The sequence below is a fragment of the Watersipora subatra genome, chromosome 8 (genome assembly GCF_963576615.1).
Source record: "Watersipora subatra chromosome 8, tzWatSuba1.1, whole genome shotgun sequence".
NCBI lineage: Eukaryota > Metazoa > Bryozoa > Gymnolaemata > Cheilostomatida > Watersiporidae > Watersipora > Watersipora subatra.
The window spans coordinates 24,310,652-24,434,598 of NC_088715.1; the positions used below are offsets into that span (position 1 = coordinate 24,310,652).

General features: G+C 35.7%; 2 protein-coding genes across 2 annotated transcripts; both read left to right on the plus strand.

Annotated features, from left to right (window-relative positions):
- The first annotated feature begins 5,004 nt into the window (after positions 1 to 5,004).
- Positions 5,005 to 43,591, plus strand: LOC137401571 (protein starmaker-like). The gene is made up of 5 exons (XM_068088000.1): positions 5,005 to 5,587; positions 20,988 to 21,236; positions 27,751 to 27,887; positions 38,135 to 38,343; positions 42,589 to 43,591. The coding sequence occupies exons 1-5, from the start codon at positions 5,165 to 5,167 to the stop codon at positions 43,215 to 43,217; spliced, it is 1,647 nt and encodes a 548-aa protein (XP_067944101.1). The 5' UTR covers positions 5,005 to 5,164; the 3' UTR covers positions 43,218 to 43,591.
- Positions 43,592 to 46,106: 2,515 nt separating this feature from the next.
- Positions 46,107 to 116,850, plus strand: LOC137401457 (ankyrin repeat domain-containing protein 50-like). Its single transcript, XM_068087809.1, has 28 exons — positions 46,107 to 46,192; positions 58,217 to 58,451; positions 61,503 to 61,672; positions 66,297 to 66,409; positions 69,858 to 69,979; positions 73,021 to 73,224; positions 74,343 to 74,567; positions 75,010 to 75,155; positions 82,271 to 82,414; positions 84,977 to 85,136; positions 88,019 to 88,603; positions 89,646 to 89,798; positions 90,494 to 90,555; positions 93,137 to 93,231; positions 93,915 to 94,030; positions 94,968 to 95,106; positions 96,118 to 96,227; positions 96,837 to 96,960; positions 101,485 to 101,712; positions 103,144 to 103,317; positions 104,563 to 104,784; positions 107,390 to 107,505; positions 108,668 to 108,850; positions 109,737 to 110,437; positions 111,524 to 111,674; positions 112,424 to 112,597; positions 113,782 to 113,949; positions 116,325 to 116,850. The coding sequence occupies exons 2-28, from the start codon at positions 58,251 to 58,253 to the stop codon at positions 116,520 to 116,522; spliced, it is 5,184 nt and encodes a 1,727-aa protein (XP_067943910.1). The 5' UTR covers positions 46,107 to 46,192; positions 58,217 to 58,250; the 3' UTR covers positions 116,523 to 116,850.
- The last annotated feature ends 7,097 nt before the right edge of the window (positions 116,851 to 123,947 follow it).

Here is a 123,947-nt window from a genome sequence, read left to right on the forward strand (position 1 = left end):
AGCCTTAGGATCACAAATATGAATAAGACTGATGGTGGTTGTAGCAGTGATGAAAAACAGTTACTAGTGTTTTTATTATAAATAACAGCAATAAATAATAAAAGATATATGTGCAACTAACTCCAAAACAATTTTTTTCAAAATTCTTCCAAACTGTTTAGTAGTTATACTGCAAAAGAAACAGAACAGTACAGAAAATACCGATATTAGTGATAATCGAGTTTGGCCAGCATAGTTCAAATTTAAATGAAAGATTCCAAACAAAAGAAAATAAATATGAACCGAACTATATGAATTTAAAATTCATATTGAATAAGTGGTGAAAACACTAACAGCAACTCTTCCTACTGCTCAACTCTGTCAGTCATTTAGTGGGTGTAAAAGTTAGGAGTGTAAGAATAAGAAAGAGTTAAGAGACGCACTTAGGCTCGATAAAAGACCAGCTAGTTAACCGAATGTTAGAGTTTTATACAACAAGTGCTTTTTGCTGTCAAACTTTAAACTGATAACTGGCAAAAAGATGATAACAAGTGGTGTCAGATACATTATTGCTCGTAAAAAAATTATTTCCTAATTCGTTTCAACAAAATATGAAGTGCACTGAGTAGTCATCTTTTGTAGCCTTTAATCTTATTAAGCTAATAAATAAGCAATAGACTTAACAATACACTCAACAATAGTCAGCTAAACTCTCAAAGTGAAATAAAGAATTGTGTGTTAACAATGTTTGACATGAAGTAAAGCCTGGTTCCCATATCAATTGCGAGACTCCGGCGGTAACATGCGCAGCAAAACGCCTGCGACGCTAGGCTCGGCGGGATCTGGTCGCATAAAAGCCACATCAATAATAATATCGTACACATAATTGCGTAATCAATTGAAATGTTCGCTCACCATGTCGTTCCTATAATGGTGACCTTTACCCATACAGTGCATTTCAGGAAGGTTTTGCCTGCAGCAGTTTGCGAAATTTAAACAGCGTTAAACTATTGCGATGCCACCGGCAACTACCGGCGGTCCTGGGCGGTACCCGGCGCATACATTTCCATTTCATCGCTAATAGCCTGGGGTGCTGTCGCCGGTGCTTTGCGACATATATGGGAACCAGGCTTAAGACTTGTCGCTTACAGCTTCGTTATGCTGTTCCATACAGCCAGTAAAACAATTATAGTCTTTAGGCAAGCATGATTCCAAACATTTATTAATCCTATGAAAATACCAACAAAATAAGCAAGACTTTTAGCATTTTTAAAAGCAATTAAACAAGTTTAAATTTTTATTGACCTTTTGTAATGGCAAGGCACTGTGATCAGGGCCGTAGCAATCAACCTCCTGGCCAGCACGGTTGTAAGACCAAGCTTCCAAAATATCAAGGAAGTCCCGGCCACAGGTAAGAACTTGGACTACCGAGAAAAAACCGAGGGACTCAGAAAAAATTGTGTGTGAAACAAAAAAAAGGGGCAGAGTCTAGACCGTAAATAAAAATATAAAAGAAAGAGGAAATGATCGTTGAAGGAGAGTTGTACTGCGCACACGCTCTCTGCATGTATGCTCATGGTTGAGTTTTTGTCATGCACGTTTAATTGTATGTATTTGTTTAGTAAATATATATTTCATTGGCACCCAACACTCAGTGATATTTTTTGACTGCCTTGTGGAGAGTAAAGAAAACTGGTAGTTTCCTTTTGTACTATAATAACAATCTTTTATGATGAGTCCTGTTCAACTATGCCAATCATGTAGCGAGTATTGAAGTTCAAGAATTAGTTTGAATCATGTCTGATATTTTACTTGTGAACTCAGTCAAATATTAACTAGTTACCACGCTTGGAGTTTCATACAACAATGGTGCTTTCCACTGCCAAGTTTTTAACTGATAGTTGATAAAAAAACAACAACTAGGGGAGACAACAACCTGAGAGAGAGGGAGAGAGGGAGAGAGAGAGAGAGAGAGAGAGAGAGAGGGAGAGAGAGAGGGAGAGAGAGGGAGAGAGAGAGAGAGAGAGGGAGAGAGAGGGAGAGAGAGGGAGAGAGAGGGAGAGAGAGGGAGAGAGAGGGAGAGGGAGGGAGAGGGAGGGATAGGGAGGGAGAGGGAGGGAGAGAGAGGGAGAGAGAGGGAGAGAGAGGGAGTGAGAGGGAGTGAGAGAGGGAGAGAGAGGGAGTGAGAGAGGGAGTGAAAGAGGGAGTGAGAAAGAGGGGAGAGAGAGAGAGAGAGAGAGAGAGAGAGAGAGAGAGGGAGAGAGAGAGTGAGAGTGAGAGAGTGAGAGAGAGAAAGAGAGAAAGATGTTTGATAGTTTTGTATAGACATCATTTGATAGACACTAGAAAAATGAAAGAAATAAAAATTGCATGTTAATTTTTATTTTAATACAAATTTAAATGTGAGCAACTTTTTCGCACTCACCAGTGTTTCTGGAGTTGCCCTCTTTTACATTTTTGTTAATCTATAAAGATACATGTGTCTGTGGTAACTACCAACAGCTGAGAGTATAATGCTTATTTAAGAAAGGTGCAGCCTCTGTCCCATAGTTCATAGAGTCGTTGTAGAATGTCGATTAGAGTCCAGCAGTCGTGTGTACTCGGAAGTTACATGATGTAATGAACATGGGCAAGTATCTTTGATCTGCAAAAGAGTTCATTATGTTGAAAGTTGACAGAGACAGTTTTAAAGAAAATAAGCCATAACAAGTTTTAAATACTATTTTTATGTTTGAGGAAGTACTACTCATTATGTTATGTGGGTATCTGTAAAAACAACTATTCTATAATTGAGTATATTCGAAAAAGTATTTTTTCCTTTTAAACTTTTTATGCTGAAAATTAAATCCTTAAACTCATAGTTGCTATTTGTAGAATTATTTTATTATAATTGTAGGATTATTTTCAAGTGGCGAAAAGTGAAAAGCATTTTATGGCAGCATTAAAACATAGATCATAGGTTAATCATTGTCAGTTAGCATCTAAGTTGCAAATAGTGTTGTGTGATCGACAAACTTTTCCAAAAGTTAGAGTTGTGCCCTCTATCTTCTCAGCTTAATCTACAATAAATTTGTTATGATTATTTCATTTTTTTAAACATAAGAATACTTTGCTAGCATCATATCAATTTTTCATTATAGTCTTCTAAAACCAAAAGATATCATTATTATGGTAAAAATATCTTTTAATCAGTAAAACTATAGACTGATCATCAAATGAAATAAAATGACAAAGCACCTGTTTGGGAAACATTTGGGAAATAATTTTAATTTGTCATTTGAGCTTTACAACCAAAATAGTCTCATGTACGTTTTAAAAGCATTCCAACCAAAAAAGTTTTAATTTGATGTGGCTACCAATTAATGTTCTTGCTGAACACTTTTTACCTATAGTTGAATTTGATCGAAATTTGTTTTTGTAATTAAAATGATTTTACTAAAAACAATGACAATCGCAAATTAAATTGTTAACTCTTTGTTACAACTAAATCAAAAAAATATTGTTCAGATGCAAAATATTTCAAAATAAAATATTATAAGCCAAATACTAATTAAACAAAAGAACAATAATAGAGTGTGCTAAGGTTGGACAACTCTCAAAATACGTTGTTTATAGGTGATCAAGTGTGTTAAACCACTTTAAACTTTAGCAAAAATCAAAGTTTCATCACATTTACTCAGTTTTCTAAGTGTTGCATAGACTCTAAGAAAATATTTTTCCAATGAATCCAAAGTTTAAGAATTAAACTTTGGATTGAACTTTGATATTAAACTTTGGTATTAAACTATTAAACATAACAAAACTTTTAAACCTGATCTTGTATAAACAAGCAGGTCCCCTAAATTTAGACTGCATTAAAATATTTAGGTCAACTACGAAAACACTTAAAATAGCAAAGTTATTTTTTAACTAATTATTGTATAGAAGCTCCTAGCTAACAGAACTAAATAAAGAACAACAATTAAATAGTTTTTTTACACACTTTCCAAAATGAGTTGTTTTAGAGATAACTAAAAAAACATAATAGTTGCAATGAGATTACACTACACCGAGTCTGAAAGAATGTGTATATAATCTTTATAAATGGAAAAACAAATAGCTTAGTGTAAAAGCTCTGGTTGCTGATGAGAAACTGTCTAGCTTTTGTTAGTTTAGATCCTTCCTGGCTAAAAATGGAAGTCAGCATGTCACTAGAAACTAATGTACAGACAGCGGCCCTTTTTCATTTTTCAGTCAGAGAGAAATTTTTGATACATCGGCAAAAGACATTGGTTTTTTGCCGATTTCTTAATTGTTCATCGTCCAATCAATTTAAAACTTTGGAAGTAGATTAAGAACATATCAGGTACAATGTGTACAAAGTTTCGTAACCCTATGTTAAACTAAAGTGTAGAAAAATAAAGTGGAACTATGCAACCTAGTTTACTCGGTTGTAGGATCAGATCAGTAAACAATTTCCCAAATAATATCTGGCTCATGCTTCAAAGGGTTAAACCTAACTCTTTTGTTTGCTTAATTTCTTAAAGATTGCGACGTTGAGGATGACACAGCTTTTTTCCAAGCACTAGGTGATTCAGGCAGTTGTTATATTTAGATTCACTTGTCACACCTAAATAGTACTACAATTAGTACTAGAAATCTCTTAACTCATGGACCAAATAAATTAATTGGCAGCCCCCACGGTTATTAGGTAAACATATTTATGAGTTATTTCTTCTATTACACATGCAAAATACCTTTTCACTAGTAGAGGTTTTTCGATCATATTTCCTATTAACTTTAGCAGAGGGGCTCAGCTATCATAAACAAAGCTAAACAAAAGCCCATTGTATTTATTCAGTAAGGTAAAGATTATGAATCAACTACCATGGCATCACGTGTCGATTAGCTCATGCCTGCCGCTGCGAGTCAACCTTGCCAATCATTGCTCATTCATTTGCAAGCTCACCCAATAGTAGCTATCGTAACGCTTGATCGCAGCTCACAGTCACCAGCGAGATGCACGCAAAGATGTGGGTTGGAATTACTTTGCATCATAATAGTTGACGCACATGTGAGTTGCTCGCTTCAAAGGATTGGCTTCACCGATCGACCATGTGAGTAGAGAGCCTTTGCTAGTTCGTAAGTAGCCAGTATAGCGTTGGACTTCACGCGACATCTAGTCACAACACACAAAAGTGGAGGTATGAGTTTCGCCACTCTATTTAGCTTTCGAAAGAAAAGTTTAAAGTTGACGGAACCGACTACGAACTTGAAAGGTCAATATTTAGGTAATGTTAGCACAAATGTAGCCAAAGGTGAGAAATGCGTTGATCGACCGCTGAGTTTGCTTTGGAACAATTACGTTAAGACGAACGGAAAGCAAACCATTCTAATGAAACTTACGGTTGACAACAGCGGGCTGAAGGTTTACACTACCAATCAAGGACTTACTCACTACTGGTGTCATAGAATTAGCTATTTCCGAGTTGCCAAAGACAATCCTAAGCTGTTTGTTTGGATTTACCGTCATGTCGGCAAGAAGTTGAAAGTTGAACTCCGATGTCATGCTATTTTATTGTCCAGTGAGAAAAAAGCTGCAGGATTAGTCGATTTACTAACCGAAAAGGTGAGAAATCTATTCGGGAGATTAATCTAGAATTCTAACAAACTTTGATTTCTTGTATTTGGTAAACTAGCATTAAAATAGGCAAATTGTCAATTCTCCAACATTCTTTAAGCATTGGGGTTTCACTTTCATATTACTTTTGTGATGGTCAGAAGCTAAAATGGAGTCAATGTGGGTCACTTTTTTCTAACCATCAAGAAACATCAGCCTTCTTTGCAAAGTTATTTTTTCCAAAGCTTTAAAGCACAAGTACTAGTAGACATTTTGTTTGCAACTAACAAACTCATGTTTCGACTGTAGCCATAGACACAACAGTTAATTTGCTATATATTAGCTGTATGCTGAATAGAAAGATTATCAAGTCCAAAAAACTTTAACTACAAATTCTACAAATCTAGATGCATAGTGTTTGGGCAGACTATTAGTGTGGCATCCTTTTTATCAGTTGGTCTATTATGTCTCCCATAACGTACGTTAAATGCTAGTAAGTTATAAAAAACACGACTGAATTGTAAGCTTCAAGTTTAAAATTTATTTTGTTCCTTTGGTTGTCTATCTATTCAGTCTTCTCTTGTTTTATTGTTCTCTGTAAACTGGCAAGTTTACAGAGAACATCTTACGGTGCTTTTATTAATAACGTTCATGGTTAATAAGTTTTCTCGCTCAAGTTGAATTTGGTAGTTTTAAGCTAACACCGTAAAAATTACGCATGCCATTTTGAGAGCAAAAGTGTAACTACTTAACTGTCATACAGCCATTTAAACAAGGATTAACTGTATTAATGGAAGTAAGTATTACCTTAGTTGCAATTAGATGGTGGCAATAACTTTCAAACACAGTACTAGAGCAAAAGGGAAGCACAAGGCTCTACAACGTTGTTCTCAGAATTTGGCCTGAATTTTTATACAATCAGATCTATTTAAAAGAGACATTAGCATTTCCTTCTTGTAACACAGGCTTCCTTTACATCAGAATGAATGCATTGGGAACTAAGCATGATTAATGGATAGTGAGCATACATTTTGATGTATAAACCTTAGTTGAAGAGAATACGTTGTCCAGAACCATAGTTTAGATTTGAAGATTAATTTGTTTTAATAGAGTTGATCTATGTCATTAGCTTTATGAGCAATTGTTTTCAAGTGGTTTGTTTTTTTCACACCACCAGCTCATACGTTTCATAGAGTTACCAATGACGGTGCCGTCTAGCTTATCAATAAAAGAATGGCAGTTTCCCATTTATTCCTTTTTTCGGGAATGCTTTGAAAAGCAAAAACCTATCTTTGATAAATCTGAGTTAAATAGTTCAGTGTTTTACTTTGATATAAATTTATATTTGATAATATTACTTGTCAGTTTATATTTGCTTTTTAGCGTAAAAAACTGGAGAATAAAGGAAAAATTAATAAGGGAGTTTGCAAAAACATATTTGGGGTTGTTGCTGCAGCTGACATTGGTAGTGAATTTGGCTGAATTCATATGTTGGAGAGGTGCTTTGCTGTAATCAACTCATTGGTTGTCTATGAATCCTAAATGAAATCATAAACACGCTAAAAAAAGTCATACTTATAGTAGAAATTGAGCTGTTCAAAAATAATAATAAAATGCAAATCATTGGACAAATTGTCCTGGGGTACTGACAAACATTTACAAGAACCACCAGGTTTCAAAAAGTTAAATTAGAAGCACATTAATGTAATATGGTATGCGCAAGCATCGCAAAAAGTGTGTTCAAGTTTTCTGCTCAAGTTGAGATTTGGAGAGCAGTTGTTACAAGGGTGATTCTAGCATTCTAACTCTGTATTCTCCCTGCAATAGCCTTCAGTTATAGGTCAGTTATAGGTCAAAAAAGAAGTACTATAAGCAATTAAATCGTACAGACAGTTAATTCTTTTTGTTTGGCTACCACATTACAATGCGATAAAAAGATACACTATTCGCTATTCATAAAAGCATTAAGATATTTCTTTATATGCAGCTACTAACATATACATTATGTTTACAGTACGTACTTCAGCTGACTAACTATTTGAAGATAAAAGTACTTCAAACATCTGATTTTATCAGAAGCTCGTTCAGTGGCTTGTTGTTATTCTTGTTTGCTTATCAGATATGAGTCAGCCAAACTGTTTTCCTTGTCACTGCATAAGTATATTATCCAATGGTTGTTCACACATATTCTCTGGCAGCGCGTATAGCAGTCTCTTCCTCGTAGCCATCTTACAGCAATCGGGATGCTTGGCTAGTAACATAGGCTGCATATCAACATTTTTAAGGACTCTCGCTTGTTGAAGGTTGTTAATTCATGAGCAAATGCAAACATGAACACTTTATAGAGACCTTTTTTCAAACAAGAAGCTCTCATTGACAAAAGACTCATTGACAATTGACATTTTACTTGAATGCTGCTAAATTGAGCAAAAGCTTAGTGCTGGTAGACTTGCGTGCGATAAGGAAATCAGCTTCTATGCTTTGCAACTACCGCATGCATATGAATGGCCAAGAATACAAACTCTATGTATTTTGCGCTATGTTACAAATTATGCGTGTACCAGCCTTTATAAATCAGCCACTGTTATGTATATAGTGCACCCTCAGGTTGCGATTACTATGTAAAACAGTTTTTCTTGCCCTTTTTGCAGTTGCGGGTTTGACTTACTGTTAGCAGTCAATGGCAGCAAAAGGTACCCTTTTTGCTGCAGTTGACAACCAATCAACCCTTTACTACAAAAAGTTAATCTTTACTGTAAAAATCAATTTTTACTGTCCATCTGTTCAAAGTCTGTCTGTCCAGAATATTTCACAACATCGAAATTGAACTTGGTTTTGCAGATTACCATTCAAATGCACTAAAGTTCTGCAGCACTCGACCATCTTGCTGAGTAGAAGAATGATTGTGCGCATGTTTATTACACGTGATGATCTCTCCCAGTGCCCTAAACTGCCAGGGTCTAGAAATTAATAATAATGAAAAAAACAAAGTGTTTACTATGCTTTGAAACTCTGCCAGCTGGTCATTTTGTTGGAATAACTTTTTAAAATATTTGAGGAAGCCGCTAAAGGAATGCTTGATATTTGCAGGTGTGTTTGCAAAATTGGCTAGCAAATATATGTGACGTTCGTATCATTTTAAACACAAATTAGGCATTTCATATAGTGCGCAATAGGCTCCTGAAATGAAAACTGTCAATGTAGCTTAGACTTTTGTGAAGCCAAGTCATTCCCCAACGTAAAAATGTAATGTTTGTAGCGTGCAGTCGCTATGACCTTCCTAGCTATCAACAAATAACACTGTTTAAAATCCAATCTATTATTTTTGAGAACAAGTATCTTAGTTTGTTGTGTTTACCATATTGACCAACACCACCTTTGATTAAAAGATGTATCTCAGGCTAAATGGCTTCGATTTCAGTTCCGAAAACAGTTGTAAAAAGCTGAAAGATTTCTCTATTAAATAAAATTAAAAAACAATTTTGTGATCTAACTTCATTTGTTTTTTAAAATGATCTGACCTTGACCTTTACACACATATCTCCTTAGTCAGCTCTACTGAAAATTGAAAAAAAAACTGAATATTTTAGCCTGTTTTTTATACATTTTCCAACACCTTGCCAAATGTTTTCAAGGATGAACATGCATGCAGGATTAAAATAACATTAAAACATGTCAGGTCAACAGGTCAACATGAACCATAGGTATTAAATGTTTCAGTGAATCAAGTCACACCAGTTTTATATAGAATCGGTTATTAGTTTTCAATCAATTTTTGTGGCTGTCAATTTGTTTCACAAATTAGCAGTGAACTTGTCAATTAGCTCAGCAACATGACAAGATCACAATTGACAGAGACAGCCACTTTTGTCATTGTAATTTGTTACTGACAGTTGTCAGCTACAAATGGTTATCATTTTGTGGCTGTCAATTTGAAAGTAGAAAGCCACAAAATGAATCCATCTTTAGGTTTCGCAAAAGATACACATTGACCAATCTACTCTGCTGGTTGATATTAAGTGCCCAAATACATTGATCATTGGCTGTCAGCAAATGATAGCTTTTGTCTTGGAAAAAATAAAAACTTCACTTTTAAACTGTTCTGATTGCTGTTTCTACTGTTACTAGTGGTTTAAACTGCAGTTTGGCTGAATTTTAAAGGATTTTCGATTAACTGAAATTAAAAGGTTTTTAAAATCTATCAGACTATAGGTTAAGGTTAAGTTAACCCTTTCACTGCCAACCATGTACAAATTTGGGTATCTGCCAAGTGCCAGCCATTTTACCAAAAATTGCCGATATTGCTTCATGATATGTAAACAGTATTTTTTTCCAATTTCAATCTCTATTTAGAACAATTTTGTTACATATTTTGATTTGATAACATTTTAGCCATCATTGCTATGCAAAAATTCAATGGATTTATACTTTGTGCAATGATAAAGCTGTGTGATGCTATGATCGATGCGAAGCTAAAACGATCTTCCATGTTTCTTACTCTTACAAAATTATTACTTTTACCACTCTCAGAGACAGTGCTGCTGCTTTAATTATCTGTATAATAACGAAAATCTGAATCTGAAATGGCTATAATGTCATCAACATTACTAATTACCTGTTTTCTGACTCGCGCGCGGTAATTAATGAACTCACACAAAAAAATGTTCGTTATTAAATTAGAAATTCTCTAACAAAAGTTTAAAATTGCTTCGTTAGTTTAGGCTAATTTTATAGACAAACCTTAGGACAACACTCTCAATTTCATAAAAGTCTTGAAGACCGTGGGTTATGCTGTCAACGAATAATAAAATGAGGTAACTACGCAATTTCTGAGAAAGTCGCAATAATGCGTCTACGGCAGTCGTCCCACGAAAACAGTGAAAAGGTTAAGTTAAGCTTAAGTGTTTTGGTAGAATCCATCCGATTGTTGGCTAACAAACCGAGATTGAATCTGAATAAGTCAATTGTACAAGAACTCTCTATAAATTTAACTACAGATTATTTAACTAAAGTATTTATCAACACTCGGTTGGCTCTGTGAATGTAATTCCTTTGACATTCAACCAGCCATTAAGCCTAGTTCCCATATCGATATGGGAACGGCGGCGTATATGGGAACAAGCCCTTACGGATTGAAGGAAAAAAAACGCATTTTAAAGGAAACATAATAATGGTTTGCATAATCAATTTTGTATTTCTCTTGCAAAATAAGTTGCACTTTATAATTCATCAGTTACATCACTGATGTATGTTCTAGTTATACAGTGGACAATGGTTGATTACAATAAATCACAGAACTTCAAGAATGTTGCGAAGCCTCATAAAAACTTTTTCACAAATATGCAAGAGGATGGGGAATTCATGGTGACAATAAAAATTTGCACTATAAAGCGAGCTTTGCTGGCTAATGGTACCTCAAGCAATTTTAATTGCTAGCTAAGGGTGCAGTTCCTTGATTCCACCTTATTCAGAAGTATTATTAAACACTTGTGTCCTTTGACTTCTGTTACCACTAGCCAAGCCAATGTTTTTGTTAGTCACAAAGGGTTGACAGGTATAGCTAGCACTAAAAAAAGATAAAAGAAACTATAAAAGAAAAATATAACATATTTATAACCTCCTCATTTTTCTAAGTTCCATTAAATTTTTCCTAGAATCTTTCCTCTCTTGTCGTGGCATGGGATTTAATGGTTCATTGAACAGCCACTATTCGCATAGTTCTACTAGCAGTTGGGAGATCTTCTCCTACTACCTGCTACTATGTAATAAATATCACTTTTGAATTATCTAGATGTACTTAAATCCTGGTTCCCATATAGGCCCCAAGCACCGGCGACAGCACCACAGGGCTATCAGCTGTAGTGAAATGTGAACCTACGCGCTGAGTATCGCAGAGTACCGCTGGTAGTTGCCGGCAGTAAACGCAAGAGTTTAGCTCTGTTCAACTTTCGCAAAGAGCCGCAGGCAAAACCTCTTCAAAATGCACCGTACAGGTGAAGGTCAGCACTTTCGAGAAGGCATGGTTAGCCACTATTTTTATGTGATCACAAGCGATGCAGCGTTGTGTGAACATTAGCCCCTGGAGCCTAGCGCTGCAGGTGTTTTACTGCGCGAGATTACCGCTGGGGTCTCGCATTCAATATAGGAACCAGGCTTTAAAGCTAAAGGATAAGATAAATTGTTAAAAAAGTTCCATAAAAATAATAATAATAAAAACATTCCATAATAGGTAAACATTCCTTTAGACCTACATGAGATTTGAAATTTCAAGTTATTTTCTAAAGGCTGATTCACACTATACTGTCGTATGTTTGGGTCGTACTTTTAGCAATTATTTTTCAACGATGTGCTTCGTAAACCAATGGCATTGCCGAAATGATGCGGGTATGTCAGGAAACATTGCTGCTGTCAAACTTCACAATATTTCGCCGAGCATCCACGACACTCTGTGCTATGTGCACAACTTCGGCAAAGTTGATTGGCTGTCTCTGATTGCTCAATCTATGTTTCCCTCTATGACAGTTGCGGAACTAGTATTTCATTATTTTAACGGTTGTATTGTGTAGTGATAACACTACGTAACAGACTATTCACGGATGTAAATGTGGATGGGTTTGTGATGATGTGAACATTGTTATCACAGAAGATCACCAAAGTATTGCGTTATTAACAATGCCATACACCGACATACTGTGATCTGGTGTGAACCAGACTTCAATGCCCTTTCTAGGTATATGTAATCAAAGGTTCAATAGAAGAGCCGTGAATGAATCCAATAACATATTTATAACTTACACAGAAAATGTTTGTTATAAGGCAAACAGTGAGTTATAGACTAAAAACTTTGAAATATTTATATACATGTATATTTATAGCAGTGAAACTACATTATGCTACTATCATATTCTCTAGGCTTAATTAAAGTCTGCGCCTGGGTGTAGCTAACAGTTTTAATAGCCTTTAGTAGGCAGAATTTACGAGTCATTTAGTTACCAAATCTGTGTATTACGAGGAGAGTGAGCCATCAATGATGTTATGAGTCATCTATAGTACTATGCTAGGAAATTTTCTTTTATCTTGCACACACAGGTATTCAAAATAGTGCATATTCATCATAGACATAGAAACTGCACATAGGCAGTTTTATAGTTTAAATAGTTGTTAGCTTACTTCCACCCTTGAACTACTGCGCTGCCGGATTATTTGTTGCAGTGAAATAATTAAATTTATGGTAAAACCTAATAGTTAGCAATAGCGTATATAGGTTGTCATAACTTCTGAACCATAAGGTCTTTTAAAATCTGTTAAAACTTGTGCAAGTAGATCTTAAACATCAAGCAATTTACAAGTTAGTTGGTCTATTGATAGGATGACTTGTGAAAATATATATCAAATGTACTTGTCATACATCAAGTAGTTATTCTAGGCTAAAACATTTAATATTAATGTTGACTCCAATTTTAGGTCACATTTTACCAATGCATGAACTCATCATAACGAGGTCTTAACAATTAGGTTCCTGCCTCTCTTAAAGCCTGGTTTCCATATTGATTGCAAGACTCTGGCGGTAACTTGCACAGCAAAACGCTTGCGACGCTAAGCTTGGTGGCATCCGTTCACATATAAAGCTGCATCGCTAAACATAATCGCGTAATCAAATAAAATGTTCAGTCAACATTCCCTTTCTATAATGGTGACCTTCACCTGTACAGTGCATTTCAGGAAGGTTTTGCCTGCGACCTTTTTGCGAAATTTAAACAGCGCTAAACTATAGCTGCAGCCGGCAACTACCATAGGTTCCCATTTCACCGCTAAAAGCATGTGGTGCCGTCACCGGTGCTTTGGGACGTATATGGGAACCAGGCTTTAGGTGTCCCAGTCAACATAAGTGTAGAACTGAGTTGAACCCATAAAGAAGTAATCAGTATGGTTACATTCAAGGTATTAGAAATCCAAAACCACCCTAAAATTTTATGTTCATTTAGTAGATGGGAGGTGGGATTTAGTAGCAACTGGGCATGTCTCCAGTTGTTGAGGTTTCTTTAACACTAGATTCAGACATGTTCAGCCAAAATTACAGAGCTAATGTATGTGTAACAATGCTCTTAGAAACACACCCGGCCTCTGCTTACAGAAAGCTAAGCAGACATCACATTCGATCTTAAAAAAAATGCTCTCACATGTGGCAGTCGGTGTTTGAAATGCTCTTTTCTTATTTAGTTAGTAGAACTTACATGCTGAGCCATTCATATCAAACAATTCTCATGACTTAGTCAGTTGCTGAGTACTCAAAGATAAAAAAGATAAGAAGAATAAGCTGACATAACTTTTGTTTCTAATGTTTCACAGCTTTAAATGACTCTGAATAGCATCAAAGCCGTGCAGAATATTCTTCATATCGATTGATCGTTTCACAACTATAACCTGTCTAATTTGTGTTTAGTATTTTTAGATATTCTTGTTTGTGCTAGTCTTGGAGAGTGTAACAAATACTTACGGTGTAATAAATCTTACTTTGAGTTAACATCTTTACAATGAAGTTTGCAATGATTTTCTAGAAAACATCATATTCGATGTTGCATCTTTTGCACGTTGTACAATTTACATTAATAATGGATTAAATTTTAGTTCATTTTTTAGTCAAGTAGTTCTCTACACTTGTGGTCATTATTTTTAAAAGTAAAAAAATTAGGTTTTAGTTTTGTTTTCCCTCCCCTCCCTTTGAAACAATATTTATCTGCTTCAGACACTATTCTGCACTGTTTTCTAGTAATAACCAATTTTCCTATCTTCCTAATCAAATTTGTTGACAACTGTGATTGAAACAGAAATTTTTAACTAAATTCCGCAACTCAACTCGGAGTAAATCACTGCAAATCATAGTTGTTTACAGCAATTCGCTGCCATTTATAACAGCTTACCGCAAATCATAGGCATTCATAGCAATTCATAATGGCTCATAACAACTCTTAAAAACTCATTTCAGTTCATAATAACATATAGCAATTTATAGCATATCCTAGTTTTCTGTACCAACTCATAGCAGTTCATAACAGCTCAGTAGCAAAGCATAGTCATTCGTAGCAAATCATAGCAATTCATAGCAGTTCATTGCAATTCATAGCGATTCATAAAAACTCATTGCAGTTCATAACAACTCATAGTAATTCATAGCAAATCTTAGCTATTCATGGCTACTCAAAGGAATTCATAGCATCTCATAGCAAATCATAGATATTTATAACAAATCATGGCAATTAATAGCAATTCAGAGAATATCATGAAAGCTTTCACCAGCTCATAAGAATTCATACGAACTCAATGCAATCCATACTCTTCATAGCAGTTGCAGTAACTCACAGAAGTTCACAGTGTCTCATAGTGACTCACAGACATGCATAGCAACTCATAACAACTCTCAGTATCCTTTGTAATTTTTTACTTGGTTTAAATTTGGTCTCATCATATTCATAAACATTAGGGTGAGCAATAGAAAATTCGACTAGCAAATCTTTTGTTAGGGATGGTTGATCCTGGTACAAGCTGTTGCCATGGTAACATAGGCCCTGTAGCTAAAACACTCAACAAATAATTGTCATTGTCATTGAGAGGTGGAAATGTTTCTTGAAAGCTTTTTAGTTAATCAACTTTTAAACACCCAGGCTGCTTAATCTCTAAGTTAATTAAACCTTAGAATTGGTGAATAATTTGCCCTTCTGTTTGGGTTGGTATTCAAGAAACAATTTACTAATTAGGCCACTAAACAAAAAGGATTTATGGCATTGAAGTGGATGAGTGGCCACATAATTATCTTATTGAGGTCATTTGGGGCCTAAATTGTTGCTTAAGTAATTTGTCATTTTATTCAAATTGTCACACATTGTCATTCAACTCCACATCTTATTCCAGCATATCCTATTTCAACAAATTATTTTTTCCAAGTCATTGCATCTTCTTTCATTGCCTACTCCGAATTTTTAATTTGTGTCAATTTAAGTTTTAAAGGTCTTTACATGATAGTTACAGGCTTTCAATCTATTTTACTTTTCCTCACATGAACACATTGCATACAACCACTAACAATAATTTTGAAAATATCAATGCCAGCTGTTTTAACAATCTTCCATCTAATATCCATTTTTTAGCAGGGAAAGGTATTTTACATACGTACTATTTGTCAAATTACTTATTTGATTTGATTGGTTAACTGTTGACCTTTTCTTCTCATTTTTAGTTTTGTGATTTTTGTATGGCATACTTTAGAAAACATTTATGTTTGAAATGAAATTATTGCCAACAATGAAATTTTTTTTTTCTTTTGTAAGAGAAAATGTTTTATGGCTTTTCTAATGAAGGCTTATTGTATATTTGTCATGAAATGAAGCTCTATGAGCCTGCATGTACTATTGCTCTAAAAATACTATTACAACTTCAAAAAAGATAGCTTCCTTGTTTTAGCTGCTTTGGTTCAAGAAGGGTGAACTTCGTAAAGTTGTTTGCTAATAGCTGTAGGACTATTTGCTGTATTGCACTTTTGACAGCATTAAATGAAATTTTATAAAAACGCCGCATTTCTCTGGCAGTTTTATTATGATTTCAAGTAAATATAGCATCATAACATTGGCTGTTTTGGTTTGAAAAGAGTTTTTGCTAAGAAATTTTGAGATTAGATATATGTGGATTGTGTATCTGATTTCAAAACACAACTTAAAGAAAAGTTTACAATATTATTATTAATGTTATTATTATTATTATATTAGACAGTAAGGGCTATGAAATTTGCTACTAGGAACAATCGCCCAAAATTTTCGCGAGGGCATAGCCATGCTGAATATAGACACACTGAGTATAGACACACTGAGTGTAGCCACACTGAGTGTAGACACAGTGAATATAGCCGACACACTGAGTATAGCCACACTGAGTATAGACACACTGAGTATAGACACACTGAGTGTAGACACACTGAGTATAGACACGCTGAGTATAGACACGCTGAGTATAGACACATTGAGTATAGCCACACTAAGTATAGACACACTTGAGTATAAACATACTGAGTGTAGACACACTGAGTATAGACACACTGAGTATAGCCACACTGAGTATAGACACATTGAGTATAGACACACTGAGTATAGACACACTGAGTATAGACACACTGAGTATAGACACACTGATTATAGACACACTGAGTATAAACACACTGAATGTAAACACATTTAGTATAGACACACTGAGTATAGACACACTGAGTATAAACACACTGAGTATAAACACACTGATTATAGACACACTGAGTATAGACACACTGAGTATAGACACACTGAGTATAGACACACTGAGTATAGACACACTGAGTATAGACACACTGAGTATAGACACACTGATTATAGACACACTAAGTATAGACGCACTGGGTATAAACGCACTGAGTATAGACACACTGAGTATAGACACAGTGAAGGTAAACATGGTGAGCTTGTCACGCTTATCATGCAAAATGTAGTTTAATTGAGCTAGTCTAGCACAAAAGGTTTCCTATTTTTCCGGAAAGTAGGTGCGTACTTTTATTTAGGTTAGGCCTTATTGATAGGAACATAAAAAAACTGTAATTAACTATGAAATTTGCCATAAGTTAACCCACTTTTTTTACAACACGGAAAAAAATGTCAATGCAAATTTTACTCTTATGTGCCCCGAGCTTTATAATATGAAAATGTAACTAACAGTTTTTCTTGCATTGTAAATCACAAAAGATCATATGTAAATATATAGAATAGATAGAAATAGGTATATAGATAAACATGGACATACATAAAGTATGTTGACTCTATACACCTTCTTTAGCTGCTTTTTTGGCGAGCCTGATTATAAGACAAAGATTAAATTTTTAAGGTATTTCTGTTTATATTACAAAAAACTACAGAAATGAAAGTTTAACAGTATAAGGTATAAATATGATTTGACATTACTGCATAAATCTGGAATAGATTTTGGTAGTTATTTGGTGACTTTTCAATTTGTGGGTTGTTTACAGATCTCAACACGTACAGCCTACTCAATACTATACATATGCAGCATTTGAAATTCAATGATATACTCCTCAGGATTGTCAGAGATATACTGTGGTCTAGTTTTAGTTAGCTATACTATGTAAAAAAGAAGTTGGGTAAGTTTGTTGACGATGGATAAGCATTGTTAAAAGTCAATAAGAGAGGTCTTTACAAATAGTTAATGTTTATTGATTACGATAGCTAAACGATTGTAACAAATTGGTTAGGTAACTTCTAAAATGGTTTTAGGAGAAATTGTTTTCAAGACATTCCTTTAATTTATGGAAGGATATCATTGAAAGCAATGCGTAAAAAAGTTTAAGCATATTTGTAGACCTAAATGAATGTTTGTTAGATACATCATTCGATAAAAAGGCATTTTCTGGGTTTTGCCGTGTCTCCTTCGGATATCAAAAAGCACATTTAACAAATCAATATGGCATTAGGCCATAAAATCGTAATTTTGTTAATCCTCTAACAGCAGGAAGATTAAAATTATCAGCACCTACATGTATATACTAAATCTTTTATAGCATTAAATGCAAAGTTAACTGTTACAATAATAATAGTCATGTACATCCGTCTGGCTGTTGCTCCGGTTGGGTGTTTGCATAAAATATTGCATCACACAGAGTTCGAATTCGCATACTCTGTCTAGCAGCCAGAGCCACTACCATCCACCAGCCATTTGACCACCTTACTGTTTTGTGGAATAACTGTGCGTATAATTATCGTTTCACATACTGATGATCTTTCAAGACACACCGAACTCATAGAGTGTTAATGATATTGAAATGTAACCAGAGTCTAAAAAGCACAAGTTTCTTCACAGTAAACAAGTTACTACTTGATATAGTACTCAAGTGCTTGACCACAAATATTCCCGACTTACTAAATCTTCTCATTAATCAGCATCTGCGACGCAGATGTGCTTCTATTATAAATGGCATATTCTCGTGTACCGCGTATCGTGTATCTGTGACAACTCTGTTATTCAATGCGTGTCATGGATACGCTAAGATTCATCTCTGTTTGTTGTGAGTGAAGTTTTGCCTCTACCCTACAGCCAGGCTCTTTTGCAGTGTCAGATTTCAATAGAAAGTATGTCAACTAGTATCGTGAAGATTGTATCACTGCTTTGTAATCTGATCGCAATCTTCACTGACTCATTAAACTGGCACAAATTGCTTTTACTGAAAGCAATCTGTTTTCAGGGGCAAATAACTTATGTCAAGGTCAATTCACTCTGTCACGCACAGAGTCGGCTCCTTCTTAGCAGTAAATATCATAAAAGTAAATACCTAGGCACTTGACCATTGTTCATTCCCATTTGGTGGTTAAGCACAGGCTTGTGCAAAACCTGAAACCTACTTTTTATAAGACAATGGTAAGATCATTCATCTGTTTTCATCCATAAATTAATAACAAAACAAGTAGGCCTATCCTTTTTTTAACTTAGTATTAACCCTTTCGATGCCGTAGACGCATAATTGCGACTTTCTCAGTAATTGCGCAGTAAGTTCATTTTATTATTCATTGACTACATAACCCACGATCTTTAGGACTTTCATGATATTGACAACGTTGTCCGAAGATATCTCAATAAAATTAGCCTAAAATAACGACGCAATTTTAAACTTTTGTTTGAGAACTATACTAACCTAAAAATGAACAATTTTTGTGTAAGTTTTGCTAAGTACCGCGCGAGTCAAAAAACAGGTAAATAGGCCCACTTATGTTGATGACATTATAGCCAATTCAGATTTAGATTTTCTTTATTATACAAATAATTAAAGTAGCAGCAGTGACTCTGATAGTGGTGAAGGTAATAGTTTTGTAAGAGTAAGGAACATTGTGGATGATCGTCTTAGTTTCGTAGCAATTGCTTCACATAGCTTTATTATCCTACAAAGTATAGATACATTGAAGTTTTTGCATAGCAGTAGGCCTATTAGTTAAAATGTTGGCAAAATAAAATATGTTACAAAAAATTTTCTAGATAAGGTTTGAAATTGAAAAAATATTGTATACATATCATAAAGCAATATCAGCAATTTTCGGTAAAATGGTTGGCACTAGGCCGATAGCTAAATTTGTACATGGTTGGCACTGAAAGGGTTAAGGGCTGAAAGGGCTAAATCAACACAAAAAAGAAAACTTACAAAAATTACTCAAGCAAACTTGCTACATCTTACTTTTTTAACTATCTGAGTCTACTAGACGTTTGCCAATTAGTTGAGAAGGGCGAGGAGTGTGCTTTGCTTGCCTCAAATCTCATCGTTTTCCACCTTTACTCAGTTGATTTGAGCACCAAAAATCTGTTCGACCACAGATATTCAGATGCATTTTCTACTTAAACTTTTTTGCTGAGCGCCTTGATTGTTTGAGTAAGGAGGAAGCTGAGCACCAAGGTTCAACAGTAATATTATATTTTCCATCAAAAGTAAGCATTATTGATTGCTAAGGAAACTTTCTCTTCTCTAGCTCACATTCTCTGGTGAGATCTATAAGCTATAATCTATAATCTATACTACTATTGGTTACGTAGTCATGTAGCCACTTCCTGATGCAGAATTGTGCGGCATTAGATAACTGTGGGTTATTCAATTGGTGCGTTATATTGCATAGGCTTTCTATAACCCCCCCCCCCTCCAAACCCCCCCCCCTTCCAAACTCCTCCTCCGTTATATTACTGATGTAAGCAATAGCATTTTATCTAGGGCCACACACTGATTCTACTAAACATGAAGCCCAATGTCAAGTAAAACAAATAAATTTCTGCTGAAATATATTATTTCTTAATACAAAAAACTATAGCTCCTTCAAAGTGTAGAAATCATTTTATTGCCGTAGAAGCTGAGTTAAAGAAGAACTTGCACAAACCATCATTCTATCATTCCACCAACTGTGATTGTTTTTGATGTTTGAGGTGGTTTGGTGGGGAGGATGGTTCAAGATTAAAATCAACAAAACTTGATGAAACGTAAAACATTCAGGTGAAGCGAAAGTGTGATTATGATATTTATAGTTGCAAAAAAAACCAACAGAATAGAGACGTACTATGCGACAACTTGAACACAATAGCCAATTTCAACTATAGCAATGATAGCGACCAGTGACGTTATTTCGCATGCATTTTTCTTCAAAGCGTTTTTAAGTTTGGTTGATTTTTATCTTAAAACATCCTGACAGTCAGATAACCTCAAACATCAAAAAGCAATCGCAAGTAATTGAAAAATACCGCTACTTTCAGATAAAATATACTAAATATGTCTGCAAGTCTATCTTTAAAATCAAAAACATAATATCAGTAATAATATCAATAATATCGATACATAATGGTGTTGTTTTAGGTGGCAGCATCACTGCAGGAATACAGACGCGAGAAGATGCTGAAGCATCGGCGGAGGCTGCTGCACGAAAAAGCAGCAGCTCATCTCTCCCAGCATGGAGAGAGTCCGGTGCAAGCTAGGACAAAGCTACTAGCTACAAGCAAAAACTACAAGCCACCTTCTGAATACAGCCTCAGCTCGCCTACACTCACAGCCATTTCTGAAGAGGTGGATTGTAGCAGTAGCGAGGATTCGGATTACAACAACGGGGTAAGCATGAGTGTCTTGTGTTGCTGCTTGTTTAGTCCTAGCTGCGCAGCAGTGAAAAGCTAAGCCCCAGGATAAAGAGTTATGACTAGTAAAACATCATTGTTACTGGTTCGTCACTGTAGAACGGCTTGACTCACTAAAAAACTAAATCACACACACTAGTAGATTTTATCAGAAAGTATCGGTATTTTTCTATCATTCCTGATTGTTTTTGAGGCTTAAGTGATTTGTCTACCAGGATGTTAAAAGACTAAATTGGGCAATATTTTATTCCGGTTAAAACACTCAGATTCAAGCGAATGTGTGATTACGATGTCTATAGTTGTGAAGAGATTGACAAAATAGAGACGTGTAATGCTGCAACTTCAATATAATAGCCAATAGCAACTATAACAACTAGTGATGTCATTTTGGCATGCATTTTTATTTTGAGCATTTTAACCGCGATCAATTTTTTTCGGTTTTAATCTTAAAACATCCTAGCAGTCAGACTACCTCGAACATAAACAACAACTGCAAATGATGAAAAATATTGATACTTTCTGATCAAATCTACGAAAATTTTTGTTCAAGTTCCTCTTTAATCTTTCGATGGTAAAGCTCATCAGCCATAAGAACAGAAATATTTTATAATTTTTTATACATTTTAAGCAAATAATTATTTGCTAATATTTAATCATACAAATGATTTACTAAGCTAATAACAATTACTAACAAAATCCGCAATCAGATTACAGATAACACAGAATTGTTATGATTAGACCGTGGCTAGTTTTTGTGTCCAATGATTGGCTGAAAGTTGCATTACTTATGATACTGAAGGTGCTGCCTTTTTAAATGTTTTCTTTTTCTCACCTCTCACTGTTTGAAACAAGACTTTGACTGAGCGTTAGACTATCTCTCACACTATAACATTTAAAACAAAAGCCGGAACATATCAAAGGCTTTTAATTTAGTTTAATTTCTTTATTGCATCGGCTAAACTTATTAAAATTTAAATATTTAATGGAATGATTATAAAAGCAATTTACTGTATATAATGAATATTATTGATATTTTTAATTATTAACGTAATGGCTTAATGAAGCTTTTCATAGAACAATGCTGAGAAAACAGCAAAGGAGCCGCTCGTCCACAGGGCAATAATTCTCTTCTTACTAAAAGTTGCATCTAATTCATGGCTTTAGGTATTTTTAAAAACTTTTGAAACTGATCTGATTTGCAAATAGGTGTAAACAAGTGTAAAAGCATAAGCAACATTTTTCATTCAACTTTAAGACAGTTGACATGAATATTAACCTAAAACAGGTCTGCTTACTATTTTTTTCTGTTTACTTAGCCACACCAGCTTTCAATAGCTTATATTTTTAATTTAATATAGCCTAATTAATTTTTTTTGGATTTTTTTCTCTCTTTAACGAAGTTAAGTTCAATACACTAAAACCTATGCTTGAGATAATTCAAAGGATTGTTTTTCTGCCTGGTCCTGTGTCTAAGTAAACTTGGTTACATAGTTTCGTTTTGTTTTGTTTTCCTATACTTCTGGTTGACCTAGTTTTACGAAGTTTTTGTCACTGTGTGCGTAATAGGTTTTTAGTGAAATTCCATAGTTTCACGTTGGTTTAAATTTTTTTTTGATCTATCGCTAAAAGAGCAAGAGCTCTTTCAATTGACCGAGAACAAAAAATGGCTGCTGGCAGAACATAACTTTCTAATAACATACTGATTGAAATTCTTTGTACTGAAGGATCGACATCAGACAAAGCTAAAAAGCTTCTCCTCAGCAATAAGAGCCTTACACAAAAATGATTTGTTTTTCTATTCATAAAAGAAATACACGCTCTATCAGACTCATTGTACACCAACCATTATGTTTCTTCAGTTACCTCTACAACATCGCTTCTTTGAAAGAGTGTGAACAAAAAATTTACTATTTTAAATATCGGTTTTTTCAATTAGTTTTAAAAATTTAGAGCTTCAATATGACGTTCAGTTAAAAAGGAGTTGTGCTATTCTAAGTGCTGTGCTATTCCAAGTACTTTCCCAGCCGATGTAAAGTTGTTAATATAGTCTAGGATCAGAGGTCCTGTTTGTGTATACAGGATTAGAATTCAGAGTGCTAACAAGATGTAGTCTGGTCGACTGGGAACAGTAGTAGTGTACAAAGACTACAATACACAGGTGACTCGAGCTAATAATTTATGCACAATCAACTCTATTAGCATTTGATGAAGTATGCACCAGCCTGCATGCCTAGTTTAGTGCGCTAGTTTTCCTACGTCAAATGCTTGCTGTCAGATCTGATCAGCGAGATGAGTCTGGTGCATTTTATGGTTAATTGAACTTTGAGATCTCCCTGTGTGCCAATAATAAAAGAATGCACATTTACATACTCCGAGTTGAAAGTCTATAGATGGTTTGCTGCAGATGTCTCTCTATTTTCATATTATGGTGTCTAGTCTTGTCGACTACCTCAAAAGTGTCTCTGTGAAGATTTAGTGGCAAGCTCGTGTTGTTAATGAAAAGAAGTTTTCTAACTTTGTCTATTTTTGACCCTCCATTACCTAAAACTTCAATCAGTGCATCATAACAAACTGAAAGCTTATCAGCAGCCATTTTTCATTTCTCGGCCAGTTTGAAATGTACTCAGTATTTTAGCAATATATCAATGATTAGTAGTTCTATTTGCTTGAAACTTCAAAATTCTACTGAAGACGTATCACACACAAAGTGGCCAAATTTTCATAACTTCAGCTAAACTGAAAGTAGGAGAAAACAAAGAGAAACTACTTATCTCAAGTTTTCTCGGGAATAAAATAGATAAGGATCTGATAAGAAAGCCAAACCCCAAATTATTTCGGGCTCAGGCTTAAAAGTGTTGATAGGACCAATTTTAAAATTTGTTTACCTAAAATTTGAGTTTGTTTTATTAGAAAGCATCATTATTTTGCTATCATTTGCTTTTGTTTTTGATGTTTGAGTTAGTCTGACCGCCAGAGTATTTCAACATTGAACTCGACAAAACTTGATCACGCTTAAAGCATTCAGATCAAGTAAAAGTGTGATTACAACATCTGCAGATGCAAACAGCCTGACAAAATAAAGATGTGTAACTCTACAACTTGAACGCAAGAGCTGACATCAACTATAGCACTGATTTCAGCCTTTCATCAGACCTCATTTCCGAATATATTTTTCTTTCGAGGGTTTTAAATGCAATCAAGTTTTGTCGATTTTGATATTGAAACACATTGGCAGTCACATCACCTCAAACACCAAAAAAACTGCAAATGTTAGGAAAATAACAATACTTTTTGATAAAATCTTTTAAAATCTGTTATAAATTCATTGTTAGCGAGCAATAGTTCAATAGTTCAATAGTTCAATAGTTCTACCAAAGTTAAAGTACTTTCTGCTAGGCATAGATAACTAGTATGGCTTATGATGCAAGCTTCATTAAACACAAATTACAAAATAGGTACATTCTGTTTTTAGTTATATTCATGCTCAATTATTTCATACCCTAAGCAGACCAGATAGTTTTTTCAATATATCACACGGTCATTGTTTTGATAGAGTATGACCTGACTGGACTCAATAGTAATTACATCTATTGCCAGCCACCAACATTGACAACAGCATGTTCTCATCCGTCAGTTTGAATCAAGCATAGTGATCTATGCAGTAGAAATAAAAATTACATACCTGTGATTGGCTCAAATAGTTGATTATACCATTGTCGATTTGATTTTGTTCTTTACAAGTTAAGTCTCATTTAGAATTTGCTTAGGAATGAAGATGAAACGAGTTTCAGATTAACAACTATTTATATATAAACAAAAATATTCTCACTTGTAACATTTATAGAAAACTGCTACTAGTGTATGCTGGAACTGCTTATGAAACATTTCACCTAACTTTTTTATTATTTCGATGAATAACGTTGTGGTTTGATGGTGTTTTGAACATAAGTATCTTTATGGGTTACTTTTTTTTAACAATAATGTGTAACATCTATCCTTTAGTGGCATCTTTCCAATGCTAAAAGCTGCACAAGGTTTATTGCTGATAATCCATATTAGATAACAATAGTTCTGACAATTTCAATAATGGAAAATACAGTAAAGATGTCACCTCCTTCACACAACTGAGCCCAATTGTCATTGGTCAATATGTTCATCAACGTGACCTATCATTTAGTGAAGTGCCCTGTGTCAGAGTGTGTAACCAGCTATGTATTTCATCAGTGCGAGTAACCAGACCTTACAAATAAAGCACTGTTGTTACTATTGTGGTGGACGTCGGGCCATGACATTGTAACTCGTGAAGACATTTTTATATGTTATATCTTGCATGCTGTGTTGTTCTTTTTATTATATCGTTATTAATTTGTCCATGTACCTATTATATTGCCATTTTGTCTTCGTTTATCGCTGTATTATAATCATGCCAATGGATTAGCGGTTCTGTTTATTACTAACTTTATACAGTTTTTGCTCGGTTCCGTTTGCTCGGTTCCGTTAGCCGGAACGGGCGAGTTTATTGTATACAAAGGAGCATGCTCACTCAGTTGGGCAGAGCAGATAGCCGTACGCTTCTCGGCTAGTGGGACTTCCTTCCATAATAAAAACTGGAACGCAATCACACACATTTTATTTCTTTATGAAATAGTCTAGATCGTGCCAAGTAAAGGCCGGCAAATTCCTTTACACTATGAGAATGAGTGAAGTCAGAAGTTGTGCTGCTAAAGGCTGGTTCGCACTATGCCGCCATATGCCAGCATTTTCCTTTCGAAGTTCATCGTTGATTATGTGAATCGAAAGTCAATGGCATCGACGAAGCAGTGTGGACATGCCGGAAAAGTTTGCAGCTGTCCAACTTTCTCGATATTTCGCCGAGCATCGACGACCGCCTGTACAGTGTGAACCATTTTGGCATTAGTAATTCACAGTCGCGGATAGCGTGATTTATTTCCATTTATGATAGTTGCTGCGAGACTAGTATTTGATTCTAGCACGCAAAACCAAAGAGACTTCTTCGCGAAAGTTTAAAAATAAAAATGAGAACACTGCGTCATGGAGTATTTGCTGGTGCAAGCATGGATGAGTTTGTCATTGTGTGAATATTGTTATCACAGACGATCACCGAAGTATTGTGGCATCAACACCGAGATTCGGCGATTTAGTGTGAACCAGCCTTAAAGTATTAGACCTTATTTATGTTTGATTCTTAATTTTGCTTTGATCGAACTACTATAAGGGTTTGACTCTAGAATTGAACCCTAGGGTTCGATTCCTAGCTTCGAACCTCAAAGGCTTGATCAAACCTTTAGGGTCTGACGAGTCAGTCCCAGGTGTTCAGCGGAAGTCAGGACACATTAGTGATCTCTCAAAGGCCGCAGCAAAGGTCACACTGATTTGCAAGGTCACGTCTTTACGAAAATAAATGTAATTTGCTTTCAGATCATGTATTGTACTGGTTTTGTTCTATGAACACAGTGATGTTAATAAGCAGTTCATTTTGCGCACCATTAAAACATATACCTGTCTTGAATACAAAAGAATTATATTTTATTTTTCACTAAAGATTAGTTTGGTGAAAGTGCGTTTGAAACTGGTAGGTTTAGTACATCCAACAAGGATAAGAACTTCTGTGTTAGCTAATACTGTGGCAACAAAAACTAGTAGGTCAAACAGTGTATGATCATGAGTGAGCGAGTGTTGCCCTCACGGAGTTGAATATCAAAGAGAGATTCTCACGCACATAAGTTACAGTAGCTAAGCATTCATGAGATGAGTCAGTGTACAATAGAATATATCTCCATGCTAACAATGCTAGCCGCGCTTAAGCGCTATACAGTGGATTTCCTGTCCTATCTTTGTGTGAAAATAATCATTCAGGCAAAGATTTTGGCATGCTAATATTTTAATTTTGAACATCCTAGCAGTTAGATCTCCTCAACCATGAGAAGACATCACGAATAATAGAAAAGTACTGTTACTTTCTGATTAAGTTCACTAAAACTTAATGTAAGTTTACCGGAAAGGCAGTTTAACCTCACTGTTTGCCTATGATAACCTTTTTCTGAGTACCTTGTCCTGTGAAGACCTAGACGATCATGGTTCTCCCTACTTCCTTTAACCATGACTTTAATTGACAGGTTTTAATGATGCTTTTGCCATCGCCTTTTTTGGGTGTTTGCATTGAGACACCATCTCTCACTAGCAGGCTGTTGGCTCACAGAAGAGCTCATCGGCTCTTTTTCAGGCTTTGTGTTTAGCCCTGCAGGTTTGCTAGCCACCCTTCTCACCCACACTGGAATGCGGATTAGGGAGTTGATTTAGTCACCGACGGTCAATCCTCCAAGGATAACCTTGGAGAGTTTTTGTTCAATTCAATGTTTGATCCTGTTTCAACTTTTCACCATATTTGCCAATTTTACGAAATCTCACAGATTTTCAACAAATGCAACACATTTTCATCTCTTATTGTCACACAAGAATACCTTTTTTAGAGTCCGTACAGCACTCTTGGTAGATGGACATTTAAAAATAAGTTTCGGAGATCCAACAGCGAGCAGCTCACTCCAGACGTAAATATGAACCAACTTCCTGATGATGACCTCGCTGAGTATGCTGACACTGCTAATGGGTAAGAACACTTTCACCACATTAATCTGTTAGAAGTCAAAACTTACAGATAAAATTACACAAAATTTCTTGTAGATTTTATCAAAAAGTATCGATATTTTTCTATCATTTGCGATTACTTATGATGTTTGGGAGGATTTGATTGCCAGGAGATTTCTAGATTAAAATTGATAAAGCTTGATTGCAATTAAAACACTTAAAAGGAAAAAATGTGCAAAATGACATCACTAGTTATTACTGTTGCAATAGTTGATATCAGCTATTGCGTTCAAGTTGAAGCGTTACGCGTCTCATTCCGTCGGTCTCTTTGCAACTATAAAAGTCATAACTAATTTTTTACTGGATCTGAGAGTTTTATTCATAATATCAAGTTTTTTTAGTTTTAACCTTCAAACATCTTGGCAATCAGATCACCTCAAACATAAAAGCAATCGCAAATGATAGAAAAATATTGAAATTTTTTGATAAAATCTACAAAATGTTTTGTGAGTTCATTTTTAAAGTTCATTCTTTAATTAAAATGTATACCAACTAGCATTCAGCCTGGCAAAGCATTAGAGTCCTTTTATTTTTAATCAGATAGCCAGCAAGTAGGTGTTTAATATAGATGGTTTCTCAGGAACCATAAGGAGTTTTCAAATCAAATACTTTAACAACCTGATGGAACACGCAAAGCATACGCGTGTGAAGTTTGGATAGAATCAGCCAAAAAATGTAGAAACACACAGGGTTTACCTAGATTAACAGACACGTACACACCCTCAAAACGCACGCACACACCCATTCACACGCGTACACACTCTCTCATGCACACACGCATACACGTACGCACACACCTGCATGCAAACACCCGCACAGGCACACACACGCATACCTGCATGCACACGTGCACACATGCATACATACACACACCCAAAAAGCAAACTAAAATTTATTAATATACATAGAGATAAAACCATCAATGCCTGCAGCTGTTTATTTAACTTTTTTGCGTTAAAATAGTAAGTTTTCAGTTTTATGTCTTTGTCTTTATACACCATGCCTGACCTTAACAAAGCATTGGAACGACTTATAGACTACTTGTGACAAAGCCTTATAAATTATACAGTAGCATTTTCTATACCTGAAGTCTGTAATTAAACCAATTAACTTTAGAGAATGCAAGTAGCTCACCAGAACGTAATTAAAAGGTTACTTGTTTTTCTCAATAATTTTTGGCTACAACTGCAAAACGAAAAAGCTCGGTAGCTATAACAAAGTTCACAAAAAGCCATGCATCCTATTTTATACCAAATGTAGGTTTTATAGGTTATGGCAAGTTGACTTTTCTGCACCAACTACCTTTGTTACACAGCTAGCTCTATGATGAGCCAGAGTGGCAAATGCCTCTGAGCTTGCCATGCCAATTGGTTTTCTGCAAATATCTTGGGCGCTTGCTGATCAATTAGCTGTTGTCCAGATAGGTGTCCTGCTAAGAAAATGATATACATGTAGGCTTATGTGAAATAAAATTAGTGCACATTACTTCATGCTAGTTTGTAATGCAGTTTGGTCTGTGGCTGGTGTAAATTTTTTAATTTTTATACGCAGTCAAAGCTTGTAGTAAACAAAAGTACTACAGGGAGTGACGCCATGTTAATAGGATACATCGCTCTGCCATTTGCCTTTCTGTGTAACAAGACCGGTTCCCACAGCTACTGTTATACTTGCAACTATGTGATGGTAAATGAAATTAAGGAAGGTCTAGACTCTGCTTCAAAAATACAGCTTAGAGAAATTTGAAAAAGAGAAAGGTCAATACAAACGTGAAGTAGACAGCGTGAGTGGAAATCTTCTATCATATCCACAGACAATCACAATTATGGACAGTCTTAGTCGCGTCGACTAGCATTCACTAGCTAGCACTCGAGGGTAAAGAAAAGATAGAGGAAGAGAAGGTAGATAGAGGAGAGAGAAGAGAGAAAGGAAGGGAATGGAAGGAAAAGAGAGAGAAGGAAAAAAAGAAAGAGAAGGAGGGAGAAGCAGGGAGACATCAAGAGGGAAAAAGAAGAAAGAGGTAGAGATGGAGAGAGAGAGAGGTAGGGAGACAGAGGTAGCAAGAAGACAGGGAAACAGGGAGAGAGGAGGAAAGGTAGAGACAAACTGACAGACAGAAAGACAGACAGAGCCTTTCCATCTCAAACAATTAAAATGGGTTGATGGCTTGAGTCTTGTAAGGTTTTCCAAAGATCTGATAGTTGGTACTCACAGAGCGTGCCCTGTAACGATGGTCAACTATTTTTGTAAAACTGAAAACCACAAGTTATCCCTTTTCATCAGAATCTTTTGAATAAATCCTATCAACTACCTGCACCACGTAATCAGTGGTACGAGAATGGGTGTTCATCATTATAACTGACAAGTTTAATTAAACTCCATTGGTAGAGTGGAAGTAGCTCATCTCTTTTTAGTTCAACTGCGAACAGCTTCTGGTTACCACGCCCCAGCAGTTGCTTTGATAGCACTCTGGCTCAATGCCTAAGGTTCAAAGTGGGGAAGGTTGGGTTGAAATTAATGAAACAGTTCAGTCTGAAAAAGATAATTTTAATGACATGTTGTCTTTTTAGGATATAAAAGTTTTTCAGAGAAATGTGAATGAAAAGTGCTTTAGAAACAAGTTTTTGATATCTCATGGATGAGCGAGATAAAAAGTCTTAAAAATTTATACCACTAAAATTTGGTATTTTTGAGGTTTCAAAAACTTTGGCGTTGGTTCAAAAAGACATCGAGTTATGCATTTGTTGCATGGGAGACAACTCCTGAATTGAATTTTCTCACGTTTTAAACCTTTTTGTGTTTGCTTACATTATAAGTTTTTTTTGTTTCATTTGGCTTTGAAACAAAGTGAAACCTACTCAAAACCTGTCAAAAAGTTTTTTGGTTCTAATGCCCAACTTGTCACATTCCATGAAGATAAGAAGGAAGCAGAGCAGAGATACCACATAAACATGTAAAGGCCTACACACGTCACAACTCAAACTATGTTTGTGGTAGCCAACTGCTAGTTTCAACGATTTCCCTTCTAAATTTGTAATATGATGTGTATTGCCAAAATAGTCAGGATGGTCTTCAGTGATGGTTAGGGCACTTTCCGGTAACATTCCAATGACAATAACGCGATAACACGTCAACAAAACTATTGGCAACTCGTAGCATTGATCTCACCCCTGATTTACGAGCGATTTATTTTATTTCAAGTACTAATATGACATTTATTGTAGATTGCATCAGTAGCTAAGTATGAGAATTGTCAATACATCTTAAGCAGAGCAGTGCTTGAAGTTCGGTTATAGACAACTTACAAAACAATCAGAAGTTAGCAACAAAAATCACTGAGGTTCGTAAAGGTATGCCCATGCGGGCCGAACGTTTCGGCCAAACTCATTAGATATAAAAAAACTTTAGGAATACAAAAATATTTGGCCAAAACTTACAGAAGTGTCAAAGCTGTGTATGCACACCAAAATCGTCGACGAAACACTTTCAGTTGGCTGAACAAATTAATAGCGAGCAGGATTTAAGCAGTTTTCACGGTCAGTATAGTCCGAGACACATATAACGACAGGCGAGGAATATACTAACACCATTCCACATCTAAATACGATGCTACTGATTAGGAAAAGGCACAATTTTGAGCACATTCTAATCAGTTGCATCATATTTACTATTTTGAATTGCTTTGGTGGTTTTCTTGCGTATCTAACTGTTTTTCTTTTTCGTTTTATTTTAAAATGTTTGTGCGGCATTATTCGAAAAAACTTTCTGTTAGAAATAAAATTATCGGCGATAAAGTAATATATAATAGTAGGCATATATATATATATATATTATATATATATTATATATATATAATATATATTGTATATATAATATATAATATACCTAATATATTATATATATTATATATATTGTATATATAATATATATAATATATATATTATATATATATTATATATTATATCTATTATATATATGTGTATATCTTACACTTCATTAATTCAAAGTGTTTTTTCAGTCAGTTGCATGATTATGTGGCGCTTAAACTTTGTGAAATTATTTTTGCATGGAGAATTTTTTTAATGCTGATGCAAAATTCAGCACTTTTTTTCTACTCACTTATTAATTATAGTTTCTGCCACACCTGTTATATATCTTACTCAGATGTCAGTATTGTAACTTGCTCTCAGCCACCCTGCAACACATGTCACTTTTGACATGCCTCATCCTGGTATACAAAACTCTTAAGCAGCTGAACATCAGAAGAGGCATGCGGCACAGGCATCTAGCATATATTCCACTTTACTAGGCACCTGCTAGCACTTGCCAATTTGAATAACATCCTCACCTCGGCCTGCAATATAAAACAAGGAGTATTGTTGTGGTTTTTTGGTAAAGTAGCTTTGAACCATATGTGAATAGCCTAATTTCATTAATATTCTCAAATTTCTTTTTTGTTCCAAGATTGGCACTTCATTTCATCTTTCCATAGCTGAAAAAATAACAACTATATAGAATTTAACTATTATAGAGGAAGCTATAGCATTGGTTTTTATAATCTAACACATAAAATCAAGAATGTTTAAAGACTGTAGGTGGTCCAAGCAATAATAAGTTTTTGTCTAACATATTATATTTAAACTGCCAAATCAGTAATTCTTAAAGATGGCAAAATGTCTAAGCAACAATCATTTTCATTTAACAATTTTCACCGTATTCGGAAATATGGCAAGTTGTATCAAAATGTTAAACAAATTTAATTATGCATGGATTTAAACACGAATAATAGGTCAAAAACAAAACTTCAAAAACATATGATTGTCATTGTAACTCTATAATGACAGCATTGAAAAGCTATGAGTATGAGGCTGGACAATTACTTAATTAAGGTTGGTTCACACTATATCGTCGTTAGTCAGCGCTTTCCTTTCGACATTCATCGTCCATTATGTGAACCGTATACCGATGGCATCGATGAAGCAATACGGACACATCGGGAAAGTTTGCAGCTGTCAAATTTTCTCGATACTTCGCCAAGCATCGACGACCCCCTTTTAAATGTGATCATTTTGACAATGGTTATTCAGGGTCAAAGAGAGCGTGATTTATTCATATCCGTTTATGATAGTCGCTGCGGGGCTAGTAATTGATTCCAGCGCGTGAAAACAAAGAGGTTTATTCGCAAAAATTTAAAAAGAGAAATGAGAACACTATAGTGTGAATATGTATATGAATAGGAAGTGTATTGTGATAGTGTGAACATTGTTATCATCGATGATCATCGATGAGCAGTAGTAACACATGTACAAGTAGTAATAATTTCAGTAGTAGTAGTAGTTACAGGAGTACTAGTAGTTACGGTAGTACTAATAGTTACAGTAGTAGTAATAATTTCAGTAGTAGTAGTAGTTACAGGAGTACTAATAGTTACGGTAGTACTAATAGTTACAGTAGTACTAATAGTTACAGTAGTAGTAATAGTTACAGTAGTAGTAATAGTTACAGTAGTACTTCGCAATCATCGATGATCATCCAAGTATTGTGGAAACAATGCCGAGATACGGCGTTATAGTGTGAACCAGCCTTTAGTTAAGGAACTAAATGTTTTTATGCCAAGGCAGTTCTCTCTATAATAAAAAAGTTTCCGTTGACCTAAAAGCTTTGCCTATTGCACATTCTTAAATAAGAAGCATACAGCTTATAAGAAATATTTCCCTGAACCATGGAACCACAATGGTTGTGATTTGGACTATAATCAAGCTAAAACCAATTAACGCTACGAGAATGGTCAACGGCTTGTAAACAACAATTATTACCTCCTGCCACCACTTGTCATGATAGCCGCGTAACAGTCAATAAGATCATTACAGGTCAACTTCTCTATTTGAGGGAACTAGTACAAGCACTCTGCAATCAGTGTCATAACTGATTGTGTAACATTGTCATGTCAATATTCTCTCTATTGTTTTAAATATTATAAGTGAACTAGCTTGGCAGGGCAATGGCTGATGCCCTTTCTAATATTCTATGCAATGATGATTTTTTAATTATGGTAATAATGTTTTATAAAATGGGCTTTCATGGCTTTCACTATCCGAGCTTTTTGAAAAATGGAGTTGTCTACACCACAATGTATCATGCATTCGTGTTACAAACTTTTCAAAATCTTTACTATAATAAGAGCCGTGTTCGTCTGAGCCAAACTAAGAGCGTTAAGAAAAAATACTGCACTACTGAGGAATTGAACCTGGACATTTAGTTTCAAAACCAAGCACACTACCACTTCACTTCTTAGGCACCTATCCACATCTAAGAATAATTGTGCATATAGTTATTCCATATGACGATCTCTTGTGGCACTTTAGCGTACTAGTGTAAATAAAATTACAAACGAAGGTAGCTATTACATACACATGGTTTCTCTTTTGTTCCTTAGCATTTTGCCTGTATGAGAATACCATTTGTTCAGAAATAGTGCATTTACTTCACCTTTCCGAGCTGGAGAAAATCTGCCTAAACAAAACTCACACAGTTTTTATTTAAAGCTTGCTAGTTTTAGGAAAAATGCTGTCTTTTCTGAAACTGAGACAAACTGAGACAGGGCGCGTGTATAAACAAGTTCAGAGCGGTAACTGGTATTTCTCACCAAACCTTACTACATGTATATGACTTGAAATAAGCAAATAAAACTGTATGTGGTGTGAGATCATATCTGTACAATTATCTGTACAGGTGGTCATTTTCAACCATTAAAAATGAAATATGTTCAGAATTTAGCCTAAATAATCAACCGAAAGCATAATTTTATAGCTTTTTGGTTTAAATATTTTAGATCAGAACATAATGAGGATTAATATAATGTATAATTTGTGGCTGTTTACTAAACTCCCAATAAGTAACAATGTTGAGAATGAAAATTTTAGTTTTCCAAAAAAGGGTTCCAGTTTATTTCGCACACCGCTGTTCATGTTTAGCCATTTTACCACTTTCATTTCATACCATCCTATCACAACTAGTTTATTTGCTGCTTAACTTAATACAAGGAGCTCAAGAAGTAGAGCTAGCGATTAAATTACGTTAATAGCTTATAAAAATTTCGTTCAGTTGCCATGGACAACCCCAGCCTAGCAACAACGTATAGACAAATCGGAGTTTTAAAAAGGTTTAGTCAGGGGAGAAAAATCTAACATGTTGTAACTGTTTTTATGATCCATTCAGTCATTGAGTTTCAAGGTTGGTCCATCGCTGAAAAGGTTGTAATAAAGACTTTTTTGTGGCGCATCTCAAATCATCTGTCTAAAGCCCGGTTCCCATAAGTGCCGCACAATATATGTTCGTTGGCAGGATCGCAGGGCTATCAGCGGTGAAATGGAAGCCTACACCCCGAGTACCACCGGTAGTCGCTGGCAGTCATCACAAGAGTTCAGCAGTGTTCAACTTTCGTCAGGAACATTTTCAAAATGCGCTGTACAGGGTAAGGTCAGCACTTTCACTTTCGAAACGGAATGGTGAGCAGCCATTTTTATGCGATAATAAGTGCCACAGTTTTATGTGAAAATAAGCCATCGAGCCTAGTACCGCAAGCGTTTTGCTGCGCGTGATTTTCGCCAGGGTCTCGCAGCCGATATATATAACCAGACTTGACTGTGTTGATCTCAGCACACCTGGATGTGTTGAAGATTCAGTGGCTCGTTCAGTTCCTCATACTAGGCCTCGCTGAGTGAGCCAAGGAGGAAAAAGGAATTGATTTCTTAATATTACTATTTCGGATAAACAAAATGGTTTAGGATTGCAAAGCAAGTTGTAACATCGCACCTGATTCATTTGAATTCTTAGTTTAATATCTCTCGGTGCTAGGCAAAACAGGAAACAGGCATGAATCATTATTGAAACCTTATATGCAGCGCCGCCCCAGTGGAAGGTAACATGACAGGCAAACTAATGCAATTGTAAACAAATTTCTAATTTGAAATATTCTTATTCAGAAATTTTTTTATACCTCTTGCATAATCATTTTAGTAGAAGTGTTAGTACTAGAGCTAGTAGCATGAGCAGTAGTAACACATGTACAAGTAGTAGTAATAATTTCAGTAGTAGTAATAGTTACGGTAGTACTAATAGTTACGGTAGTACTAATAGTTACAGTAATGGTAATAGTTACAGTGGTGGTAATAGTTACAGTAGTAGTAATAGTTACAGAAGTAGTAAAAGTTACAGTAGTAGTAATAGTTACAGTAGTAGTAATAGTTACAGTAGCAGTAATAGTTACAGTAGTAGTAATAGTTACAGTAGTAGTAACAGTTACAGTAGTATTAATAGATACAGTAGTAGTAGTACTTACAGCAGCAGTAATAGTTACAGTAGTAGTAATAGTTTCAGTAGTAGTAATACTTACAGTAGCAGTAATAGTTACAGTAGTGCTAATAATTACAGTAGTAGTAATACTTACAGTAGCAGTAATAGTTACAGTAGTAGTAATAGTTTCAGTAGTAGTAATAGTTACAGCAGTAATATTTGTAGTAGGGCGGTGTGCGGAACAAACTGAAAACTTTTGTTGGAAAACTAAAATTCTCAATAACAAAATTGTTACTCATTGTGAATTTAGTCAATAGAAATAAATTATATATTAAATTAATCCTCTTTTTGTCCTGATTTCAAATGTCCAACGCAAAAGGTTGAAAAATGTCATCAAATGAGCAAATAAAAATGGATGAGAAGTGATCATATTTGTATCAGAATATTATATCAAAATTGAAATGTTCCATATGTAACCTACAAAATCATTAAAAAATTTAGTTTTGCAATTGTTTGGTTTACATAATTTAAAGCAGGACAAAATGATGATTATTTTAATATATAATATATAGCTATTGATTAAATTCACATTGAGTAACAATGTTGTAACTGAGAGCTTTAGTTTGCAACAAAGTAGTTCATTTCGCACACTCCAGTCCGTTGTTATATCTGTTGTAGGAATAATGCTGGTAATCGACGTAATAGCAGTACTACTAGAAATTGTTCCTAAAAATTAGCTACTTTCGGAAGTCATCGATTTACAATCTATCAATGCATGCGTGACCTTCATGTGTAAGAATTCGGAATAAACCATTATTAGAGAATCGATATTTTGGGAAGATAGCGAATCTTTCTGTCCATTTTCATCACAAAAATGTTGATAAATGGTGGCATTGCTATCGTGATAATAACGATAGTTTGGTAGTATATGCAGTAGTAGTAGCCTAGGACCATATCCTAGTGGTCTTGGATGCCTAACCCTCCAACAACAGGGTAAGGGTTCAATTCCCAAAAAAGGCTACTGGTTGTGACGGGGACGACATCCAACCTCAAATTGTTCTCTGCGACTGGGCATGTCTCCAGTTGTTCAGGTTCCCTAGCTACTAGACTCAGACATGTCTAACCAAAGTCACGGAGCCATTGTTTGTGTAACAATACTCTTAAAGCATGCACAGCCTCTGCTTGCAGTAAGCTAAGTAGACATCGTACTCGATATTCGAGGGATTTCTCATATTGATTGCTGATTTGCTGGCAGAGTAGTAATTTGGTAGAACAGAGTTTAATGCTTTGATGTATATTATAGCCAATACTTGCTTACTGAATGACCTTTAGTTTATTGCTAACAGAATAACAGGAGCCTAACAAAATGGCTTTGCTTGCCTGCCTATTTATCGTGTGTACAATTATAACTTCACTAAAAATGGCTTTGTGAAAATTTTAGTAGATTTTATCAAAAAGTATCGGAATTGTTATCATTTGCAATAGTTTGTTATGTTTGAATGATTTGACTGTCAGGACGTTTGAAGATTAAAAGCAAAAAAGCTGATCAAAAGAAGAAATATGCACTAAAATCGCGTCACTAGTTGCTCTGCTGCCTGTTTTTCTCGTTATAGAAATAGGTTGCAGCGTTACGTTACACATCTCTATGCTGTCAGCACATTTGCAACTAATCACACTTTTGCTTGATCTGAACATTTTAATCGCGATCAGGTTCTGTTGGTTTTAATCTTGGAACAAACTCAAAAAAAACTTTAAAAACAGTGGCAAATGATAAAAAAATACCTCTTTTTTGATAAAATCTACTAAAATTGTGTGTAGGTTCATCTTTAAAGGTCACCAAAGGTCACCCGCTAGTGAGACAATTACCTATTTCCGCAAGCCGTTTTCATTATTATTCATGATAAATCATTTTTTCAGGTTTGCTACTCTGCCAAGAAAGAGTCGTACCAACTCGAACAGACGACTCCAAAAAAGACTTTTAGTTGATCGTCTTGAGTCTCTAGTCATTCAGTCAAATGAGTCGGCCATTGATGACAGACTCAGTGACAGCCCCGGTGATTCATACCCTGAAAGTGACGCTGACGAAGATGATGAGGACAGTGGTGCCGGCTCACAGAGCCTCTCTGGTAATTAGGAGAATTTTCAAGTAATTCTCATTATATTTACTATTTGAAACTTGTCATACTGCCTTTAATCAAGGCGTATACTATAACAGCTTTAAAAAATACATATTTGTGTTATTTAGTTAAGATAGCAACATTTATAAAAAGAGTAAAGGAGTAGAGACAAAGATTGGTCCACTAAAAATGAAGGTTTAATTAATTATTATAATTATTTAAACCTTGCAATTGTTTATTTTTAAATAATTATTATAATTATTTAAACCTTGTGATTGTTTATTTTTAAATAATTATTATAATTATTTAAAAACAAATTTAAACATAAATGAAATATAGATATATATATATATTTATTGTTGCTAGAAACGCTAGTTTCGTAAAGAATAATAAAGAAAAAGCACTCAATACACTATGTGCAGAGTGAATAATAGTATAATGTATAATATGGAGAGTGCTTAATTGTTTGGTAATCACCACGAATCTGTTTCAAGCAGACATACAGTAGGTCTACTCTCACCCGGTGATAGTTTTAGAAAGATATTTCTATCTATATATATATATATCTATTTATATATAGAATATATATTTATATGCATACACGTATATACAGACATAGGCTATATATACATATATTTTTTGTTATTTATATATATTTATATATAAATAAATATATATATATAAATATATATATATGTATATGTGTATATATATAGATATGTATATTTATATGTATATTTTTATATATATATGTATATTTATATATATGTATATTTATATGTATATTTATATATATATGTATATTTATATATGTATATTTATACATCTATGTATATTTATACATATAAATATATATATATATATGTATATATGTAGGCCTTTATATGTATATGTATATATATATATGTATATTTGTATGTATATTTATATATGTATATTTATATATGTATATTTATATATCTATGTATATATATATAAATATATATATGTAGGCCTATATATGTATATATATGTATATTTATATGTATATTTATATATGCATATTTATATATGTATATTTATATATCTATGCATATTTATATATATTTATATATATTATATTCTAGTGTCAGCGCATTGACTTTCTTAACGTCTGTGAGGCAATATAGTTGTTTCATGGCAGGAAGTTAACTCTCATTGGCAGTGGGATTTGTCTCCCTTGCCTGCTTTGAGCTGCATTGAGGCTTCAATAGCCAAAACAGTACTGTCTGTAGCATGAGTATATTTATATATTTATATTTATATATTAAAATAGTACTAATAATCATTCTCAGTATAATGAAAACTATTGAGGGAATATGAAACCAAATGTGTAAGAAAAAGAAATTGTGGGCCCATCAAAGTTGTTAAGTTATGGCAAGAGAGACAAGTTTTAATAAATGTACATGAAGGTAGATTAATTTGTATCTTCTCTCAACTCAGAAGTCTGTACTTTGAGTATTAATGGCAGGCTATTTTAACATGCTGACGTTTCATGGTAAATGAAATATTTTACATTAATATTTCATAGTTTAGCTGATATTTCCTCTTTCACCATTTTGATAGCATCTCATTAAAACTGGCAGATGCCAAATTCATCGATGCTGTACAACTCTTCCATCTTCCTTGTGGTTAAATGATGCAATCCGTTGAATGGAACAAAGGATAGGCTTGTTTTATTGTTAGTTATGCACTAAGAGTTCATATAAAACTGGAGCAATAAATTTCATAAAGTGCATTGTTGATGTTTTTAAAATAGCATATTACGCAATACTGTATTCAGAGGGAAATGACAACTCCCTCAAAACCTAATCAATCCTTTAAAATCTAGAACAAGCTAAAACTATGACACTGTTTATTGTAATAAGTCGGTGTGTTCAAAGTAGCAAGTCAGCACATTAGCGGCAAAAACATTTCCATGATTGGACAAAACATACAAATGACAGAAATCATAAAATTTTTAGGCAATAGATTATTATTATTTGATTGTTATTATTATTTGATTTTTATTACAATAGATAATAAACTAAACTGGTCAAGACACATAAAACTATTGAGAAAACAACTGTGACTGACAAACCTTAGGGCTTATTTACCGGGCCTCATTGATCTTACCAGAAATGCCTCTTTTGCTTTTGTATAATACTCTAATTAACAGTAAAATAGTTTATTGTTTGGAAGCATAGAGAAATTCTCTGATGAGCTACTTAAACAAAATTTTGGTCATCCAGAAGCAATTGCTTGGAATAGTTTATCATAAAAACTCTTATTTACCATCAACTCATTTGTTTAAAAGATCTCATGTTTTGCCTATACAACAACTAAACCAACTAAGAATATGTCTTTTAGTCTTCACACAATTTAAATCTCAAACTAACTTGTCAACACATTACAACACTCTGTCATTTCTTATTTTCATTACCCCCTTCCACCCTCCGCGTCTACTGGCGGCCATAGACGGGTTGCCTCATCAGCATGGAATTCCTTGCCAATTTGGCTAAAGAAATTTGGTAGATATTATGGCTTTTGGGCTGATTTGTAGCAGTACTTGCTGGACTCTCTGGAATAGATTTGTTCTGATTTCTTATGCTTAGACTATCCATGTTTTCTTCATTAACAATCTCATCTGTTAACTCAGGCTCTGCGCTTCGAATAGCCATGCTGCTGGCATATGGGCCCACATTCCATCTTACTTTTTTATCATATTGTTATGTTATATTTAATGTAAAATAAAACAAACAAACAAGTAGTCATATCCATAGTTACGAGTCAACATGTCCATAGTAACAAGTCAACGTGTTCATAGTAACAACTCAACATGTCCATAGCAGCTAGTAAATATGTCCATAGCAACTAGTCAGCATCTCCATAGCAATGCCTAAACGTTTCTATTGATTTGTAATTATGTCATGAGTAACTTAATGCTCCAGAGTTTAGAGCAGTGGTTCTTAACCTTTTTCAGTGTATCTCCCACTTTGACAAACCACGCTTCGAGATTTCCCCCTCTCTAACAGCCAAAAGTTGTGGTATTTTTGCCACTCTCCGATTGCAGGAGGAGGCTTTTTAGATAGCATTTTGCCATACAGTCAAAATGAATCAATTATTAATTGAACTGTGATAGAAATCATATTTTATGGATAGTTTGTCATGACATACTTTTTATTTATGGAAAAATAAAGTTCAAGATAGACACAACAATAGGGTAATTTAAATATCCAATAAGCTGCTTGATACATCACGAGGCTTGGTTTCCGTATTAATACAGTTGTACCCACAATAAAAGCATGTATCTGCACCATGTTTGTGATGAAAATACAGTACAACTGCTATATCCTTGAAATGTGTGTAATCAATATTCTCAATCTTAAGCTTGAGAATTTCCCACCTCAAATTCTCAAATTTCCTACTGGTGGGAAATTTCCCACTGGTTAAGAACCAGTTTAGAGTTTTTCTTATTTTTCCTATTTACATGTGTGATATGAAAGTGTAGCATGTTTCATTTCACTAATTTGGAATTATACATTGTACTGAAAAATGAGAAAGTTTAATCAGTCACCTAAAATTTATTTGGTTGTTAAAGCGGCAGTTGAATCACAAGTTGTCATAAACCTTCAAATATAAAGATAAAATCTCTTTATATATCATTTATTTTCTCCTATAGTTATCAATCAATGTAACATTTTTAGTGTTAAATAAAAGCTTGTTCTTGAAACAGTTCATTAGACAGGCTTGACAACCATTTTTCTCTTGAAATATCTGTTAGTTCATTTCACTTGAAAAAAGAGTGTTAGATAACTTTAAATAATTATAATAGTATATTATATTACTATAGTTATATTAAAACACTCTAATTTAGATTATATATCATTGAATATATCCTTGTCAAGCTTTTCCAGCATATTACAATGAAGTTATCATAATAGAGTTATCACTATAGAGTTATTACAATAGTTATTACAATAGAGTTATCACAACAAAGTTATCATAATAGAGTTATCACTATAAAGTTATTACAGTAGAGTTACTACAAAAGGGTCACCACAACAGAGGTTCTTCAATAGAAATATCACAATAGAGTTATCACAACAAAGTTATCACAATAGAGTAATCACATTTAAGTTATCACATTAGAGTTATCACAATAGAGTTATCACAATTAAGTTACCACATTTGCAATATCACAATAGAGTTACCACAATAGAGTTATCATGATCATCTAAACTTTCTTTCCCGCAGGTGCTGAAGCAAGTCCAGTCACTTCAAAGCAGTTATTGGTATCTCAGATGAGTGAAAACTCATACACGGGTCTTGATGAAGATGAAAGCCTTAATGATTCTGATGAAGAACTGTTACAAGATCTGTCATTGGTCGATGAGAACCAGCACGATTCAATAGCCCACTTCAGGTCATTCAGTGATGGATTCTACTCGCTTGATCGATCCAGTCTTTCCAGCGAAGGCTCTGAGATATCTCTGGAGAAACAAAAGATTCTCTTCCAAACTAAGAACCAACTTTCCGCTGAAAGTGGAGTTGGTTCTAGCGAAACACTAAACAAGGACGAAAACCAAACAAAGGATGAATATTCAATAAACAACGAACAAGACTTGCTCTCTAAAGGTCAACTACAAACTGGGACGAGAGATGACGAAAAAGCGGAAGACGCAAATAGGGAAGAACCTTTGTTTGCAAAAATAACCAGCCCTTCTGATCCTTCGGTAAACTCATCGTCAATTTTCCACATAGAGAAATCAAATAAAAACAATGTAGAAGGTGATGAAGTCAAAACACCTTACATTGATAAGGATTTTGAGTCAGACTGCAGTGACGCCTCTATTGAAATCATTAGATTTATTACCCATTTGTGAAGAGTAACTTCCTCTTCCAGGGAAATAAAGAATAGTATTGCTCAAATTAATGCACAAACATTCCCTAAAAGCTAGTTTTTTTATGCTATGGCTGATATTTTTTATAAACAGTTTTATATTTAGCTACAGATATTGTGTCCGAGACTCACAGGGTTCTGTTAATATTATAGCATACTCAGGTCTGGCTGAAATTGTTACATAAATTATCTCTAGAATATGCATGTGACTTTAAATATTAATTGGCATCTTATTTGGAGCATAGCGACAATAGAGGACAACTCCAATTTTCTGAATGATCACCGTACAGGCTACTTTATAGAAATGTTTAAACAGCATTTATGGATTTAAGCCATTTTTAAGAAAATAAAATTACAGCAAGGTCAATGTTGATTGTTATACACATGGTGTTGTCATCGCACTATTCGAAAAAGCGTTACATCTTTGAAAAAAAACAGAACATAGACACTTTCATCTGCATTCTGCTAACAATAATAATACAAGTACCATGGCAGTCTAGTGAGTCGGGAGAGATCATCAGGTCTAATAGCCATGCATACAATTATTCCAGCATATCAGTCAGATGTTGAGTGGTGCAGTGGTTAATTAATGTGATTGCTTGACAAGCTGAAAGCTGTGAGTTCTAATCCTGCATCTTGCAATTATTTTTTCAACTTTGAGCTGTGGATTTGGACAAACAGATGGATGATTATGGTTCCTATTCTAGTAAAAACTGTTATTATTATTATTGGCATAAGCTTTTTTGTTTATTATGACTGCAAGCTATGTAGTTTTATAAAATTTCCCAAATGCTTCAGCTGCGATACCTTACATCACAAATGTTCATTTCTAGTAGACACATAAAAACTAGGCAGTATATGGTTGGTTGAAACTTGTCTGAGTATGTAGTTAACTAGCAGTTTGTGACCCACAGCATATACATGTAAATGTGTCATAGACATGTAGCTATATGCATGTTTGTAAACGTATTAGGAGTAAGCATGGCATAGTCGGGGTTCCTTTATTTTTCAATCACATATCCCGTGTGTGTGTGTGTGCGTGCGTGCGTGCGCGCGCGCGTGTGTGTGTGTGTGTGTATTTAGAAACACACTTGAGATTCTTAGAAACCAGACAGAGTTTTGAAACCAAATATTTTGGCAACCTGGTAAAATGTACTAAGCATATAAATGGGAAGTTTGGATAAAATCGGGCAAATACTGCCGTAACTTATAGCGTTTACGCCAACTACCAAATAGCCCTCAGAATGCAAGTAGTATTAAATTGCTACACCACATTTACAGCAATAATCCATATATTTTTTCCTTGAGGGCAATTGTCTTTAATGCATGTAAAAGTGAATTCTTGAGTATGTAATCCATGTCTAAGCAGTTCACTCTCAAGAACCAGACAGAGTTTAAAAACAAGATTTTTAGCGATTTAGCGGAAGACGTGGAGCATTTGCGTGGAAAGTTTGGATAAAATCGGAAGAAATTGTTTTACAAAAATGTAGAAACGTATAACAATGACACAGACTAACAGACAGACACAATGACAAAGTAAGATTTGTTAGAATAGATATTAGTAGATATCAGCACAGTAATATATTGTGCACTACTCAGCTGGAGCTATTACAGAAGTGTTTGGTATTCTAGAATATTCTAGAACACAAGTGAGCTTTATTTTTATAGATGTTCTACTAATGTATAATAATAATGCATTGTAAATAATAATAATAATGTAGAATGTAGTAGATTTGAGAATGTATTGCTTTATATGGTTAGTAGCGAATTATTTCGAAGTCTCATTTCCTCAGAGTATGTGAAGAATAAAAATTTATTTGAAGCGATATTATGATTTTACTTTTTATAATAAAAAGCCTTTTAATAGAGTTATCACAAGAGAGTTATCACAAAAGTGTTATCACAATAGTGTTATTACAATAGAGTTATCACAATCGGGTTAATCACAATTAAGTTATCACAATAGAGTTGGTCTGTCTATCTGTAAAGCCCGTCCATCTGTTGGCCTGCCTGAGATCCCAGAAGGAATAGACATTTCATCAAAAATTAGCCAGAAAATGTAGAAACTAGTACTTCCTCGCTCATATACACACAATCACAAAATAATATTTTGTCATTGTCGTATAGATGTAAAATACATGTATTTATACGACATCGGCCATAAATATTGATTCTTTACTGTCAAATATATTACTGAACAGAAAAAAATGTATGGTTAGATGAGATGTAAAATGAATACTGTAACTTATTTTTATTGCAGTGTTTTGTCGATAAAAGTACTAAAATTTTAAAAGCTGTATAATCAAATATTTAATGAAGTAAAGTGTAACTTGTTGTGAATAGTTTCAATTATTTTGCAGTTATTGTTGAATACAATATTTAAAAGATGACATTTTAAATCTTAGGTAAATAACATGTAAAAATGATAAATAATGATCACCATTACAATTGTTGCCATGAAAAGCACTTTTTTTTCGTCAGGGTTGAATATATATTAATAGCTTTATTAAGTGATAAATTAATATTTTATCACGAAACTTCTTACCAAGTTATATGTGTTATTTTAGCGTTATACATTCATAAACAAATCGGAGCGTGTGGTCTCGACTACATTTTGATGGATGTACATAGATGTAGTTTATTTGTTGAAACAGGAGTTGTTTACTCTTTAATAAACTAGTTAGACAAATATATTTGCGTCGTTTACAGTGTCTATTATACGATGCTACAAACAGACGGAAGCAATACCGAATGAAGGACATTCAGCTTCAATCCTACCTACCGTTAAACGTCGTTTATGTTCCCCCCAACCTTTTGACGTTTACGAAACGTGGTCTTTTTTGATTTCTCATGGCAATACTATTACGGAGGTATTTCGAAAGAAGAATCTACCACGAGATGATGTACAGCTAGAAAAAAATTTATGCCCGAAGCTCAACATTTGCCAGATTTTAGCAGGTAAATAAACATATTTGATACCGATAGATCGGCTCTTAGTTTTGACTCTCGTTCGTCTTCGTCTAGTCCTTGTCGTCGTAAAAGAAAACAATTCAGTATGTTATATAACGTTTGTTTGGAAATTGTGTACGCTTATGATAATTGTAGGGTGGAAAGTTTTAAGCAGTTGGTATTTTTTTCGGTATATATAAAATATTATGGGAATAATGTTTTCCGTAATTTTGTTACAGTAGCGTTTTATTTTTATGATTGTTTATGCACACACGTTTTGAACTTCTGAAGACCCTAACCTAACTAAAGATGTACATCTTGAGCTTTATTACTATTAAGATAAAGATATTAACTATTACTTATTTGAAAGCTCCCATACCAATCTGAAGTAGCTGAAGTAGGCTTAGGAAATAATGTTTTTAGTAGTCAGTGGGCTTCTATGTACATTGCGTAACCATACGTTTCGGGGTATCAGCTGTAGATCTGTGATATTAACCTCTTGAAAAAACTGAAAATGTACAGCTGGTAATCTTGGCAGGTACACTGCAGCTTCATTAGGCCATATTGAGGCACTTCACTGTTGCATCATAAATGATTTTGTTTGTTCAGTAGCAAATATTTTTCAACTGTTGAAAAATTTCATTTCTCTATTTCATAAAACATGTATTTAGTTTTATTAAATTATACAATCTCATTGTATCAACATGAGGTATCCACGTTATTGCTCAGCTTGTACCATTTTGACTATTTTGTGAACAACTGCTTCATTATTCGAAGAGGTGAAACTCAAGCTTATACGTTTTTTTGTCAATTGGGATTTTTAATTGTATCTAGCTCATTAATGAAACATGTTCCGGTGTGTCTGAAGAATGATCTCTTAACGCCTCTCGGCACTTGCCATTTATGACAGAATTGTATTGTTTAACTAGATCTCTATCTTATCTGACAAGCATATGTTTGCTCTATACAAAAGATTTGCCGTCTGTTTGCATCCCTGCTAAGATGGCATTTACAGTCTTACCTACAGCAACTGGCTAATGATGGGATTAGTTTGTCTTTACGGTCTCTTTACTTTTAATCGATGCATATTCATTCCGTTACTTCCTTTTGACGTCTAATAAAGTACTGTATGGCGACTCGGAATGTGCGCCTAATCTTCCCTTAGTTATCTGATAAGATTTTATGGCCAAATATTTTTTGAGATCTCTACAATTTAGGAGAAGTTGAATGATTAGCCGTTAATAGGCTCATGTAGAGGTTTGTCCCGTTTGAGTATCCTTCTGGAATTCTCGGACCATCTGTTCATCATAAGTTTAAAATGGATATTTTGGTGCTTACATAATAAAATAATTAGAGTTGTGTTAAATAAGTTGATTGAATGATTTTCAATACTTTACTGGATGAGTACTGGGGTACACCATAGGGAAGAAAGGTTTTCTCACTCACTCTCAACTTACGCACACCACGAGTAGCCAAGCCACAAATGGCTCACCTCAGTATATTAAAATTTAATGAGCATATAGTAACATTGAGCTATGCGTACTGTACGCCTTTATCATGCTGGTCAATGCGCCTTAGGTTGTTCACCATTAGAAAGAAGTAGCCTTTATTAATATTTCTATCGGTGACTGTAAACCTATTTTTTTCAATCGTGGTAATGAGCTAATAGTGCCATCAGCAGAATTGTCTTACCAAGTAAAAAACAGGCTATTGTCGTTCAAGCCAAATGATAGGCACACGCAAAAAATTAGCCTCTCCCTAGAGCTCACTATAGCGCTTACCAAGCTGATAGTATGATGCATATCTTTTTGTTGATGCCTTTAAGGCTTGGCCACACACTATGAAGGGCATCATCAACTCATACTGTAGATATTTGCCGTGGCGACACTAATGGCCGATATGTTGTTTTGGGGAATAGATTGACCACTGATGATTATTCTTAATCGGGAATGATCATGAGATCCTTGCTAGATTTTTCTACATTGTTATTGAAGTATTGTCAAGATATTTGTATTATAACATGGACTCTCTAAGATTTGTGATAGCTATAGCATTTGTGCTGCTTTTTGGATTGCTTTACCTTAGTAAAAAAACACTGCACATTATTTATGAGAACAGGCAAGTAAAGAATTAGTCAAGCTCATTGCATAGGCCTACATTAAACTACGGGTAAAAATCATTTTGACGCATTTGGTTAGTAAAAACTTTATGCCATATATTTCATAAATAGTTTCAATTCATACTAGAAGTGTTTAATATATATGCTACAAATGGGAATATCTTTGAACAGATAAATAATTGTTTGCATGAAGCTCCTGTTGTGATCTTCATTCGCAAGCCAATCTTTGATGCAAATAGCTTGGATTGAATAAATTCGGATCATAATCAACTATTTCAGCCAATCACAAATGTGTCGGTTTGATCTCTACAAATGTGGACCAACTTGTTCATTTGAAAGCAACGCATTTGGAAACATGCATTTGGAAACACAGCTGATGATGCATAGGAAGAAGCCATCATTGTGATAACATCAGAGAATTGCGTCACCTCTGAGCAGCCTTATCTCATCTCTGTCCCTTACCTCTTTCTCTAGATCATTAATTCATCTGTTGAGTTGATTAGTCTAACACAGTTAATGGAAGCTCGTTGGACAACTTTCTTGTTATCTGAAGGCATGCTATTTGATTGTTCCTTTTTATTGTTGGTAGATATTTGCATGTTTACAATGAGAGACATGTTGCTGGAGCTGTCTTTGTATCACAACATCTGCCGGCCATCTGACTATTACTACTTTGTCTGTTTATGTAGAAATTAAATGCTCAGGGGATTGTTCGGCTTTTGTGCACATTTTTCATACTCTTAACTCATAACTCTTCGATTCATTCCTTTCTATTTTTACGGATTGTGGCTTGCCTGAATTAAAGTCACCGGAATCTGTTTAGTCTTTCATGTTGCGATTGAGCTGCTTGTTTTGAAGGCATCTTTCTTATGACTCAGTAATTCTAGGTAGGCTGAAGGTTTTGTAGCTGTCTGACAGAATTAAAAAGCCACATTTACTACATCAACAGCCGATAGTTTGTGTATTTAATCACCGTGTAGTTGAGTTCTCTATTTTATACTTCTGTGTACCGAGGTGTTGCTAATTTAATTGCTGTTTATCTGAGCTTTGGAATAATACAAACTTGCTTGAGTAAAGACAAAGGCAGCCACTTGTCTCGGAATATCTCTGAATGCCTAAGCCCAAGAATGTACATACGCTCAATAGCGACCATTATGCAATGCTTCAACTCGAAATGTCTGCCGACTTATCGCGAACATAGAGAACAAGTTCAAGTACAAACTGAACACATTGATTATTCGTTACAATACCTTTATAATCCTGCGCCGGACAATGTCTCTGGCCAGGCGTGTCTGAGCTAGACTTATTAAGGTAATATGCCCATAAATTATCAATCATTCAGACACTGAAGATCAACTTCCATAAACTTTATCTAGGTGTTAGCAGCAAATGATTCCAATGCGAATGAATGGCCCATTCAGAGCAGATGCTTTGGCTGTGGCTTATGGATGCTTTGTCTGTGGCTTGTTCTAGAGTACTATTCTTACGAATTGTTAGGCTCCAAGTGAATAAGTCCGGGGCATACAACGCCACAAAGATTAAACATGTGGTCATCTGCTAAATAACATCACAACCTGTAAGGTGCAATGTTTAGTCAAGTCCGTGTCACATATATCTCTTTAGTTTCACATATGAACTTTGGATTGAATGATACAAAACTCGATTATCAAAGAATGGTAGTCCATATTGTTAGGATATTTCAAGTTACCCGTCAGTAAATTTTGATATGATTGGCTGTCTATGCAAACCCTTTATAAATTATTAAGAAATGCTTCTATTGAGTGCTATTGATGAAGCTAGCTAGAGAAGAGCGTTACGCATTATAGCCTTTAGGGCACAAATGCTTTATTAAAGAATGTGTCTGCGGTCCATCTTGGCATGCAGTATTATGAAATGAGTCTATGTAAATCATTTCATGATATTGAGTAAAGTCTATGCTAATAAATTATTTATTGGACTAACTGTCTATCTGTTGAGTTTTCATACATAAACTGTTATGTGATGTTGGGGTAGGGAAAAATTTGCTTCATCCTTTTCGTAATCCGTTTCACACAGTTCTTTTTTTACCTAAACTTTCTAGCTGGTTTGTGGCGTTCAAGACTCATTTCACCGCATTCTAGACCACCAGATCATTCTCTAGTTCAGCTCAGACTGATAGGTATAAAACCACCTTTTGGTTTTACACCTATTTTACAGCTCTTACCAGAATCGCATGTCTAATTTGTCATATACTGCTACAAGCTGGTGTCCCTTTGTATCGAAGGCTGACAAAGGAAACTTACAGTGCTTTCAAAAGGTATATTTCAGGGCTATGCTACCTGATATGAACAGTTATGATCAGAATCTAAATTCGCGTAATGCTTAGGAGTGAAAATGTGTTGTTAAATATTTGCTGTTTAAATTACTCAAATTGTATCTCCAATCTGCTTGACCATCCATTACCATCCTACTTCCCCAAAAACCACTACACCTTATACCAGACACCAACTCCTTGTCGATCCACATTATAGAACAGCTTTAAATAATACGAGCTTTTTCTTTCAGTTCGCAGAATTTCACTTTAAGCTAGTTTTGTTTATTTCATTTCCGTTTGCGGTGTAGTATTCTTTGAAAGACTTGTCCTGTGATATAAAGTTCATATCTACAGTATGTCATCAGATTCAGTCATCGATCAGTACAGTGATACTTCAACTTACGAGTGCTCCAATGTATGAGAAACTTGAGATACGAGCCAGCTTTTATTTAAGCAAGTTTTAGCACTAACATATGAGCCATGTTTGAGATACGAGCACGTGAGTCAGTTGCCAAGTATGCCGGAGGTGTTTTATGAGAACAGCATCACTCTGTATTTTTTAACTGCTCAGGTTATACTTTTATACCGTGTTTTTTTGTGCGATTTTTAGTGCAGAATTAAAAGTACTCTGCGTTGACCGAAAGTTTGCCGGTTAAATGAAAGATAATGCAAAGCAAAAGCGAATGATAGCAGTTGATATTAAACGAAAAATTATTGAAAAATATGCAAAATGTGTATGCGTGATTGAGCTAGCTCAGCAATATGACAGAAATACATCCACAATTATCAAACCGAAGGATTATATTCAGGGCATTTAGTTCGCAAAAGGACTGGCCATAGTTTCTAAACGGCGCAGCGATCTTCACGACCGCTGATGGAGAGACTGCTCAGGCATTGGATAAACAATTGGCCATTGACAGCGTAACTGAAACGATGCTATATGGAAAAGACCGGTGCTATCTAGCAAAACTATAAAAATAGACATTCGGACAAGTTGGCTAGTGGTCGTGCATTAACCTTTTGTGAGGACACCTGCGTTCGTCCTAATCGCAACATGTTGAAAGGGCGACAAAAGCAAACGTTTTTATATAGGATTATCTTAAAACGGCCGGCTAGTCGTGAAAGCGAAAAAAGGAAAAATTAGCTCACCAGCGAGAAACTTCAAACTACGAACGCCGAAGAACTTTTGATTACGTTAAGTTAAAAATGAAAGTTTGCTTTTAGGTTTGATTCTATGTTTGTCTTTTAAGACATTGATAAAATCCAATTTTATCAAAGTCAACTGTTGTAATGAAGGATAACTTATATCTCCTCTGGCAAATGCTAGCATTAGCTGCTATTGTATGTATTTAATTTTACATTTTAATTAATCACATTTCCTTGCATTATTTTTTAATTGTTGCTTTTTGAAAGCATTTGGTAAATTAGGACAATAACCAACATGTTCTTTTTGTTACAATATCTTGTTTTGAGTGTTTCATTTGGATTTTTTAGAGTATGGAAACCAATCAATATATATTTAACGGTTCTATATATAAATAAATTGCACCAACGTGCGAGTAAATTAACATACGAGCTCAGTCTCGGAACGCATTAAGCTCGTAAGTCGATGTATGACTGTATTTGTATTGTCAAAGATTCTTGATTCAAGCAACTGAGGTTATGAACATTATTACCATATTGGCTTTGTTGTCCAACATTCAGGTGTGGAGTGCCTGCCTTCAGACACACTTATATGGAGTTGAGTGAACTGGTTAACAATTATACACGTGTCCTCTGTATGGGTCTGTAAGATCATGTTTTGTTATGTGGTCCTGCTTCAATTGACTTGGGATGGTAGGCAGAAGTACATGTATGCTATTGCACTAGTAGGTATCAGGCCTTGAACTATGTCAATGTATTCCTGCCGTCTGTCTTTCCTAACCTGTTATTGATCTGGCCGAAGTAGCAGCTTCCACATTATCCCCGGCTTTCTCTCACTGGTAGCTTGGCTAATTCTATCAAATTGCCCTAATGAACATATCTATAGACGAGTTTCCTACAGGAGCTTCAATAAGTCGATAGGTCATTCATTGCACCCTCATTTGACTAGGTAGGCTCAGCTAACTAGTAAGATTTTTTGTACTCTGTTTGCTGCTGTTCATCGCAGTAGTAAAAAGTTCCCTAGCCTTTGTTTATGCTCTATTGTCTGTGTCCAACTGCCAATTAAGGAGTCGGCTCTCCCGTCTAAATAGGAATAATATAATTGCTGCCTATTATGTGATGTTAATTGTGATATTCATGAAGGCAGCGGTCTCGTGTCTGATTGGTTTAGGTATTTTCATGGTTATCATTTCATCAGTTAGGGATGGGCTCAGCTGTTTTGCTTCACTAAGCTCATTTGTCCAAGTAGATCCTATTGTACTGTGTTTATATGGGTGGCCTAAAACCTTTGTCATCAAATTCGGTGAAGTCGAGTCATCTCAAGTCATATGAAAGCCTTATCCCTTGTTCTTTTTTCATCTTAAATACATTTATACCTATGACATTGCATATATCGCGAGCAGATGTGCTACCAATTCCAAGTTCAACAACACAATGAATTTCGCTATTACTTTACCATTGACTCCCATAACCGGAAATCTTTTGAATATCTTCACCAAAGTTGTGTGCATTGTAATAAACTATTTCAGTTTGCATTATTCTGAAAGTTTTCAATTTTCAGTTGCTTTTCGAAACACTGGTTCACACTATCTGAGAAAACATATATTTGCCATGTTAGTTCTAGTAGTTTTTAATTATCTTGGTTGGTCATATCGTTATTCTGGAAAATGCTTCATCAAATATCTACTAGAAGCCTATAGCTTATTTTGCGATGTATATTTTTGTAATTAAAATTTATAATAGAATTAGTTTTGTAAGACTCTGTTTTGGAATACTGTAGTCTTCCAAATCAAATACAGTCAAACATGGATAACTCGCCCTCGGATAGCTCAAACACATGGTTAACTCGAACGGTTTTTTGGTCCGTTCTCACGTAATGATAAATTGCTTTAAATAACTCGACCTCAACTTGGTTAACTCGAACAGTTTTTTGCCCAACGGCTACCGAAACGGTTGTTATCGCTTTAGAATATCACTTTATTCCAAGTCCTAGAGTTTAACCTCAACTTTTTGTAGTTTATAGCCGTCGTTATTACCACGATCGGCAAAATATTTTTGTCAACGACTTTTCTAAAGGTTTGGTGAAATTTGATTTTTACCAAACATCCGCTTAGCGATGGCCCTTCGGAAGCAAGGAAAAGTGAGGTAACCTTCGCATAAACTTCAAGAAAAATCGGCAAAATTGATCTTGGTTAAAAGTTAAAACGCTCAAAAGAAAAAGATATGTTTTTTCTGAGCATTTCAACAACGATCAAGTTTTGCCAATTTTAATCTAAAAAACGTCCTGGCAATAACATCACCTCAAACAACAAACCAATCTCAAGTGATAAAAAAATCGCTATACTATTTGATAAAAACATTTTAAACTTTACATTAGAAGCACTTAATTTGAAACAAGCCATTTATGCTTTTGATTTATATTATAGTTTGTATATGTACATGTATCTACTAATAAATAAATACATGGACTTGTGACAGTGCTCTGATAACTTGAACGCTCTGATAACTCGAACACTTTCGCTCAGTCCCGTGAAGTTCGAGTTATCCATGTTTGACTGTTCTTAGAGGTATGATTCTATCTAAAATGACCATATTAAATTAGCCCCTGTTCCTTTATGACCTTTCAAATGACATGAATAAGGTTTCTGATAGTCAAATATTTCTACTATAAAACATCATTTATTGAGATATTTTTTGTTTTGTATTTTATCATCACTGCATCCATGAATGGAAGCATCCTTCAGGACGTATACATGCACAAACTGGGGTGATTTGGTCCTTTGTCAAACGAATACGGTAGTCTCTGGAAACTTACTGTCTAGAGCGATATTTGATTTATGGTGTTTGAAATTTATATCGTGATAATTTGTAAAAGTTAAATTATTAAAATGATGCTATTCGATAGACTTATTTAAAACCAAAAAGTAAACAAATACGACTATTAGTAATCCCATAGATGTGTACAAACATTGAAAGGAGTAGCTGACTTATTAAGATTGATGAATGTCACGAACAACTTTTATCATATTTTCTTGGTAAATCAGACACGCCAATTCCAATTTTGTACTCAAAATAAAGATTGGTCCACTAACCTTTAGAGTAACGGAGGCTTTTTTACAGCGTTTTAATATTAGTCTCGAAAACAACACGATCGGCACAACAAGCTTCGCTCATAAATATGTGACGGACGCTAGCTTTTTAGGAATGGAAATTGGGAATGTTTAGTCCGATTTAGAATGATAGAGAGGAGTGTATTAAAACCCATTATTATCTAAATTCAGCCTTCAAAAGAATCTCAGTTTTTTCTGAAAGGTAAATAAGCTATTTAATATTACATATTTGAGAATGAGCTGAAAAAGGCGCGATACCAACGTTAGCTTGTGATAAGATCGCGCTTTTTTGAGCTCATTTTCAACCTATTAAACATCCTATAACTAGCTACCAGCAAGTTTGAATAGTTTATCTACCTTTCATAAAAGACTGAGATTATTTTGAAAGCTGAATTTAGATAATAATGGGTTTTAAGACACCCATCTCTATCATTCTATCGGACTAAACATCCCTAACTTCCGTTCCTAAAAAGCAAGGCTACGTCACATATTTATAGGCAGAGCTTGTTGCGCCGATTGTGCTGTTTTCGCGATGGATATTGAAATGCTTTAAAAAAGCCTTCCCGACTTTGAAAGTTAGTGGACCGATATTTATTTTGAATACAAAATCAGGAATCAGCGTGTCTGGTTTACCTAGTAAAAATGATAGAAGTTGTATGTGGCAGCTATGCTTTAAGATTGATGATGCTAAACAACCAAATTAGCCTACAAACACTTAGTTTGCTTAGCTTTATATTAATTTTAACTATTTAACTTTAAACTATTGTAACTTTATATTTGTTAATATACTGGTTTGGGCGCGGCCAACTCAAACTTCATTTTTTACCATTATTTGTTCCTGGCCTGCAATTATGCTTTCAATGACATAACGGCGTGAATGGAGCTGAAGGATGGATTAGCGCATATAATAGGTTATAACCTTTCTTATGAATGTACAGATGCTTCTCAACTTATGAACGAGATAGGGTCCGGACAGTCGTTCGTTAAGCCAATTTGTTTGTAAGTTGTCTCCGACTATAACTTGTGCAGTGCGCATGGGCTAAAAGGTTATTATTTTTGTGAAAAAGTTTTCAAATAGCAAAGCGAAAAGTTTTATTCTGCTAAAAAAATTGTTTGAATACTAATAACGACTAGTTCAGCAGTGCAAAAAAGACTTGAGGTCAGCAGACACTATTAGAGCTATTGAACAGCCAGACGATAAAATCGTTAAATACGAAAGTGACAATCAAAGCGCAACCTGCTGAGCAAACGATGCAGATATTTTTGTTTAAAAATTTTTTTAATTTTTGTATTATAAGTATGTGTTGTTATGTCAGTTGTTCTTCAAGATATATGTGTGGCATTTGACAGATTATTATATAACTTATAAGCTTGCAGGGTTATAGCATATTATTTGATAGCATCATTGTGGTTATATAGACTTTTGCTTACTATGGATCGACGCTCATAACTCCTCTTCTATCGCACATAAAAAGACAGTTTGGCTGCAAACTGTAGCAATCGTATCAATGAGCTTTTATGCAACATTGTTAAATATAGTTATAAATGGTTATCGGGTAGCGTCTGTACGCGCGACATCATTCGTATGTCCGTAACGAATGTACACGAATGTCCGTAAGTAAGGTGGCTCTTTACAATTTATCCACTCCATAGGGATTTGTACTCACTTAGTTCGCTAGTACAGTTATTTGTGATATTGAATCGAGGTTGAATATTCATTTTTTCGCTCAAGCTTGCGCTGTTTGATAGGTTTTTTCGCTGCCGTTCTCCGCTTGAGGCATGACGAGCTGCTGTATTCCAACTGCCTTATCTTTAAGCCAATTTGCAAACTTATTAGATTGAACAGATGTTCGACAGTGAGCCGAAGCGATACTGTTTACACCTCTAGTCGTGAGAGCTTGCAGTGGCTCTTGGCTGTGTTGTCTATTTCCGTAACGATGTTTACTTTTTATTGAATTGTGCTTGTAATAAGACTCCTGTGTTTGTTTTACGCCTGTGTACTGTCAGAAGATGGATATGACCAAATAATCAATAAATGTGTGAGCGTTGGAGTGGTCGTGGGCAAGACATCTTTAGATATTTTGCCAGCTAGCTATTGCATGATTTCTTTCTGGTTGTTACTAGTCCGCTTATGTCTGTTCATTTCTGATTTGTTTTCTTTCAACTTTTCTGATTGCTTGAGCTTTTGTGCAAGCATTGGATAAGATTTGTTAGTGCTGGAGTAATATCGTTGCGATATCTTCAGCTGGGTTTGCTGGTTCCTTTTTCATCATTGCGCCTGTCTATTCATGTCTGATTCATTTTCATTCCACTTTTCTCAGAAGTTTTATTGAGGTCAACTTGGCAGTTGGCCTTACAGGATGTATGGATTGTCACCATTGCTATACCACTATAACTTTCACGGCAAACTTAGTCATGCCACCCACCTAGCTACACTTTATATGATTCCTCGTGACATAAATTTATTAATACATCTTACATTCACTCTGTGCGTAGTTTAGTTAAAAATACCCAAATTAATTCAAATGAATGTTTGGCTCTTTGATTGATAAATTGCGGCATACCTAATTACTAGTTAATCCAAAGTTAGTACCAAGATATGATTCATAACTCCTTTTTGTTCATATTTTGGTACCAATGACTGTTGTCCTTATCAGCGGTGTAGCCTGTTGGCTGTTGAGGATAATCCTCAGTTTTGCCTATAAAGTGTGGTTCCTATATTTGCTGCAAGCACCAGCGACAGCACCGCAGGCTATCGGCGGGGAAATGTAAACTTAAGCGTCGAGTACCGCCGGTAGTTGTCGGCGGTTAACGCAAGAGTTCACTGCTGTTCAACTTTGGCGAAGAGCCGCAGGCAAACCTCCCCAAAATGCGCTGTATAGGTGAAGGCCAGCGCTTTCGAGACAGCATGGCTAGCAGCTGTTGGCAGCATCACCAACATTGTGAACATTAGCCGCCGAGCTTAGCGCCCGCCCGCAAGTGTTTTGCTGCACGAGATTACCGCGGGGTCTTTCGATATGGGAACCAGGCTTTAATGAATGCCACACGGTATTAGATAAGATGATAACAACATTGCATTCCTCTTTTGGCTCCTAAACATGGTTTAACTGAACATTTGATTTAAGAAGTTTTCGCGGATAAATCTCCTGAGATGGAAAAGTAGAGATGTTGTATTATGTTCTTAGAAAGAGTTCTATCGTTGTCTAGTGTTTGTTCCATACGTCCTAACACCTGTCAATGTGAAGAATGTGTATTGGAACTGCGTGCAGACAGATTTGGACCATTTCTATAGTTTTGTTTTAAACAAAATGCATGGGTATCACTAGTCTTGGTTTGTACTAATTTTGTTTTGGTTTCTTTTGCAATAGGCTGGCTGCTTTGGGTCGCTGTCAAGGTTGACCCATGGAGTCGTCTGTAGGCTCGACTGGACACAGGGGAAAATCCTTCTACTGCCGAGACTGGGCGTTTGAGAAGCTGAAGACATGCCTAAACAAAAGACCCACATCATCAACTTGTGGAACTTTGGTTATGGGTGACAGTGGGTGTGGTAAAACGGCTTTCTGTACAGAGCTCGTCTGGCCCAGCAGACAATCTCCAAGCCAGGTAAGTCAGGCCGAGTCTAAGCGGTGTGTCGTTGAATTATTTTTGTCTGTCAGTGACGGTGTCTGACAAGCCTAAACAAGTCCTTTGGGTTGGTTACTTATGGCTACCACTATTGATAATACACCTCGCTTCTTGTTCACAACCTTGCAGTTTATTAAAGGTTGACTTGCAACAAAATTCACATTACAGTTATTTGGTATCAAAAGATTCACCATGTCTTACTCTGCTGTGATGTAGGTGCAAAATATGTGTAAATCGTTTTTAGCTTTTGAGAGCTTGTAATCACATTCCCACATATTTTGCATCTACAACACAACAGAGTAATACATGGTGCATCTTTTGATACCAAATAACTGTAATGTGAATTTTGTTGCAAGTCAACCTTTAATAATAATGTTATATACTATTAGCCTACGGTCAAGGTCACTTTTAGTGGTCCTTTTATAGCAATGTCGCTATTAATAATAGTGTCTTGACAATTTCCAAGGCACGAGCTAGTAAGATTGAGTAATTCAAAGTCCAACATATTTAGCTAAGAGGCAATGCCATCAGACTCAGGTGCCATGTTATTGGATGCAGGTGCTATCTCAGTCCTGGGTGCTGAACATGTCTGTGCCAAACATCAACCTGTCCACTCCATGAGTTCAGGTCGATTATTAAAAGTGATGGCTTATTCAGACTATTGTACATGGCATCTGGCATGGAATGCCACTGTAGTTTGTTAGACAGTGGCTTCTCTTGAAAGAGCACTCAGTCATGAACACCGAACCATTTCACCATAAGGTGTACAGATTTGATTTTTAGCTATAAATTATCTTTCGACTTACTGAAATTTACTACCATGAATTATCTACAACTCACTGCTGATTGCAGAATTCATCCGTACCTCGCGTATTCTATAATCATTCTGCAAATTGGAACAAGTTAAAATTCCCCGTGGTTATTTTTCAAAAGTTTAAATTTAGATGCTTAGAGAACGTAATATCTGGGAAAGTTTACAAAGACTGCCTTTCTTAAAGTCTGTTAGACCTTTGATTGTGCCAGCTTGGATGTTTGTTTTGTGATTAATCCACCATTTTTGGAGATTCTCCCAGATGAACTAATGAAATCGTGTGGTTTTAAGGTATTCATTGATTTCGAATTGATGTAGCTTGACTCTCTCTCTCAACAGTGAGCAAAAGTTTTAGTGACAGCTTCCATCTAAAGTTACTGTACTTTTCGGAATATAAACTGCACCCCTATATAAGCCAGCTGTATCTGCTTTATTTTCCAAAAAATGATAATAAAACAATACATAGGCTGCACCTTTGTATAAGCTGCAGAACTCAGGACGGTGCTTTTTAATGCGGCAACAACTTTGCTGTTTAAAATGGAACAGTGCCTAACGGCACTGTTTCGTGTTAACCGACGCTTTTTAACCTAGTGTCAAACGGAACAGTACCGTTAGGCATTGTTTCGTATTTTCTTTCACAGCTAGAAGCGCACTAACCGTAGATTCTGATTAATGCGCCCTAGCGGTGAAAGAAAAAGCCACAGAATAACCGCACCCTTATATAAGCCGCATGGCTCAAATCGTCACGAAAAAGTAGCGGCGAATAGTACGGTAGGAGAGGTGTGTAACACTGGCGACATCTATGTACTTTGTAGAAATCGTTATGTTAAAGACAAATTAATGTTAATCATCTTGGAGCAGTTTCAGATCGTTCAGGGTGCTTGCACATAGCATTAAAGATGTTATCACATTTAATTCTAGTAGATGTTATCAGAAAGTTTAGATATTTTTCTGTCGTTTGAGATTTTGTTTGTTGTTTCAAGTGATCTGACTTCCTGTACGTTTCAAGATTAAAATCGACAAAACTATCGCAGTTAAAACGCTCAGAAGAACAAACGTACCCAGACTTCCCAAAAATGCATCAATGATTGCGCTTCCTGTTTGACTCTCTCGTTATGACATCGGCTAATGCTTCATAATGCAGTGTTACGCGTCTCTATTGCCATATGTTTTATTTTGTATTTGCTTATGATTGCTGGAATAAAACTTCAAATATAGCCTCATTACCTCTGCTATAAATGATTTAGAGATAGGTTGTTTGGAATTTGTTTCATTGTTTTTCTCTAAACTCTGTGTAAACTTATCTGTACGGCTAGACTAGAGACGGAATAAACAGGAAGCGCAATTATTGGCTTCATCATGGCATATCTTCTCTTCTGAGCGTTTTTAATTGCGATCAGGTTTTGTCGATTTTAATCTTGAAATATCCTGGCAGTCAGATCATCTCAAACATCAAAAGCAATCGCAAATGATAGAAAGTTACCGATACTGTCAAAGTTCTACTACAAGTTCTACTAAAATCTACAAGTTCATATTTGAACGGTTACAACTTCTTTTAACTCTTTCACTACCGCATTAAATTCGCTATTCTAACCAAATTAATTTAAACGGATTTTGGTAAAATCGGTATACATCTAGTATTTACCCAATATCTCATACTCAATGCAGATATTGTTTTACTGTAAAATACATCTTATTCAGAACAAAATTCTCTACAAGATAAGTATAAAATTGTTTAGTGAATCCCACTCTCCCAAAATTTCTGACGCTTTCTTTGCGTTGAAAGAACGCGGTGAGTTTATTATTGCCATGATGATAGCGATTTGGTTTTTCGTTTTGAAAAATGATTAGAAATAGAATTGCTTAGCAAAAATACTTTTGATTGGTTGCACATGATTGGCAACAAGATTGTTTCATTGGAGACAAAATTTGATTGGTCTAACTAATGTGTAGGCTTCGTAATGGAAAGTGAAACCCTATTGATAAGTAGCGAAAGAGTTAAAAACCACGCCGATATTGAATATTTCGAGCTGAGGCAGCCATGGTTGATAAGCACCAGCTCAAGGAAAGATAACTCTAGCGCTGACCCATTCATTCTTTTCTATAAACTAATATCTTACCGAGTTTACCGGGCTAGCTGCTGAATACGTAACCGTGGCAACCGCTGATGAATATTCCCAAGTATGAACTATATTGACCTTACTGGTTGATGTTTGCAGTTGGATTTGTCCCAGAGACTCCTTGCTTACCACTTCTGTTCGGCCATTCGAGCCCAGTCATTGTCTCTTCCATATTTCCTTCACTCTATATCTACCCAACTCGCCAACTATGATGTCATCGGGGAGCAGTACCGTCAACTGCTCTCTAGACAGCAGGGTCCACCTGTCAGGTAGGTAGTGGCTTACCTTAAAGCTGTGTGTAGGTTAGCTGATAATCCGATTTTCTTGACTGGCGATTTGCTTCACGAGATCTATCGTCACTGAAGGTTAAAATGACGCATAAAAATATACTTTTCGTCATATAGCTTGTTAGTACACGTTAGTTTGTTAAGAGTGAAAAATTGAATTGCATTTGATCTGCTCTGATTGATCGTAACAATTGAGCAATCATCTGCAAATTACAAAACGAACTTCAACAAAATTCTAGTATTTCAGAAATTATCCTTTATCATTTCCAATTGTTTGTGATGTTTGAGATAATCTGTCAGCATATTTCTAAATGCTTTAACCGCCATCAAGTTTTGCCGATTTGAATCTTGAGACATCCTGGCAGTCAGATCACCTCAAACAAAAACAGTCACAAACGATAGAAAAATATTGATTTTTTCTTATTAAATCTACTAAAATTGTGTGTTGTTTATTTTCAAATAAGTTGAAACCATTCGACCGATTTTTGGGATCTTTTACAATTAGATGAAAATCGAAGTTTTTAAAAAAATTTATTGACTATTCGAGATAGCAGCTAAGTCTTCCTCATTATTAGCTAGTATACACAGCGTAAGACATTCGTCATACTCATAGGAGTTTCGCAGCAGAGTAAGACATTCGTCATACTCATAGGAGTTTCGCAGCAGAGTAAGACATTCGTCATACTCATAAGAGTTTCGCAGCAGAGTAAGACATTTGTACCTACAACACATCGGAGTAAAACATGGTGAATCTTTTGATACCAAATAACTGTAATGTGAATTTTGTTGCAAGTCAACCTTTAAAACTGATGAAAGACTGATGGAAAGGGCTGACAAACGATATACAGTGAACCAGCCTTTACCTCCACTGGCTTTAAAATTAGCTGAACTACCTAGAATCTGTACAAATATGATATCACCACATACAGTTTTATTTGCTTATCTCAAGTCATACACATGTAGTTGGGCTCAATTAGAAATCGCAGTTACCACTCCGAACTTGTTTATACCCTAGGACACTTATGTATTCGCCTCATCTAACTTTCGCGTTTTCGCGGAGTCATCCTCTCGCGAAAATTTCATGAGCGAAACTAAACTATCATAACGAACGAGCGAAAACGCCGAATTAAATAACTTTGTTCATTGATAGTCCAAAAAACAAATGGCAGCAAGCGATAAAATTGCATTATTGATTTTGGCAACACAATTCTACCTGCGGTTTACAATTACAACTAGTCCCAAATTGAAAAATTTTTTCTTACCAGTGAACCGCACCTAAGGAATCTAATTATGTTTGTTCCACTGCATTTATTTTCACATCACTATATTTTCGCACTCATCAGAGCTGCGAAATTAAATTGCATCGAAATTTTACTCTGTATGCTACTCACGAAACTAAATACTTGCGAAATATAAGTGACCTAGGGTACATGCGCCCTGTCTCAATTTGTCTCATGCATCTTATGATCAATCATTACATTGAAGGTTCTTCAATTCCCCACGCATTTGTTTTATTCCGAAGATAAACCTTTCTGAAGTAGATGCCGATATTTTGTCCTAAGGTGCTAGACCTTTGGTTATTAACCATTATCGTTCATATCGGTTTATGCGTAATGCATATGAAGTCAGTCTGTTGGCTATTATAACAGAAATGGAAACGCTGATTCCCTCGGGTGTATCCATTATGTCACAAGGCATTAGGATGTTATGTATTTGATGATTAGCTGTCGTGTGCTAGGATTCTCTATCACTACACGTCTATGACACGATTCATCTGTGAGTTCGTGTCGTCTGCTAGATGGAAACAGCTGAAACCTTCAGGTCAAGCAACTTTTGTTAGTCGCAAATTTTTACCAAATGTTTTGTGCTTGCGAAAGATGGACACTTGCGCAAGAAAATGTCGTGTGAGCAATTCCGTTTTAAACATTTTCCACACTTTGGTCGTTCCTATTTCGATTTAAGCAGTTCAATGTGACCTCTGGTGTAGATTTTCCTATTTTCTAACAAAGAGCCCCGCGTTAATCCGAATGTCTCTTGAAACGCTTATCGCATGGTAACTCCACGTGTGCACAATTCCAAATTCGTATCACCCGCACATTGGACACAGTTTGTGTGTGTAAGCACTCTTCTGGGAATTTTTCAAGGTGCGTTTTCAAGATGCCACTACAGTACTGGTTTCCTGCCAGTATATAAGTTTATGCCCGATTTTTAAACTTAGTAAATTGTCTGTTACACGCAAAAGATAGTTATAGTTATGTGCAGTGACTCTCACAGATTCCAAACGAGGCCTTGGCTTCAGTATATTTGCTGGTGTAAATTGCCTAGTCCATCAGAAGGTGTTGTACTATAACAGATCTTGGAGCATTTAGTCTGTTGCTGTGATTGGTTGAGCTAAAACTATTCCACTGAGTTTCTTTTGTCTAGTAATGTGGTTCTCAACCTTGTTGGGCATACTGAACCCCACAAGTTTCATATGCGGTTCTTAAAGGCTGACTTGCAACAAAATTCACATTACAATTATTTGATATCAAAAGATTCACCATGTCTTACTCTGCTGGGTTTTAGGTACAAAATATGTGGAAATGTGATTACAAGCTCTTAAAAGCCCAAAAATGAACAGTCAATCGCAGGCATCACAAAACCGCCATAGATCGGAATCAGTTTATTTATCTGACGTAGTCATTACATTTGGTTGTTTAATAGAACCCCAGGGTTTTATCAAACAGATTTGAGAACCACTGGTCTAATGAAATGCAGTATCAGTCTAAGCATCAAGTTGAAGCAACTCCAAACTGGGAACTACTATGAGACCTTGGGACTACGTATTTAGTGTTTGATCAACATGAGAGGCCATTTGGTGGCAGTTATCCAGTAAAAACAGTGACATGTATTTAGGCAGCCTTGAGTATAACTGAACGACAATATTGTATGCTTCTACTGGGAGTAGATAAATGAAAAAAATGGTTTATTTATATTGTTTAGCTTTCGTCAGCATTCTTACAAAATTTCATTCGCAAAAACGTTTTTGCTGCTGAATTGATAGCTCTTATCACGCTTTAAACCAATCAAAGTCAAGCACCTAAACGCATTTGCGGTGAGCGTAATGTGAAATAGTATGGATTTTGCTGAACAATCTTTGCAACACATTTTGTTGGTTCAGAGGATTTTTGGGTGGGAATCTGATATGAAATTGTTCATTGTTCGCAGTAATGGGTCAGTAAACTAGAGGAAATGGCTAAGTAGGAAATCATCTACGTGTTTATAAGGATAGACATGCTTACTGCAGTTTGTTATAGATGCTGCCTAAGTATCACATCTCATTAGCGTATTTTCTACTCGTATTCGTAACCTACTCCCTAGGAGTGATGCCAATGAACAGTTGTGCATTGGCCTTCTTGATGGTTCGCCCACAAGTGACGGTATTGTATCATCATCGTATTAAAGCATTCCTTGGCTTATATGCGAGGGTGTGGGATAAAATGCTCGTTAAAATGTCTTCCAGTTTTTATGAGATTTTACTTGGATTTATGGTGATTATGCGTGAGCTGACCGTTAAATGCTGGAAATTGTCTGGGAAAGAATTCAGCACTAATAGGGAACATTTAATTGAATAATGTTACAGACTGGTGCCACAGGTCCATAGTGTGTAGTATAGCTCCAAAGTCACGTTTGAAAAAAGATTGCATCGCAGTGGGTTTGAACTCAGACATTCGGCTTACCAGTCGGGCACGCTGCCATCTACACCACGCGACCACGTTACTACACTTCGGAATAGTTATGCACATACTTGTTAGACATGACAATCTCTCACAGTGTACGGGACTGCCAGTTTACTAGTGCATAGTATAAGAAATGTATAGTGGAAGAATCAGCAAAGATTTATTGTTGCAGAAATTCATGTCCTTCATTTCTAAAGCCGAGCGGCGGTTCAGCGGTTAAGATGCCGACTTGTAATCAGTAGGGCGTCGGTTATAGACACGCGACGACCATTGGTGGTGTTATGAAGGGCATCCAAACAATTGCTCCTGTGCGAAATGAGACAACCCCTCGCACAGGGGTCAATTTTCCTTGACAGACAACTAGAGGCAGGCATTAGCAAACCTTCAAAACAACTCTGCAAAATGTCTAATTAGCAAAATCAAATCATATGACAACACGAAATCATATTTTATCGCTGTTCATTGAACTTACCGGAACGCTTGTGTTGAACAATTATTCTAAAAAACTGTTTCATTGAGGCATTCAGCGTAAGAGGTCATACATTTTTCCTACTTATGCCCAAAACTGCAAAAATAATGGAGTCTCTGCTAGCACTGCTTTAGACGCTAATATCGACTAGTTCAGCAGTGTGGAAGAGTTGAGGTCAGCAGACACCGTAAAAGATATTAAACAGCCAGAAGAACATGAAATGGTTTCAAAGAAAGCAACAATCAAAACACAACTGGCCCAGCATCGATGCTAATATTTTGGTTTCCGAAATATTAATTTTTGTCCTTGCATGTATTTTAAAGGGAACTTCATTATATTGTATTCATTATATTTATTGTATAATATAGGAAGTTGGCAGTTAGACAGAAACCCCAACTTTTCTATCCTCTGTTTGTAGTGCGTCCAAGGATCCAGACCAGTTTATGCTCACACAGATTGTGTTACCACTGAATGACCTGCCTATAGAACCTCGGCAGGTGCTCTATATCCTGGTTGATGGTCTGGATGAGTGTAAGTCTGCCCCAGGTGCAACCATAACCGTTTAAACCCTGGCCGTTTTTGTCGATGTGTGTCAGTAACCCTGGGCAACCTGTCCAACGATCCAAAGTTTTTATACCTTTCTTAAATATATCTACATGTGCTCATAATACAATGATATTTGGTAAAACACTAGTACAAAAGTCGGGCAACCCACAGGAAATGTCATCAAACAGAAAAAAACAGTACCTTACCATTATTCAGGCTAAAACTATAAAAGTTCATGCGATTTTAACAGAACTCGTCAAAGAATTTAAAGTAGTATCATATTTATTGAGCACATGTTCGTCATAATTTCATGACTTAAAATATTCTGGAGAATTATAATTAGTATAATAAAATTCTTTATTTGCATCACAATCATTTATGACCTACTGACGAATGAGCCATATCGATTTTTTAGCGATATTGTTCCAATAAAATTTGTTATTTTAATGAAGGAAGTGGATAAAGATATTTGAAAACTGTTATAAACCGAGGTGAAATTTCTGGTTTAACATCCTGTGCAAAATTAATTTGATTGGTTAATGCTGTTATTTAGAAATGGCTTTGTAAACAAAGCCATGTGAATGACGGTATTCCAGCCGTTGGAGTTTTTGACACACCCTACGCAATGCTGGAAAACCAGCCGTAAGGGTTCAAAAGGTTAAGCCAGGGCTTCATATACATGTATTCGTAAAACATGCAGTTGACACGCTGCGGCTGTCTGCTACGGCTGTGTAAGGGGTTTAGATAGCAGTTGGTAATGGCAGATAGACTGGCCTATGGAAATTCTGAAAATGGTTTATCTGTTCAGAAACACCACTGATTCAAAACTACGAGTTTAGTTTTTTTATCGTACAGTTGAAATGGTTAGTTATTCTAGCTAAGGTGGGCTTGCATAAATATTGACACAATTATCTCATGAAGTTATCACCAGATGAGAGAAGACCTGAATCTGTTTGAAACAAATTGTTAGTGATTGTTTTACAGTTAAACTTGTGTTCTTTATATTTTATGATATAGTATATAAATTTGTATTACTAGACAGTTTTATAGCTAAAATTTCTTGCTGCAGCTACAGCGTTGTTCAGTGCTCGTTAGGCTGCAAGTGTGAAATAACATTGTAGCTGCCACAAGAAATTTTATTCTGAAAAATCGTCTAGTTTTAATATACTCAACTCTTAGAGTTTAGAGTTCTCTTATTTAATTTCATATTTATAATTTTTAAAATTATTTAAAATAAATTAATAAAAATAATTCATTAATATTATTAATTCATTAATAAAATTAATGATGTAGGTTAAAAATTAAAATTAAATAAATATTAATAAATAAGATAACAATTATTCATTTAAATGAATGAAAAATAAATAGAAACTAAAATGTGTAAATCTTATACTGTGGCCCAGTGTGGCACCTCCACGAGCGTGATTATGATAGCAGTTGTCGCTGTTCGCTGTTTTTCTTGTTACATTTTGTAAAATGTAAGTACAAAGTGTTTGTAACACTTTTCATCATGCCTTTTAAACACCCTCGACTTTCAAAATTATCTAATCAAGTTCAGAAAAGGATGAAAATGCTTACCGGTAATAAAAAGTGACTTTGTTAGTTTTTATTCTGCTGATTTTAACTTATCATGAGGAGTGCCAGTCCTGATTAACTGTAACAATTGAGGGACTATTGTAATTGATTTAACGATGAACTTGCACAAAATTTCAGTAGATTTGATTAGAAAGTATCGGTGGTTTTCTATCATTTGTGATTGTTTTGATGTTTGTGGTGATCTGACTGCTAGGATGTTTCAAAATTAAAACGAATAAAACTTAATCGTGGTTAAAACACTTGGATCAAGCAAAAGTGCGATTATGACGTCTATAGTTGCGTTTCAGCCGAGAGACTGACAGAAAAGTAACCCATAGCTCTGCAACTTGAACGCAATAGATATCAATGACGAGAGACTTGCAGCAGCGCAACAAGTGACTTCATTTAGGCACAGTTTTCTTCTGAGCGTTTTAACCAGATTAAGTTTTGTCGATTTTAATCTTGAAGCATCCTGGCAGTCAGAGCACTTCAAATATAAAAAATAATCGCAAATTATAAAAAATTTCGATACTTTCTGACAATATTTTTGTAAGTCCATCTTTAAGTGAAGGTAGAAATCGTACATGATTTGCGCTCTCAGTTTTTACAAGACAATTACAGATTTTCAACTCATTTTAACCTATGTGATATAAACTAATTGCGTACCACCTTTAGCAATTATTTTAAAAACATTGCCTGCTGTTTTAACAATCTTTCATCCAATGTCCATTCTCTTAACATAGAAAGGTATATTAAACACTATTCGTCAAACCATTTATTTGATTTGACTGGTTAACTGTTGCTCTTTTTCATTTTTGTCGCGTGTTATAATTCTAATACGACATAATTTAAAAAAAAACATCTGTTTAAAGTGAAATTATTGCGAATAAAGTAATGTATATACAACCAAAATTTATTTTTGTCATATATGAACAACTAGCTGAATGTCCGGCATTGCACGAGTATTACAAACAGCTTATAAACAGTGGCAGGTAATGTAGTTGTCACTGGCTAATTTGAGTAAGCAACTACCATACTTTTCGGACTATTAGCTGCTACTTTTTTCTGACAACTTGAGCCATGCGGCTTATATAAGGGTGCAGCTATTCTGTAGCTTTTTCTTTCATCGCTAGGGCGCATTAACCAGAATCTCCGGTTAGTGCGCCTCTAGCGGTGAAAGAAAATACGAAACAATGTCTAACGGTTGAAAAGCGTTGGTTAATACGAAACAGTGCCGTTAGGCACTGTTTCGTTTTAAACAGCAAAGTTGCTGCCGCGTTAATAAGCACCGTCCTGAGTTCTGCAGCCTATACGAAGGTGCGGCCTATGTATTGTTTTATTATCATTTTTGGGAAAATAAAGCAGATGCGGCTTATATAGGGGTGCGGTTTATAGTCCGAAAAGTACGGTATCTGTATTGCTAAACTTATTAATAAGAGACGTGAGAGCAAGCTTTAGTGATGCTGAGCGTAACGCAGAGTCGATATGCGTATTTTGGTCCAGATAATGACTCATATCGCCCATTGCATCTCGTGTAGCTAGATAGGTTAGTTTGTCACCTTGTGAACGGGTGGTTCTGAGATCGAATCTTCTGCGATACGGATTTTTCATTGCTGGATACTAATCGCCCTAACTGGACAGACACCGAATGATGATGATGATGACGACTACAAACTTTGAGATTTGTAAATGTAGATTGCGAAACTGGCCAAACTGACAGACTCAGCAATAAAAAGTTCAACTAGATGGACAGCGATATGCTCATGTTGCTCACTTCCATTTCATGTCACTCCGTGAATGTTTCGTATTTAGTAAATAGAAAGTCTCAGAGCAATGCATGCTATGCTTATGTCTACAGGTGAACACAGCTCAGGAGTGAATGGTCTACACTCGCAGTCTGTTCCCCAGATTCTATCAAGGTATCATCGGCGCTTCCCTCCCTGGCTAGCACTTGTTTGCACGTGCTCTAGCAAAGCTAAGGTAGGCAGAATAGCACGTGACTGACCTTGGTGCGCATTGCCATGTTTAATTTGTGCTCAGCCATGGGATTCATTAGTTTATAATCTGCTAGTAATGGCCGCTTGGAGAATGTCTTGGTTTTCTTAGAAAAAGTCATGGGTTGTATTTGCGTATGCTAAAATGTCTCGACAAGGCGATTTGTGAATTCTTAAGTTTTTGCCTTATGTAACCGGCTAATAATCTTGAAACATTTTTGCGGAAAAAAATTTGTTGGTTTTTTTTATTATTTACTGGCGATAGCCATTTTGTCTTTACACTTTCAGCCTTCAATGTAATAAAAACAGTTTCTTTGACTTACTTTATTTTGGTAATTGGAAATATTCTCGAATGCTCCTTTTGGAACAGTTTTGACTGGGTAGCCTAATCTAGAAAAGACGTTAATGAAAATCTTTACTATAATAAGAGCCGTGTCTGTCCATCTGTCTGAAGTCAGGGTTGGAAGCTGAGATAAAACATTGCTTCATGCGGGGTTTGAACTTGTGACATTCAGCTTAGCAGCCCGACATTTTAACACCTGCGCTAATTGTCCGGCTTCTAGCATTGCAGAATATTTGTGCGCATAGTTATTCTCAGTGCTTTATTAACACGCCTGGCAATCTTTATCGGCGCACTGGACTGCCAGGGTACTAGTGTTACTAAGGAGTTCATATTTCCAAGCGTAAAGCTGTCTAGCGCGGATCTCTAGGTAGTGGAGCAGATTCGCCGCCTTGGCATTCATTTCAATGCTAAACTTATGTAAATTATTACTAGGATGGGAAAAAAAGTAAATGACAAACTTTTCGTTGCTACTTTTCACTTTGATTTTTGAGCGTTATTTAACATGATCTTATGCTAGGCGTTATTATACTTCATTAGTTAAAAAATGTCTATAATGATCTTTGTTTTGATATAGCTGTCATGATGCATCCCTTCATATTTGCCTTCATTTTATAAATGCATTTTTTATTCGTTTTATTCATCTCATCTCATGTATGGCCTTGTCACTGGCTTCCATCTTGGGCGTTTTGAAAGACTGAAAAGTAATGTATAGGAGCTGGCTTGATATACAGACTTCAGTCACTATATTATGTTACAACTATGTTTTGGAGATGAAAAATACCACTTTGTTCAGTTTGTAAACAATTCGTGACACTTCATCATCGAGACCAAAATATGTGTCTGTCATATTGACCTCACTCAGCGTGCCCGAAATAGGGACAGGAAAGAAAATTCAAAGGACAACAAAATTATGCTCAGCACTTTTTTGCTATTTATTATCTTTTGGTGTATCACTTTTTAATCCTCGTCTGCAACTGGTTCAAGTGTAATGAGCCCTGACTGCTTTATTGGAGTTGCTAGGTGACCCTCATAAATAGAACATTATGACCATAGGTCTAGTTTAATCAACATTGAGTTCCTCCTAAAATGCTGGTGTGTTGGTATCTGGTGTGAATGAAGGGACAAAGAAAAAGATGGGGAGGGAGAGGAAAGCAGATGGAGGAGAATGAGGAGAAAAGAGAGAGAGAGAGAGATAGAGAGAGGGAGGGTGGGGAGGAAAGGGATTGGAGTGACAGATAAGAAACAGGAGTGAGAGAGAGAAGAGAGCGAGAGTGAAAGATATGCGTGAGAAAGATAGACGTGTGGGAGAGAGGGAGGGAGAGGAGAGAGAATGGTGAGGAAATAGAGAGGGGAAAAGAGAGAGGAAGGGAGGAGAAAGATTATTGAGCGAAAGGATGAAGATGGGAGGGGGAGACAACTCTTCTTTTTCTCTCCATTGCTAAGGGGAGTGAGTAAAAGAAGAGTTGAATTAGTGAATTAGGTGGTTAGATGAAGCTGAAACGGAACAAGGTTACATAAGGATGCCATTTCTATTACCGTTTAGGAAAGAAGAAGCTACAAGTAGGTCTGAGTCAGAATGTCAATTACGAAACTGCTCGCTGACATATTATATATTTAACATGACTGTTGTGCCTGAAGTCTTCGATGATTCATAACTAAAGATTTCTTAATGCCTTTTGTTCCAAACTAGTTTTGCCTTATTTTTTTTATTGCTTTTAAAAGAACATGCTAAATTATTCATCTCCTTATGATTATAACATACACAGATGTATACCTTCACAATACATAGATTATGGATTTTCTTATAAGCGCAAGCATAGATAGATGGATAGACATATAGACAGATAGATATGAACTTTATTATCACATGTCAATGCTGGTCAAACGGTTGACAACCGAAAGAAAATGTTATATACGAAAATAAACACACACATTAAATTCAAAACGCAAACAGTTCATTCAAAATGACACAAAAGTAAATGATGACAAAAATGATGACAAAAGTAAAATTGAAATTTCTTTCTTTTTGCTTTTCCATTTTCATTTTTGTTTTGTTTTATAAACAAACAAAACAAACGGGTCTTAAAACTAAAGGCCTTTTATATTTAGAACATCTTTTGTAAGTCGAAACAATATTTTTACGAATAAATATTTTGTAACTTGGAAATTTTTTATGTAGTGTCTTTCGTAAGTAGCGGTAGGCTATTCATAAATCGTGTTGATGAATTCTACAGCTATAATAAACTATGGCATATAACTACTACTTCACACTTTTTTCTCGAGGTCAAAGAGACAAAGCAAGTTAGCCGTTCAAAGCAAATTAGACCATGAGACAGAAATACAATAACTGATATCAATGCGATGCCAAGTTGTACGTACGCACTCTCTGACTTATATACTGTCAGTACTGATCAGATAGTATCGGTATTTTTCTATCAGTTACGATTATTTTTGAGGTGATTTGACTGCCATGGTGTTTCAAAATTAAAATCGACAAAACTTGGTTAAAACGTTCAAAAAAAGGATACATAGGAAATGACGTCAATAGTTGCTATCGTTGCAATAGCTGGTATCAAAAAATTAATTGGGTTGAATTTTATATTGCGAACACTTTTACTAACTGTATTTTGAACGTTTTCTTGTGTTTTATTTCCTGTCTTCTGAGTAGCAGATCCTCTTTGTAGCGAATCAGCAGGCTGTTCACAGGTTTCAGAAAGCTGGCCATAGATGACGTTGGTAGGTCTCATGTAGTACAAGATATCCAGCAATACATCCTTCATAGGCTGGATGCTGACGCGTCCCTCAAACAGCACCTTGATAAGGATATGGCTGAGGTGTTAGACAAGCTACACGTTAAATGCAATGGCTGTATTCTTTACATAGAATTGGTGAGTTATATGATAACTAGTGCCTGTTTCTTGAAACTAAACATGTTCTGTTGTTATTGATGATTGATTATTATTGATTGCTTTTAATATTATAACTAACTTTGGTTAATGAAAACAAGAGTTTTATTTATGTTTTGTCATGATATATTTTCAAATATTTCTTATATTGCTGTTCGTAATGCTTTGGGCACATGTCTGATAATTCATTAGTACTCGTGTTTATTGCTGAATAGGTATGAATGTGAAATATCTTTTCGATCTACTCATTTTTACAAAACGGATATCTTAACTCTTTTGTTACGGAGAGCGTAATATTGCGGTTTCTAAATTTTATATTTTTAGTTTAAGACAAATGAAAAGATAGATTGTAAACAGCGACATAGATGTATAGTGAAATTTCTGCTAGTGAAATTCTTCAACGTTGGGCCTCAGATGTTTCTGATCACTATATTTAAGGGTGTCTGTGTTTTGGTCAAACTGCGAAAATGATGGCATTGTTCTTTTGCCACCGGGTTCACTGAACTACAAAGAATTAAAAATGGCTTTTGTTTGTCAAATGCATTATTCCTATGGGGAGTTTTCTGCTGATTCCAAAAAACTTTTTAGATTGAAGCTCTATGTCAAAAACTTTGGCGTTTACAGCAAAAATACAGAGTGTACATCAGCGAAGAATTTTTGGCATGAATTGATTCCATCAGAACAAGGAAAAATTTCTGTTGTGAAGGAGTCAACTATAAAATATGACATATTTGTAATATTAACACCTTTTTAGCCCAAGGTGATGGAGAAGGTTACAACATGGAAGTAAATTTGACGAATCAAACGACACACTTACATTTGTATGTAACTGTATCTTCTCATTGACTAAGCTTACTTCCTAGTAGTTTCACAAAATTATTGTAATTTCTGTGAGGGCTGTGGCTTGTCTAGAATATTCCTTCATCTTGTCGCTGTTGAGGAATTTTCTTTTTTTGTGCAGTCAGAACCTCTGGTGTTTTAGAGTTGGACACGTGTAGACCATCATTGCATGGAACCTATGGGCAAATGCCTCTGGGTTTACCGTGTAATGGTTTCTTGTCCAGTTGTTGATCAGCTCCCACTCTTGCTGTGTTTTGCAGATACTGGATATGGTGTCTCAGGGCGCTGTACTCTTACGACATGTAGAAGAGATACCCGCCACTCTAGGCGGCTTATATCTATGGATATGTCAACGCCTCAATGCAGATGCCAAGGAATACCAGCTAATGGTCAGACCTCTCTTCAGCATACTCCTCGCTGCCAGGCTTCCTCTGACCTTTGACCTCATCTACAACGCTATTCTTACAAGAAACGCACAGATAAAGGTAAATTATGTGCCATGAGTTGTCTTCTCTATGTGATTTTTCATTGGGAGGCTCCTTGAAGATAGTAGTCGATACATCTTTATATTAAAGTGTTTTACAATTTAAAGTGGCTAACTAAAAGAGTTGCTGTTTAAACACTGAATTTTATGTAGCAATGCTGCGGTTGTAACAATCGTCAGCTATTTGTCTATGCTAGGTCAAGGTGATTTGTTAGTCCAATGATTAATGCTTATTGTTTCTCTTTCATCATTATTCTTTTATTCTCATCATCGCCGTTTTTGAGAATATTGGTGTATTACAAATTTAGGTTTAGTAAGCTGTGATTTCATTTGATCTCCAGCCTCCATGATTCACACGCCTTTTGTTTGTAGATCTATTTTTGCTTTTCTTTCACTCTTCTGTCCATTTACTGTGATTTATACGACTTGTTTTTTGTGTGCAGGTGGATGACTTTAGGAGGTGCGTGAAGAGGCTCTCTCCGATACTTCTTTCTGTTGAAGGGGAGACAATCTCATTCTGCCACGCCTCGTTCACTCTTTGGCTACAAGATGTCAAGTTTTGTTCTAGGTCATTCTTTTGCAATGTCAGGTGAGCGTTAGTTTTAATTCGCTGCAAGTTTATCAGTCAATAAAACGTTTAAAATTTATCAATTTAATAATGAAATGTTTTAACAAAATTTTAATAAATGAGTACGTATAATAATAATGATCGTCTTAAGCGAGTTTTTGTGGTTGTAAAACTGTTTAAAAACTTATCTCAGCTGTCATTAGTTGGTGAACGATCTTGGAATTTCATAGTTGCTGTTGTTTGTGCAGTAGCTATAAACTAATATTGATCATAAAGGTGATCATTAGATACTAGTTTACTACAGTGCTAACATAGGAGCAAAAAATCTAAGATGTAATTGATGGACAAGGCCGAGCATGAGTTACATACAATGACATGTGTTTAACGGATGTCGTCACATCCGCGAACACTCTGCTTCTTATGACTTGTAAATATATATGTTATAAGTAATATATATATATATATATATATATATATATATATATATTACTTTCTCAGCGTACCAAAGGTATATACATGTAGATCTACGTCATAACTCGGATAGCGACTATCTATGTATACTTCTCAAAGTATGTGTGTCTTTGGATCTGTCATTCCGGCTATAGCTATAGGGCACGCTGATTATTTTACCGATGCGGCCACTTGTTACGATGCTCCTGTTAAGAAATTTTTTTCGTAAGGTTTGATAACTATATCTGTATCAAGGCCAATTCCTCTCGCATGGACAATTATATTCTCTCCGTGTCGTCGTATTCAAAGTTTTGATGGATAGCTTCTGGTGGAACAGTAACCTTTCTTATACACAAAACGCTTCCATGCAAGAATTGTTATTATTAATTCTACATAGTCAGGATTTTTATTTTGTTTTCACAGTTTGTATTAATTGTATTATTACGGAATCATCTTTTATTGTAATCATAGCAAAACCGACTTCATTTAGCTGTTAATTGCTAATTATTTCACATTTACATCTAAACCTTTTTATAGCCGTTTTATTTTTTTTAATTTATTTGACCTGCACGAAACATTTTCCTCATGATATGGAGTTTAAAAGTTGTTTGACAAAGTTTGCAAACCTTTAAAGTTGTTTTTATTTTCTCTCTTAATTTTTCAATTGCACAAAATACTTTTTCGTGATAGGTAGTTCGAAAGTTAGAATGGCAAATGTTGTTATATGTTAAAAACGAATCAAATTTCTGACTAGAGACTGTTTCATTAACCCCAACAACGCCGATTAGCACAGCTAGTATATCTCAGTTTGTGTGTATGTGCATACACGTGTCCAGCTATAGCTCTTAAAATCTTGGGATAAAGGATTTGTAAAGCGGAAGGTTTGATCTCAGTACCTCCTGTTCGCCGATCAACTGCCTTACTAACTGAACCACAAAGCTTGATTGATTAGCTAGGCAATAGATGTCGCTGTATAGAAGCAAATAGGCTAGCGCTTTTGATCATGACGTGAAGTCATAGCGTAGCTCCATAGAAGCCGTAGCTCTTATTAGTAAGCTTACTCAAATTATCCATTGGCAATGTGCTAGGCAAATAGCAAGTGGCAGGCAACAACACTTGTTTATAAGCTGATTTTAATACCCGGGCAATGCCTGGTAGCACAGCTAGTACATATATATGTAGTCGCTATATATGTATATAGTGACAGTATATATATATACAGTGAAACATGGATAACTCGCCCTCGGATATATCGAACACATGGTTAACTCGAATGGATTTACTTGGTCCGTTCCCACGCAATGATAAATGGCTTTATATAACTCGACCTCGGCACCGTTAATTCGAACAGTTTTTTGCCGTTCAATTTATTTCGAAGGAGTTGCCACTAGTCGCGGAGCTGAGACTACTCTGCTTTCTTAACGAAAGCGCTTTTTATATGCGTATAGTGTACATATAATTTCCCCCGTACCGTATAATGGAACCGAAAAAGAAATTGTATAAAAATGATTAATAGGGTCGCTAAGACGTTCGCTTAGTTACGGCCAAGCTATAAATGTTAGAAGGTATTAGCGATAAAAATTTAATAAAGATAGACACAGCATGCAAAATACATATTGTAACATTGATTATATGCGGATACATGAAGATAAAATGTCACAAATAGGCTCGTGGCCTGGCGTCCGCTACAACAGACATCCGCTTTACGATGGCATCATGCAAGCAAAGAAAAGCGTGGAAACCTTCTGACAAACTTAAAGTACTCGAGGAAATCGAAGCAGGACAAAAGCTATCAGCATTATCAAAAAGAGAAAATCTTCCAAAAAGTACAGTGTCAACATGGATTAAACAAAAAGAAAGAATAAGATTGTTATGTGACCAAAATTCATCAAGGCTAAGAGATCGTTCAACGTCGCACGATGATTTGGATGGTGTATTATTGACTTGGTTTAGACAAGTGCGTAGTGAAGGCGTACCTATCGATGGGCCAATTTTGTTAGAAAAGACTAACAAGTTTTTAAGGACTATAATAACTGTTTAAAATCTATTTCTACAATAAGTCACACAGTTGATCTTTGTCAAAAAAATACCTTGTCACAGACTACACTCGATAAGTTTTTTAAATGAAACAACTGATCAGATGTAAAGCATGCTTTTTTGCATTGGTCATAAATGTTTACTTATGTCCAGTTTTAAAAATTATCAGAAAGAATAGATATTTTTCTATTGGGCTGAGATTTGTTTGCAGTTTTAGGTGATGTGACTGACAAGACGTTTTAAGATTAAAATTGGCAAAATTGATCTCGAGTAAAACACTCAGAAGAAAAAATGTCTTCTGAGTGTTTTAACCGCGATTAGGTTTTGCCAATTTTAATCTGAAAAAGTTCTGGCAGTCACATCACCTAAAACAACACACAAATCTCAAGTGTATAAAATATCTATACTTTCTGATAAATACTTTAAAACTCTACATCAGATGCCCTTTAACTTACAACAAACAACCTATACTTTAGTTTTATATATACATGTAGTTTATATATGTATCTACTGATAAATACATTCACTTGTGACTGTGCTCTGATAACTTGAACGCTCTGATAACTCAAACACTTTCGCTCGGTCCCGTGAAGTTTGAGTTATCCATGTTTCACTGTATATATATATATATAAACTATAAATTCCTAAGAATTATGAGCTAGTATTACTAAAATTAGAGTGCTCAACAATATATTGGAGCAGCTATATACTAATAAATTATTTAAAAGCAATACTTATCTTTTTTTCTCAGCTACTAGAGTAGCTGAGAAAAAAAGATAAGTATTGCTTTTAAATAATTTATATATATATATAGATATATATATATATATATACATAATATATATATATATATATACTGTATCTACAGTCAAACATGGATAACTCGCCCTCGGATAGCTCGAACACATGGTTAACTCGAACGGTTTCTTTGGTCCGTTCCCACGTAATGATAAATTGCTTTAGATAACTCGACCTCAACTCTGTTAACTCGGACAGTTTTTTGCCCAACCGCTACCAAAACTGTTGTTATCGCTTTAGAAAATCACTTTATTCTAAGCCATAGAGGTAAACCTCAACTTTTCGTAATTCATAGGCGTCGTTATTACCACCATCGACAAAATATTTTTGTCAACATCTTTTCTAAAGGTTTGGTGAAATTTGATTTTTACCAAACATCCGCTTAGCGATTGCCCCTCGGAAGCAAGGAAAAGTGAGGTAACCTTCGCATAAACTTCAAGAAAAATCTGCAAAATTGATCTTGGTTAAAACGCTCAAACGAAAAAGATGTCTTTTTTTCTGAGTATTTCAACAACGATCAAGTTTTGCCAATTTTAATCTAAAAAACGTCTTGACAATAACATCACCTCAAACAACAAACCAATCTCAAGTGATAGAAAAGTCTATACTTTTTGATAAAAAAGTTTTAAACTTTACATTAGAAGCATTTAATTTGAAACATGCCATTTATGCTTTTGATTTATATTATAGTTTGTATATGTACATGTATCTACTAATAAATAAATAAATACATGGACTTGTGACAGTGCTCTGATAACTTGAACGCTCTGATAACTCGAACACTTTCGCTCGGTCTCATGAAGTTCGAGTTATTCATGTTTGACTGTATATACTGTATATGTATATAATCTGTTTATGCATTTATATACTGTATATATATATATGTATATATTACAGAACTGTTTTATTCCTCTCTGTATTCACAGTTGTTATAGCTTCCGATCTCAGTGCTTACTGATACATCTAACGAAATAAGTGTGTATTATGTGCTCTGTGAGTACATAAGGCATGGATAATACAATAATGCATACATGTACATCATATGATATAGATTGTTAAATACATAGAAAGAGAAAGCGAGAAGATATGTATATAGGCAAAACTCGGTGGATGTGGTCTAACACAAATATATTATTTGATATATTATAAATTATATAGCATATAAAACTTTAAAATTAATTATCATGACAACTATAATTAGTAAATCACCAATTCTTACCAACTAGTAAAAATTTACTAAGAATAATACCTACTAAAAATAAGAATGCATTTGTAAACAATATCTATGTAAGTAAGTCAATGAATCTAATCTCCGCCTACCTGGAGGCATCATGACCTGTGCGGTTGATGGAGGTGGAAAAGTGGAAAAGTAGATGCTGAAGCCAGTAGAGTTGATGGTTTCCCTGTGTTCAGACCCAAGTAGACCCCTCTGTGTTCAGACCCAAGTAGACCCCTCTGTGTTCAGGAACACAGAGCAAAATGCGTGAGCAAAATGTGCTCACGCATTTTGTGCTATGCATGTGCTATTAAAGTCAGCAAAATACCGCAGATAAACAGGAAATATAATCATGGAAAAAATTATATGTGAGCAGACAAATCCTGATAGATTTAGGAATTGCCTTTTTATTGAAAATTGGGTTTTATCAGTTAAACAACTGATAGGTTTTTTATTTAAAAAATTTGTAGACTAAAAACAATTTTTTAAACTAAAAACTAGTTTTTTAGACAAAACTTTTTTTAGACTAAAAATTAGTTTTTAGACTAAAATGCTAGTTCTTTAGAATAAAAACTAATTTTTTAGTCTAAAACTAGTTTTTAGACTAAACAACTGTTACCTTTTTAGTCGGTAAATGCTAAAAAACTAACAAATACCCTTGGTTCTATCCACACATTAGTTTGATGTCATGAGTTGTAGAAGTTGGAGTAGAGGAGCCATGGCTAGTTTAGCTAAGCCATTTAGTCCACATGTGCCAAATTTGGCCCAGTATGTAATTATATCTTGCCTGTCTTGACAAACTGTTGTTTTTGCGGAGTTGTCTCTCCGTCGAGCGGGCGAGCAACACAACAGCTTGTCACAAGACGTACTGCGTCTGATGCATCAGCTGCACTTATAGGGAGTTGTTTTCTTCCGTCTATGCAGCTCGGCTGCGATGTTATGGCAGTCGCTCCATTGGTAATCAACGGATTTCGCGCAAAAATTTATGTAGAAAAAAATAAGATTACAACGTTTAACTAAAGACCAGTTTCTGTTGTAAACTTTAGTAGAACTTACGAATAAAATAAATTGAAAATAAAATCCATAAGAACAAATAAAACTGATTGCACACACAAATAACGACATGTTAAGTCGCTGTTGTTGCCTAAGTTCTCAAGTTCTACTAAAGTTTACCGCAGAGACTGGTCGCTGGTTAAACGTTGCAATCTTATTTTTTCTACATACATTTTTGCGCGAAGTTAATTATGATTACCAATGGAGCGACCGATATAACATCGCAACCAAGCCGCATAGACGGAAGAGAACAACTCCCTAGAAGTGTAGCTGATGCATCAGGTGCAGTACGTCTTGCGACAAGCTGTTGTGTTGCTCACCCACTCGACGGGGGGACAACTCCGCAAAATCAACAGTTTGTCAAGACAGGCTAAATTATATCCAGCCCGCAAGATAATTTTACATTATTGTTATTTATGGTCCATCGATATGAATCAATACGGGGTTTGGGCTACAGATCCCATAATGCAATGCTTCAGCTGCCTTCCTGTGTACTTTTCTTGTTAATTAAGTCTAGCTATTAAAAGATATTACAAAGTTAGAAAAGTTTATTCTGAAAAAGAGCCTTTAATAACCAATAGGAGGCTAAGTTTATGTTTACTGACAATGCTATGTAATATAATTTTGATGAGAGATATTTTTAAGTGCGGCAAAATATTAAATATAATTTATTTAAGGTTCAAGTCTGTTCAAGAATGATAGTCTTGTATGTTTTTATTTATATTTATGTTCCAAAAACATTTAGTTTTAGTGTGTTCAATAAATGTTTTTTTTGTTCGGCTCGTGACCTACAGTGTGTTTTGAATTTTGGCACCTTGTACAATTGAGTTTGACATCCCTGATTTAGTCTGTCTGATGGGTTTCCGCTATGTCCATGCTCAGTCATATCGGTGTATTTGATTCGGGTCTCTCCACTTTAGCAACTTGCTTGCAAAAGGTTTGGGTTTAAGTCCCATCAACGCCGTCAATATTTTTTGTATGTTAATGCTCCAACTGGATGAATTTACCACATTAAAGTATTTTGTAGTGGGTAGTATTTAAATGTGTCAAGGTGTGTATACATCAGGAGGATTTGTTGGAGTTGTGTTTTCATCAAGAGGTTGGGAGTTGGAATAGCTTCTAGTTTGTTTATGGTTTGAACTATGGTTTTCCAAGACTTTATACCAAACCAACTCCAAGCCCGACTACAAAATGGGTCACTTTTTTAACCAATGAAATACAACATTTATATTTATTCCATTTGCTTGTATTTTCGGCACGATATCATTGTATTTACATTGTACATAGCCTGTAGCATTTCACCGGTCTTGTGTCATTGACTAGGAAAAAGTCATCTTGACAACCATATTTCGTTTTACACCAGAAAGACTATCGGCGTGGAAGCAACTCCGATAAACTGTCCTGGTGAAAACATACATTTAACCTGTTGTTATACTTCAAGCCTATTTCAAGCTACATCATAGCCGGTTAGATTTAAAATTCTAGCTGCTTGTAGCTAACCTTGCCGGTGCTTGTTTACATTTTTAGTTTTGACATCTACCCTCTACCGGTTACTAAAACATTGTTGTTTTGGGTATTGAAGGGAAGGTCATGAACTGCTGACCCTGTACTATTCTGTTATTGGCCGAACATTATCCAACGAGCGGGTCTGTGAGTTTGCATATCACATGCAAAGATGCAACATTTCCTTGACTGGCAGCAACAATCCATCTTGGCGTGCATCCAGGTAAGCTGTTATCAGCTGCAGGCGCTTTGACACGCGAGTTTACCAGGGAAAACTGCTTATTAATCGTGTCAAGTTTTCACCAACTGTTTATAAGTTACACTAGTGTTGTTGCATGTCATGATTTTATCAGTGTGATATATCCTAAGTGAGTGATATCTATTGGTTCCTGGGTGTATTATTAACACTGTAAAGCCTGGGATCAAGATAGTTTGGAGAATAATTTTGCAATCTGATCCTGTGCCTGAAAAAATGCGGCCGCGTAGTTTCACTTTATTTCTCCCACTTTCGGTTTTGGTATGATTACAAAATTTTAGTCGCTTTGCGCTTGATATGTTTTCAGCACAATTCAGAAGTTTTAAGTCAATTGTATGACTAGTTGTCAAGATATCACAGGGCATTGGAAACTGATCGTACAATAAAACATGGCTGCTGACCGGACAATAGTTTCTGATGACGCACAGATTCTCAGTAACAAAGGATCAAACACAGACAAAGTTAGAAAGTTTCTCCTCAGCAATAAGAGCCTTACACTAAAATTACAGTAAGCCGTCGACTTGCGACCTGTGTGACATACGTTCACCCGACTTTACGACCACATCCGTGGGAAGGTCAGGCAGCTTTAGTTCAAGGTGTTACAAAAGTCGTTCTTCGTTATTTCCATTAAGCTTTTTCATTAGGGCCAATTTGTTCTGCCACACGATATCAACAATAATTTCTCTCAAAATTAAAATTTGGCGATTTGTGTACCGATTATATACGTTATTAAGAGATATATGTTGCTTGCCATGGCGAGCTCAGCGTTATCCATGGTGGTAAAAACAAATTTGCAAACAAATAAATGATAAAATCATGGTTAAAAAATTGAAATTTACTAAAATACACACTAAAACATCCTTCAAGTATGTGTTTTGTAAGCTAAATTCATTTAAGTTAGATCAGAATCAACAGGATATACATATTCGACTTGTGTCCAATTCGTCTTACGACCGGCCAGCCGGAACCAAACGCGGTTGTAAGTCGACGACTTACTGTATTTATTCTGCATAAAATAGCTACTCTCTATCAGATTTGGTGTACACCAACTATTGTTTCCTCAGTTACTGCTAAAATATCACTCTTTTTGAGTGTGGAAAAAATTGTTTCCGGTATTGCTTGTTTCTTTTCTTGAATTCTACAAACTGATAGCTTTAATATGATCTTCAGTTCAAAAGGAATTGTCCTATCCTAAGTACTTTCACAGTCGATGGAAAGTTGCTAATACGGTCTAGGATCAGGGGCCCTGCTTGAATATATGAATTTAGGCTTCGGAGTGTTAATCCTTTGAACCCTAATAGCCGGTATTCCGGCATTGCCTAAGGTGTGTCAGAAACCTTAAAGGCCGGAATACCGGCATTCACATGGATCTGCTTACAAAAGCTGTTTCCAAGTAACATCGTGAACCAATCAAATTAATTCTTGCACATGATGTTAGACCAGAAATTTCACTTCCATTTGTAAGTTTTCAAATATTTTTATCCCCTTTCTTCGTTATAATGACAAATTTTATTAGAATGATATCGCGGAAAAATCGATACAAACTTTTATAGTTTTAGCCCGAATAATGGTGAAGTACTGTTTCTTTCTGTTTGACCACATTTGCTGTGGGTTGCCCGACTTTTGTACTAGTGTTTTACCTAATATCATTATATTATGAGCACATTTAGATATATTTAATAAAAGTTTAAAAACTTCAGATCGTTGGACAAATTTCTTGGGGTTACTGACACACATTGACAAAAACGGTCAGGGTTCAAACTGCTAAAGACGTTATCATCCAAGTAAAGCCTTGTGCCGGGCTGCACCCAAATTTATGTATTTGTGGTCAGGATAATTAACATTTGGATTTGTCAACTCTTTCGCTCATGATTAGCAGGAGTAGGCGACTTGTAATAACCAGTTGTAAAGAGAGTCATACATAGGATCTAGTGAGAACCTCACAAAGTTCTGTGAATAGTGTTCAATGGATTTTCACTTTCTAGATTTAGGCAGTACGGATTGTTTAAACAGTATAATTATCGTTTACAGAATAGGAATATTTGCGTTATGGTCAATTTTACAAGCTATGATTGCTCAGTCTTTCCATAATTAGCTTGTCTGAATAGTTCCACCAACGAAAATAATATAGTTTAGCCTTATTGCCCTTCACAATGGCTGTAATTAATGGGCCCCATGGAACAGTCCCGCCTCAGTCTTCTTTTAAAATTAGACAGGTAATACCAGAACATTTCACAGGAGCCGTTATGAATTCTACTGCAGCAAATGAGGCATTAACAGAAATATTTTTGTGTTTAGATTAGTATGTTTAATGGTTTTTTTATCTGCACACATCTATAAAAATTAGATCTGTTCATATTATGTGCATTGGTTTATTCCTTACACTGATAGCCAATAATGAGCAATTGGGTAATTTTATTGATGCAGAAAAATGGTTGGTCATGGAAATTGATATGTATAAATATTTTCAAGTCTAAAATGATGAAGCATTTAAGGGGGTGTACCAAATGCCCTCTCCTTAAATTTTAGGATCGCTGGGAGAGAACTGAGTATACACGAACAAGCTGTATGGATGTTGTTGTGTGAAGCCGAGCTTCAAAGCCCATCCGCGAGTGCATCTATGGTGGACAGCATGATGGACAGTGCCTGTATGTCCGTGTCTGCCCTTGAGCCTTGTCAGTCTCTCTCTGTAAGTGCGTGGAATGTGGATGATGTAGAGCTATAGGCATACATTTTTATTTTTGTTCTTTCATGGACTCGGTAGAATAGATTGTCTTGACATAACTCGTCGTCCATAGACTTGACCTTTAAAGGCTGGTTCACGCTAAAGCATCGTATGTCGGAATTGTCCTCTCAGCGATTATTCGTCGACTGTGTGCACCGTAAACCGATGTATTTGTTGAGAAAATGCGGCGGATACGTCAGGAAAAGTGGCAACTGTCAAACTTTCCTGACAGTTCATCGAGAATCTTCAACAGCCTGTGCAATGTGTAATACTTTGGTGATGGTCGTTGGCCATCACGGACCGGTTGATCCAAATTTTCTTTTAAGAAAGTTGCTGCCACACAAGTATTTTATCGTTTCCGCGGCCACATTGTATAATGAGAGTGCTATTAGAGCTGGAAGCAGGCCAAGGAATGCAGGGTCGGGCCAGACTCAGGGTCAGCAATGAGGGCCAAGATCGAGTCGGGCCGGGTCAGCACGCGCGATTTTTTTATTCATTTAAGGTTAAGAGATAGTTCTATTACAGCCTAATGTTGTGACATGAATAACCTAAGATAAAAGAACCCATTATAACACCAATCATTATATTTTGTGGCTTGGTTTATAGATGCAATCTACAATTTATGGCTAGACGTTGGTGGATCAATGCTATTCAACGGGTGATAGATTAATGGCATGACTTTGGCTAGAGTGTTTTATTACAGATTTTATTTTCAACTCTGCTATTATAATCAACAAGAAGAGATTAGTTAAGAAATACTTTACAAATATAGAAATAATGTAGATAACCCAGCATAGTGAAAAGCAAAAATCCATCACTTCCCTAAAACTTCTGGTATTAGTAAAAGAAACTAAAATAAAATAGCTGGATTGAAGGTTCTTCGACGTGCTTTTAAGTTCCTCAGGATGCCTTCGTTGTAAATGCCTCAATAGTATTGAGGTGGACCCTTTTTTGTAGCTCAACTTGCTTTCGCATATTGTACAAATAACTTGGTCTTTCCCTTTCGTGACTTGCTTCTTCGTGAACTCCCAGACCGCCGACATGTTGATTATTTCTTGCCGAAAACGTTGCGAAACCTATAGTCAAAAGACTATTGTTGCAGACGTAAAAGTATAGTCTTGACTCATCTTGTTTTATTTCACATGATCCTTCCGCGCTAGGACTAAGCGCGATTTTATTTCAATCGCACTTAAAAAGCGATAGACAATCGCTCTCGTTTAGCCATAAACCTACCCGTGTCTTTGTATAGGAAGACCCGAGGGTCGGGTGGCCCGACCCGGCCACCTCTGACCCGGTGGGTCAAGACCGGACGGGCTACCCGTGCTAGCTCTAAGTGATATGCGGTGGACTATTCACTTATGTAAATCCTGATGTTCTTGTGGTATTGTGAACTTTGTTGTCACAGACGATCAACGAAGTATTGCGTGATGAACACAATATAGTGTGAGCCAGTCTTCACTCATCGCGTACAATGAGCCCTGTTGTGCTACTCAACAAAAAATTTGCATATGACCAAGAGAGGCCATAGTGCGACTTTAGTAATAACTGTTTCTGATTAGTGATTGGTTAATTAGTTAGCCTATCATGCCTGTACTTAAATGAGAGCAGTCATTCGTTTACCTTTACTGGGCCAATAGAAAACATGATTTTTATTTTCCATGCTGATTTGAGTTTCGCTTTGCAAAACCGGAATCTTTAATTGCCTTTTTTTCGCAATGACCAGCCATGTCAGACGCATGACAGCTACTGAAGTTGTTCAATTTGTAAATCAATGAACTTCTGATGATAATCTATTGAGTAGTGTTATTAATGACTGATTATTTTTAACAGTAATAATAACAATGTTGTACGCTTTAGTAACAATGATGAATCTTTTGACGCAGAAAGGGTTTAAGTTATTACTCGCGTTAGCAGGGAAAATGGCTGAGATAATGGCCTAGCTCTTTTGGCCACATCTTTATAGCCTTGTTTTTATGGCATCAGCTGATGTCAACCTTTGTGTTGATTATCTTAGTATCGTTAACTTTTTCATAAAACTTCAAAAGTCCAAAAGTTATGACAACTTGCAGTATACTCGCCATTTTTAAATATCAGGTTTCACCGAATATTTAATTTTAATAAAAGGTGTTAAGATCATTAGAAACTGGTTCTGCTCTCAGCTTGGAGAACATATTGACCTGGCAGTAAAGGGGCTGAGATATTTGAGACCAGAAATAGCATGGTTACCTTTTGTTAAATTGGAAAGGTTGTTGGCTAAAGTGTTGAGATTTATGGATAGTTATGGATGTCGTTCGGAGCTCAACCATCCTCCGAGCATTTTTTTAGAGGCAATGAAATACGGCAATAGATAAAAAAATTATAGATAGTGTAAGGTTTGTTTCCAGATTTCAATTAGTCTTTTGCTAACCAATCCTTTGTTTTTTTGACGTTAAGTCGTTTGCACATGCGCTCGTTCACGAAAAAACCGCCATATTTGTAGAAAACGATCGTTTTTCTTTTATTTACTAGTACTTTTTGGTGTTGTTTTGATACTATAACAAAAGAAATTGCAAACAAAAGCACCATTTTCAAAAATTCATTGCAAAAGCTTTGTGTTTTTAACGATAAAATTATCTATAAAGATGGCCGACAACGATAAAATGACGTCACGAAAAAAATGGAGGATAATGTAAAACAACAGTAAGGCTTTTAGGAGTCGTGTTACCTTGCTAATTTAAAATTTTGTCTATAAGAATTATAGTGGTTTGTTGATTCTTTGATGGTCTATAAGCAGCATTTGTATAGAAGCCATAGTTTTTATTTGCTCTAGGCTGTATTATTTTATTTGTTAAACAACATATTTTTAGGAAGATGCAGATAGTGTTCACCAAACAGTGGATGCATTGAATCGACAGGTAGCCACCGACTTGCAATTGTCAAACACTAGCAACCAGCCTTCAAATTCTGCTGCGCAACAGACAGCTATGGCAAATATTTCACCACATTCGACAGAGAATCTAGCCTCTGTTTCCACACCTTCAACATACTGTGTAGCAGATGCTGATGATCACCTAACAGGAGCTCTTAGGCGACATTCAGATGATGAAGAGCGTATTGAGTCGTTGCAAGGTGCAGCAACTACTGATCTAACTACCAACCAAAAGACTATTAAAGACTCGTGTGAAAATTCACCTGCTAGCAGTTGTCACAAGCATATTTCTGAGGGAAACCAGATAGATAGTCACAGTGACATAACTGGCTCTCCAGCGGGAGGGGGTGATGCTTCCTTAACTGCTGGTTGTGAGAGTGAGGATGAGGAGGAGGAAGGTGATGAACTGCTCTGTTTAGATGAAGGCACTGGGGAAGAGCCTGACACATCCAGTGGTGTGGGCAGTCCACAAAGGCAGCAACAGCATGCCTCTGAAGGTCCTGATGTTTTACAGTTGAATCAGGTTAGATGTACTTTCTATTCTTGTTTCTAGATAATAAGGGTGGCGTGGTATCCCCCCTTTACTGCTACACAGCTAAACTTAGGTTTATGATCTATTATCAATTAGTATTGTCACACTCATTATATACTCTAATGAAATGTATGAAATCACAATTTATAAAAATTGTAAAATATGAACAATTTAAAAAAAATAAAAACTATAAAAACTTCTATAAAAACTTCTATAAAAATTATAAAAACTCATAATATTTTATAAATTTGCAAAAAGCCATTGTATAAAAATAACTCCGACTCAATTATAAACAATTTTTTTTATATTGTTGTGTCCCACTGCACTGGATTTGACTTTCGACAGGCAAAGCAGTTTTTATACTTGGTGTGCATACAAGTGTTGAAAAGAAAACAAACAGTTTTAGATGTGCGATTTATGCAGTCTGGTCTATTTAGGACGCATTATTAAATTTATACATGCCCAGTTTTCTCAGTATGTAATTGCTCAAATACTAGCAGTAAGTCTGAGATTTCATCCATTTTCAATCAGATAGCCTGTTGGTAGGTGTTTAAACGGCTGTTCTCAGGAATTAGATAAAGTTTTGAAACCAAATATTTTTATTGACCCGTGGAAGGCACGGAGCATATACGCGTAAACGTGGGACAAAATCAGATAAAAATATGGAAGTACTTAGCATTTGCGCGGACTAACAGACATACACGCTATGACAAAGTTAGATTTCTTAATATAGATTGTGGAGCACATCGCTGTTATAAATATTTGTTTCATTCCAGCGTTGAGTGCAAATACAATGTAGTTGAACACCTTGATTATCCATGGTGATAATGATGGTGGCATTTGTAGTGATCCCTGTTTGACGATCATCTCTGACCTAGAAGTTCATATCTAGTGCAAGTTTGCTGCTAAATATCACATCTTGACACCAATATTTGACATTGTCAGTGGATCATTCAAGCAGCTGTACCGTCGTTTTACAACCAATCAATGTTCTACCCAATCATTGTTGACAGGAGGGCAACATTTATTGCAGGGTCAGCCAAGTTGTACCACCCTGGAGGAGGCCATCGCGCGTAGCGACATTTACTATCTTGAGAACGCTGTCGAACAGGGCTTAGATGTTAATATACCTGACGGTGAAGGGCGGGTTCCGTTAGTGTTCGCTTCTTCTCAAGGTCAACTAGAGGTTAGTGCTATAGTATTACAGAGAATATTTGTTAATAAAGGATTATTCAGATTTAAAAACTATGGCCGCTGAAATCCAAATATGGCAGATGCTAGCTTATCGACTAGAAATACAGAGATGAGGTGATCGCATGATGGAAGAAAGCGACGACGATTTATACCCTAGGACACTTATATTTCGCTAGTATTTAGTTTCGTGAGTAACATACAGAGTAAAATTTTGATGCAACTTAATTTCGCAGCTCTGATGAGGGCGAAAATATAGTGATGTGAAAATAAATGCAGTGGAACAAACATCATTAGATTCCTCAGGTTCGGTTCACCGGTAAGGAAAAATTTTTCGATTTGGGACTAGTTTGTAATTGTAAACCGCAGGTAGAGTTGTGTGGGCAAGATAGATATTGCAATTTGATCGCTTGCTGCCATTTGTTTCTTGGACTATCAATGACCAAAGCTATTTAATTTTGTGTTTTCGCTCATTCGTTATGATAGTTTTGTTTCGCACATGAAATTTTCGCAAGAGGATGACTCCGCGAAAACACGAAAGTTAGATGAGGCGAAGACATAAGTTTCTTAGGGTATGTCACTCTTTTGCTTGTATTCTTTTGTGCTAAAACTGGAAGGATTAGTTAGTAAACCTTTTCATGCTCATGCAATGTGACAGTTGAAAAAAGTAGAATAACTCCTTTGTTGCAGGTAGTAGAGATGCTGATACTGATGGCGGGGGCTGAAGTAAATCTACCTGACCTTCAGGATAGGTAAATATTCTCTCCTTATAATGTTACGGCAGCGTTTGTGGTCATATAGATACGCAGTTGTTTCCTATAGTTAGCAATCGCTGATACTCGAGAGGTGATGGAGTCCCATAGCTTTGAGGTTGTAAACAATCATGAAACTTTGTTTTTTCTTCCAGTTGGCTTGGATTGATTTTGAGATTAAGCTTTTACTTGCGTTTTCTTCCTTGTCTTCTGCCTCCAGCCCTATCATTTCAGATCATTTTATCATGCCTGTCAAGTTAAAGTTCTGCTATTTGTTGTGGTTTTGGACTAATATGTCTACATTGTGCCTTGTTAAACTCACACGATTTGCTACGGTTTAATTTTGCTGCAGGCATTATTATTGCCTGTCTACAAGGTTCTTTTCATTCTGATGGAAAATTGGAAAACAGCTGGCAGTAGTACCATTTGTAAAGCAGCTTGCAGTAGTACCATTTGTAAAGCACCCATTACGGATGACAGTAACCAAATCTGCTCAAAATCTTTTTATAATGTAGTTAAATGTTTATGTAATTTTTTCACCAAATGAAGAATTGTGGGTAGTATTTTTTAGAATCAGAATGCCCAATCGACTATTGCAGTGGGCCATTTCTTACTTCTACTTACAGTTGGTGGAAGGAAAAAGTTATTTGGCTGCAACCTGTTATATCCGCAACTAAGGAAACTTACTGTAAAACCTCTAATTGAACTCCATGGCGCTCTATTTTTCAACCTTTCCTCTATAGTGGTGGTCAATTGGAGGCGTCGTTCAAATAGAGGCTGGCGATCTATTTTTCAAATGGCTCGTCAGAATCTTCAGAAGATAAATTTAACCCTATTAGAAGTAGAACGCCCGGTTTAACAGAGAACTACTACTAGCCTGTGACCATTATTGACTATCGCTATGGTGTTGCTTTCAAAGTTTTAACAAAAAAAGTGAAAAGTTTTGGAATTGGACAACGAGAGAATTAATTGTTATTGATATAAACAATTCATTATCAATACAATTTTGTGGACACTTTTCTGCTGGTCAGTTGATATTATGAGCTTGTAAAGATCAAGTAATGTCAATGGCAGTCAAATGGAGGTTTTACGGTAGTTGAAATGGAAGCAACATTGAAATTTTTCAATGTTCGGTCTCTGGTGTTTGTAATTACAATATCCACTACAGGAATATTAGTTCTGAATATTCCAAACACCCTACAAATGGCTCAGAAGTTCCTATATTATGAAAACAGATCTCACCAGTTCTGCACAATCCTTGTTGTAATGTTCGCTGCAAAAATAGCAGTTTTGATAACTCACTTTCGCTTCTTGCAAATGTTGCTAATGAAAGTCAATAACATGCCACCAATTAAATGTTTAGTTTTTCTGTTACTAATACTAATGTTTCACTCCAAGCCGACTCTAATTATTGCACTAGCATTGGCTACAGTAGTGGTAACTGCGAAAGTAAAAGTACCCGTTAAGCGGTGGTCACATTATAGCCGAACCCGACTTAGGTTTGGTTCGGTTCAGAGGTTGTTTTAGTTCGGTTTGGCTAAGCCACATGTCACACGGCATCGAAGTCACTTCACTTTCTAGATACCATACGCATGGAGATAGGATACTGTTTCATTTGTAGTTTTTACGTATTTGAGCTAAATATTTCTATTGTGAACAAAAAACTTTGGGGAACAATCATTAATTATAATTACGCAGCAGATTTATTAGAAGATCGTTCAGCTGCTCAAAACAAATCACTTGTTACAAAGATTTTGCCAACCCTTCCCATCAACAAAATTATTATTAAAATCCTTCTACAACATATCATATGGCAATGGATGACATCTTTTAATTATTTTATTTATTCACCAACGAATTCCATATAGTTTTGTGCTCTCATTTAATTCGAAGTGAAGAACCAAATATTGTAAATGACGCCATCTCTTTTTATGTAGTCCGGGTGAGCCTTTTCGTAAATTGCTTCATCTTGTTTAATTAACGAAATAAAAAAATCGTCCCATTTCTTTTTTAACTTTGCTCACACAAGTAAGCAAAAATGTGACACGTGCTCGTTAGAATTTTAACCAGCCAATAGGAGCAAAGGTTCGGCGACGAAATTTCGAACAGGACCGAAATGGTTCGTGGCGGCCAGAAATGTCTTCGGCCGAACTGTTTGCAACTGACACCGACGTCGTTTTGCGTCGCTTAGTTCGTTTCGGCTCTTGTATGACCACCCCTTTACTGTGAAGTCATGTTTAGATTTCAAGGTTTGGGACAGAAACTCTAGCTTTTACAGTGAAAACTGCGAAGAACTTTTCTGTCAAACAAACAAACAGAAAAGCTAAAAATATTATGTAACAAGAGTTAATATGTCCAACCTTTGTGGTCAAATATTGTTCATATCATAGTTTTGTACAGATTCTGTTTTGTACAAATATTTTCTTTCTAAAACTACAGACACGCTCACTAGTCTTCTGTTTCGATTCTTTCCTGTTTTTTACTTTTTTTGTTTTTTTTTCTTTGGCCTAGTTGACTTTTCAGGCAGCATTCGGTGCACTAGAGCCAGTGTATCATCTGGGTGTTCTAACATCTGTTGTAGGACAGCTTTGGAGGCAGCAAGTCGTATCGGCAGCGATTCTATTGTCAGCTTCCTAGTTAATAATGAAGCTAATGTGAACAGGCAGGATGGACATGGTAAGTTTGGGCAGATCATTGTTAAAGATAAGATTTTTTCACACTAATTTCCCATTTCGTACATATACTCGTGATGGGAGTCGCTTTCTTTTATCAGTCATGTAGTCACATGGATAAAATGTTGCTAACCTGAAAACAAAGATGGCGTATCTCATGGTTTCTGCTTGTCGGTTATTTCTACCAGTTGAATTATGTGTTAACAGTATTTATTAGTTCACTTCCTTTGTTGGCATGATAGTTGCATGCTTTGGATGGTCCATCATTGCCAAAGTTATAACCGGATTGTGAATGGAAATGGCCATAAGCTCAGGTCTTATGCATGCTTTGCACTATCACCTGAAATCCAACTGGTTCCTCGGCTACAAGGAGACATCCTAAGTCTATTGGGTTACTGGTGTCACCTGTATTTCACCTGTTATTGGTGTCACCTGTATCTCACCTGTTACTAGTGTCACTTGTATTTCACCTGTTACTGGTGTCACCCGTATTTCACCTGTTACTACTGTCACCTGTATTTCACCTGTTATTGGTGTCACCTTTATCTCACCTGTTACTGCTATCACCAGTATTTTCACTGTAGCTCGTGTCATCGGTATTTCACCTGTTACTGGTGTCACTCATATTTCACCTGTTACCAGTGTCACCTGTATTTCACCTATTACTGGTGTCACCTGTATTTGTAGGAAACTCTGCGCTGATTTCTGCCTGTAGTAATGGTCATATGTCAACAGTAGAGCTCCTTCTCTCCTACGGTGCTGACGTGAATCTACCAGCTGCCGACGGACAAATGCCTCTCAGTGTAAGTATCACGATTGGCTAAGAGCCACCACATAAGTAATTCTACTGATTGAAACAACTCTATATATGAGTAATTTTATTGTTTAGGCATTAGCCATTATTTTTGAACAACAATTATTTTGCTTGTACGTTGGTAAATGTTCTTTGTATTATAGCTCGACTGCTTAATCTAGAATATGTGACTATATCTATTGCGCAGCATTCTACATACAAATAAATCTATGAATGTAACACCTTTATCAAACAGTGCGTATTTATATAATCTTTGTTGAAGGCCATTTCTACTTGTGTACAAATATACTAACAAACATACAAGTACTTGTAAGTGATAGTGAAAACGAAACTGGAAACAGGTGATAAAATTTTAGGCGATGACAAAGTTGAACTTTAGTAAAATACATACTAAAACTTAGTTTTAAGTATGTGTTTAGTAAGCTAAGTTCGTTTTAGTTAAATTCAAAGCTTATGTTATACGTCTGTCTTGAAGGTAAGAACTTCCTAAAGTAGGTACTGCATTGTAATGTTGCATTTTATTGCAGATCATAACCAGCAAATACATGAGACAAATACCATAGATAACTATAGTTACTAAGGCTAGCATACTACTTTGTAAGTCATTTTTAATATGTACAGTTTGTATATAGTTTTGATGGTTTTTTGAGGGGGTGTACGCATTAGATCATCACTTTGGGTTTCTATACCCCTCTATACGACATTTTCGCCTTACGATGCCAACACCGGGATGAGTTAATGTCGTATGGCCGGGGTTCACTGTACTGGCTTCAATCTTTACTATAATAATAGCCGTGTTGCAGTAATAGGTAGCCTTGCCATAACACGGAATAATTGTGCACATAGTTATTACACCTGGCGATCTGTTACGGCGCACTGACTCTTAGTGTACTAGTAATTCTGATATACGATGTCACTCTGTTCAGGTCACTTGCTCTTCTCTAACTGATGACCAGGAGTCAGCCAATAGGGCTGAGATAGTCAAGTTACTCGTGCAATCTGGCTGTGATGTAAATGCAGTTGACGAGAAACAGTGTAAGGCTCTCCACTACGCTGCCGGTAAAGGTATGTCTTTATCGCTGCTGAAGATAGTTTGTTGGGTAGAGGCACCATAGGATTAGAAATTGCTGTTTTTGTGTCAACAATTGTTGAGGAAGTGGCTACAGACAGCATCACGAGGCAACGAATAGCGCTTCAGCTGTCAGCAATTTACTGAACAGCTACTATGAACCACTTGCCTTTCATTGTATGACTCTGATGTTGTTTCTATAATAGAATGATTGGAAACATAATTCATGGATATTTTGATTGAAAATAAACATACAAAAACTTTTAGTATATTTTAATAGAAAGTATCTGTATTTTTTTATCGTTTGCGATTCTTTGGATATTTGAGGTGAACCGACTGCCAGGATGGTTCAAGATTAAAATCAACAAAATATGATCTCGGTTGAAATGCTCAATTCAAAGTTTCTGTTACGTAAGATCATAAAAGTTTGGTGTACCAAGCGCGTTGCTCTCAAGTGTTTCAAAAAGCTGTTATCCACGTCTGTCTCTAAGGTAAAAACTCCATTCGGTCGGTAGTATACCTAATGATTTTACATTTTATTGCAGATCGTAACCATTAAATGAGTAATTGTTACTTTGCTAATGTAGGCACTGAGTTATAATAATTAAAAATGCTTTTTCCATCGTAATATTCTCTTTAAGTGGTTTTTCATGATATGGTAATGGATTAATTTGTACTTGGCTATTTTATATAGAAAATAGTGCCTTGAGATATGAGCTCAGTCCTATAACATATTAAGTTTGTATGTTGAGGTCTGACTGTAAATAAATTAACTTGTTATAACTAATAGTTCTGTTTTGCGGAAGTTTCCTATTTTATCAAACATACATTTTAGTTACTAACATGCCATGATTATCTTTTTATTCTCAGCTATTATTTTTAGAACATTGGAAAGTTGTTTTTTGCTCTAATTTTCCAAAGATTCCTCCCTGTCTTCGTAAAAAAAAACAAGATATTTGCACATTGGTATTTTGTGGCCAAGTTATAATTTGCTGTCGGTTTTTCAGGCAGCCTTCAGCTCTGCAACTCTCTACTAGCTGCAGAGTCTGGGGTTGACCCTGTTGATGATGAGCAGAGGACACCACTTATGCACGCTGTCTGCAAAGGTCACACAGAGGTCAGTTGGGTAGTCATTCACCATGTGCCCCTACTAAACTTAGTTGAAGGATATCCTGTAGGTTCACTCTTTTTGAAAAAGGTACAATTATTGGTAGCTTTTATTGCCAAATTTTTTTAGTTGACAAAATATTAATTTGGTTTTCGCATCATTATAGTAGCTATTTTGAGATCTTTGCACTTTTAAAGTAGTTTGCTTAAGAAAATGGGTTTACCTTCTGCATTGATGGAGATGGAAATAGCATGATTTGTCAATCAATTTGTTAGATATGCCTGTAGTTCCACAATTTTATCATATTATAACGTGATAGTTGTTCATTTAGTTGCGCAATGAAATATTGAGATGAATAATGTAAAAGAGTAAATAAAGATTAACTGTTCATCATAGAGATATTTCATAGCCAAACTCTCTTGATGTGCTATTTTTACGATCATCAGTAATAAATTTGTTCTTTCTCGATCTATTCAAGCTGTATAAGCATCTCATATTCTGCTCCGGTTTCCATGACTGGTGGCCAGTTTCACTTGGTTCTTAACACCTGACAACCACGTTAGATCTCTTTCTGTTGTCTTCTATTTGTTTATATAGATGGTGTAAAACTGCTTGCAGGTGGCAAAAAGGCTGATAGCCTCAGATGCAGATGTCCATCACTTAGACCAAGACGGGCGGACGCCGCTAGGACTCGCTTGTATTTCTGGTCATGAGAGCTTAGTCCGAATATTCCTGGAGATGGGTTAGTATTCTAGCGTTACTAAAAGGTAACTAAAGGGAATTAGGGTACTGTTCATGACGGATGAGGCTGGTTGTTGCTTGGGTTTGTTGCTAGAAAGATCAAATGAAAATAAAATAAAAATGTTTATTAAAATAGTGAAAAACAAAGAAAAAAGTTAGTCTTATGTTTGCTAATGATTAATATGTTAGCTGAGTATTTCATATTTCTGTTAAAATTTTGAGTGAATTGATCATCACACAAAATTACAGACAATTATCATACTTTTTGGACTATAAACAGCACCCCTATATAAGCCGCATCTGCTTTATTTTCCAAAAAAAATGATAATAAAACAATACATAAGCCGCACCTTTGTATAGGCCGCAGAACTCAGGACGGTGCTTTTTAACGCGCCAGCAACTATCCTGTTTAAAGAATAGAGAAAGCATAATATTATTATGCTTTATTATTTATCTTGAGGTGTTGACTGATGTTCTAAAAAAAGAATCAAGGAGATTGACCAACCAGAAGCTGAGATATAGTCAGCCAAATACAGGTCTACCAAAAAACATAAGTGTTTTGGTAATCATCAATATATGACGTATGAAATCGACTTGTGTGCCATTGGTCAATTAAGCCAACTAACGCGCTCTCCTATAACAATCACGGCGTTTTAATTGGTTTGATCCCTGGAAGTATAGAACAATCAAATTGGGCCTAACAATTATTGCTCTGAAAATTTTGAACCAGTCCCTCTGACGTGTAGATTAGTTTTAGCATAAAATAATTACACGCATGTATTATTTCGCAACATTTCGCTATCTTTAGTTAGTTAGGTCGCTATCTTGATAGTTCAGCTCAGTTTTGTTGTTCTCCCACTTAGCTTCCCTATTCAGACTCATCTTTAGCACTGTTCAGATTTTTTTAACTATAGCTAATAAATGGAATCAATTAAATCAATCATCAATCTCGGTTATCATTTGGAATTTTCTACAAATTATATTAATTACATCATTTATTCTAGAGGCAGTTATATTATTATTTTGTATAATATGCATTATGATTATTATATTAATCATAAAAAATATTCGTAGATAAGATAATAAATAAATAGAAAAATCAAATCAAAAGTTATCGTTTTCTTTTCTTACAGCAAGAGCAGCACGGTCAAGTTATTCTTTTTAAGATTATGGCTGTAGTGAACTTACAGTCTGTTAATAGTGACGATAATCATGAAAATCAACTGAATGCTGCAGTAAATACACAGTAGAAATATGATGAATGAACAAAAATTCACATTCTTATTTCTTATTCTAAACAAACTGCAAATCGCGGATGTCGCATATAGACTATACACGCGCCGTTTGTTGAACAGAGGATCTTCGGAGCATATCCGTGGAGATCGAGTTAAAATTTGAAGCACAATAGTCAAAATCTGCTCTTCTGTTTTGAAAAATCATGGCGAGGGGTTGTGAGCAAATGCCTTTACCACACAATGTTTGCTTGATTTTCCTGAGAAACCAGAGCTAGCCTGTAAATTCTTTACTATCGCGAGAAGCGTTTCACATCTCGTAGCCTAAAACAATCATTATACGTAACGGCGGTAAGGGTGCGCAACTCCGACACATTACTAATAAGTCGATTTCGTATGTCACAGTTCTAGGGATTTTCGAAGGGTTTTCCTCTGATTCGTTATTAGGTAGACCTGTGTTTGGCTGGCTATATCTCAGCTTCTAGTTGGTCAATCTCCTTGATTCCTTTTTAGAACATCAGTCAACACCTCAAGATAACTAATAAAGCATAATAATATTATGCTTTCTCTATTCTTTAAAATGAACAGTGCCTAACGACACTGTTTCGTATTAACCGACACTTTTTAACCTAGTCTCTAACAGAACAGTACCGTTAGACATTGTTTCGTTTTTCTTTCACCGCTAGAGGCGCACTAACCAGAGATTCTGGTTAATGCGCCCTAGCGGTGAAAGAAAAAACCACAGAATAGCCACACCCTTATATAAGCCGCATGGCTCAAATCATCAGAAAAAAGTTGCGGCTAATTGTCCGAAAAGTACGGTAAATCTCGTAATTACTATACGTAGGGGATCGTAATTATGAGACCACCTAGTAATTTTATTTGTGTTCTTTGTCATTTATGGCATATACTCACTACCTTTATTATCCCAGACAAGACTAACTGTACATACTTGAGAGGAAAGTTTTGCAGATATTTTGTCTGCCCCCAAAATGTTATCAAGAAATCTTTTTATTGGGCACCCGTTCCATCTTATCCGGTGGTTGACAATAAGGACAGTACAACTAAATATTAAAATGCTACTATACACTAAAGGTTACTAATTTACTTTCGTATGGCTACATGTATATGTATGTACAAAAGCCATGTTAAATTTAGGCAATTTTTTGGTGAATATAAACTTTGTTTTTCTAGGGTTATTTATGCAGATACACTCTGTAACACCAAAACCTGGCTAAAAAGGCAAATATCAGTTGATATTTGACCCTAAGTCACAGTGTTTGTCTGTCTATCGTTTGTGTGTCCGGTTATAGCGATAAAGTTATAGGAACAAAAATTCACTTTGCAGTGGATTTGAACCTGGAACCTCTAAGTCTGCAGACAGACTTTTCTATCCTCTGGACCAAGTGTCTACATTGCTACACAGTGGAATAATTGTCATACTTATTACAACTGCCAATCTTTAATGTTGATTGGTTGAAATAGCCTGCTTAACACTTCTGCTAGTGCGCCTGAAGATCATGATTGCAGAAGAGATCATGATGCAACCTTTTTACTAATGCTGGCTTAAGTTATAATAACAACTCTTATTATAGTAACGACTTAGACTGGCCTAAAGATTGACTTGCAACAAAATGCACATTACAGTTATTTGATATGAAAAGATTCACCATGTCTTACTCTGTTGTGTTGTAGGTGCAAAATATGTGGAAAGGTGATTACAAGCTCTTAAAAGCTCAAAAACGAACAGAAAATCGCAGCCACACGAGACCGCCGTAGTTTGGGTTCTCTTTCCAAAACGGCTCAAATGTGACGTAGTTGTGAGAGATGGTTTCTGTTTACACTTTCATGCAACCTTATTCGTCAAAATATTTTCACAAATATACTTCACGCACTCAATAAAACCATGTCTATTGTTCTTACGCGTCTGTTTTATCGTCATCGCAATGCTGTCACTTTTAGCAGGGATATCCTATAACTTACCGTAAAAATTCGTTTAATTTTTAGCCTTAGCTCGAAGGAGTACATATCATTGTCTGATAATCATGACGAGCCTGTTGGTCACTTGTGATAATCGAAAAGTGCTGCAGAAATTATTTGCGAAGTTTTGTGTCACATGATCAGATTACGACTTGCCGATTAGACTAAACCGAAACAAAACTGTAAAGTAGCGAGCATCTATATTTGATACGGGGTCTTCAGTAAAATCCGAAGTGTTTTTCATAAACTAGTGCTACGATAAGTTTTATATTGAGCTTTTTATTGGCCTTTCAATTCACGTGAGAACATCACATGACAAGACAATAACCAAATTTCATGACTACGTCATCGAAATAAAGAGATTCCAATCTTCGGCAGCTGTTCGTTTTTGAGCTTTTAAGAGCTTGTAATCACATTTCCACATATTTGGCACCTACAACACAACAGAGTAAGACTTGGTGAATCTTTTGATACCAAATAACTGTAGTGTGAATTTTATTGCAAGTCAACCTTTAAGTTACTCAAATTCATTGGATAAAGAAACTTAGCCAATTAAAACAAAAATTATCTACGTAAAAAAATTTCATTACTCGTGCAATGCCGGGCGTTCAACTAGTATTAAATAATATTCATGTGTGTAACGTTTTACTATTGGACACATGGTTGTTGGTAGTGAAATTGTTAGTTAAAATCAATTAAATGCAAGTATTCAGTAGTTTTTTCACTTTAATATGAGCTTGCACAAAATTTTAGGAAATTTTACCAGAAAGTATCAGTATTTTTTCATCATTTGCTATTGTTTTGATGTTTGAGGTTATTTGATTGCCAGGACGTTTCAATATTAAAATCGATAAAAGTTGATCGCAATTAAAATGCTCTGATAAAGCGAAAGTGCGATTATGACGTCTATAGTTGCCAAGAGATCGACAGAATAGAGATGCACAAAGATGCAGCCTGAACGCAATAGCCGATTTCAACTACATGTATAGCAATGATAACAACCAGTGATGTCATTTTGTATGCATTTTTCTTTTAGCATTTAAATTGTGCTCATGTTTTGTCAATTTTAATCTTAAAACACTCTGGCAGTCAGATCAACCTCAAACATCAAAAACAATCACAAATAATAGAAAAATATCGATACTTTCTGATAAAATCTACTAAAATTTTGTGTAATTTCATCTTAAGCATTTCCTAAACCTCATACTAACTAAACTTAAGCCTAAACTTAAGTTTAGTTAGTATGAGTTCTATAGCCTTGGTTCCGCAGTTCTTTGTGATTCTCTTATACATCTCACTTTTTCACCTACTAGGTCAGGATGAGATGCATAGGGACAACAATGGTGTCGATTGTCTTCATCTATCAGCCATGGAAGGTCATGCAGCAGTCACACGCATGCTTCTTAACTATGGAGCGGATGTGAATAGCGGAGACGATCAGGGTCGCACCTCTCTTCTCGTTGCTGCTCAACAAGGCTATCTTGATGCTCTCAATGTGCTTCTCTCTCACGGGGCAGACGTCAACCTTCCAGCTCACAATGGTAAAGTATGCTATAGCCTTGGTTGGTTAGATGACAACTCGGTATTTTTTGTTATTGTATTTTTTTACTATTTTAGGTTTTTAAATTTATTTATTTAAATTATTATTTAGGTTTTTGAATTAATTCATTCGCAGCCTCGCGGAGCTGGCTGGCTCGGGTTGTCTCCTCGTGATCACAAGCCGTTAGACTGGCTTATAGACAGTGCGTTAGTTTCCTCCGGAGCTTACACGGCTTGAATTTCTGATAGACCATTAAGATCCGGTCTCCATGGAAACAAGCTTCATGCTAACGATATAGACCAATCAGTAAGACGCTCGCTCGCCGACCCACACAGGAAGTTCACCAAGGAAATAGGATGCCTGTGGAAAGACTACGACGATCGATTACAACTGTAGAAGCTTGTAATGTTCTTAGCCAATGGAAGTCTATTTTTTATTTTGAATATTTACTGGGTACATGGCTAATTTTAGGTCCTAATGAATGTATCGCATGTAAAAAACTGATAGTAACCCAACATTAGTGTCAGTCAAAATATGCCTATCGAAATTGCTGACAAAAGATTGTTGGCAAAGTTTGTGAATTTTTTAATGAAGCTTATTCAAGATTTTTATCTATTTCCCAATAGAGTATTTTCCTATCAACAACCTGGTGTTAAAATTAACTGGATATCTTCGTTGTTTCCTAAGTTATGGGACAACTTGTGACATTATGTCAACATTTGCGCAAATGAAAAAAAAATTTGGGTAGGGTTAAAAATTAATTCGGTAGCGAATGAGTTAGGAGTTTGGTACAGTAATCCGTCACAACTATGTGATTCAGCTGTTTGCCAATTATTGTATCACAATAGGTCAGCACTGCTATGTCAGTTTAATTAGAAGGAGATGGTTTTGGCCACCCACAATGTACGGCTGAGTCATTATGCATTTTATTGGTCAAATCGTCTTCTCGGTGATGGCCTCTCTAAAATCTTCTGGATTATATGTTTTGATAATAAACGCGGCAATGCTTAAAAGCATTGGATTTTCTATTTGAATATAAATTAAATGTTATTTTGAAAATAAATATGGACTAGTTGAAATTATATTTTTATTACTAACGAATAGACTCAATTATTTATTAAAAGTAAATCTGAGGCAAACACTGTCAGTGGCTGGCAGCATATCACCCAAATGTAAATACTGGATTAATTATAAGCGTTTGTAATTAAATTAATAATGTATTTATTAAAACGTTTCATATAGCTACTAACTAACTCAAGGAGTTAAATGTACATTACAGAGGATGACTGTTCGCGCTGGACGACTTGCTCACCAGTATTTGTATGTAGTCATTTTTGCCTCTGTTTTGACAATGTAGCTGTTTTTGTAGCTATTGTAAACTGCACTCGATAACTGCTCTGTTGATTAAAGTAACATTGTTTTTTTCCTGCAGGCAAGACTCCTCTCAGATTGGCTTGTGTCGGAGGTTACACACCCTGCGCTAAGAGCCTTCTACGGCATGGTGCTGACGTCAGCTATTTGGATATGGAGGGAAGGAATATCATTTACATTCTGGCTTTGGAGAACAGCGCCAACTGCATTCGTCTCCTTGTAGAGGCTGGAGCAGGTACCTGTGTCTTAGAGGAAGTCACTAAAGGCTTCCTCTAAATTGAGAAACGATATTTCAAGACTAACTGTGGGACTCGCGTTGTTCATTATGAATTTGATAACTTACACTGAATTGACTCTTTACGTTGTATGGAGTTTCTTATGTAATATGAAGCAAAAATTTTACATAAATTATTTACGTTATGTAGAATTTATATAAATAGAGGTTTACGTTATAGGGGCTTTTAATGTATGTATTTGTAACTTACTGTGTCCTTATATTATCTTTGGCAAAAATTATTAGAATGTATTTCCTTTTAACTATTTGCCAAACTCTTGTGTCTAAATATTTTTTCTTACCTGTTAGTTTAATGAAAATTTAGGAATCACATTTATCTAAGAACCTCCAAGCATGAAGTTTTGAATTGCCGGTGGGTTTTGAGGTTCCTCGAAAGTTTGTTCCCCCTTTGGGAGAAAAGGACGTATGTGGGTATCTCTCAAATGGGAAGAGAAAAAAATTGATATTTTCAAGGCTAACTGTGGAACTCCGTTATTTAAATAGAATTTGAGGACTTGCACCGACTTGACGCTTTACATTATATGGAACTTTTTTATGATACGAAGCAGAAACTCTACATAAATTCTTAACGTTCAGTGGAATTTTTGTAGAAGGAAGTTTACATTATAGGAGGGACATAATCTACTCAAGGGCAGACAACTTTGCTCCAATCAAGATATTATTCTTGATTGAAAGCAAAGTTGTCTGCTCCTGAGTAATTTTTGGGAATTGTATAGATTTTGCTGCTGTCACACCTTCTTTAAGTTTTGTTTTCATTGTTTGTCTATCATGATAGCTAAATTACTAGAGAACAAAAAATTTATTAATTTATTTTGAATTATATTTTAACATGCATTTTGTAAGTTATATTAATTTACTAGGTTAATGCCTTTCTGAATGCTGCAATGTCTTTGCACAGAAAATTTGTTTTTATTTAACATATAACAACAGTTACCATCCTAACTTTTAAACTTCATATCACAAAAAAGTGTTCTGTACAGTTTAAATAAATTAGGAGAAAAAATAAAACAACTGCACTGTTTTAGACTAAATGTTAGTACCATAATATACTAGCCTTCGTTAGTAACTAGTAAGGAATCCATTCTCATTTGTGCTAGGACAGTTCATTGCAGTTTTGTTCCCTTTTTGTCCCAAGTTTTGCATGTAATGTTTATGTAAATTTTATAAGTTTGTTTTGCTCCGCAGACGTGAATGCGGCTGATGATCAAGGGAGAACAGCTCTGCATGTCGCCTGCTGGCAAGGTCACTTGGAGGTCGTTACTGCTTTACTTGATCTGAATGTTGTGGTAGACATAATGGACACCGAGCATAGGACACCTTTGCAATCGGCTGTTTGGCAGGGCCACGCCCATATTGCTGATCTGCTCTGTGCCAGAGGAGCGAATGTGAATCACGTGTGTGACCAAGGTAGGAAAATTCTTATCGACTTATCTCGTTTTTTTTCTGGCTCTGTTGGTAGTCGTGGATATCTTGTGGAAATGTGTTTGCAGCTCTGCGTAAAAAAGACGCATGCTACTCCAACATTGACTTAAAAAGGTTGCATTCCTAAAACTCACCAAATGGAGCAGGGTTGGTCCAACTGCCTATAGACATGTGGGCCAATCACAAAACACATTCAGAGGAGTGTGTGATATGGTACGGGGTGTACATGAGGATTGTAATCGTGTACCCTTTACAATTGTAGGATAACTCCAGTAGTTTATCCTTCATTGTGGTACACGAGACGTACATTTGTGGAGTAGCTCTAGTAGTAGTCGAGTAGATAAGAATACTAAATACCGATTGTATCGGAGTGATTTTAACTTTGAGTGTACAAATAGTCAGAGATAGAGAATAGGGGAGTACATACGGGTACAGTGCCTGTTGCTACTAAAGCCTGGTTCACACTGTATCGTCGTATCTCGGCATTGATGCCACAATACTTCAGTGATTGTCAATAATAATAATGTTCACACTATCACAAAACCATTCCGCTTTTGCAACAGGACGGCGTGTTTTAATTTTAATTTTTCACGAAAAAACCTCTTTGTTTTCGCATGCGTGAATCAAATACTAGTCTCGCAGCAACAATCATAAATGGAAGTAAATAAATCACGTTATCAGCGATTGCGGATTACTATCACCAAAATGTTTCACATTGTACATGCTGTCATCGCCACTAGGCGAAATATCGGGAAGGTTTGACAGCTGCAAGCTTTCCCGATGTATCCGTATTGCTTTGTCCATGTCATCAATTTATGGTCCATGAAATCGACGATGAACGCAGAAAGAAAAGCGCCGTCATATGGCAATATAGTGTGAACCGTCCTTAAGCAGACTTGGGGTTTGTTATACTAAGTATATTCACCGTTCAACACAAAAGACTGGTTGATGTGCTGATAACATCTGTCACTTGAAATCAATCTAAATGGTTTAATGTTTATAGACTTTGATGAAGAATGCATTCGTTATATATTAAGAATGATTTATTGGGTTCGATTGCCGGTCATTTATAGTGTAATTACCATGTTGGCTGCGTGTTGCTGAATGTGACATGATAACTCCAAGTTTATTGATATGTGTAGGGATAAATGAATGCTTAATGCATAATTCATTTAACAGAAGATATTTCCTCACACATGCCTCTCTGTCGACACCTCTGGTCATGTTTTAAATGGGTCTTTTACTATTTATTTTAAAGTCACTATCCTCAGTATAACAGAGCTCGAATCTGGCTAGTAGTAATGGATGTTATACTTGTATGTGAATTCTCCTATCATGTATATTCTGTTTATTTGTAAGTAAAGCAATCTGATACAAGCCGTAAACCTCTATTAGTAGCTGTCAACTTACATGTTCAGTAATCTTTACTATAATAAGATCCATGTCTGTCCGTCCGTTTGTCAGTCAAAAGCCATGGTAAGAGTGGTAGGAACAAAGATGGCCTCACAGAGTAATCGAACTTCGATATTCCATTTTGCAGCCAAATGGTACCAACTGCAACACTCAACCACTTTGCCCCGAATAATTATTGTGCACATTGCTATTACATATGACGATCTCTCATGGGCGCACAGGGCTGCTAAAAATACTAGTATTTACTATAATAAGATACTTATTTGTTCATTCATTTGAAAAAAGATAACATCATGTGGGATTCGAACTCATGACTTTCAGCATGGTAGACCAGCGCACTAACAACTGCGTCAATCAACCGTTGAGTTTTATGGAATAATTTTACATCTTATAGAGGTTATACACCTGATGATCTCTCACCTTTAACATACTAATATAGCTATTATCAAAGACCGTTGCGCCATTTGCGATTTGCCAGTGGATAAGTTATATTCTTTATTTTCCTTCTGAAGTGCCTATTCATTCATTTCTTTCTAATTCTTTTCTATACATTTTTATCAATCAATCAGAATCAACCTAAATTTCTATCATTCTTTCACTTACCATTACTCTGAAATATGGTTACATCTGTCCATAAACGCCGTCGAATTCATCATCATAATCCACGTATTAACTCCTGTGTCTATGTCCTGTGTTTATGGACAGATGTAAGTATATTTCAGAGTAATGGTAAGTGAGAGAATGATAGAAATTTAAATTGATGAGAATTTCTAGAAAATAATTAGAAAGAAATGAATGAATAGGCACTTCGGAAGGAAAATAAAGAGCATAACTTATTCACTGGCAAATAGCAAATGGCTCACCGGTCTTTGATAAGTTATAATGTATCTAGCGTTATAGTTACAACATTACCAACATGATCAGATGTCACTTCATAATGCTGGTTTCTATGCTTCGATGATATAAAGTGACACATTAAAATGTATCTTATTTGTCACCAGGTAAACTCGGCTGACATTATTAATGTGGGTTTGTTATCTTTGTTGATAATCGAGGAAACCTAACTATAAATATGTGGCAGAGAGTTTTCAATGGCGATAGTAGCGATGCAATCATATGATATGAAGTTGAACTCTTTGGAATGGCGCAGTATTCATGTGTGACTTGTTCGTTGTAGGAGCAACTCCTCTCTGCATCGCTGCACAGGAGGGCTACCTCGACCTTGTCTCTGTTCTCTGTAATTATGGAGCTGACCCTAACCACGCTGACCGATATGGTCGAACTGCTCTCAAGGTCAGCACCTTTTCTCAGTATAAAATTACTCTGTGCCTCTGTTATGCATAATATGTTTAGTTTTCTCTTCTCAGTTCTAGAATAGTCTTTAGCTCATAATGGCCCAGATATTTTAATAGTCTTCAATTTAATTAATTTAATTTTAAGATCTGTGATGTACTTTTGATAAGATAACTGTTTGAATGTGCTTGGTACATGTATCTCCTTGCATTAGTATTCATTATTGTGGTTTTTAGTGCTTATTGCTAAATACCCGGCGTAATAAATAATAAAAGTCTGTACAGAAAATTTATTTTTTTAACATATACAGCATATTTACAATTCTAACTTTTAAACTTCATATCATGAGAAAAGTGTTTTTTTGTGACATATAATGGATTTAGAGAAAAAAGAAAACAACTATAAAGATTTTGAAACTTTTTCAAACAGCTGTAACTTTTAAATTTCTCATCATGAAAGAAGTGTTTTGTTGAAAAAATTAGAAAGCAAAATAAAACTAAAGGTTTATTGTGGTTATTACTGCTTATTGCTTGAAATATTAGAGTGGAACAATTATTGTGTTCGCTATTCTTGTATATTCATACTGATTCTATGTAGAGCTGTACTCTATGTATGCCTTGATAGATTGTCAATTTAAATGTACATGTTTTTGGTGCCTTATATCAGGGATAAGCTATATACTTGTTTAGGTGTTGTTACATTTCTGGGTAACACAGCGACTTTTCGTGACGCGATGTTTTATAGATAAAACAGGCATCCGAGGCATTGACCAAGGCTATGAATTTCTCTAGTCCGATTTTAGTAAAAGCATAACTGAGGCACGATGGCATAAGGGTTTTAGTTTGTCACTAGCAAAAACTGTGATTGATTTACATTACAAATTATTGTAATTATTTCCTATATCCGGTGGCGCTTTGTACAGAGTTCGGCCACGATTCGTATATTAACCATGTACAATGCACGTCAGCAAAACAATGCTAATACTCGTACATCAGTGGATGGACTCTTTTTCGTACGTCATCTAACCGAATCATCGACCTGGTATCACCAAGCTTTGTGGAAGCTTGGTGATAATTCATATTTTGTTTGCCTATATGCGTAGACTTTAGTTGATATTAGATTGTGTGTTTACTTCTATTTGTACGTGTGTCGTCTGCTGTAGATCGCTATGAAGTCGAACCAGCAGGATCTCTTGCACTTACTGGAGGGTATCATGAGGAGATGCAAACCTGTCATAGTCACTGCAGACGTGGCAAGACTCAGAGCGGCTAATGACAATCTGACAGCTGTTTATGAAAACTGCTCCACGCATCGCAGTGACCAATCAGGAAACAGCTCACTTGAGGTATTCGCAAAGGATCTCTTTGCTAGTTTTTTGTTCTTTTCGCCCTGGAGAGAGAAATGCCTTTATGTTGAAATATATAATAGAATCTTTATGGCCATCCGCTTTATTGAATAAACTAATCAAATCAAGCTTTACATTTGAGCCTAATAAGCCCACAATTAATACACTCACGGTTTAGTCCATATTAACTCTTTGAACCCAGGCCGTTCTTGTCAATGCATGTCAGTAACCCTGAGCACTTTGCCCAAGGATTCAAAGTTTTTAAACTTTTATTAAATATAAATAAACTTGCTCATAGTACAATGATATTTGGTAAAATACTAGTAAAAAGGTCGGGCAACCCACAGCAAATGTTATCAAACAGAAAAAAAACAGTATTTCACCATTCAGGCTAAAACTATAAAAATTCATACGACTTAAAAAACTCATAAAAACATTTACAATAGCATCATATTCATTGATCACATGTTCATCATCATTTCATGACTCAAAATATACTGGAACATTATAGTTAGTATCATAAAATTCTTCATTTGCATCACAATCATTTCTTACCTACCAATGAACAAGTTGTATTGATTTTTTGCGATATCGTTCTAATAAAATTTGTTGTTATAACGAAGGAAGTAGAGAAAGGTATTTGAAAACACCTTATGCAATGCCGAAATACCGGCTGTTAGGCTTCAAAGGGTTAAGCGTACTTTTGGAGAAAAGACTAGCATTTGGCTTTTTTGTATAATTTACATGTTTTGCAGTCAAATGAAACTTAATGTATTTTTGATTACTTTTTGAAAGAAGAAGAAAAGGCCTCATTTTTTTCTGGTCTTTTCCGTTTTTTCAATATCGGATGGGGTGGAGATAATTCCCATTGGTTATATGTTTACAGCTAGTCGCTCCTTACGCAATTGTCTCCCTCTCACACAAGGATGCCCAGAACCTACCAAGGCGGTTGCCAAGAGACAGCGGCTATAGAAACACATCCCAGCTATCTTCAAAGTCATCCAGTCCGAGTCTGCAGAGGCACTCGAGGCCGATTGACGTTGATCGAAGCCCGAGAATGACACCACAGCATGTTTTGGGCCTTTCGAGTGACAATGTTTCACGTAAACAGCATCGATGGACAGCAGAATCTCAGCTGCAGAAATCTGCAGCAAAACTACGTCAGATGCAATCTGCAGCAGGAATAACTCAGGTTAAATCCGCCGTAGAATTACGTCATAGGCAATCTCCATCAGAATTAAGGCACATGCAATCTGCAGCGGAATTACATCAAATTTCATCTGCTGGAGATATGCATCAAATGCAATCTGCATCTAGGTCACAGCCATCTGTTAGGTCCAAAGAGAGACATTCTGGCCCACCGTCTAATCAGCTGTGGCTGCAGTCATCGGGTAACAAAAAGCAAGTCGCGTCCGCTGCTAATTCCTATCAAGTCCGATCTGCTGGTCATAGTCGGCAGTCGTCTGCTTTGGATGATCTTTCAGAGACATCCGATGGCTGTGATACAGCGCCCTCAACCCCTTCTTCTACGAGAGAAGACAACACTTCGGACTCGGAAGGAAGTGATACAAATCCTCCTGTTCAAGGGTTAGTGCTGACAAACAAAAGCAACCGAGTTATTACGTTATGGAAGAACATTCTAGAAGGAAAATTATGACTACAGTACTTTTAGTGGCTAATAAATCATGAAACCTAAAATCTTTAGTATAATCTTATATTAACTGTTTCGCTACCGTAAGCCGATATATCGGCTTTCGTGGTGATTCAAGTACAGACCGTAAGCCGATATATGGGCTTTTCAATATGGTTTCACTTTTATTTTAATTACGAAGCTTATACAATAGCTAGACCAATAAAATTTTGCCTCCAGTGAAACAACCTTGTTGCCAATCACTTGCTATCAATAGAAATTTTATGGCTAAAAATTTCCAACAATTCGCGGTGATAAAAGTACCAACCGTAAAACGATATATCGGCTTATCAATAGGGTTTCACTTTTCTTTTCATTACGAAGCCCACACACTAGCTAGGCCAATCGAAATTTGTTTCTAGTGAAACAAACTTGTTGCCAATCACGTGCACCTAAAAGAAAATTCTTTGGTTCAACGATTCCATTTCTAATTATTTTTCAAAACGGCAAAACCAGATCGTTATTGTCATGGCAAGGAAAAGCACACCGCATTCGTTCAACACAAAAAAAACGTTGGAGATTGCATGAGAGTGGAATTCACTTTGTACTTATCTTGTAGAGAATTTTGTTTCGAATAAGATGTATTTTACAGTAAAACCATATCTGCCTTTACTCTCGAGATATTGCTTAAATACTAGCGGTATATTGGCTTTTTGAAAAATTCGTTTTATTAATTCGGGCAGAATATTCATTCGGTAAGATTTTAATGCAGGAGTGAAAGAGTTATAGGTTGCTGTATAATAATGAGCGGTGCATCTATCAAACAATATAATCAATGCATCTATTGATGAATATTTCACTCTGTGGTTTTATGCTGTCATGACATGACAATTATGAATGACTACAACCACTTATTGATGCTGAGCTTGTAGAGATGGATAGCCTCAGGTCACTGTTTGTACTCTTGAAAAAACCAATGCACGATTCATGATGGTGTGGATTATCTTTTGTCAAGTTCAAACTGTGACGTCTTTGTCTTGTAGAAGTTCTGGAACATTTAGTCAGCAAATAGTGCAACTGGGTACCAGGCAGCACAGGCATGCTGTTAGTAATGTAGACCAGGTTCTAAATGGAGAAGTGGGTTATATGGCCAACCCTCGCATCAACAGGGCCCTCTACAATGCTAGTCAAATCGTAAGTTGTTTGCCGTTTTTGTACCACCATTTTTTTTCTAGTTTGCCAAATGGCATCCTGTTGGAGAAGATCTCTAAGATTCTGTCATCATAATTAAAATTTCCTTGAGCATTTGTAAGAAATGAGTCATTCTTCAACATATGTCTCCTTTTACCTCATCTCCAGTATTTTTATCTTCCATTCTAACTTTTAGCTATGTTTTTATGATAGTTACTTTTTATTTACGGTTGCGACAGAAAGACTATAGTCCAACTGTGTGTGATATGAGGTCTTCCACAAAACACAAAATAAGTTTTCATTTATTTTGTTTTGCAGGGGCCCAAAATGAAATTTTCAAAACAAAATAATAAATTATTTTGCAAATTATATGTGCAAAACAAAATCGATTTTATTTTATTTTTTTGAAAATATATTAAAATTTGTTTGTCAAGGCGTTATGGGATGTCTACAAGATAAAGTTAGGGGTGTGCTAGACCAATCTTATTTGTCAGTCTGATTCATAATAACCTTATCATTTCGAATTTCTTATCGGAATTTGCCTCTTTGAAACCAGCATGTTTAAGGTTACTGTCAAGTCTTGGCGGATGTTAGCAATCATCATCATAATAATTATAATCATCATCATTCTATTTAAAAGCCAAATTTATTGTTTTGAAAGATGAGTAGCTAATCTTTTTATGCTTGGATTTGCGAAGCTTTATTGTTCACTCTATTTTACTGTTTGCTTTATGGACTTTGTTTTTATTCAGGCCGCTGGCAACATCGTGGCTCCTACAGAGCAAGTGCCTACTGTCAGGTCACCTAGTCGAAGCAGCCAACCTCTGATTGGTGGAGCAAAACCCACGCGACAGCTAGGCCGCCAGTCATCAAAGGGAAACAAGATGGCTGCTGTTCAGAATACTGCTCGTGCACCAACTTATAAGGTAAAACTTTGGAATCGGGAGTTATGCACTCATGAGAGTTAATTTTGTTCTCACGATCTTTGAACTGAAGGCGATTTTTATTATTATTACTGGTTTGGGTTTGACTTTCACCACTGAAACTTTGCGTTTAGGCACTCACAAACATTGGCACTTGTCTTTAGGCACCTGCTAATACTGACACCCTGCCTTTGGGCACCTGCTATGATTGACACTTGTCTTCAGGCACTTACAAACATTGACACTTGTCTTTTGCTACCTGCTAACACTGACACTCTGCCTTTGGGCACCTGCTAACATTTGCACTTGTTTTTGGGCACGTGCTATGATTGACAGTTGTCTTTTGACACCTGCTAACACTGACACCCTGCCTTTGTGCACGCGCTATGATTGACACTTGTCTTTTGACACCTGCTAACACTGTCACTCCGCCTTTGGGCACCTGTGAGCATTGTTACTTATTTTGAAGCACTTGTTAACCCTGACATTGTTAGGGCTCACAGGTATCTAGTTACCATTATTATATTCTCTCGTGCATATGTGTCAATGATTATTTTTCAATTTCAGCCATTGCTTTAGCGTTACTACAGTCACAGAGAGTGAATATTGAGCATGTATAGGAGTTAAACTTGTTATGTGCAGCGCTGTACTACCCTGGTTCTATTATGTTTATACCATTTTGATGCAATTTCTTGTGTCTATGTTGTTATCCAGGATTAGTGATGTTAGGGGTGTAACCAATCACACTCAAGGTTACTAAAATTGTGCCAGTGTTCAAACTAGGTCAGTTAGCTTTCATAGAAAGAATAGTTTGTTATCGAACCTGTCTCTTGCGTATCTCTGTAATTATCATACGAAAGGGTATACTGTATTATAGATAATTTAATTGATCTGCGTTAAAAAGATTCTTAGATATACAAAGTTGGTCAAACATCATATCAGAATAGTGATAGGTTATACAACCTCTGTGTATGACAATATTTGCATGGCACAGGCATATGAACAAAGATAGCACAACTCTTGCGCTATGAGTAACAGTAAAAATCTCACACTGCAAGCCGTTATATAATGCAGCGGTATTCTTTTAATGGTGATTTTATACCTGTTTGGTCATTTTATTGTGATCACTAAAACACATAATAGCGTTGGTGATATCTTAAATAGCCTATGATTTTTGCATGTTGCAGGTGCAATACGCAGCAGCGGACCACCCGCAGTCGAGTGCCTCGAGTTTTTCAGTCAGGCATGATGAGCTGATGAGTGCAGAACATAGCCTCAGCAGTGTGAAGAGCAGACAGGCTAAGATAGTCAACAGTAGCGGGGCGTATGATGCAGCCTCCCTCAACCCAAGCTCGGTATGACCTTATGCTAACTTTTGTTGTTTTCATAGTTCATTATCATAACGAGCCATAAAAAGTGTCGAAGCCATAAACATTTGTTTTACATCTGTACTGATATTTGTTTAGTAAATGGTGATAGTTCTAGAATGTCGATCCTGAACATTTTGTTTACTGATGATCACATACATTTGCACAGTCGACGCTTCTGTAAAAAGAGCTTCAATTAGCGAAAAGAATTTATGTCAAGTTGTCGCATCGTATCACGTTAGAAATACTATATGAATATATATATAATGTGAAGCGTCAAGTCGGTAGAAGTTCTCAAGTTTGATTTGAATACAGTGCACCCTCGAGATACGATGTTGATTCGTTCCAGGGCTGGCATCGTATGGTGAAAATTTGTATGTAGGGGTATAGAGACCATACTCATGTATATGAGTTACATACATATGATGAATTGTATTTACGTAGTAGAGAGCAGGCCTGCCTGCAAAGACATGGTTAAACAAGAAAATAAAACATAAAATCAAAATGAAATAAATAAAACATAAAATGAAATGAATAAAACATGAAAAATATGCCACACAAAGAAGATAAATAATGATATACATTATACATGCGTTGTTTTGATGTACCAGTCCACATCAGTAAATTAAACACTTGAAATCTTTCTGCCGATGTAGGTTTTTGTGTATCTTCTACTTCCTCGCCCATACTAAAGGGTTGCTCCTCTTCAATGCTGATCGCATGCATGGCCTTCCAACTCTAAATCGTCAGTCGTAAGCTCCTCCTTGCGCTTGCTTTAATGGAGTTCTTGTTTTAATAATAACTGCAAATGTTGATTTGTTGCGACCATATTCCTTGACAATATTAACAATGTGGGCGTGTTCTTCTTATTTATTTATGACCTCCAATGTTGTTGACATGGAAATCATGTTTCCTTCATTTTGTAACGTTTGTATCGGTCTCAGATTCCATAGCTAACAAATTAAATATGGATACTTGTAGTTATATACGTATGCTGACTAACAGTTTATAGTAAAAGAGAGCATAACGCTAAAAATGAATATTTACTCTCACTTGTGTATTTTAAACGAAATTTCCCACGCGGAATGCTGACCTGAGAGAAGTCGATCATCGTGTCTCTTCTAAACGTTCTGAAAATGTTTTCGGCGAACCGTATTTCGGCGTCTTTGTTATTTCGACATGCGTTATGAGCACACCGACCGCCAAATTTTAACTCGGGCGAAACTTTTCTCAAAATCGTATCGTGAAATAAAATTCGTATAGTGAGGTGAAGATCTCAAAATGTTCAACTTCGTAAGGTGAAAAAATCGTATATCAGGGTAATCGTATCCCCGAGGGTGCACTGTAATGGGAGGTAGTCCCATAAATAGCCTTGAAAATATCACTTTTTTCTCTTGTCGCACTTTGGAGAGGAAACGGCGTATAGCTATATCTGGGGTAGCTATTATATATACTAGTACGCTGGCAATTCCATGCCTGTGAGGGATCATCGGTGTAATAAATATGTGTACAATTATTCCGCAATGCAGCAAGTTGGTCAAGGGGTGCAGACAGTAGCGTGCTTAGCTGGGAAGGCAAATAATTGGGTTCTTGTCTGGTGTAATCTTTTTTCTCTCGTTCTCAGCGTGGCTTCAGACAGACGGAATTCACTCTTATTATAGTAAAGATTTTTTTCTTTGTTTTAGAAATTTTTGTGTATAGTATTGCTTCCTTTTTCTCTGCAGCATAGACCCTACTGTGGAGAGAAAAAAGTTATCAAAAATTGATTTAAATTAACATAAATGTGAAATTGCTGTAATCGTTGACTCTAAATCAAGTGTAAATTACAAGAAAAAAATGGACAACTTATCAATACACACCAATAATACTCCAGTTGCTGTACAATTGTGAAATGAAAAATTAAGTCTAGCTTTTCATTTTCAAGGACCAAAGGGGTGAGTTTGGGAAGATCTTGGAATGGATGAGGCAATTTTCATGTATTTTACACTTCGTCTGATGTAAAATCCCTATAGTGTAAACATTTTTGGAACAAGTTATTTTATTTACATTGTAGGAGCATCTGCAATAGTTGGCTAATAAATTATTGCAGCTTGTGTGAACTAACCCAGGTTTCTGGTTTTATTTGGATAGTTTAGTTGATTTCATCAGTATTATAACATGATATTTTTGTTGTTGGTGAGAGGAACTCAAAGAGCCATGGTTAAGTTTACAACTTCCATAGTTTGTGAATCGTTTCATAAGCAAGCTCGTGTTAAAGAGAAGGATACGAATTCGTTGGCTCAACATTGTTGCTGCCATTAGTGGCCAAGGAACTGCTCACTACATGTGGTGTGTAACTAACCTCGTTCCTCGTTTATATGCAGAATACTGGTCGATGTTCTCCACCTCCCCTCCTGCCTCCAAGAAAGGGACGGGCATCACAGCCCTTGCATTCATCCGCTCAAGCGAACAAGCCAACATTAGTGGGTGTAGTCAGACCTCGTGCGCAGTGCCATGGAGATGAAAAGGGACGAATACTCCCTGCCCAGACTCGTGCCGGACAGAAGGAGACCTCACTCTAGTTTTTAGTTAATATGTTGTTAAACTGTTTTAAAAGTTGTTTAAGATCGATTTCTCTTACGGAGTTGCTGCATGACATTGCATCGTTATTAGTAAATTATTTTTATTTATAATTTCACAGATTTGCCAAAATCAATCTGTTATTAGTGAGCAAGCATCTCACTGTCTTAGCTACTGGATCTTGTTGGAGTTATCCTATTTTTCACCTGTTTGTTATATTACCTTGTAATAGACATGTTGTCTCACTATTTTAGACATGATACATAGTGCTGCGCTATTTTCAGCTTTTTTGCTGCTTTTTATTCTATAAATACAGCTTTGGTATAGGGAGTTACTAGAAGCCTTGATTCATCAGTCATCACTTACCACAGCGAATCTGTGACCTATTTATTTAGCCCAAAGTGTTTCGGTCTCTCGAAAACAGGATAATGATAATTTTTTTGGGTGTTTTATGAACTTTATTTCTTCAGAATCAGGACGGTGTGCTACCATCTGGGAGAGAGGGCTTTTAATTTTCACACCGAAATAAATTTTTTCCCAGCTGGTTGCTGCTTAAGGGTGGAAGTCGAATAGTTAATAATAGGCAAAGCATTTCGATTTTTTAAAATCAAGTATAAGCACGAAACAGTATCATAATTTGCATCAATAACACTGTATGCTAAATGAGTAAATCTGATCCTGTTATAGTCACATCTGAGTTGTTAAAAATTTAGTTGAAAAATTTCATAGGTCACAACAATATCCGTTACAATAAATCAAGTAGTAACTCCCACATGAGCAGGCAACTACGCACATTTAATGGCAATAATATTGTACGTTTTTTACAAACTCATAGTACCGAAACTTCTGCCAGAAAGGCGAAACTGTGACTCTAGATGTCAAGCTTGGAAAACCATTCTTGACTTATACGGCGGTCACATTTTCCATGACACGAAATCTAATAAAATTCACCATCAAATAATCAACGCAAATCAAAATTACATGACATATTGGGATTTATTTGTAAAATAGTGAAATACTAGTAATCCTACTCGACATGAGATGGATCAAACACAAAGTCCCTCTCATTCTTCACCGTTCAATTTGTCATTGCTAGGGTCTTCTGGAATAACATTTTTTGCAAACTTAATGTTTTTTCATAGGATCTGCTCACACTTCGGTAACTCATTTGACACATCCACAAACTATCATCTCTCCATTCTTTTTCTTGCCCATGAATCACAATTCCTGACAGAAATCTGTCTTGCTTTTCTGTCAAAAACGTACTTATTATCAAAGGTGGTAGTTTTGCTCTATTGGCGAAATGTTATTTTTCATGTCTTGTGGTTTTCACTAAAACTGTCATCTCTTATTCTTTTATTAATTGTACGTATTGCCAAGGGCATAAAAACATAGACGTTTTTGCTGATGGTGTTTTTGAATGGCATTTCTTCAGCTACTCATCTCCTGCCTCCGATGCCAACTGAACAATTAGCGATCCAATGATTTGAGCCAGAGAAGGCGGTCGACTTATACGGCAAGTTCATGTCCAAACTTTAGACCTTGACTTATTCTGCCAGGTTTAATTATACGCCCGAATTTATGGTACATATATACAGGTATACTAGTGCGCATGCACTTCATGCGTCTTGTGAGATCGTCGTATGTAATAACTGTGTGCACAAGTATTCTTAGATGTGGAAAGGTAGTTGAGTGGTACAAATGGTAGTGTGCTTGGCTTGGAAACCAAATGTCTGGGTTTGATACTCGTGCACCCAAATACTTTTCCGAACTCTTAGTGTGGTTTCGCACAGACAGATGCGGCATTTTATTATAGTAAAGATTTTATTATATTATATAATTATATAATATTCATATAATATATATAATTGTATATTATATGTATAATATACATATAATATATATTGTATATTATATGTATAATATACAATATATATTATATGTATAATATATATTATACTATAATAAAGGCTACTTTATTGGCATTCATTTTATTTCAAGCAGAATTATTTACCAAATTATGCCATAAATAAAACTGAAAAGGGCAACAGAAAATAGAAATAGCCAATAAAAAAGACTATTGTAGAACCTCAAACATATGATTTGACAGTGAAATCAAGCTTAACTTTCAGTTGTAATTTCTAAGTATTCTGGACATACCTGTGGCATGAAGTCGCTTTTATTCTACAATGATACATTTTTTTTTAGGGTTAGAATTACCTTTTCTGCAAAGAACCTTCAGGCTGAGAAACAAATAAAATACTCATTTGTGTTTCAACCTTGTGTCTTCCATCATCTGCAATCGGCAAATTATCATAATAATAATAATAATAAAAAAATTAATAAAAACAATTTTAATCTTTAACTGATGTGTTTGTCCATCTGCAGGAAGCGATACTGAGAGCATTAGAAAAGAAAATTACTTTTAAGAGAATTTGAACTCAAAACTTTTGACTTGGTAGAATGACGCTCTAAAACTGCTCCAATTGATCATTTTCTGAAATAATTGTGCTCACAGTTATTACATCTGACTATCTCTCACGACTGATCAGACTGTTAAAGGTGCTCGGAGGGATAAACTAGGTGAATGCTTGAAAAATAATATTATTAAAAATAAAGAACGGTATATGAGATTTTATAAAATGCATTTGGTACACAAATTAGTCAAATTTAACCAAAGTTGGTTAAATTTAACCAAAACTTGTTGAATTTAACCAGAATTGGTTAAATTTAGCCAAAACTGGGTAAATTTAGCAAAAGCTGGTTACATTTAACCATAATTGGTTAAAACAAGATATCGCATATGCTGCTCTACTTCTGACGGTAAAATGCTGTCATGTGATTTCTATTAGCAAAATAACAAAATCTGTTTCATGCCCTTCCCATTATAACTGTTAATATGTCACAAACTTGAAGCAGCTATTATACAGGTAGCAACTATAGACTCTTTTAATTGGGAGTTGTTGTATCCTGAAATCAGTTGAAAATATTCAGATTATTATGCAAATATAACACATTAATTATATTTAGTTTTAATATTTCTGTGTATCATTGTATTATTCAAGTTAAACTATTTATGAGAGATATTTTTGAGTTTATCTTTCGTAAGGCTGTGTCCTTCATAAAGTAATAAAGACATGAGAAAACATGGTCGCCGTATGTTGAAAAAGGAATGAAATGGATATATTGAGCATAACTTTGCTTTTTTCTTGGTAATGTCATAATCAATCTTATTGGTCAATGCTTAAAGTGGCTGTGCTAGAGATGTATGGTCTCAAAAGGTGAATAGTATACGCTGCCATAGAATGCAATTTTAAGTTTCTTTACAAATTAAGACAATTATTCTAAAATAATATACCGAAAAGTTTAAACCTTCCAACGGTCTTCAAAACAGAATTTGCCCTGTTTCTGTTCTACAGAGTTGGACACTTTGAGCGTGCTTTCTATCAATGGTAGGTATTATGGGCTCTATGCGAAAGACAATGGTATAAAAAAGTGTCCATTTGGGATCTGGCATCACCAGATGTCATTGATAGGCTACAGAAATTCATTACAAAAGTATTATCAATGAAGTGTAGTGAAGTTTTGTAAAAAATATGCTTATATCAGTATTATCAATACTTTTATATAGTATATACACTAAGATTTAAAAAAATTTACCACAAAAATGCTGAAAACAAAATAATGAATTGTATCGTGATTACCACACAAACTCCATCATCACAACAACCAAAGGGTTTTATAGAAAGTTCTAGATTGTTTTAGAAAGTTCTAGCAAGACAAACATTCAGCCTTTTCTTCTTTTCTATAGCAATAGACATCAAGAGTTGGCATACAAACATCATAGACATCAAATACTTTGGCAGCAGTTCTGGCACAGGAAGCCATCACTAAGACTTGCTGTTTTGCTTCGGTTACCTGAGGACAGAAGTTTAATTGACAGATTCCGGAGGACTTGTGAGCCGTCAACACTGCCACTAGAGAGTCGTCATGAGCATATGAGATGGTTTGCTTTTCCACACCGTCACCTTGTTCGATAGTTTCCACCATAACTGGTTTGCGTCCATCTTTTGTAAAATACTTGTTGTTATAAAATACCCCAACACTTTCATGATTTTTGGAAAATTTCACTGTAATTCCTATGAAATTTGCCATTCGTTCAGTGTAGAACATCGGAAAACCATATGCGTCAGTGAACTGTATTTTGTGATAAAGATCGTACAACTCGATCACGAAGCAAACATTTTTCATCTCTTTCTCCAGGACCTCCATGCATCTTTGTCCATCCCGAGTTTGACACGATGGTCTTAAAATCATTGCTGTTAGTTCTGGCAGACTTTCGATAATCCATGGATCAAGTCTGCCGCTAGCCATCAATGATGGAAGACATACAGGAATCGGAGACATATGAAACTCATAAAGCGTATAAAAATATTTCAGTGCAGCCAGGACGATCAAAAGTCTGTCAACACCAGTGAGTAGCTTGACTGAAAACTTTATTTTAACTTCCGATTTCCTTTCGCCAGCTATTGTCGCCATAGTTTGGCAGCAACCGTCTACAACCCCTTCAACATTTACCACGTTCTGTAGATTCTCAGAACTCCAGAAACTGCACAAGGCCATTGAAGTACCAGCTTTTTCTACGTCAGTTAAATTGTAAATATGATCATTAGTAATTTCTCCAAGAACATTGCCATTTGTCCATTTTATTTTTATTTTGGTGGAGCTATCTGAAATTCCTCCAATTGACATGAAGAGTTTTTGAATAGACTGTCTTCCACGGATTTCGACGTAATCGATCGTAAACTTTTTAATGTTGAGAATTGGCATGTGTCGGACTCCAAAAGTTGGCGTGTTGTGGTTATGATCCATTACAATAAAATGTGTGCTACAAGCTTCGTCTATTCCAGTGGCTCGAATACAGAGTCGTTTACAATGACAAGTATCGTAAAAGGCCGATGTAACTTCTGGCAGGGTTGCCAGCGACTTGCCAAGAGACATCTTTGTTTTTTAGGAACTAGAGTCTAAAAAGTATGCTTTACTTAATCTCAAATATTTAAATAATTTATATTTTAAATTCCATGTAAGCATGCTTGACACGCTAACAGTTTGCTGCAACCATTTTTTTTGTTCTGTTGGAAATGTCGTCGGTATCTTTGCTGTATCTCAAGAACCGATAATTCTATCGTCTTGACTCTTTGGAATTATACTAAAATCCTATATTACACAAAGCCACACCAATTTTGTAATCTTCCGTAAATTGGAAGTACGTAAAAACAAAGCAAAACTACAAATCGGAGGTAATTCGGGAGTAGGATCAGGTAGAAAACATATTCCCGAGTTATTTCTCTTCAAAGTCTTTAAAATGTTAATACAGCCAAACCTTTGACTATGACCAACTCTACCATACAACATCTTTATGTTTGAATTTAAACCCAAAGTCATTCTTAGCAGATTATATTTGAAGTTTTTGGAAGTACCACAGGTTTTAAACGATTGTGAAAGTTGCAGAAGTTAAAAATAAAATTTAAATACATGTTACAAATACATATTCAATCTTTTATGTCTAGCTTTTTCCATTATTTTAGTAAATGTATTTAATTTTATGTGTAATTATATGGAGTCTTTCTGAGGAATTACTGCATATCATTCTGTTACGGAGCCGGAGCAAATTAAATGAATTACACTGTATTCTTATGGAGGTATTTGATCCAGCATACAACGGTTTTAACATATGAAGCTGGTTCAAACAAATTCAGCTTTGATTATTGTTGTGCTGTTGTAAAAGGAGGTTACCTGACCTTGTTGGCTTCTTATAAAACTTGCTTCTGGCAACCAGAAATTTAGAGCAATCACCACTCAGCGTGTGTAGAATGATAATGTTGATATTTTTGTTAAAAAAACCTATGATTTGTTTATTTCTAAAAATAGGCCTACAAATACAAACAATTTAAAAGCATTTTTTTGCTCATAATTAAAGGATTTGTTAAAACTTTTAGACACTCTCTTAAGTAAAAAACTGTTTACTATTTTTTGAGATACAATTCTTAGTTGAACCAAAATCTTTTATGAAAATTTGACCAAACTTGAATAAGAAGTAAGATTGTGGTGAAAGCCAGTTGGCCCGTGACCAAGCCAGCTCAGCTAGGTGAATCTGTCAGAAGAAAACCCTATATACATATATACACGACTTTAAAATATATATCATATATATTATATAGATATATACAATATATATAACATATATTGTATATATATAATATACTAAACTAATATAATACTAAGTAATACTAAATAATATGCGCCTAGTATCTTCAACAGCGAGTTATTCTGGATATTAGTGTGGTGCAATAAAGAGGTCGGCCAACTTAACACTTTGTTATTTATAGAATGTTGGTCGTGTACTTTAGTATATCACCCGTACCCATAGATTACACTTCCTGTCTTTCATGAGCGCTACATTTGCTGTTTTATTGTGCTTTACCTTTGCCTGCAGCTATTGGAGGACACCATTCTAGTACTTCAATCCTGATGACGCTGGCTCCTGGCTCTTCTTTGCAAAGATTGCTTTTGGAATATACATGTATGATACACTTCCGAATTTATAACATGATTAGTGAATGCCCGGCGTTGCATGGGTAATAATAACAGCTTATAAACAGTGGCAAGCAATGTAGTTGCCAATGGCTAATTTGAGTAAGCTAGTATCCATATTGCTAAACTTTCTAATAAGAGCCGTGAACGCAAGCTTTAGTGAAGTTGTGTAACGCAGAGTCGCTATGCGTATTTTAACTCCGATAGCGACTCCATTGCATCCAACTGACTCCAAACCCATTGACTCCAATGAATCCATTGTGTCTCGTGTAGCCTAATGGGTGAGCTTCTCGCCTTGTGAATGAAAGGTTCCGAGATCAAATCTTGTGCGATACGGGTTTTTATGACTAGATTTTAATTGCTATAGTTGGACAGACGAATGACAAACTTTGAGATTGATAACATGATATACTATTCTTGTCAATGAACATTAGACAACTCATCACACTTATGTTTTGCACTGCATCCATTCCAGAAACTCTTCAAGCAAAACTTTAAATAATAATTGGCACACATTGGGCTCACATTTGGTCCAATTATATATGCATCGAATCATGAGAAATTTATTCAAATTTGAGATCTGAGTGCCACATAGGAAGCTTACCTGAAGGCGTTACCTAATCAGTGATTAATAGCGTATTGACTGCGATACAATACGTTCATAAGCAGTTAATAACGCTGGGACATCCCGTACAGACGTGCTCTAGATGAGTGGATCAGCGTTATACTACAGGTGTAAATAAACTTCTACATCAAGCAGTGGCAAAACGTCCTGGAGAAGACATGCCAGGGTGAGTTGATTAACTGTTGTAAAAAAATAGTGGAGAGTATTC

Excerpts from the sequence above, each read along its gene's own strand:
- LOC137401571 (XM_068088000.1), top strand. The coding sequence starts at position 5,165 with ATGAGTTTCGCCACTCTATTTAGCTTTCGAAAGAAAAGTTTAAAGTTG. Across the intron at positions 21,237-27,750 it reads ATTCGGATTACAACAACGGG|AGTCCGTACAGCACTCTTGG; the intron begins GTAAGCATGAGT and ends TACCTTTTTTAG. Across the intron at positions 38,344-42,588 it reads CGGCTCACAGAGCCTCTCTG|GTGCTGAAGCAAGTCCAGTC; the intron begins GTAATTAGGAGA and ends TCTTTCCCGCAG.
- LOC137401457 (XM_068087809.1), top strand. The coding sequence starts at position 58,251 with ATGGAGTCGTCTGTAGGCTCGACTGGACACAGGGGAAAATCCTTCTAC. Across the intron at positions 82,415-84,976 it reads CCATCTTGGCGTGCATCCAG|GATCGCTGGGAGAGAACTGA; the intron begins GTAAGCTGTTAT and ends CTTAAATTTTAG. Across the intron at positions 103,318-104,562 it reads CCTTGTAGAGGCTGGAGCAG|ACGTGAATGCGGCTGATGAT; the intron begins GTACCTGTGTCT and ends TTTGCTCCGCAG.